At 36.0% G+C, this 144,179-nt stretch overlaps 2 protein-coding genes across 2 annotated transcripts; both read left to right on the forward strand.

Moving 5' to 3' along the window:
* The first annotated feature begins 35,872 nt into the window (after positions 1-35,872).
* LOC149568921 (protein YLS7-like) lies at positions 35,873-102,837 on the forward strand. The gene is made up of 3 exons (XM_089821762.1): positions 35,873-37,137; positions 47,699-47,976; positions 101,534-102,837. Exons 1-3 carry the CDS (start codon positions 36,537-36,539, stop codon positions 102,329-102,331), a joined length of 1,677 nt encoding a protein of 558 aa, XP_089677888.1. The 5' UTR covers positions 35,873-36,536; the 3' UTR covers positions 102,332-102,837.
* A 7,179-nt stretch (positions 102,838-110,016) lies between these two features.
* On the forward strand, positions 110,017-110,610 carry LOC149568922 (uncharacterized). Its single transcript, XM_089816808.1, has one exon. The coding sequence runs from the start codon at positions 110,017-110,019 to the stop codon at positions 110,608-110,610; it is 594 nt and encodes a 197-aa protein (XP_089672934.1).
* Positions 110,611-144,179: the final 33,569 nt, after the last annotated feature.

Here is a 144,179-nt window from a genome sequence, read left to right on the forward strand (position 1 = left end):
AATTAAGTTATACAATTAGATATCAGTTATCTTATCAAACTACCTTTAAAATACTAAAAATAAGGTATCTTGGTATCATGTCTTTATAATTTGTAAACCTCTTCAAGTCTGGAATGATCAATCACTATGGTTCATTATTTCTCCCTTTGTTATGAAATGATATTAACTATAACCACTCACACAAATAGATCATTAAATTACTAAAGGATTCAAATTAGTGATATTTTAATATATTATGCTTAATATGACAAATCATGCAATTTCTTAGCGGTAGTTTTGTTTCAATATACAGGATAGGTCTTCAAGTCAAGGAAGATTGATTGATCTAGTTAAAGAGTACTCTTTCAAGGTTTATGTATTAATTAATCTAGCCAAATTATATATGTAAAGAAAGGTATGCCCTTATATAATGTGATGTAAAAACAATAAAAATTAGGAATACCTCATAAATCTTTATGTATCAATGTGTTGGACGAAAGTCTTGGGCAACACCAGAGGTTTCTCTTACCTTCATTCTTTCCCTCTAGTGTCTGTACTGAATGGATGAAACATTATAAAATTATTTTAATATTAATAAAAGGCTCAACCATTTACTTATATAAAAACATATATTACTTCTTTATATATAACAGCTTTTCCAGTGTAAATTAATGGAAAAGGCATTTAGCATTGAAAGGCCAAAGCCTTTCCCTTCTTGGACTAGTAGCATCTACCTGTATCAGCCTATTGATCCAGAAGCCCAAGAGCTCAAAGGAAGGTGCCAAAGTCTCCCTCCCCCCCCCTACACACAAATTTATTTTTCTTGACCCCCATCTATGCTATAGCTTCTCATTCCTACAAGTATTCCAACAAACACTCTCAACCAATTTTTGCTTTTGATTTAGGGTCCTCTCTTGAGTCCTTTGCAATCCAAATTGTAAAAGGTTTTAGTTTTAACTCTCTTGGCTCCAGTGCTTTCCAAAAACCCTCATCATCTCAAATTCCTTTCTTGAGAACCATGAACTCCATTAATGCATTTAATCCTTCCACCCACTCATCAACTATACATTCTTGCACCATGCATTTGCCTTTACCTTGGTATCAAATTCAAAGCCCCAAGAAATAAACATTGTCATAATATTGAGATTTACTTGATAGCTTTGCTCTATTTTCATAGATTTCTCTCCTAAGAATAAATCCATAATTTGCAAAAATAAAGAGTCATGCATTTTGATTCCCTCCCATGAAGGCCAGTTGTTGCTTGACTATTAAAATTGTGAAATTCATCTCCATTTTACCTAGTCACCTTCAAGTCTTGCATTGTCAAATTTTAAAACACACTAGAAAATGAACTCTTCATAGTTTAAAAAGGGAAACTTGGGAATACACATGTTAAAAAAATGCATTTTGTCCCATATGTCACATCAATTTCTGCTTTGCTAAATAATGATGATTAACTTGCATCCATGTTGTACTTCTATAGGATTTCATCCCACTCAAAATCATAATCTCACATCACATGTGATGATTGTCATCATTAAAGAATGTTGCTCATTTAGATGAAATATCCACCACCCCATTACTAGATTTGTATACATGTGTGATTTTTGAAGTTCTATAATGAGCTCAATATTTTACACATCAATGAAATATATTTACCAATGTTTCATGCCAAGACATTATCCTCTTTAAGAACATTTATAATAATCAATGAATCCCCTTCTAGGTGGATCTATTGAAAATAATTGATTAATTGTGTATTATATTTGATGTTATACAAAATGTTATATTTTTACTAGTCAGTGTATGCCAAGATCACTCAAGCATTGAAGGCAATTTCCTATGTTTGTCAAGCATTCCAAAGTTTGCCAAGTTCAGAAGGCAATGAATACCGAGTTCACTTGGGTGTCAAAGAGAAGTTTGCAGAAGTTGAGTGTTAACTGAACTCACTTAGGTAGCAAAGGAAATGTTGGATGGACCCAGTGTTAACCAAGCTCACTTGGTTACCAAAGGAACTTTTTGAAGATGTAGTGTTAATTGAGTTTACTTGGTTAACACAGGAAAATCATTTCTAAGTTAGTGTCTACCAAGTAGGGTTGGCTAATAAAGGACTTTCTTGTTTTGGCATATTAAGTTCAATGAATTTGTTTGTTGGTTCTAGCCAACTGAGGAGGTGAAGATTTATTATTCTAAGTTATATTCAAGCCAACTTGATAATGCATAAGGTATAAATATAAGGTCAAGTTGAGGATTGAATGTGTGCAAGTGTATGGAAGAATAGAAGATGCTTCGATGAAGCAAATTAGAAGTATAAGCAAAATATCTTTGAGGAGCTACAAAGATACATTTGATAAGGAAGGATCAAGTATACAAGCCAAAGTTGAGATCTATAATCAGAAATTCAATTGAATCAAAAATTAGGTCACCTCATTGTTACTCTCGAACCATTGTAGCAGTGATCTAAATCTCCTAACAAAGTTGGCTTAACAACTATTTGTAAATCCTCTAACAAGGTGGCATTTTTAAATTGAAGTGTTTAAAGACCTCTAACAAGGCCACTCCTTATGGGGTGATTAAATCCTCTAATAAGGTCACACCTAACAGTGTGTTTTTTAACCTTTAATAGGGTTGGCTCATAATAGGGCTCACTTTAGAAGAGTGAAAATCAGTAACTAGTTGCAATTGGTAGTTTTTCTCAAATTGGATTTCCACATTAAATCTTGGTGTCACTTGTGTTCAGGCTATTTCTTTCATGTGTATGCAACTAAGTTAATTAAGGTTAATCATAGGAAACATCTTAAGATTTGTATGTTAAGAATTTATTGAGTTACAATTATTATTTCTGTGGTTACTGAGTTTTAGCATATTATCAATATTAACTGAGTGCCTGAGTGTTTACCGAGCATCAATATTTTCAGTAGCGTTTATGTTTTGAGCTAACATCTAAGGGATCTAGGATTTATTTTAGTGGTACCTAATTTACTCCTACCCTCTTAGTTACTCCTCTTATATTTCCAACAATTGGTATTAAAGCATTTGGTGCTTACAGAAAAGGTTTCAAGGACCTAAGTTAAATATTAGGATGTCTTACGGAAGGGACATCCCCAAGTTGAATAGAGATAACTTCAAGGCATGGCAAGAACTCATGAGACTGCATTTGGAAACCATTGGACATTTAGGCCTAAAGTACCTAGACACTAAATATATGACACCTATTGGAACTATGATTGTTGAAGAAATTGCAGAGAAGAAGAGTCATGACATTTTGATCATTGATATTGCTTCATCTCTCAACTATGCCAAATTTGATGAAGTCAAAGACTTTGGAACTGATTATGAAATGTGGATCAAGATGAAAGCCATATATGGAGGAGATGATAATGTAAGAAGAGCTAAAGCTAAAAGTCTGAAAGGACAATTTGATAAAGATGAGAGAAGATGAGAATATTGCAAAGTATAGTGACAAAATCAAAGCCAATGTTTGTGCAATCAAATCTTTAGGAGGAAAGATTGAAGATGAGATATTGGTAGGTAAGTCTCTTAGAACACTTCTTCCTATATATGCAATTAGAGCATCAACAATTCAAGAAATAAGATGCAATCCAAAGAATGATATAACATTGGATATAGTAGTTGGAAGATTAACAACATTTGAGCTAGATAACTATGATAATTATGTTCCCAGTTCTAGCATTCTTGAGTCTACATTTGAAGCCAAGTTGTCACTCAACAAGAAAGCTAAAAGATCAAAAGGCAAGCAATCTGAAAGTGAAGAGGAAGATAGTTCAGGGAGTGATCTTGAAGCCATTGAAGCAATACTTGCAAGAAGGTATCCCAAAGGCAAAGGAAAGTATAAAGGTAAAATTCCTTTAATCTTCTTTTCTTGTGAAGAGGTTGGGCCCATTGTTGCAAGATGTCCAAATAGAGAAAACAAAGATGAAAAGAAGCACAAAAAGTTTAAAGGAAAGAAGGATTTCAAGAACTTCAAGGACTACAAGGACAAAGGTAAGAAATCTTGTTTTATGGCTAAAGATTCTGATAGTAGTAATGGGTATGTGCAGGATCATGGTCAACCAAACTATGGCCTTAAGTGGCGGTGAAAAACTAGCAAATCAGGGTTATGTCAACTTGACACATAATTTTAAAGTGGTTATGGACTTTATATCAAAAAGTTGTAATAAAATAATTTAATTTAAACTAAAACTTCAACCAATTCAAAAAAATAGAAATTGAAAAAATGGCAGGCAGAGCGAAAAATCCAAAACATGCAAATTTTGTGAATTCCCATAATGCAGGTAGGCGATTACCCAAAAGGTCTTTGCAAAATAGAAAATTAGGGCTTTCCAGAATGAATCAACCACCATGGTACAATGTGAGTAGCCCTTTTATACAAAAATGAAGATTTGAAACAAGAAATGGAGGGCAACTTAGGGATGAATCGTCAAATTCTTTCACTCCTCTGGCAAGCTTAAACATTGGGGCTACCAAGAGGTTTGCAAATCAATGCCCTAAGCAACTTCCTTCAAGCCAGCCAGTGGTTTCTCAAAATAAGCTTGAATTAGGTATCCATACCTTAGAAAGCTTAGATAGGCAAATCTTTGTTTTCAATGCTACCAAATATGCAAACCAAAATTTGAACCCCTTTTTTCTAAGGCAAAAGGGTTTCAATTTTCATCCACCCATTGTAACCCCTTTGCATCAGCTAGCTTCAGCCAAGTTGCAGTCGCCTCCTATTTATATTATGTCGCACCATAGAGAGCACCCCACAAACCAAGTAAACCAAACCCCCTCTAAGAATCATCAACTCCACTCTGAAGATTGTGAAGAAAATATTTTGATTATCAGTAATCAAGAGAGTGAGGAGTGTTGGCAAGATTGCCAACACTTTGGTCTTTTCACCTACTGGAATGGCCCCAAAGCAGAACTTCAACATTTGATTGAATGGCTAGAGGACCTTTGTGGCCACCAAGTAAGTATCTCACTATACTATGATAGATTAATTTTTATGCTCTACAAGAATGGAGAAATTAAAAAAGAATTTTTTTAAGATTTCTAACTATTTGTTTAAGGGACGTGAGATTAGTTTCTTTGATTGGATACCTAACTGTAGAGAGGATAACTTAGATCTAATAACTCCTACGTGGTTTGAACTTAAGTCTTTTCTACTAGAACTTAAACTCATAGGAATCATTAGAAGAATTGGTAGAGCAATAGGTGAATTAATTGGATTGGATGCTACTTTTGAGAGCTATAACAATTTAAAACTTCTTATTAAACAAAAGGTTAATAATTCAAACCCCAAACATGTAAAGTTAATTACAAACAGATCTACATATAATCTAAATTTTCAAAGGTATGAGGGCAAAATTTCAAAAATCATTAGGTTGGATGATGATAGAAGTTCTTCATTTAGATTTCTCTCAAGAACCTCCAACTTAGAATACTAACTAGCTAAGGTTGGAGTAAGGCAACAGTGCTTGGAATAGGACATGCAAAAGTTAGGAAAACCTAGGTCATCCAACACAATAGACAACTCTGCCAATCTTAGGATAATTGACAGAAAGGATACGAATGGAAAATAGAACCATAAGGTAGGAATACACGATAAGGAAGATCAATAGGACATGGGTTCCACTCTAGCTATAAACAAACAAGGGACTCCAAAGAAGGATATAGATAACTTAGTAGATGGAAATGAGCCCAAGGATCTCCCCTTGGATTAGACATATCAAAAGGACTTCTCAAATTCTATAAAAGAGTTTCCTGTAGGATCAAATAGATAGAGACTACAGAGCATTATAGTGGATGAAAGGAAGCTAAAGAAAAAAGAAGGAAGTTGAAGAAGAAAAGGGCAATCGAAGGCACTGTTAACAAAGAAGAAATCCAAGCAGAAGGTAACATAAAGGATTATAAGTAGCTAGCAGTCTCTCCAAGGAGTTTAGAGGATAAGGAACAAGATCTATTATTTGATGTTAGAGCAAAGCATGGCAAAGAACTAAGAGAACAAACCCTGGTAAGTCAAAGGATAGAGCCTTCTCAGGTAAAGGACTATTCTGGAATGGTACCTGTCAAAAGGTTGACCAAATTTTGGTAAACCCCGTCTCCAAAGAAGAATCATTTAGACAGACTCAAAGCTTTATTAGAGAACTTTCGAAGACATTCCTATTCAAGATTTTCAAAAGTTTCTAAATTACAAAGAGGACAAGAGTAAAGAAATAGAAATAGATCGGCTAAAAAAGGAATATGATTATTTAGAACAATTGTCAGAAGAACTAAGTAGAGTGTTTGATTCTGATAATGAAGATAAGGACAACATGGCACAAAAAGAAGAGCTTTTGAAGAAAGTTCTACAGCTGGGAGGAGAAAATTATACGTTTATAGATCTTAAAAGGGATTTGTAGGTATTTAATCAGGAGGATAAAATGGTTAGTCACTCAGAGATGGAACACATATCTCAAGAGCTTGAAGATATAGATACAGTATTTCAAAAAGATCTATCATAACAATTACTTCTAGAACTTGATTCGGAGAAAATCATAGAAAAGAAAGAAAGTTCAGAAAAGGCAATAGTCAAGTGTGCACAAGAAAATATGGAGTAGTTGGGTATCTCAAAGTACCTGGAAGGAAATAAATTCCCTAACTGTGGGAAGACAACAACAAAGAGAGGTAGAAAATCACTCAAGGAGCTCAAAGAAGCAGATGGTAAAGCCCAGGAATAGTAGAAAATTAGTCATCTATTTAATAAAGGGGAGGGGAAGAGCCTTCCCATAGAGCCATGAAGATCACAACATGGAATGTTAGGGGATTAGATGCCCCTAACAAAAAAAGAATTTAGAAAAAAAACCTTAAAAAATTGAATCTGACATTATCCTAGTACAAGAAACTGAACTAAATAAAATAGAAGGTATAAATTTAGGTAAAAAAATAGGTTTTTATAGTAGTAGCGTGCATGATTCTATGGGAGCATCAGGGGGATTAGGGTTTATATGAAACCATAGGAAAATTTCTTTAGAGATCTTAATGTCTAAAAATAAATAGATTTGTAGAATGGTAAGTATTGTTAAATTTAATATTAAGTTTATTCTGTTTAATATTTATGGTCCAGTTAGTACAATAGATAAAAAATAGTTTGGACAGAGATTAGTTCCTATGTGGAAAATTTTCAAAATATCCCAATTATCCTAAGAGGAGATTTTAATACTATTTTAAATCTGAAGGAAAAAACTGGGAGAATTGCATGAATCTCTCAACCCATGAAGCATTTCCGAGAATGGTGCTTAGATCATAATCTAACTGATATCCCTTGTTGTAATGGGATTTTCACATGGAACAATAGGAGGAAGGATTTTGCATATATCGTAGAGAAACTAGATAGGTTCTTCATCAAAGGAGATCTAGATATCAACAATCTGAACATCCAGACTAAGATATTGCCTTTTGCAAGTTTCAATCATTTTCCTGTCAGACTGGAATTGACCAAACCTCAAAAACCCTTCAGAAGTGTGTTTAAATGTGAAAAAATGTGGTTTCTAGATGCTAATTTTTTAGAAAACATCAAATTATGGTGGTCTCAAGGTGACTTTGAGGGTTCAAAAATGTTTATTTTTGTATCCAAAATGAAGATGCTTAAAGAACACATACTTAGATGGAACAAAGATCATTTTAAGAACATTTTTAAAGAAAATTTAGAAATTGAAGATAAATTAAAGGAATTAAATACAGAAGTAATTAAATATGGTGTGAATAATGAGAGTTATGAATTAGAAAAAGAATTGTTAGCAAAACAAGAAGACATTCTGACTAAGGAAGAAGTCTTCTAGAAACAAAAGTCCAGAGAAAGGTGGCTAGAAGAAGGAGATTGAAATACAAATTATTTTCATAACTCAAATATATATAACAAAACAAAGAATACAATAACTAGGATCAAAGGTAAGGGAGGTCAATTAACTGATAACCCATCCAAAATTGTTGAAACTCTCGTTAATCATTTTCAGCAACTCTTAAACAACACGAAGGGATCAAATAGAGTAGAACAAGATAAAATGTTGAAAGTAATCCCCAAATTGATATCCTCGAAAGATAATTCAGCTTTAAACCAACTTATAATGCAAGAAGAAGTAAGAAGTGTGGTATTTAGCTTGAATCCAGAGAAGTCTCTAGGACCATATAGATTTTAGGTCTTCTTTTACCAAAAATGTTGGGAAATTCTTGGAAGAGATCTTTGGGAAGCATTAGAAGCCTCAAGGAAGGGTGGATCCCTTCTATCAGAAATTAATGACTCATTTATCACCCTAATACCCAAAAGAATAGAGCCTAAAAATCTGAGTGACTTTAGGCCGATTGCGCTTTGCAACACTATCTATAAAATCTACTCCAAAATCTTAGCGAATAGACTAAAACTTATCTTGCCTAAAATTATATCAGAAGAGAAAACAAGATTTATTCTAGGCAAATCCATTTTGGATGGCATTATAATTATACAAGAAGTAATACATTTAGCTATTAAGAATAAGGAAGCTTGTATGTTTATGAAGTTGGACATACATAAAGCTTATGATATGGTTGATTGGTGGTTTCTTTGCAAAACTTTAGAAGCCTTTGGATTCTCCTATCAATGGATCAATCTCATCTTTAAGTGTATCTCCACCACAAGGATCTCAGTCCTTGTAAATTTGTCACCTAAAGGCTATTTCAAAGTCTCAAGGGGAATAAGACAAGGGGATCCTTTATCCCCTTTCCTTTTTATTATTATGGCTGAAGCTTTTGGTAGAGCTATTAAAAAAGCTTATATGAATAAAGACATCAAAGGGGTAATGGTAACTAGGAACATGACTAATATCACCCATCAACAATATGTGGATGACACAATCCTTCCAGGAGAAAGTTCACAGAAGGAGGCAAATAATTACAAATTGATCATAGATAGTTAAATGAAAGTGTAAGGACAAAAAGTTAATGAAGCTAAATTAGAAATTTTTTCCCTTAATACGGAGGAAAAAATGGAAAATCAAATTTTTCAAATAATGGGATACAAAAAAGGCCTCTTTCCATGTAAGTATCTCGGCATAGATTTGGAAAGAAGCTCAAAATCAAGGAAGGTATGGCACAATACCTTGGAAAAAATGGAAGCAAGGATTGACAATTGGAAAGACAAATGGCTTACAAAAGTAGGCAAGAGTCTTAAGATAAGATTGGTCTTATCAGCTCTTCTGACATATCCCCTCTCTTGTCTTCCTCTTCCAAAACATCTGTTCCATAAGTTTGAAGCTAAACTAAGAGATTTTTTATGGAAAGATGGTGAAGACTCCAAAAAATTGGCACTTATTAAATAGGATAAAGTATGTAAACCGAAAGAGCTTGGAGGTTTAGGTATCAAGAACCTTTTATGGAAAAATAAAGCTCTAGGAGGTAAATTGGTCTGGCATCTTTATTCTAATAAAGATTAGAAATGGGCTAAGATTTTGTACAATAAGTATCTTAATGCAGATGATCCAAATTTGATTTTCAGAATGAAGTCTCTCTCAAAGGGTTCAAAAAGTTGGAATTTCATGAGCAAGTGTCGACACTTAATTAGCAAATTTATAACCTGGGATGTCAGAAATGGTGAAGAAGCTCTTTTCTGGGAAGACCCATGGGATGGATATCCTCCGATAGACAAGGGTCTTAGCTCAATCAGTCTTAAACAAAAATTAATTGATCTTTGGGGAAGATGAGTTAAAGATTACAAATCTAGGTCCATCATTGATAACAACTCCATCGGGATTTGGAAATCAGTGGATGGATTAGATATGAATACCGAGGAGGTTCGGGCATATCAAGAGATCATCTCAACTAGGGCAATCAAACGAGTTGAAAGGAAGGACATTTTAATTTGGGCAACATCTAATGATGACAATTATAATGTTAAGAAATGGGTATAAGGCCCTTATTAATTCCAAAACATGGGAGGAAGTGGAGATTCCTACTCAGTTGTGTTGGGACTCAGCTTGCTTACCTAAAGCAAGCTTTTTCCTATGGCTTGCATTCCAAAATAGGATTTTGACGGCAGATAGACTTAAGAGAATTGGCTTGGTAGGCTCGTCTAGATGTTATCTCTGCAAAAGCAACTGTGAAGATGTCAATCATCTACTCTACAATTGCTCCTTTTCTCATAGATGTTGGGAATGGCTCTTTCACAATTTAGGTTGGTTTGTTGCACTCCCCAAAAATTTTAAAGGTTTTCTCAAGGGTTGGCTAACTAATATTTGTAAGGGTGTATATAATAAGCTCTAGAACATCAGTCCGTCCATCCTCATGTGGGAAATTTGGAAACAAAGAAACAAGAGGATCTTCCTCAATGAAGAAATGAAGGAAAAAGAATTGACTCTTAAGATAGAAGCTAGTATAGTCGAGAATATGAATTCCTACCTTAGGAAATTCAAAATGTTAGAAGGCTCCTTTTCTATTTGGGATGGTACTATTAAGAAGCAGTTACCCAATTTGATTAATCCTCTGTTGGTATATTCTAAGGTATATAAGGAGGCTAGGAAAAATTGTAAGTGGTCACCCCTGCGAAGGGTTGGACCAAGCTCAATTTCGATGGTGCTACTAGAGGCAATCTAGTGGTGGTTGCTATAGGATGCACTATCAATAATGATTTAGGAAATTGGATAGCTAAAATAGCTAAACCCATCAATCCAACCTCAAATAACTTAGCAGAATTCTCAGCCTTGGAAGAAGGTTTGAATACTTGCCTTCAGCTAGGCGTTGCTAAGCTAATTATTGAGGATGATTCTCATATCATTTTGAATGCTATAAGGAAGATATCAACTCCAAATTAGATTCTTAACTCAAGACTACAAGAAGTCATCCTCTTGCTTGATAGATTCAAAGAGATTAGAATTTTCCATATCTATAGAGAAGGTAATGTGAAGGCAGATTTATTAGCTAATATAGGGGTTGACAGTAAGTAGTTAGTCATGTCTAGATCAGAGGCACTTTCTAATTAGGTAATCTTTCATCTCTTGATTTTCATTACCAAAGGAGAGCACTAAATTAATTCCTTGTCTTACTAGTAATTTTTACTTCTATTAGAACTAAGGTGGCGAAGGTCCATTTTAATTATATTTTTAAGCATAGCATAAGGAATTTCATGCCTTAAGTTTCTTTCACAAGTTGTCTACTAAACCTGTGAACAAGGATAGAACACTCATTAGCTAGAGTGGTGTATTGGCTTAGTATATGATAGCCCATTTTCATTATTAGGTGGTGATTTCCTTTATTATAGCTTTGACTAAATTCGAGAGACTTCGCTTTAGGATCTAGGTTTCTATTTCTTCGAATTGTCCACAATGGGAAGGGTCTACAACAAGAACATAGGCGCTAACATTTGTGTATTTCATACATCCAAAGTGAGAACAATGGCTTTTATGGGGAATGTGAAGCCAAACTGTTGGAACAACATACTTAGACCAGTTGATGGCATGACAAGAATTGTTGTCAGCCAAGCGATAGGAGGAGTGTTCAAGTATGACCATTCGTGGAGGATGAATAGCGATGTCATTGGTACTTTTATAGGTTGCATAGCGAGGATTGGATTTAGAAAGTGGGCTATGATACATCTATGTCTGAATATATTTCAATCCACTTGGTGTAAAGTCTTGGAGGAGGCGATAATGAGTCTTGATGAAAACTTGTGTCTTTCTCTCCTTGAAATGTATATGGAGCACTCTTCGGGGAGCCTGATCATTGCCAATATCCTAAGGCATCATGTTTTAGTAATCAGAGACAAAGTAGCTTTTGAATTGGCATGGCCCAAAATGGAATCCTGTTTCCATTTTTTAATGGGGTGGAGGAAGATAGCTCTGGTGATAAGGCACGGGTGGCTGGTAAATTACCTAAAAAATCACAAGGCATACATCCACCCAAGGGTTTCATTTGAAGACCTCGATAGAGTAAACTTCTGCACTCCAAACATTGAGAAGACCAGTAGGGAGAAGTACTCATTCGAGTTCCCTCCATTTTTTAAGGTAAAAAATCCAAACAATGTGGTCGAAGTAATCATGATATATTGGAAAAAGTAACAGAGGCTCTTGCAAGGTTGGCCTTTTTGTTGCCTTCGTCTTGGTTGTTAAATGCAGCTTACATAGTTTGAGGGGCCTTTTGTTCTGTGTATATCTTTATAGGGATAGCCCCTGTAGTTTAATTTTAGGCTTATATTTGTAGCACTTTAGTGCTTATGATATATATTAGTATTAGTCTCGGTTGTAATTATAGCCCTCCTAGTAGTATCTTTTTGTAAATAGATAGGATGGATAGGGCGCAGAAATTTTGATTATATACTCTATATAACTCTCGGTATACTATAGGGTCAATTCTCTGTGAAACAAGTATGTGGATTTAAAGCTAATATAAAACTGGTTAAATTATGATGTTTTTTATAGGCTTACTCCAATTCACTTTTTAATGGACTGACAATGAAATGCAAATGACTGGTTTGTTTCTCTTTTAGTAAGCGGTTAAGTAGGCTTTGAATCTTTCTAGTTTATGGATAATGTGGATGGAATTTGTGTTTGGTTCCTGATAGTCCATGGAGATTTAAAACTTTTAATGTTCATTTATCAGTAGATTAGCCCTTCATTCATAGTTAAAATCTCCACTTATTATGGTAATGAAGATTAATTTGGCTTCTCTATTTAGATGGTGTTTAAAGAATGATTTTTAAAAGGGTGGTTTCAATGCGATGGACAGAATGTGTTTTACTGTTTATAGCTTTGGTCTATATCTATTTGTAACTATGGATTTTAATTGTGATTATTTTATCCCTTTGGTTTCTAGGTGGCATGTGTCCTCATTACCATGGAGTAGTGGTTATGTTTTAATTTGCATAGAGGATATCATAGGGTTTTAGTCTAGAAATTCCTTTTTTGCTAGCTTTATTATTGGTGTTAATTTGGGATTATTATCTCTGTAATATTAGATGTTTGTTCCTTTTATGCATAAATTATTAACTTAGGACCTTTTGGGGTGATGATCCCTATGCTAACGATTAGTTATCTCCTTATAACTTTGAGATCTCTAACGTTGTTGATTGATAAGTATAGTAGACGAACTATGAATTTAGCACGAAAGGCTTGGATAGCTCAAAGGTGGACTTGAGCAGACATAAAAAATATCTTTTTTTCAATATCAATGTAATATAGAGGGGTATGCCCCTATAATCTTTGTAATTTAATATTTGTATAGATTCCACTAGGGTATGCCCCTTTTAAAATGTAATAATATAGGACTGGTGTCCTGGGCTAGACTGGAGGTTTTCTTCTCTGTTCTTTCCTACCAGTGCCCATTTGAATGGAGGATAACTATTGTAATTTTATTTTAATTTAATAAAATTTATCAAGGCCTTGGCCGTTTATCGATCAAAAAAAAAGTTGTAAGAAAATAATCTGTAAGAAATTGAATGTAGTTTCTAAACTACTAGGCCTTATCTGGAGAAAAAAATATTTGATTGGTCAAAAGTTTGGATTTTAATGCAGTACTACGAAAATTTTAGGGCAAAAATAAAAAGTAGGTGTATGTTTGACCACCTTAATCAAAATCAAATGATAATATTTTTAAATATAATTATAGATATAAAAAGTAGACTCATGCCCGAATGTGTTGCGTATTTATGGGTATTTTTATTCCAAATAAATAATTAAATATGAATTTTCAACTAAAAATTTTTCAGAAAAAAAATTCATGTCTGACCACCTTAACTAATTGAAATCTTTACTAAATTAATTTTTTTTCCTTATACTAGGCGAAGCATAGAATGTGATGCAACTTTTGGATTTAAAAAATGTTATACCGTTTGAAAGTTATAGCTGTTTTTCAATCAATATATCAATAAGCACTTTACAATCATCTTCATTGAAAATTAACTAATAAATACTTATCAAACTCAGAATTTGACAAGAATTATATTGATAGAATCTCGAGAGTGTTATAAAACAACCCTTTCTGTTCCATTCAATTTCAATAAAAATATCATTGTTAGATGGCTACCCGAAGTTTTAGTGTCAGTAAAACCCTTCTCAAACATGTTTTTTGGGTTGACCAAATAGGCTTGGTAAATACCAAGCCTAATTGGATACCTAAAATCAAATCAGGTATCCAATTTGAAATCAGATACCTGATATGAAATCGGGTATCTGATTTGAAATCGGATACTTGATATGAAATTGGGTATCCAATTATTTTGAATTTTCAATTGAGAATTTTGGAGGGAAATTTGAGAGGAAAGTTTTAGAGGGTTTTAGAGGTAAATTTATTTTCAGGAAATGTGGGCATTAATATTATTATTACATATGATTATGATTATTATTATTAACTATTATTATTATATATGATTATAAATATTATTATATATAGTAATATGTATGATTATTATTATTAAATATAATATAGTTATAAATATTATTATTATTATTATTATAACTAAATATAATATAATAATATATATGATAAATATTATTATTATTAAATATATATAGTAATATTATATGTTTATTATTATATATAATAATATATGGTTATTATTATTATTATTAAATATATAATCTAGTAATATATGATTATTATTGTTATATCTAATAATAATATATTATTATATTAAAATATATAGTATTATATTATTATTAAATATAATATTGTCATGAAATGCATCGAAAGGACTCATAGGTTAACCTATGACCCCTCTCGACAGGTTTCATGACAACATATGTCCCTAGGGCCCCTAGTGACCCCTTTCGACACATTCCCAATGGGTCCCTAGGGTTCCTAAGGCCCCTAGGGACATATGTTGTCATGAAATACATTGATAGGGGGCCCTTGGGGACATGTTGTCAAGAAATGTGTTGATAGGGGTCATAGGTTAACCTATGACCCCTCTCAACGCATTGTAACCAACCAAATGGGTCCCTAGGGGTCCTAGGGCCCCTAGGGACATATGTTGTCAAGAAATGAGTCGAGAGGGGTCATAGGTTCGATGCATTGGAACTAACCAAATGTGTCTCTAGGGTCCCTAAGACCTCTAGGGGCATACATTGTCATGAAATGCATTAATAGGGGTCATAGGTTAACCTATGACCCCTCTTGACACATTAGAACCAACCATCCCTAGGGGTCCTAAGGCCCCTAGGGACACGTTGTCATAAAATGTGTCGACAAGGGTCATAGGTTAAGCTATATACCCTCTCGACACATTGGAACCAACTAAATATGTCCCTAGGGGCGTTAGGGCCCCTAGGGACATATGTTGTCATAAAATGCATCGAGAGGGGTCATAAGTTAATCTATGATGCCTCTCGATGCATTGGAACCAACCAAATGCGTCCCTAGGGACATACGTTGTCATGAAATACATCGATAGGGGTCATAGGTTCTCGACACATTAGAACCAACCAAATGCATCCCTAGGGGGCCTAGGAACCCTAGGGACATATGTTGTCATGAAATGAGTCGAGAGGGGTCATAAGTTAATTAATGACCCCTCTTAATGCATTGGAACCAACCAAATGCATCCCTAGGGGTCCTAGGGCCCCTAGGGACATGTTGTCATGAAATGTGTTGATAGGGGTCATAGGTTAACCTATGACCCCTCTTGACACATTAGAACCAACCAAATGCGTCCCTAGGGGTCCTAGGGCCCCTAGGGATATACGTTGTCATGAAATGTGTCGAGAGGGGTCATAAGTTAACCTATGACCCCTCTCAACGCATTAAAACCAACCAAATGTGTCCCTAAGAATCCTAGGGCCTCTAATGACATACGTTGTCATGAAATGCATCAATAGGGGTCATAGGTTAACCTATGACCACTCTCAACATATTGGAACCAGCCAAATGCATCCCTAAGGGTCCTAGGGCCCCTAGGGACATATGTTGTCATGAAATGCATTGAGAGGGGTTATAGGTTAACCTATGACCCCTCTCAATGCATTGGAACTAACCAAATGCATCCCTAGGGGTCCTAGGACCGCTAGGGACATAAATTGTCATGAAATGCATCAAGAGGGGTCATAGGTTAACCTATGAACCTTCTAGATGCATTGGAACCAACCAAATGTGTCCTTAGGGGTCCTAGGGCCCCTAGGGATATATGTTGTCATGAAATGTGTCGATAGGGGTCATAGGTTAACCTATGACCCCTCTCAACATATTGGAACCAACCAAATACGTCCCTAGAGGTCATAGGGCCCCTAGGGACATATATTATCATGAAATTCGTCGATAGAGGTCATAGGTTAACCTATGACCCCTCTTGACGCATTCAAACCAACCAAATGTGTCCTTGGGTCCCTAGGACCCCTAGGGCATACATTGTCATGAAATGCATCGAAAGAGATTAGAACCAACCAAATGCATCCCTAGGGGTCCTAGGGCCTCTAGGGACATACGTTATCCTAAAATGTGTCGATAGAGGTCATAGGTTAACCTATGTCTCCTCTCGACGCATTGGAACCAACCAAATGCATCCCCAGGGGTCCTAGGAATCCTAGGGACATATGTTGTCATGAAATGTGTAGAGAGTGTTCATAAGTTAACCTATGACCCCTCTTGACACATTTGAACCAACCAAATGCATCCCTAGGGGCCCTAGAGGCCCTAGGGACATCTGTTGTCATGAAATGCATTGAGAGGGGTGTCCCTAAGGGCCCCTAGGGATGCATTTGGTTTGTTCCAATGCATCGAGAGGGGTCATAGGTTAACTTATGACCCCTCTTGATGCATAAGGGCCCTAGGGCCCCTAGGGACGTATTTGGTTGGTTCCATGAGTAGTCAAGAGGGGTCATAGGTTAACCTATGACCCCTCTTGATGCATTTCATGACAACATATGGCCGGTTCCATGAGTAGTCAAGAGGGGTCATAGGTTAACCTATGACCCCTCTTGATGCATTTCATGACAACATATGTCCCTAGGGGCCCTAAGACCCCTAGGGATGCATTTGCATTTCATGACAACATATGTCCCTAGGGGCCCTAAGACCCCTAGGGATGCATTTGGTTCGTTCTAATGCATCAAGAGGGGTCATAGGTTAACCTATGACCCTTATCAATCCATTTCATGACAACATATGTTCCCAGGGGCCGTAGGACTCCTAAAGATGCATTTAGTTGGTTCTAATGCGTTGAGAAGGGTCATAGGTTAACCTATGACCCCTCTCGATGCATAGGGGCCCTAGGGCCCCTAAATACATACATTGTCATGAAATGCATCAATAGGGGTTATAAGTTAACCTGTGACCCCTCTCGACACATTAGAACCAACCAAATGCATCTTTAGGGGTCTTAGGGCCCCTAGGAACATACGTTGTCATGAAATGCATCAATAGGGATCATAGGTTAACCTATGACTCCTCTCGATGCATTGGAACCAACCAAATGCATCCCTAGGGGTCTTAAGGTCCCTAGAGACATATATTGTCATGAAATGTGTCAATAGGGGTCATAGGTTATGACCCCTATCGATGCATTAGAACCAACCAAATGCATCCCTAAGGGCCCTAGGGCCCCTAGGGACATATGTTGTCATGAAATGCATCGAACCTATGACCCCACTTGATGCATTAGAACCAACCAAATGCATCCCTAGGGGTCCTAGGGCCCCTAGGGACATACGTTGTCATGAAATGTGTCAATAGAGGTCATAAGTTAACCTATGACCCCTCTCGACACATTGGAACCAACCAAATGCATCCCTAGGGGGCCTAAAACCCCTAGGGACATACATTGTCATCAAATGCATTAAGCCCTCTCAATGCATTAAAACCAACCAAATGTGTCCCTAAGGGTCCTAGGGCTAAGACCCCTAGGAACATATGTTGTCATGAAATACATCGTTAGGGGTCATAGGTTAACCTATGACCCCTCTTGACACATTGGAACCTACCAAATGCATCGCCTAGGAACATACATTGTCATAAAATGTGTCGATAGGGGTCATAGGTTAACCTATGACCCCTCTCGATGCATTAGAACCAACCAAATGTGTCCCAAGGGGCCCTAGGGCCCCTAGGAACATACGTTGTCATGAAATGCATCGTTAACCTATGACCCCTCTCGATGCATTGGAACCAACCAAATGCGTTCCTAGGGGCCCTAGGGACATATGTTGTTATGAAATGAATCAATAGGGGTCATAGGTTAACCTATGACCCCTCTCAATGCATTGGAACCAACTAAATGTGCCCTTAGTGGTCCTAGGGCCCCTAGGGACATGCGTTGTCATGAAATGCATCGATAGGGGTCATAGGTTAACCTATGACCCCTCTCGATGCATTGGAACCAACCAAATACTTATGCATTGATAGGGGTCATAGATTAACCTATGAACCCTCTCGACACATTGGAACCAACCAAATGCGTCCCTAGGGGGCCTAGGACCCCTAGGGACATACGTTGTCATGAAATGCATCGAGAGGGGTCATAGGTTCATCTATGACCCCTCTCGATGCATTGGAACCAACCAAATGCATCCCTAGGGGTCCTAGGGCCCCTAAGGACATACATTGTCATGAAATGCATCGATAGGAGTCATAGGTTAATCTATAACCCCTCTCGACACATTGGAACCAACCAAATGCGTCCCTAGGGGTCATAGGTTAACCTATAACCCCTCTTGACACATTGGAACCAACCAAATGCATCCCTAGGGGTCCTAGGGCCCCTAAGGACATACGTTATTATGAAATGCGTCGATAGGGGTCATAGGTTAATCTATGAGCCCTCTCAATACATTAGAACCAACCAAAGTGTCCCTAGGATTCCTAGGGCCCCTAGGGACATATGTTGTCATGAAATGCATTGATAGGGGTCATAGGTTAACCTATGACCCTTCTCGATGCATTGGAACTAGCCAAATGCGTCCCTAGGGGTCCTAGGACCCCTAGGGACATACGTTGTCATGAAATGCATCAAGAGGGGTCATAGGTTGACACATTGGAACCAACCAAATGCATCTCTAGGGGTCTTAGGGCCCCTAGGGACATATGTTGTCATGAAATGTGTCAATAGGACCTATGACCCCTCTTGACGCATTTGAACCAACCAAATGCGTCCCTAGGGGCTCTAGGACCCCTAGGGACATACTTTGTCATGAAATGCGTCGCGACGCATTGGAACCAACCAAATGGATCATAGATCATAATAATAATAATAACAATAATAATATATGTTGTCTATAATATATATAATAATTATAGTAAAAATCAAAATAATATAATATTATAATCATATATATTAATATATCATATCTATAGGTCATAATAATAATAATAACATATATTACATTATTATATTTAATATTAATAGTAAAAATAATAATATAATATAATAATCATATATATTAATATGTATATATATATATATATAATATTTATAGATTATAATAAAAATAATAACATATATAATTTTATATATATATATATATATATCATGCATATTAATAATCTTATATATATTAATCATCATACATTGCCCATAATTCCCACCAAAATTTGGGCATCTGAGATCGAATATCCGATCTTATTCGATCTGGCATGATTTTTCCAACATATTCATCGTCACTGCAGACCCGACAACATCACTCTTTGTGTGCCATTTTTATGAGTTTTGAGAAAATTGACTTTTTGGGGCCCAAACACTTGAAAAAGGTTGATTAATATATCATTAGGTGCCCGATATTGTCATCTAAATGGGGAGCAGTAGTCATCAAAAGGCTAAACGCAAAAGGAAGGTATCCGATCAATATGTTGCGGCATATAGGGAAAGGAACAAGGTAAATCACAGAAGAAAAAGACAACATATGTTAAATATGAGTCAAGTTGACGATGTATTGGTTGAAGGTGAAATCATAGAGTCAGATAACGAATATGTGTAGTTGGGAAACGAAAATGTACCAATTGATAACATAATGTCGAGATTGAAAATTTAGAGAATGAAAATTTGGAGGATGACATGCTACTAGGTCATAATGTAAATTGCATGATTGACCATGCCGAACATGACAATGCACAAGAACCTTACATATCTCTTAATTATAATCGACATGAAGGTTCTAGAACACCAAAATGGATAATTGAAATTGATGAAACGATTATTGCCAATGTGGAAGGGAAAAAATTAGAAAGAACCATTCGGTTATGGGCTTCAAGACTATATAAGATGTTTTTCAACAACAAGACAGTGGTGGAGCAATTTCAGTGTTTTATGCAATTATTAAAGATGCAAAAGATGAGACCTATGCTTTCTAAATTGAAGATTCATGTCAATAAAAACTTGGAAAGAAATGCCATTATTGTGCAGAATCTTTTTTAGTGCTCTCAATAACATTGAAAAAAATAGAGAGAAAGATAAGAGAGTTGCTTGAAGGGTTATTACAACCTCTTTGGTAAGTCATCATTTGAGAAAGGGTAGATGTATGAGACAAACATGTATTGACTTGAACCTAAATCATACTACTTTGAGAAGAGCACTTAGTAGACGAGAGAAAATTGATGATCCTCTTCAAAATGAAACATGGGATTTTGGTGGGAGACTTTCACATTTTGATAAGAAGCTATCTGATGATGTGAAGGAAGAAATTACACAATTTTGACACTCTAGCTCAAAAATATCACCCAATGCTAAAGATGTGTCAAAGTTGAGAATTGACATTAGAGACTACACACCACATCCTAAGCATTATTTGGAGGTAAGTCAAACTATGTTGTTCAAACAATTTAGAGAGAGTCATCCAAGTCTTCATATATCACAAAGGGCTTTTGAATCTTAGAAGCCATTTTATTGTGTGCTACTTAAAATTTGAAATACATGTTGCAAATATCATGTCGAGTTTTCTATGCACCATGAACTATTAAACTCCATCCATTCTACTTTGCATAGTAAAGAAATTTTGGAGAATTGTGGTGCTAGTGGGCTTCCAAAATCATCAAGAGACTTGCTAGATCAATTTTTATGTCATAGAGTTGATGGTTTCTTCTTTTATAGAAATGCTTGCTTAAATGAGAAGTGTTCAGAATGTGGTGGCTTATCCAAGTTTGGCACATGTTTCCATGAAGGGTGTGAACAAGATCTTGGAAAGACAATAGTAAAAAAAAAAGGTATGTGAAACAGTGAAATACACATTGAAGAGTGGGGATGAGGGCTCTAGATATGAATTGATTGTAAAAGAAATTAGTGTGGCTAGTTTTATTTCAGATTTCAAGACAAATCTTTTCTACAAGTATGCAAGACATAGTCACAGGTCTCAGTGGTTGGATCAACAATTTAGAATGTGTAAGGAGACTTTTCCCATTGGCACTTTTATATTAGTTGTTCACTTTACTGAGAACTATACATTGCAACCTCAAAATGAGACACAATCTCAGTATTACAACTCCATTCAGATTGCTATTTTCGTCCACATAACATATAGGGATGCCCCTAATAGTGTGGAAGATAATCAGAAGATTATTAGAGAGTATCATTTTTATATGAGTGATGATAGATCTCACTCTCACGAGTTTGTGCACCATTGTTTCGAGAATTATTTTGATTTCTTATAGGAGCATGCAATTTCTATAGATAGACATATCATTTGGTTAGATAATTGTATAGATCAATTCAAGAATACTCACATGTTTTATTGGTTGTGTAGGATGCATGTAGAGAGTTGGGTGCCTCATATTTGGAGTTTTTTTGAGTCCAGCCATGGGAAAGGGGAACATGATGGAGCATGAGCATGTGTGAAGAGAGCTCTAGTCAAGGAGCAATTGAAGATTTTAAAAGAAAAGCTTCTTGATGCTCGTAGCATTGTTGATTGGTGTAGTTCAACATTATCACAGGGGGGGGCTCTCGATTTAGTAGTACACAGGTTCTTTTGGTTGGTTGAGGAAGGGTCCATAGGTGATAGATTAGATTGTGCTATAGTGGGAGACTCATCAAAAATGCATTCATTTCAGAGCTTCGATTCTAGTACATGGACCATTTGGACATGACAGCTAGCTTGCTTTTGTCCTAGTTGTTTTCAATGTGATTGTGATCATTGTGAGTCGAGTGTGCGGGTGGACACATGGGATCCACATTATCTTACTCCATTGTCTATCATACCCTCTATCAGAAATGATGACATGGAAAGTTCACTTGAGCATAACCATCTATTAGATCTTCTTTAGCCAGGACATGTCTTTGCATTGGTTGCACCACAGAGGAATGATAAGAAATCAGATTATTGGTTAGCACATTGTGTAAGAGGTAAACAAAAGCTTGCACAATTGATCAAAGATGATGATGGATTCACATATCTTACTAGTTCAGTGGTTGTCGTTGGAACATGGCTGTAGACATACATGCTTAGATGGGATAAAATTCCTGCATTCAAAGACTATCAGAAGCACAAAATAATTCTCATATATTCGCATCTTATTATAGCAACAAATGTAAAGTTGTTGAAGCATCAAGGAAGACCAAAAGTAAAATAACTTTTTACTATTACTAATTCTGATCATGAAGCCCTGTTGGAGACCCTAAAACAGAGAGAGGACCCTATTGGAACACTCGACTAGGTATATTTACTTCTTATGTTATTTTCTGCGTAATGATTTAGTGAACTGATGATTATCTTGTTTAATTCAATAAGTTACTAATATTTTTTATGATATTGGAATGTAGGTACATCATGACGAGCAGTCATGCATGAAGATAAAAAGCTAAATAAGGAGCAGAATGAATAAAAATCTATTCTATTTTTGACAATTCTTTTATTGACATTACAATTTTTGACACTACTATTTTTGACACTATGATTTTTAGTAGTTGTGTATTGATGTAATAATGATGAAACACTTGATATATTGTAAATATAAACTTGTTGATTTAATGTAAGAAACAAAGATGATTTTACTTAATACAATTTATGTGGTGGGACCTAAAAAATGATGATTTTAATACATACTAACACCAAACTTGCATTGTGCCAAATGCAAAAAACTTGAGAGAGGCAAAAAATAATGTTTTTTCTTTTAATACTAACTCTAGTGACACCCTTGTTCTAGCCGTAGAGAGCCTCTATTGTCCGTGGTCACCCCATACTGAGGAGTCTCCAAGGTGCTCTAAGTACATTTCAAGGTCGATCTTTCGAGGGTCATAACTCAGAGCTCATGAGGGCTATCAATGAAATGTTGAATTCTATAGGATAGTCATGTTGAGGCCTAAAATAACCTCTCTCATTTTTGAGAGATCACATTTCGTTTGGATTCGACACATCAATCTCACTTGATGCCAAAACTCATAATGTGCCTCAGTTAATAGGTGCACCACAGTGTAACTTTGAAACCACTAATCTTGGCATCAAATCATCAGTGCCATTAGCTCTAGATGGGTGGGTGAATCCTAGTGATGCCCTTGTTCTAGCCGCGAAGAGCCTCCATCGTCTACGGCCACCCCGTACCAAGGAGTCTCCAAGGTGCTCTAAGTGTGTTTCGAGGTTGATCTTCTGAGGGTTGTAACTTTGAGCTTGTGAGGGCTATTGATGAAATTTCAAATGCTATAGGATAGTCATACTGAGACCTAAAATAACCTATCTCATTTTTGAGAGATCACATTTTGTTTGAATTCGGTACAACGATCTCGCTCGATGCCAAAACTCATAGTGTGCCTCAATTTATAGGTGCACCATAGTGTAACTTTGAAATCGCTAATCTTGGCATTGAATTGTCAGTTCCATTAGCTCTAGATGGGTAGGTGAACCATAGTGACACCCTTGTTCTAGTCACAAAGAGCATCCATCATCCACAACCACCCTGTACCGAGGAGTCTCCAAGGTGCTCTAAGTGTGTTTCAAGGTCAATCTTCTAAGGTTCGTAACTCAAAGCTCATGAGGGCTATTGATGAAACGTCAAATTCTATAGGATGGTCATACTGAGGCCTAAAATAATCTATCTCATTTTCAAGAGATCGCATTCCATTTGGATTTAGCACAGTGATTTCACTCAATGCTAAAACTCACAGCGTGCCTCAGTTCATAGGTGCACCACAACGTAACTTTGAAACCACTGATCTTGGCATCGAATCGTTAGTTCTATTAGCTCCCATTGGGTGGGTGAACCCTAGTGACACCCTTGTTCCAACTTCAGATAGCCTCCATTGTCCGTAGCCACCTCGTATTGAGGAGTCTCCAAGGTGCTCTAAGTGTGTTTCAAGGTCGATCTTTCGAGGGTCATAACTTGGAGCTCACGAGGGCTACCAATGATATATTGAATACTACAAGATGATCGTGTCGAGGCTTAAAATAATCTATTTCATTTTTGAGAGATCACATTCCATTTGGATTCGACACAATGATCTCGCTCGATGCCAAAACTCGTAGTGTGCCTCAGTTCATAGGTGCACCATAGCGTAACTTTGAAACCACTGATCTTGGCATCGAATCATCAACACCATTAGCTCTGGATGGGTGGATAAACCCTAATGACACCCTTGTTTAGACTATGGACAACCTCCATCGTCCATGGCCACCCTGTACCAAGGATTCTCTAAGGTGCTCTAAGTGCATTTCGAGGTCAAGCTTCTGAGGGTCATAACTCAGAGCTCATGAGGGCTATTGATGAAATGTCAAATACTATAGGATGACCATGTTGAGGCCTAAAATAACCTATCTCATTTTCAAGAGATCACATTCCATTTGGATTCGACATAGCGATCTCGCTCGATGCCAAAACTCATAGTGTGCCTCAGTTCATAGGTGCACCACAATGTAACTTTAAAACCACCGATCTTGGAATCAAATCATCAGCACCATTATCTCTAGATGGGTGGGTGAACCCTAATGATACCCTTGTTTCAGCTATAGAGAGCCTCCATCGTCCGCGACCACCCCATACTGAGGAGTCTCTAAGGTGCTCTAAGTGCATTTCGAGGTTGATTTTCCAAGGGTCGTAGCTTGGAGCTTGTGAGGGATATTGATGAAACATAAAATGCTATAGGATGGTCATGCTAAGGCCTAAAATAACCTATCTCATTTTTGAGAGATCACATTCCATTTGGATTCGGCACAATGATCTTGCTCGATGCCAAAACTTGTAGTGTGCCTCAGTTCATAGGTGCACCACAACGTAACTTTGAAATCGTTGATCTTGGCATTAAATTTTCAGTGCCATTAGTTTTGGATGGGTGGGTGAACCCTAGTGACACCTTGTTCCAGCTATGGAGAGCCTCCATCGTCTACGACCACCCTATCTTGAGGAGTCTCCAAGGTGCTCTAAGTGTGTTTCGAGGTTGATCTTTTGAGGGTCATAACTTGAAGCTCATGAGGGATATTGATGAAATGTCAAATTCTACAGGATGGTCATGCTGAGGCCTAAAATAACCTATCTCATTTTTGAGAGATCACATTCTATTTGAATTTGGCATAATGATCTCGCTTGATGCCAAAACTCACAGTGTGCCTCAGTTCATAGGTGCACCACAGTGTAACTTTGAAACCGCTAATCTTGGCATCGAATCATTAGCGCCATTAGCTCCAGATGTGTAGGTGAACCCTAGTGACACCCTTGTTCTAGCTGCAGAGAGCCTCCATCATCCGCAACCACCCCATACCGAGGAGCCTCCAAGGTGCTCTAAGTGCATTTTGAGGTTGATCTTCCGATCGTCGTAACTTGAAGCTCATGCAAGCTATTGATAACCCCTTACCAAGTTTGGTGAACTCGTCTAATTAAGAATTTCAAAATTGTAAAAGTTACAAAACTGCAAAAGTTACAAAATTACAATTTTGCAACTTTTGCAACTTTTTCTTGCAAAGCAAAAATGAGTGCAAAGAGTTAGTTAAGGATTTGAGCATGACCATACAAGGTTGGAAACACCTATATAAGGTGTGAAATGATAGAATGCATCAATGAATCTAGTTTACATAATGATAGAATGTATTACTCGATGGTTGGATTGAGGAAATGAAGTATGGTTCAAAAGTTGTGAATGATTGTGTTTGGGTCTATACAAAGGATAACAAGAAGGTATATTTTGGATGATTTGGTTCCTAAGTTGTGTTAAGTGGATCAATATGGGTAATCTGATAATGTGAGAAATGTATAGATGTTATTCATATGGATATGGTATTGGGGAACCAAGTTAAAAAGGTTTGATCCAATCAAGTCTCTTAAGTTGGGATATTTTGAGGTTATGTTGAAATTGAAAAGTTGTAGTATGAGGATAGTAACAAAGTGAAGGGCTAGTTATCAAAGATTATGAGTCTAGGAATGAGTTCATGCTTGGGAATAGAATCCATGGTTGAGAAATGGAATCCTTAAGCGTGTTGAGATTAGATTTGACGCCAAGGGTTAGTTTCAAGGTTGAAGGTGGAGTTTAAAATCAGATTTGGGATTATGTGAACCTTGTGTAGGAGGTTAACAAGTGTGTTTATGTCATGATAGCACTTCAAATTAAAAATTGCATCCAAATTTGATAATAAAGATTGTTAAAATGTTATTCACAAATTATCACATTTAATTGAATATAACAAACATGATCAAAATTAATGATATTCCATAAACACGAACAATACACATGATCCACGATAAATTGAACAATACTAGATACTAAATTAATATGTATATCATTGTGCACATAAATGACAAAAATATATATCAAAATACATAGATCCATATACAAAATGTGGTTGATTATGCCATCGAAATGTGTATAATATCAATGTATTTGTGAATAATGTGGCATATGCCATCTCAAAATGTCTCATGACGCATCCTATGAAAACTATACTATCCTAGGTTGCTGGTGGATGATCAAAATGCAACCTCTTTATTGGACTAGGTGGGTCGGATGCCTCCTACATAAACAAAAAAGGAAAACCCAAAGTTAGACTACAAAATTTATATGATTCTTTGTACCTAAGATTGAATTACTCAAATGCATAATGATCTTTTTTTTAATGAAGATTTATACTATTGAACTTTCATCATAAATACCTCTCTTGTCGACCTCCTGCACTGATCACGAGTCCTCTTATATGCCCTCGACAATGCTTGTACCTCGCTGATTGTGGGCTGTATGTTCAAATATGTTTGTCAGATGAATCTACGACTTAAACTATAACATTATAATTCATAACATGCTAAATTTATAACATATAATAAAGAATTTAAACTACAACTTACTAGTATAGGCTCCTCCTTAAGATATAGTGGCTACATCATCAAAGATACAAAACTCTCCTGTCCAACCTCGTGTGCACTAGGAGTTTCCTATGAGATACAAAATACTAGTTGTTACTATCACAGAAATCAATTTTGAATTTATTTATGAAAATAAGGAAAATAAAAAATAAATGATACTTATACATACAATAGGGCTCTCAGTGAAAATGGAAATACCTAAGCATCTACGACGTAGAATCTGCATGGGCTCATCGCCAGTAGCCATGCCCTATACAATAAAGAATGTAATTAAATTTTATTACCACAAACATTTTATAAGAATGCATCGATGTTTAATCAAATAGAAAGCACCTAATTACCTTTCCTTTGTTAATGGGTCCTAGCTCATCCCCCACACTTTCTCCCCCAAGGACAGGTGGTACCTGCAAGATAAAAGAAAGATTAGAAACCATATATGCTACAATATCAAATAGAAAAAACAATGAGAACACAACATAATGTACCATAGATGTCTCAAGGCCAAATGAAATAGCCAAGAGTGTGGCATCATCAACCTGTCTTAGCTCCTCCTTAGTCATCAACTAAACATGAATGAAGATCACATACATGCATAAGTCGATATGGCTTAAGAATTAAAATTACTCTATTATAAAGATTAACTTTAAATTGCATATGACGTAAAAAAAAAGTATACACATACCAACACAAAAGGAGTCCATGTCTCTACATGCCCCTCCTCTCTTGTGTCAGGGTCTGGAGCCTCTGCACTTGCATCTAGTACATCCTTGTCAAATACAAACTGATACTCAGAATGATCACCTATGGGATCCAGACAAATATTCTTGCATGTTATGCAAGTATGGGGCACACAAACATGTGATGAGCTCGCCGATGATGAACTCATGCCAGCATCATCAACACGGGGAGGCAACACTGACCTAGCCTAAGATATCGATAGGCTACTCAACCTATGGATGGCTCTAGTAGTCTAAGAGCTAGCCTCTACAATGATATTAGGATGCTACACTCAAGGAGGGGGGGAGACATCAGTACAGGGGACAAAAGTGTCAGCTTTCTTCTACTGGGAAGAGGGTCTATCCTGAGGAGCTCATAATCGTATGCCCATGTCGGGCTTCATGCTCCAATAGTTCACCTTGAGGCCCAACACAAATTCTACATACAATTTTCTAAGGAAATAAAATGACACCTCTAAATTTCTGTGTGGAGGGATGTCAAAAACCATCCACCAACAATCCCAAAAGTTTGCACGTATGGCATCATTTATGCACCATTTAATTGATAGTTTGGGCTTTTTGCGATCAATTGGTAAACCAATTTTTGGGTTTGTGAAAAGGGCAACCAAATCAGCCTTACTTATATTGAGGGCCACAACATCATCATAGTCCTTGACCCATCATCAAACATCTTTGTCATGCCAATGAAGAGTAGCATTTTGTTCCTCGGTAAGTGTTTCAATGTTATCCACTATGGTGTTTAACGTGGATAACATAGGAGCCAATGCAGTTACAGTATTACATGTTGTTCGCAAAGCCCTCAATTTGGTCAAATTTTCAAATATCAAATCCTTGATTTGAGAAGGGTTTTGAGGGGGTAAAGTATCATTTGGTGCACGATTTTGAGAGGACACTGGAATGTTTGGTGGGGGGTTATGAGGAACAATATTCCTTGCCTCAGTATCATCATTTTGGTCAACCATACCTATTAATTCACAAAACATAATTTATATTAAAAAAACCTAAATTTTAACAATTTCTATCAAAAGAAACCTAAAATTTAACAAATTCAATTAAAACTAACAAATTTATAATAAAATTGATTAAAAACATAAAAAAAAACCTAAAGTCACTTACCTTATTGCATATTCGTTTGACAATCAGATTTCTGAGCTAAAAACATGAATAACACTGTCAAAACAACAACCCTCAAGATTTTTTTAAAATAACAACACAATTATCGAGTATTCGATTTGATATCGGATATCTGATAATATCGGGCAAATCAGATACCCAATAAGGCTTGGGGCCTACTTTTTAGCTTTGGTATCAAGATAGGTGGAAAAAAGTTAGAGTGGATTTTGAAATGCTTTTAGACATTTTCAAACTCTATTTTTTTCACATAGCCACTTTTTGGCACACCATGATCCTACACATACCCTAACAATGATGAGATGGTCTATATTGCTGTAAAAGATAAATGTGATAATGAAGGAGATAAATGGCACTTATCTCCCATGTTAGAAAAAGTGATACATGGATTATTGATAGTGGTTGCCCACGTCATATGATTGGTGACAAAACAAAATTTGAACATATGGAACACTATGATGGTGGAAGTGTGAGATTTGGAAACAATGAACCATGTTGCATAAAGGGAAAAGGTTATATCTCACTAAACAATGAACTTAGATGTGATAATGCTTATTGTGTTGAAGGACTAAAGCATAATCTACTAAGTGTGGCATATTTGAATAACATTAGATTCAAGGTAGAATTCATGAATGGGAAGGCCAAGCTGCTAGATGGGAAAGAAAATCTGGTTGGATCTGGTAACCAAACAAAAGGTAACTTATTCTACTTAGATCTTAATGAAAGTTCATGTTTCATTGCTCAAGTAGAAGAGAGTTGGTTATGGCACAAAAGGTTATGTCATGAAAACTTTGATAACATAATCAAGATAAGAAAAAGAAGAAGAGAGAGAGGTATTCCTAGTTTGAGGAAACCTGATATGGGCCTATGCAAAAATTGTCAAATTGGTAAGATGGGCAAGACAAGTTTTAAAAGACAAAACTATCATTTTGAAGAACTCTTGGAGTTGGTTCATATGGACTTATGTGGACCTATTGGAATTGAGAGCTACAATGGAGATAAGTATTATTATTTTTTTTTGCTGCTGATTATTCTAGAATGATGATTGTAATGTATCTAAAAGATAAGTTTGAATCATTTCAAATTTAAGTGGTATCTAGCAAGAGTGGAGAATGAAACTGGAAAGAAGTTGAAGTGTTTGAGATCAAACAGAGGTGATGAATTCATTTCTAATGAATTCAATGAATTCTGCATTGAAAGAGGAATTAAAAGACAAGTATCAACCCCTGGTACACTACAGCAAAAGGTATAGCTGAAAGAAGGAACAAATCCATCATGGATTGTGCAAGAACTTTGATGATAGAAAATAATGTTGTAATCAAATACTGGAAGGAAGCAATCAGTACTGCAGTACATACCTTGAACAAAGTACAACTGAAGAAAAATTCAAATCAAACTCCTTATGAACTATGGTATGGCTACAAACCTAATGCAAGTTACTTGAAAGTATTTGGTAGCAAATATTATATCTTGAAGGAATCTAGGAAAGGTAAATTTAATGTCAAAGGTGATAAAGGCATATTCCTAGGATATTCTTGCACAAGTAAAGCATATAAATGTTTGAATTTATCCACTCATAAAATCATAGAAAGTGCACATGTGAGAATTGATAAGTTTGTAGAAAAGAGTGAAGAAGGGAGCAATAAAGAACCCGAGGATTACAAAAACTTTATCTACTACGAACATGATACATTGCCAAATCCAATTGGAATTCAGTAGACTTCACCTCCCGAGTCCCCAAAATCTCCAAAGGTTATTGAGCTACAACCAATGCAACCTGAGTCACAATCTAAAGGACCTGAGTCGTAGTCAAAAGCTACCGAGCTTTGCTAGAGCAAATCAAGTTTGAAGGACCCAAGTCACAGGCAGTGGGACCTGAGATTGATACATAAGATTATGGTGAGGCTAGTGGAAAAAATTATAAATTCAAAGTACTTGTATTAGCAACATATGTCATAAAACACCATGCACCAGATCAAATCATTGGAGACAAGTTAGATGAAACAATGACAAGAAACAAATTGAAAGGTACATTTTTGCTTACTGAATTTGAGACTAGATTAGTTAAAGATGCTTTAGTTAATGGAAGTTGGATTGAAACAATGAATGAAGAGATATAACAGATAGAAACAAATAAGATCTAAACTCTTGTTCCTAAACCCAAGGATAAGAATGTAATTAGCACGAAGTGGGTTTTTAGAAATAAGTTGAATGATGATGGAGAAGTTTCTAGAAACAAAGCAAGGTTAGTATGCCAAAGCTATTCTCAAGAAGGTATTGATTATGGTGAAACTTTTGCTCCTATTGCAAGATTAGAAGGTGTTAGAACTTTACTTTCTTATGCTGCACATAAAGGATTTAAGGTTTATAAAATGGATGTGAAATCTACATTCTTGAAGAGGAAGTTTACATAGAACAACCAAAAGGTTTTATAGATCCTAGCAAAAAGAATATGGTTTGTAAAGTGCAAAAGGCATTGTATGGACTCAAGCAAGCTCTTAGAGCTTGGTATGAATGACTTCATAGCTACTTAATAAAGATTGGTTTTCAAAGAATAAATGATAACAACAACCTATATATCAAAGGAGCATACAAGAAGATTGTATTAGCATAAATCTTTGTAGATGACACATTGTTTACTAGAAATGATGACTTGTGCAAAGTTTTTCCAGAAGAGATGAGTAAAGAATTTAAGATGTCCATGTTTGAAGAGATAATTTTTTTTGTTGGCTTACAAATCCAATAGAAGAAAGATGATATCCACATTACTCAATCCAATTATATCAAGGAGATACTAAAGAAATTTGGAATGGAGGATTCAAGACTAGTTGGAACACCTATGTCTACTGGACATAAGCTTTCCAAGAATGATGATTCCAAGGAGGTAGATCAAACCACATACAGATCAATGATTGGAAAATTGCAATATGTGGCACACATACAAGGCATAATATTGCATTAGTAGTTGGTATGGTGGCAAGATTCTCAACAAATCCTAAAGAAAATCACATGATTGAAATAAATAGAATCATGAGGTATCTGAAAGGTATTGAAGACTATGGATTATGGTACAAGAAAGGAGGCAATTTGGATTTAAAGGTCTTCACAAATGTTGACTGGGCAGGAAGTGTTGATGACAGGAAGAGCACCAGTGGTGGAGCATTCCTTCTTGGTAAAAGACTAGTGTCTTGGATAAACAAGAAGCAAAATCATATTTCTTAGTCTACAACAAAGGTAGGGTATTGATAAGTAGGAGATAATTTCCACAGCAAGTCAAATTATGATATTGCTATTAGGATTTAACTGTGTGATTTATAATTTCCACAGCAAGTCAAATTATGATATTGCTATTAGGATTTAACTGTGTGATTTTTGAGTCAAACACATTGACTCATATTTCATGAGTAGTGATTCAACATGAATCCATATCTCATGAGAATAAATGGAACACTTAGCACTCATTGGATCTAGGTGATGCTCACAGGGGTGAAGCACTAGGACTTCCTGGAAGGTCACCCATCCCAGTACTACTCCAGCCTGAGCGCGCTTAACTATAGAGTTTCCTCCATAGTTAAAGCCAAAGCTTGCAACCCCATTTGCAAAACCTTCACCAAGTGATGTGCCTTATGAACCATTCATTAGAAAGCCCCTTAAGCTCATTAATTGATAAGTAGGAGATAATTTCCATAGCAAGTCAATTTATGATATTGCTATCAGGATTTAACTGTGTGATTTTTGACTCAAAAATCATACAGTTAAATCTTGATAGCAATATCATAAGAGGTAGGGTATGTTGCAACAACAATTAATTGTTCTAATATTGTTTGGTTCAAGCAACTGTTGGCAGGTATGAAGATAGAAATCAAGGATCCAGTAGTTGTCATTTGTAATAACACTAGTGCAATTAATATATCAAAGAATCTTGTGATGCATACCAAGACCAAGCACATTGCTATAAAATATCATTTTCTAAGAGAATTGGTGCAAGATAAAGAGTAAGATTGGAATATGTGAATACTAAAGAACAAATTACAGACATATTCACTAAGCCATTACCTAAGGATGTATTTTTGTATCGAAGAGGTAAGTTAGGGGTTATTCCCCTATCTGAAACTCACTAAATGAAGTTTAGTGATGTATAAACCAAAGCATATTGAAGATCAACCAATTGATGCAGTATTAAAAGGGTAGATTGCATATGAATTAGTACATAAGGTACATTGCTATTAACTAAGCATTGTCTTTGGCATAAGATGTCAAAGAGGGAGAGTTTGCTGTCATATTCACATAAATTTTGTAAAGAAAGAGAGTTCTATGATGAGGGAGAGTTTGCAGTGAGTTCAGTCATATAGTAGTTAAAGATGTCAAAGACGAAGACTTGATATCAAAGAGGGAGTGTTTGCTATTAGAAGAAGATGTTGAAGACAGACTTTACTGATAGAGGGAGAAACTGAAGGCAGAGGGAGTTCACACTGATAGAGGGAGTTCTCAAGGATGAGAATCATAATGAAAATAAAGATATGTTCCTTACTTTATTTTCTTCTAAAAATTTCATTATATTATGACATGTTGTGTTGCTATCAATGCCAAAGAGGGAGATTATTGAAAGTAATTGATTAATTGTATTTTGCCTTTAATGTTACACAAAATGTCATATCTTTACTAGTCAGTGTATGACGAGCTCACTTAGGCATTGAAGATAGTTTCCTATGTCTACCGAGCATTTCAGAGTTTGCCAAGTTCAGAAGGCAGTGACTACCGAGTTCACTCGAGCATCGAAGAGAAGTTCACATAAGTTGAGTGTTAACCAAGCTCACTTGGGTAGCAAATGAAATGTTGGATGGAACTGGTGTTAACTGAGCTCACTTGGTTACCAAATGAACTTTGTGAAGATGCAGTGTTAATTGAGTTTACTGGTTAACACAAGAAAATCATTTCTAAGTTAGTGTCTATCGAGCAGGGTTGGCTAACAAAAGATTTTCTTGTTTTGGCATATTAAGTTCAATGGATTTGTTTGTTGGTTCTAGCCGACTGAGGAGATGAATATTAATCATTCTAAGTTATATTCAGGCCGACTTGACAATGCATAAGGTATAAATATAAGGTCACGTTGAGGATTGATTGTGTGCAAGTGTATGGAAGAATAGAAGATGCTTAGAAGAAGTGAATTAGAAGGATAAGTAGAATATCCTTGAGGAGCTGCAAAGATACATTTGACCAAGAAGGATCAAGCATACAAGCCAGAATTGAGATATGTAATCAACAATTCAGTTGCATCAGAAATCAAGTCATCTCATTATTGCTCTCTAACCATTGTAGCAGTGATCTAAATCTCTTAATAGAGTTGGCTTAATAGCTATTTGTAAATCTTCTAACAAGGTGGCATTTTTAGATTGAAGTGTCTAAAGACCTCTAACAAGGCCACTTCTAATAGGGTGATTAAATCCTCTAATAGGGTCACACCTAACAGTGTGTTTTGTAACATTTAATAGGGTTGGCTCCTAACAAGGCTTACCTCAGAAGAGTGAAAACCAATAACTCGTTGCAAATGGTGGTTTTTTCCAAATTGGGTTTCTACGTTAAACCTTCGTGTCACTTGTGTTCATACTATTTCTTTCATGTGTATGCAACTAAGTTAATTAAGGTTAATCACAAAAAAAATCTTAACATTTGCATGTTAAGCATTTACCGAGCTACAATTGTTATTTCAGTGGTTGCCAAGTTTCAACATATTATCAGTATTAACCGAGTGCCTGTGTGTTTACCGAGCATCATTAGTGTAGTGTTTATGTTTTGAGCTAACATCTATGGGATCTGAAATTTATTTTAGTCGTAATTGATTCACCCCTCCCCTCTTAGTTACTCCTCTTATATTTCCAATAGGAACTTCTTGACACCAATCATTTTCACTATCAAGACACCTTCAAATGCTACTTGCACTTCCCCTGTATTGTTGTTCCTTCTAGCAAATTTTTGGCCTTAATTACAATGATATTACTATTGGAATCCTCTGTTATATAGCCTACACTAGAATAACCCAAATTTCCTTTTGACAATCTATGAAAAATTAGCCTTAATTCATCCTTTGTTCAAAAGATTCCCAACTCACTTCCTTAATGACTACCTAAAATAATTAATCTTGTACAACCTATTAATAAACATAATAATATTATTGTTTAAATTTTAAAATAATAATGAATAAACTTATATAATTATTAACTTTAATCATAATTATAATATCTATTAAAATTAAATATATATGATAATAATCATTTAATTAAAATTTTAACTAATTATGATAGTTTTTAAATTTAAATTAGAATTAGAATATTATTTGATTAGTTTCAATATTAACTTTCATCATAATTCTATATTTATTAAAAATATTTCTAATTATTTTATAATAATCACAATTATGCAACAATAATTTTTTATACTAAATTAAAATACATTTATCTATGTATTTATATTTTTTAATAATAAATTAAAATATCGATGTTACATAATTGTAAAACCAACATGATCAATTTAATTCTGACTTAGATAATTTTATAATATTTGTAACTCTAAATTATATAATTATTGAAATAACTTAATCTATTTAATTTTAACTTTAATTCTAACTTTGGTAATTTATATTCTAACTTAATTTTACCTAAGTGTAAAAATATCTTAATTAGAAGACATCGAATTATTTGATGGTAATGTTCATAGATGACAATGAAAACAAATTCTACATTATCGGCATGGACAATCTCATTATCCCGATCAATTAATCTTGTTTAGTTACACCCGGCAAGATATCAGCTTAAAATCTAACTAAACTCTGTCTTAAACTGACGACCTCTGCAAAGTTCTGTACAGCTAGAATTTCTGCTTTTACTATAAATAATTACTGCCACAAAAAATGGTGCATTCTTTCCCACAGAAAATTGATTTTTGCAAAACATTCCTTTACGAGTAAAATAATGCTAATTGCTGTTGTTTATCAGCTTATTTAACTCGTTCATCAAAGAATCAGGGAAGACTTCTGACGCTCTTTCGCGATATCGCCAAAAAATCTAATGTCATGCTTCTCATTGAGCTTTGATCTGACATTTTTAAATGCATATACTTTTTCTTGCAAGAAAATCAAATTTGCTTCGTCAAGCTTCAAAGCTTCTGTGGGGAAAAGGCTTTAAGCATTAATCGGGCATCTTTGTCTTATTCGGATTGCATTTTGTTAACTAGGTTTTGAGCGATGCAACGGCGTATGAATTAGGGAAAAAATTGATCTTGTTTAGTTTATCGCTCGACTCCTTTGGGAATCACTCAATTCCCTTAGTTAGAACTGGTCTTTCATTTTTGCAAGATTGCAGCTATCGGGATAAGTTCAAGGCCCTTTTATTTTCATTCTTCCGTTTTGATCTAATAATTTACCGATCTGTACGCATCTTGACGATAGTACGGCTCTTGCATTTAAAATGGAAATGAGAAGAACACTAATTATATATTAAGGGAATCATGGGACTATTTTCTGTAAAGGGCGGTGTAAACATAGGGCCCTTTGCCTGTTCTCTTCCTATCCTTGTTCTCTTTGCAGCAACAATAGGTGTATTTCTTGGAATTGTAGTTACACCCTGGTTAGGGTTGCCCCTGGGATCCACTATACAGAGCTACATTTGGAACGCTGGTTTTGAAGATCTTCGGAAAAATGCAAGGATTACTTCTAATGTTGGCAGTTTGACTAATACTAACATAGATGTTGCTAATTCAACTGGGAAGATTGATAACAAAGAGGAACACTATGAAGGAGTTTCTATTCTATCTGCAGCTGCGCCAAATCAAAAAGAGCAGAGCATGAAACAAGATGGTCCTGTAAGGCTGTTTCCTCATGGGGACACTGTATCTACATCAAAAAATTTTAGTTCAAAACCGATTGGTGAGCACTTTGTGTCAGATGTTACTCAGTTTACCGAGGGTTCTCCCGTGGATCGGCAAAATAAGTCTGCAAAAACAGATGAAATTTCTGCCAATGGTCATCAGACAGGACAAATGGCGTTTCTACCGTCTATAATCACTGAGAACGGCACTGCAAGAATTGATGCACCTGCTACAACTCTGGGTCAGTTTCTTTAGTTTTCTTGTTCCTTGAAGATTGAATTTGGTTGATGATCTATTCTGTTTTTTAACTCCAGTTTTGTCCTATCATTCATTCAATATAACTGTCCTAAATGCCTACAAAGTTCAAGATGTTGAGTAGGCAGTCTCCCTTTTTTGGCATAGATGGAGCAAATCTGAATCTGTACAAGATTTGCTTTTTAATTTTTCTACATAGGTTTCTAATATTACAGAATTTGGAATTAGTTTTTCAAGTGAATCAATTGTAGACAATGAATTGGACAAGTTACGGTGATACTTAAGATATGAAGTTAGCTGCTGGGAATGATAAACAACCAACATACAAACATCGATGGCTTGTTTAATAAGGTACACTGTTACGTTGATCAACAAGCGACACCCAAACTTATCTAATTTCCAATACTTTTATAGTATGGTATAAATATATTTCGTGATACTAAGACACACAAATTTTACATAGATTTGTATCCTTTTTAAGTATGCCATAAACAATTTCAGTGTTATTGTGATTGTGGTAACGAAGCCACCTTAAGGCTTCTTGTGAATGTTGATCAAGGTTTTGTAAGGATTCAACTTGTTTTTAGCTAACTTCTGTGTTTAAGTTCAACTATAATCAAATTTACCTTTCTTAAAATATATTGTCAAGACTCGAGATTGTGAATTTTGTTCTATGACATATGTACTCATTTTCCAGGTGCAAAAATATTAATACTTTTCTGAACCACAATCATTCAACAGCAAGAATGCAGGCACCCGCAGAGCCAAGTAAATGGTCTGCACCTGCAAATTGCAATTAGGGAAACGTTATAGATAAAATATCTGTCTTAATAGTAGATTATTGCATGAGATGGAAGAGGAAATGGACATGACATTACAAATTTGAACTTTTTAATGAAGTGGTTCATTACATTACATGATATATTATGTTTTGCCAAGGTATATTGTAAAAGATACCGAATTTAGTGATGTAAATTATCTATTTTGTTTTCAGTCCATTACAAGTTTGAGGTAAATTTTGCTTAGCAAACAGATACTTCCTTGAAATCTATACAATGATACGATTGAGAAGATTGGTTACCTAAAACTGATCTAAATTGCTCCTTTGCTTTAGATCTGATTTATACTCACTTGGAAGGGTATTTGCCCTGCACCAACAGGTGCAGCTGATCTAAGTCTTGATGTCCAGGTGTTAGGTTTCTGACTTTTCTGAGTAATGGCGGAGATTTTATTGATGACTTGTGCTGGCTGGTAGGCTGGTTAAAGTGAATCAGATGTATAGTTCCCAGACTTGGACTTGGTGGGAACTTGGCAAGGCTGATCTGATGCAGCTTACCTTGTGTTCCCGCAGTTAAAACAAAAACATCCACTCTATGTTTGACACAAGAATTAATCAAATAGGAACATAATCAGAACATTGGGAGACTGCATTAAACAGCATCCTCTGATGCTTTAGTTCTTGGATAATTCTGTGTGTAATTTTTTTGTGCTTCCCATGAGCCTCATGAGTGGTCTGTATTTTCCTATGAATAGTTCGCGTCCCTCCTGTGAACATGATTTGGCATTTAATTTTTATTTAATATTGCAAGCTTTGGAACTTCTCTTGCTGTTTAATTTTTTTTATATTAAAATTTTTAATCTTGAAGTCTGAAACTACTTAGAAATAAGAATTGAGCATTGCTCTTGCTGTTTAAATTTTTCAAAGCAAGAATTTTAGCCTTTAAGCTTAAAGTTTAAAACTACCTAGAAATAAGAATAGGGCATTTGTCTTGATATTTAGTTTAACCACCAGGAACAAAACAGAGTATCCAAAGAATAGAGTGAAACAAACTAACCAACCCCCATAAACATAAACACTTACAAAATTGGGGGAGGTGGCCTGTAAAATATAAGAGCTTAGAGTCTAGCTATTGTCTTCTTAACCTAGCATGAGTGTTTTATACATTGAACTTTTACAATACAAAAAACCATATATCCTTCGTAGCAGACTGAAAGTATTAAGGTTCTTTGTTCCAGCATCCTTGTTGATAATTGGGTCCTAAGAAACTTGCAGTTGCTGCATTATGTATTGCACCACTTGGGCTGTTCATTCCACTAGATTTATCCTTGTCTTGATGGCTGGGTTCTTCTCTGTTATCATCTGAATCCAAGTGGCAATTCTCCATTAGGCCGTTGAGATCATTAATCCCTGATTGTGTGAGAAAACTTTGATAATTATTAATATATCTGGAAGCTTTTACTTCATCTTTGTGGATCAGCAGGGTTCCATCATATATCAGCTTCATAAACCTGCTCTTGGGAATATCCAAGTAGATAGATACCTGTGACATTATGTAAAAATGGATGAGTTTAAGATTAAACTCAGGAGGACATCTTCTAATCTTTTGAAATATCTTTTTGTTCCTGTCTTTCCAAAGAAGCCATAGAATTTCACCAGTTAGCACAAACCAAAATCTATTCTGATAAAAATCAAAGGACTCAACATAACTAGTAAGAATCTCACTCCAAGACAATCTAGGCTTCTTATTCCACTCAATAGGGAGACCGAGGAAGATTGACCAAACTTTCTTAGCATAAATGCAATCAAAAAATAAATGTTCAAAGTTCTCAGGCGTTTTACACATATCACAAATAACAGGTTCAACATTGATGGAGGACAACACAAAACCCACAGCAAGTTTTTTAATTAAAAGAAGCGGTCTAAAATGAACTTTTTTTGGCTCACAAGGACCTTTTCAAAAATAATAAAAAAAGAATTGCTAGTTTGAGAAAGGACATTCAAACCCCCAACATCGGGACACCCCTGTGAGGATAGAGTGATCATTCTTAAGCAAGCCATAGATCTGTTTTGTAGAAACATCTTTAAGAAGAGTACCATCAGCCCATTTTACAAACCTGCCATATTCATCACTTGTCATGATTTTACCAACTCTCTCTTTATTAATCACTTCGGATAATAAAGTATATGTTTTCTTTTGGAAAGTAGGAATACTAAATTTGGTGGAGATCTCATCCCACAACCCTAACTTATTGGTGACAAGCAGATCATTAATAACATAAATGCCTTTTTTGTTCCATTTTTTAGCAGAGAAGTTTTGTTTTAAAGCCAAAGGCTTATTGTTAAGATATAATCCCCACCAGATTGATCTATCAACAACACCATAATTTGGAGGACCATTAACAAGCCCCTAGAATAGATAAAATCTCCCTCACTTGAGACCATGCATTTCAAAAGGAATTGAGCACCTTGGATCCAAAGATCTTCGATTTGAAATCTCCCACAATGATATCCCATAGTGGTATGCTTGACTAATGTTTTCCCTTTTTGACTATTGATCTTTCAATGTTATTCCTCACAAGAAACTTCCACGTCTCATTCCCCCTTAGGGCTTTGTTGATCCATTTGGATGCAAGAGGTAACCCATGGGATTTGATGCTATGTTACCCAGGGACACGTTTTTGGCAAAAATTGACCCCGTCCCCATATCCCCCCGTCCCGGAAACTTGGAAACTTCCGGAAACCTTTCCCCTTGGCTATCCCATAAAATTAATGTTTCAGTTTTGATAATTTGTTTGATTTCCACTCTCATGTGAACTCTAAAGTTAAATTATTTAACACAAACATTATATGTTAAGGTTATATAATTTATATAAGCATGCGTTATCCATTTTTTATGTGAATATTTAAAATTTCCCTGTATATTTAAAATTTTCCCTACTTTTTATATAGCTGTTCCCATTGCCGTCCCCTGCTCCAAGAAAAAAAAAAAGGTCCCGGAAACCCATTTCCCTGTCTCCACGTCCCCTTGTCTCGGAAACCTGGGGTAACATAGATTTAATGTCTTTCAAACCAAGACCCCCAAGCTTTCTAGGTATACAACACCATTCCCATTTTACCCAATGTCTTTTCTTAGAGCCCATGCCATTTGACTATAGGAAATCCCTTAAAATCTTCCCAAGCATATTATTTTGATTCTTGGCAAACAACCAAGTGGGAGCAAAGTAAAGATGATGGGAGGAAAGCACTTTCTGTACAACCTGAACTCTCCTAGCAAGAGAGAGGGAGTGAGTTTGGCACTTAATATGTTTCTTATTAATCTTTCTGTAAATCCAATCCCACATGTCAGAGATAGATGGATCTATGGCAAAAGGAATACCAAGATACCTTACAATAGTTCTAGGACTAGCCCAATTTTAACCCATATCTGTTAACCAATTAGGAGGGGTATTTGACCAACCAAGAACAAAAGACTTCACTGGAGCTACTTTAGCTCAAGAAGCCAAACAAAAGAAGTTAAGTCTGTCAAGGGCCCTGGAAAGAATTTCTTCAGAAAGTTTTAAAAACGAAGTCGTGTCATCGGCAAATCGGGCATTAATCAATTCTTCGGAGTTAGGGAGAGTAATGCCTTTGATAGGGATACCAAACATCTTATCTCTGAGAATATAAAATAAGGCATCAGCAGCAATCACAAAAATAGAGGGGGCAATGGGACACCCTTGCCTTATAGATCTTTGCAGAAAAATAGGATTGGACAGTTTCCCATTCATCTCAATCACTGTAGAAGAATCTTTGAAGAGGATTTCAATCCATTTTAGAGAAGTAAGAAGGAAACCCAAAAGCTTTGAGCATGCCAACAATGAATGGCCATTCAACCCTATCATATGCCTTTTCAAAGTCAAGCAGAACCATGGCTACATTTTGTCCATCTGTCTTTGCCCGATGCATGCCTTCCCATCTGGTGATTAGATTTTCTAATATATATCTGCCCTTAATGAAACTAGTTTGTGTAACTGAGACAAAGTTTTTAAGGATGTCTGCAATTCTTTTAGCTAATACTTGAGCAATGATTTTGTAGGACAAGTTAAGAAGGGTAATGGGTCTCCAGTTATTAATGAGGGATTTGTCCCCATTTTTTGAAAGCAACTTGATGACACCTCTGTTCACATTACTGCCCAAAGATCTACATTGAAATGCATCATTATAGAAACACAAAAGCTCCTCTCCTATCCACTCAATATTATCTTTATAAAACTCTACTGTGAGCCCATCCAATCCTGGTGATTTCTTATCAGCCATAGACTTAATGGCACCATTGATTTCATCTAGTGAGATACATCTGCTAAGATTATCACTATCTAGGGCAGAAAGCTTTTTTGGGATACTGTTCAAATAACATTACAGAGCCTCTTCTTGTTCTTGTCTAAATTCAGATGAAAAGAGTTTAGAATAGAATTTAAAAAAAGCCCCTCTAATCCAATTAGGGTCATTAGTTTCCCCTCCTCAATCTGCACATCCTCAATCACATCTTTTTTCTGCTTAGTATGAATGATATTAAAGAAATATCTTGACCCTATATCCCCTTCTTTCAACCAATTCATCTTGGCTCAAATTTTTTGGCCTTGAATCTTATATCTTTGTAGAAATCTAAGCTGATTCGTAGTAGAGATTAGCGTTTGTTCTAGCAGGGCATCTTCTCCTCTACATTGAAGTTTTAATTCAGTCTCATTAAGCTTGACTTTTAATTCATTTTCCATCTTATTTCTTTCATTAGCAAGTTTTTTACCAGTAATTTGATAAACTTTCCTCCAAGCCTCAACTAAAAGGTCCCATTGTTCAATCGGTCTCAAGGACTAAGCATATTTTTTGGACAGATAAGTCACCATTTTAATGGCATCCTTGGTATCATAATCTTTTAGAATAGAAGAATTCAACTTGAAGGTATTGGATCTAGATATGCAGTTACTGCCATCACTGTCATGATTAAAAAGAATCAAAGTGTAGATGGGATAATGATCAAAAAGGGGGCAGGGGACACAACAACTGGAGAGTGTCCTCCTTTGGTCTGAAAGGAGAAGAAAGAAGAATCACCATACACCCTATCAAGTCTGCAAAAACTCTATTTCTACCCCCTTGATTGTTGCACTAAGTGAACCAGATATCCTTAAACTCATTTCTCCTATGCTCAAGAGGATTCAGGAGATTAAAGCATCTTTTGAATTTAAGCCAAAAATACTGTTCATTACCCTTCCAAGAATGCTTGAGCCCTCCCTCTTTGTCAAAACCATATTCCATTATGTTAAAATCTCAACAAATATCCAATAAGCTTTGGGGAGACTTGAGGAGCACCAATCCCAAAGTTTAGCTCTTTCCCTATAATCATTTGGAGCATAGATAATACAAATTCCAACCAAACCATTATCACTTTTGAGAGTCACCCACTGAGCTCTCTGACATGGATAGCAATGATAGCACTTAGGGCTAACAATGATAGCAATACCCTCTTTCCCTCGCTCGTGATTGGAGTGGAACCCTATAGCCTTATCCCAGAGTAATCTCAACATACAAGAGGCCTGAAAGCCTACCACTTTAATTTCTTGTAGACAAATAATATCTTTATCTTTCAGTTTGTTACACCAACTCCTGACAGAATATTTCTTGTCAGCCATTTCAAGCCCCCTCACATTCCAACAGGGCACATGTAGCATGGAAAACATTTTATTCGGATGGAGGTTTCTGATTTTTGTATAACCTATCAAAGCAATTAGGGATATCATTCTTATTTATATCATTGCTGGAGAGAGAATTTCTCTCATATGCTTTCCTTTTCTTTCTTACCACTTCTGTAAATTGATCTCCAGAATCAAGACTCAGTTCCTTTGGGGTCTCAAGTGAGGAGATATTAGTCTCCTTAGGGTTCACCATAACACTTTTGATTTTGCTGGCTTTCTCATTAATATAATTAATAGCCAATTGTTGAGCATTCAATCTAGCGGGGATGTTATTTTTACTTACCTCAACAATCTCTGCTTGTCTTACAACAGCAAGTGTCGTGGGATGAGTCCCAACAGAATTAGGTTTATTATGATCAGCCCGGATCACAACAAAGTCTCTATCATACAAAGGATTAGAGAGAGTGATAAATTCACCTTTATCAATAGTTTCCATTTCAACTAAAATTTTCCTTAATCTGGACTGAGCCAAACTAGGGTTCCTTTTCTTTTTCCTCCGAATTGACATGTTATTCAATTTATCGGGGGCACCCATTTTAGGGTTTGGCATATGTGTGCCGCCTTAGGCTGTTCAACAGTAACTTTAGCTTTGTCAAATTGATATTTAATCACCGGGTAGTCTTTTTTAAGATGCCCATTAAACTTGCAATGAAAGCAAGCATGAAGATTACTTAACAAGGCAATCTCCCAGGAGAAATTTTCTCCTTCCAAGTCCAATGAAATGATTTCTGGAAAATTGATTTCCAGAGATAGAGCTATAAAGACTTGCATTTAAATAAGGTAATTTAACCCTAGATTCTTCAATTTGCAGTATGGACCCAAGCAGGCTTAAGAGTTAAGAAATGAAGGGCCCGAATTTTGCTTGAAGGTTCTTAAGTTCTACCCAATTGGGAGTAGATCTTTCCACAACTGTTTCAAAATTCCCTTTTGGAGACCATGCGAATGCACAGAATAGAGAATGATCCACATTCCAAAAACCTTTTTTTAAAACTCTTTCCTGCATATTATGACTCTTAAAAAACAACAACAAACAAACCCTTTTGAATCATTCTACAAAAGCTAACATGTATTCCAAATCTTTTACCTCAAACTGAATTTAACCTTTCATCAAACTATTTTCGAGAAGGAAAAGCTTTATGATCTAAGCAAACAAAAAAAATAGCTATGTTTTTCAAATAAATTTGCTTTGCCCTAACTGCCTTAATCTTGTCCTCATTGGGAGTCAGGGTAAGAGTTTTCAAACTAGAAGACAATGCCCTACCATTTCCTCCACCTTTGGTCTCATTTCTGTTTCCCCACCTATTTCCATCGGCTACGGATCCTCCCACTCCTCTTGGGTAGCCTGCAATAAACTTTCTTTCAAATACACCATTGAAACTAGCAGATACTGGATAAACTGACATAGAATCTTCTGCCAAAATTTCCTTATACAATGACTTCTCACTGGTTTTATTATTATTCTCATGGATGGAGTTCCCATCATTATCAGACACACACAAAACCCTCTCATCCTTATCATTATTTGGCACATTCTGTTCGCATTGCATAACATCATTGTTCAACGCTTCAATCTCTCCCTGCGGAGCACCAAATTCACTGTAATCATTTTCCATTAACCCTGGCTCACATGAGCGAGCCAGAGCGGAGGTTGAAGGAGCCCAACCCACACTGGCACACAAGACTGAAAACAATAAAAGATGGACACAGAACAAAAGAAAACAAATAAAATGCAAAAAATACTCATGCAAAACAATAAGCTCCGAAGAGGACACGTAGGGTCGCCACAAGAGGCCAGCAAACCGGCATACTCTCGAAGGTCGCAGAGCCGTACAGAGTTGCAGAGCAACTCTTTTTTTATAATATTAATGTACATAAAATTTGTAAGGCTCTTTGTCTTGATATTTAAAAACATTCAAATTTTCTTATTTATAAACATAAAGTTAATAAATTTAACATTAATATCTCTGACTTATCAATAAATTTAATATTTTTAGAACTTTAATTTTAGTAAATTACATATATATAAATATGTACAAAGATATATAAATATAAAATAATCACTTATGTATATAGAAAGAGTAATAGAGTGACAATTTCTTAAGGTATAAGATAGGCCATGAAACTGAAGGAGGATATGCCACCAAAGTCAGTGCTGTAATTGATAATTCTCTCTTGCCATGATTAAAAAATAAAAAAAATTGCATCTCTCTCTCTCTCTCTCTAATACGCAATTTAAAAATGTATTTTGCATGATATTAAAAAATCAGATTTTTCCTGAATAAATCCTGATTTTTTGCAAAAAACTTGATTCACAGTAGCTTTTTGCTGCAATCTTTGAAACAATTGCTACTAACCTCTCTGGTTCACAGTAGGGGTTCTTAGGGCTGGTGGATCTTGCTTCTTCTCTGTATTGGGGGTTGGTGGAAGTTCTAGAGGGCACACCTTGGATTTATAGATTGTCCACAAGGGCCCCATTACACTGGGCACTCAGTGCAAAAAATTATCAGATTTTGCTTTAGAGATTTTGGAGTGATCAATAATGATGCCTTTGGTTCTTCTGATCCAAGCCTTTTTGCAGAACTATGATTTTTAATTCCAGGTCACATCTCTTGATCTTCCTCAGCTTTGTGCTTCATTGACTGATCCATTCTTCACTTTGGTGTCAGTATGCATATCTTATGACTCCAGCAGTCTAACCACTTTCAGGATGTTCTTTCTCGCTTTGGTTTCTTCACTTTCAACTTTTCTGCTATTGTTTTCATTTACTTCCATTGCCTAGGATCCTCTTGCCCCCATTTCTTTTCTATGGTAAGTTATTTCAAGTTTGTTCACTTATTTTCATCACATTAATATAATTACTTTCAAACTCTTCCTTACTGCTGCAACTCTTTTCACAACTCACAAGTTGCAGTTAAGTGCATTTTTTTTGAAGTTGTTTTCTTTAAATAATGACCCATTCAAATTCATCCGTCTTTTAGAAACCAATATTCAAAACTTCTCCAATGTTTATTGACCACATTTACAAAGAACTAGTTTGCAGCCTTTTATGTTGGTGGTGGTTTCTCAAAGCAGCAAGAAGACTACTATATATTTGTGCTGCCCATTGTATATGTGATTTTGTTGAGAAGAATGTTGTAGATTGTAGTGAATAAAGTGAAAGTATCTAATCGTATCATAGGATTCCGAAGGTGAATTTGCTTATTTGATGAAAGAGTAATATTTGATTTTTAATCTCATGCCATATGTATCATTTTAACCGCTAAGTACATACCAAAATGATGGATTGCTTTGTGTTCCTTGTAATATTGTAATATATTTGGGGATGCATCCTAGTCCTCCTTGCTCTTGTTCTCCTTCCCCCATTTCTCTCAACTTGTCCCTATTCATTTGCTGTTTTCCTATTCAGGTAATAGTTTGTATGATTTTGGGGGTACATCTAGGCACTCCCTTTTTGCATTCCTTTGTTTCTCTGTTGTACCTCAAGCTCCTCCAAAAAGGGACATGGTGCAACTTATAATTTATTGAAACCCAACTATTAATATAGAAAAAGTTGTAAAGATTGTGATACTGTAGGTCATGGTTCATAAGTGTTTTGCAATATAGAGCATTAAACTTAGTTCAATTCAGTAGATTGTGAATTTTTAGCTTGAAAATCAACTGTTCTTCAATCTTTACTGGAATAAACACGTAAGAGATTCCAAATTATGACATACTATTTACATACAATGGCAATTAAGAGCAAAGAGTCTGTAGATAGATAGTACTTATTGGATTTAATGTGATTCATCGTATTTTGACCAACATTGTAAAATGCTTGCTTATTTTCTGATTCCATGACTGGAAATGTTCCCATCGTTATGGATCATATATAGATAAAAGATCACTAAGTGTGACATGCAACATCAATCTAATCTGTCTACCACATTTTCCTCCAAAATTTGTTTTATTCCCATATAAATGGTGATGGCAGCATTATCAGATTATGAATTGTAGCCTTTTTTAATAGTTGATTTACTTGACATTTATGACATGTGCAGAAAAGTGCAACCTCTCTCAAGGAAAATGGGTGCATGATTCCCTTGGTCCCCTATACAAGAATGATTCCTGTCCAATATTATCGCAACCACAAAATTGCCAAGGTAATGGGAGGCCAGATAAAGATTATGAAAATTGGAGGTGGCAACCTATTAGCTGTGATCTTCCAAGACTGGATGCACACAAATTTCTTGAATTAATGCATGGGAAAACCCTTGCTTTTGTTGGCGATTCGGTTTCAAGAAATCAAATGGAGTCAATGATGTGCATATTATGGCAGGTGACTGATTTTGTTGTTTTTTAAGTTTGTGTGAAACTATAATTATGTGTACTTCACTAAAATATATAATTTGTAGAGAATCTACGCGATTAAAGTTTGTGGATTTGGATCAACTTTGTTTTCCTTCCTGCCCTCAGAACATAGCAGCACATCAATGCATCTTTGGTATTGACATGTAAAAAGATGCACTAGAAACACTTTGAGTTTCTCAATTGTCTGTAATTACTAAAATGGCCTTTTTGTTATATGGCCTTGTAGTGCACAAGTTTGTATTATGTTTTGACCAAAACTATATGTGCCAACTAATTTTGCAATATGTTTGATGTAGTTGTGAAAGTCTTATGCTCCCAATAAACCCCTCCTTACGTGAACGAACTCTTCGAAGATTAATCACTGAAATTTGAACGTGGATATTTTTCTAGATAATCGATAATGACTTGGGAAAGATATTCTTCCCTACTATCTATACTTAGCTTGCCTCACTTAATCATCATCACATATGTCTAATAGAAAGGACTAAGAATTTTGTGCGGAAGAGGATTGTATAATAGGACATTTGGTCCAAAATACTGTTATTGGTGCAAGGAATTCAGGACCTCTACCTCCATCAAGGATTATTTTGACAGTTCAGGGAGGATTAGACACCACAGGATATAATATAGTTCATCTCATTGCATAATGCGTAAAGTTGGTTATCAGAGCTGTGCTCACAGAATAAAGAAATTGGTGTTTCGTATGAACATTTGTTTGAGACACAATTTTGAATTGTTCTCTTGTGTAGTCGATGGTGGTGGTTTTAGAAACTGAAAAACAACTTGTTATTATATAACATCTTTAGTAACAATTCGTCTTTGATTGAGTCACAATGGATATCAATACTATTGATAATGCTAAAATAGGATGGAAAATGAGCAGGAGATTGCAGTGCTTTTTTATTGTTCTCTAAGTTGATGATGCCTTCTGCATACTGTTGGTTAACAGTTTGTCCTCCTATTAGATTTTATAACTTGACTCTTTGATTCCCAATATTTTGGATAGACAAAAGGATGTTTACCAACAAATGGGTCAATGTAAGTATTCTATCACTGCCCTCTGAATTACTTAGGTACAGCTCTCTATGATTTGCAATGATATGCAATGAATATGTTTTTATAAGATCAGAAGTTTTGACATTATAAGCTCTTAACCTAAGAGCAATAAAGGATAACCAAATTGTTTGAAGTCACAAACAATTCAGGCAAGATGGATTTGAATAACCTATCACACCCAATGGAATGACTATAGTAGATTATCTTGAGATTTCTAACCCTTACTTCTATTCTAAATGCAAAAGAGTAATGGAGAGATATTGTAATGTCCCCTTTCTAGCATTCATAGCATGATGTTGTCGTTAGCCTATTTCCCCACAGTCTCGTAGGCTAACTAGGATATTAAAGGGGCTTAGAGGCCATTTGGCCTAGACAGTTTCAGTTACAGGTCTTTCTGAGGGGTTCTGAGGCAACTTTGGGCATACTTACTATTATAGTAAGTCATCTTGGACATGGCCGGACATTTAGTCACACTGGTATGTCGATGGTAATTGTTTAAAATCGACAGGAAAACTTATTTATCATTGATAAGATTTGTTATGCATTGATAAAGCCATTTTATAAAGTTAAATTTAAATATTTAACTTTATTAATGCATAGATTATAGTTTGTGGGAAATATTTAAATTAAAAGAGTTCCCTTTATTTTTATAACACATTGGAGACATAAGGTACATAAAGGGTGTTATGTTTTATCCCACATTGAGAAAACGAAGGATTGAGCTCTTGTGAGAACACTATAAAAGAAATGGAAGAGCTTTTTTTTGTATGCTTGGATGAAGATTAATGTTATGTTGCTGGATATCTGATTATCGGGCTTGGAGGACGGAATCCCTCTTTGCTAGCATTCTCTTCGCTGTTGGAAGACACAGTCAGGAGGATCAATGGTGTTTTCACTTCAGGAAACACACTAGGTTTCATTTGGGGCGTTCACATAAAGAAATTTACGAGGGTTTGAGGTGCAGATCTAAAGTTAGTTATTGCTATAGTGCCGCATGAACAGTATTTTGCTACAGTCGGCATGAACAGTATTTTGCTACAGTACGGCATGAACAGTGTTGGTATCAAGTTTACTTGTTTTTCCGGTTGATTAGAAGTTTGGAAGGCTGCCGACTACATCTGCAAAATACTACGGCAACTAATTCCAGGTTTCTTCTGTCAAATTTTGATACTTTGCATAATAATTGTTGAATACAAGTCTGAATAGTTGTTGCAGCCTTTAAGGCAGCTGTAAGTGCACATCTACATTTAAAAATCACCCTTTATCAGCAGATTGAAAGAGTTTCCAGATTTTTCATATATTGTTGAATGTGTGCCAAGTGTTTGTGAAAATGTTATGATGTGTATTATGCATTTTAATGTCACTTCATAGTTGTTCGTAAATCTACTCATTGGAAAGCAATTTATTGAGGAAATTAGCTTTATGAGTTTGCATACAAAGTGTTTGACAATATTCCTTAAGTTAAATTTCTACAAGTCAAAGTTCAAATCAGGGGAGGATATTACAGTGGTATCAGAGCTATAAGTCCTGCCATCCTGTGGAGGTCTTATAGGAAATTTGGAACTGGCGGATAGAGGGGAAAGTGTTTGATGAAATGTCAAAACACTAAAATCAGAGTATTTATGTTTGAGCATGCGACAGGGGCCTTATAATTTCCGCAATACCAAAGCAAGACAAAATAGGAGTTCAGACCTACAAAGCAAATAGTCTAGTTCATCCGTACAGGGGGGTATAGAATCCAGTCATATAGACACAGCGGAGGTATTCTTTGATCAAGACAGCAATATGGGTGACCGAGATGACAGGAATACAAGATTAGGTGGAGGCGGGAATGCCGGTCCAGAGCCTGGAGAGGAAAGATTCTTACAGTTATTAGAGACCTTGGTACAGGGTTAGCGAGTAGCAGAACAAAGGGCACAGGAACAGAATCAGAGATTGGATCTTATGATGCAGATGATGGCTCGTCAAATGGGGTTGAATGCTAACATGGGTGGAGGAAATAATCAAAATGGTAACAATCAGAATGGAAATGATCAGGATGGGACACATAATGGAGATGAACAAGTAGGGAACAATTTCGGTCATGCACCCCAACGAGCTAGGATAGTGAGTTCAAGGCCCATGATTCCTACATTTCCTCCTAGAGCTCCAGAGCAGCTCATACCAGAGCCCCAGATTACTGATATACAGGACCAGTTGAGGAGAGATTGGGAAGCCGGAGGGCCAGATTTTACTGCTGCAATTACCTTTAGGGAGTATATGGATGTGCGGATGAAACATATGCCACGTGGACATGATAGGAACCAGAGCTATGAGCTACGGAAGAAAGTAGGGAGACTTGAGTTACCATATTATGATGGCTCAGGAAAGTCTACAGCAAGAGCTTGGGTTCAAAAGCTTGACACATACTTTCAATTGAACCCTATGCCCGAGGAAGAAGCTATTAAGTACGCAGCAATTCATTTGGATGGGTTAGCACACGAGTGGTGGCATCATGGTATGGTCACTATGGGACATGCACACATTACCTCATATGTGGAGTTTACAGAGAGGTTGATTGAACGTTTTGATAGGAAGGATCCAGAACTCCATTTCAAGGAGTTAGCTCAGCTTAAACAGTGGGGATCATTGGAAACATACATTTCAGAGTTTCAGAAACTTGCAGTGTTAGTAACAGATGTATCTGAACGGAGGATACTAGTTCTATTTATGGATGGGTTAGCTGATCCGTTGAGAGGGTGCATTAAAGCTCTCAACCCTCCCACTTTGCAGGAAGCCATTAAGAAAGCTCGTGACATGGATTCCTCTTCATCTTCAAAAAATAAATTCCAGGCAAAGAGTTTCCCTTCAAGGAAAGATAAGGACATGAAACCTTTTCATAAAGAGGTTCAGCCAGCTAAGGAGGAAAGTAAGAGGTTGGACAATGAGACACTTAATGATCTCAGGAAGAAGAAGCTTTGTTTTCATTGCAGGGAGCCTTGGGATTTGTCACATAAGTGTCCATTGAAAGCAAAAGCTAAGCAGATGGAGTACTTTTCAACCGAAGAGTCAGTAGATGGAGATTCAGAGCAGTCATCCAAATCAGATGGAGATGATGATAGTTCTTCATAGGAGGAAGCACGCGGTGATAGCACGATAGCTCAGTTGTCAAGTATACAGGAGGCCGTCACTTTCAGAGTTAGGGGAACCTTGGATGGACAGAGAGTTGTGGCACTCATTGATACAGGGGCGACACATAACTTCATTGATGAGAAGTTTGTGACACGCAGAGGGCTACATACAAAGGAGCATAGGGGATTTAAGGTGATGGTTGCCGATGGCTTCAAAATTGAATGTACCAAGAAAATCTCCAACTTGCAGCTTTGTTTGGGAGATTATGACATGACAGGAGATTATGACATGACAGGAGATTTCTTTGTGGTCAACATTGGTGATCAGGATATGGTGCTTGGGATGAACTGGATGAAGTCTCTGGTAGAGTTTACATTTAACCTTGAGAAAATGGAAATGAGGTTTGAGGCAAATGGTAAGAAGATAGTGCTCAGAGGTTTGTCAGATGGGAGACTTTGAGTGGTGTCACTCAAGCGGATGCAGAGTTTCTTTAGACATGATCAGGTGCAGTGGGCCGCAGAGTTTAGAGTAATGCCTGAGATGACAGAGCAGCATAAACAAGAGTATCCACTTGATGTACAAAAAATAATAACCAAACATACTAAGGTGTTTGGTGAGATACCTCCAGGGAGACCCCCGGATAGGGGAATCGAGCATGTTATTGAATTAGAGGAAGGGGCTAAGCCAGTTATCATCACACCTTACCGCCATCCGAAGAGATGTAAGGATGAAATAGAAAAGGCAATTAAGGAGTTGATTGACATGGGGCACATACGGCCAAGCAAAAGTCCTTTCGCTTCTTCAGTAGTATTGGTGAAGAAGAAGGATGGTACAATGAGGATGTGCATTGATTATAGGGAGCTAAACAAGAAGACAATTAAGAACCGATACCCTATCCCGCGCATCGATGAGCTTATTGATGAATTGCATGGTGCATGCTACTTCTCCAAGATTGATTTGAGATCCGGCTACCATCAGATACGGGTTAGAGAGGTGGATGTGGAGAAGACAACTTTTAGATGCCACTATGGACATTTTGAGTTCTTAGTCATGACCTTTGGGTTGACAAATGCCCCTGCCACTTTCCAGTCCTGTATGAATAGAGTGTTCAGAGATCAGTTGAGGAAGTTTGTGTTGATATTTTTTGATGATATACTGATATACAGCCATACTTGGGAGGAACATTTGAAGCATATTGATACAGTGCTTAGTATTCTAGAGAGGGAGTCATTATATGCCAAGATGAGTAAATGTGAGTTTGGGATGACAGAGTTGCTCTATCTAGGGCATATTATTACTGCAGGAAGTGTTTGGGTTGACCCAGACAAGATCAGGGCCATTCTGGATTAGCCACCACCGAGGAACACTTCACAACTCAAGGGATTTCTCGGGCTTTGTGGGTTCTACTGCAGATTTGTGAAGGGATTTTCACAGATAGCAGCACCACTTACAGATTTGACACGGAAAGATAATTTCAAGTGGTCAGAGAGGGCTCAGGATTGTTTTGACAGGTTTAAGGAGCTGATGAGTACATGTCATGTTTTAGCCATTCCAGATTTCACCAGGCCCTTTGAGCTGCAGTGTGATGCCTCGGGAGAGGGCATAGGAGCTGTTCTCATGCAAGAAAAACATCCCATCGCATATGAGAGTAGAAAATTACGAGGTGTGAAGAGAACCTACAACATCTACGACAAAGAGATGCTAGCAATCATGCACGCGCTAGCTAAGTTCAGGCAGTACTTAGTGGGAAGCCGGTTCACAGTAAAAACAGATCATAATAGCTTGAAACATTTCCTTGGACAGAAGGACCTTAATGACAGGCAACAGAAATGGGTGAGTAAATTACAGGCCTATGATTTCGACATAGCCTATGTCAAAGGGAAGGAAAATATTGTTGCAGATGCTTTATCTAGAAGGCCTCATTTGCTTGCTGTTGGGATAGTCATGGATGATTGGAGAGAGATGATCTTGGCAGAATATGCTAAGGATAGTTGGGCATCTAACATTATTGAGGGAGCTATTCAAGATAGTCGATACACTGTTGTAAATGATCTGATCATCTACAAGGAAAGGATTTATTTAGTACTTGAGTATGCTATGAAGCAGAAGATTTTGAGGGCATTTCATGATTCACCAATGGCAGGACATCCCGGATTCTTTAAGACATATCGGCAGGTGAGAGAGCGCTTCACTTGGAAAGGACTCAAATCAGAGGTGCTTCAGTTTGTTAGAGAATGCCCTGTGTGTCAGCAGAACAAACAGGAACATTCTTTTCCGGGTGGTTTACTACAGCCCCTATCCATACCAAAGAAGAAGTGGGATAGCATTTCCATGGATTTTATCACAGGCCTCCCCAAGGCACAGGGTCGGGATTGTATCTTTGTTGTGGTAGACAGATTGACGAAATTTGCACATTTCTTTGCAATTTCGTCTACATATTCAGCAGCACAAACAACAGAACTATTTTTTCGAGAGGTATTCAGACTATATGGGATACCACAGAGCATAGTCAGTGACAGAGACAACAGATTTATGAGCCACTTTTGGTAGGAGTTGTTCAGGTTATGTGGAACAGAGCTCACTCCGAGTACTAGCTACCACCCCCAAATTGATGGGTAGACAGAGATAGTGAACAAATGGGTTGAGGGGTACCTTCGAAACTACATTACAGGAGAGCAGAAGGCTTGGGTGAAGTGGCTACATCTAGGGGAGTACTGCTATAATACCTCTTTCCATATGTCTATTCAAATGTCCCCTTTTATGGCACTGTACGGGTATGATGCTCCTAATTTTTTGGATTTGTTATTTGGGGACAGCAGGGTGCCTAAGGCCAAGGATACTTTGCAGGAGTGTCAGGACATTATGCGATCCTTGAAGGAAAATTTGCAAAAAACACAAAATCAGCAGAATCAATATGCTGATCAGCACAGGGTTGAGAGGTCTTTTGAGGTGGGAGATATGGTGTACCTCATGTTACAGCCGTATAGACAGTCCTCTCTCAAGAAGAGTGGAGCAAAGAAATTGAAACCACGCTACTATGGACTGTTCAAAGTAATCAGGAGAGTGGGCGAAGTAGCTTATGAGTTGGAGTTGCCTGCAGACAGTAAAGTGCATAATGTGTTCCATGTGTCACGCCTTAAGAAGGCATTGGGTCACAATGTGGTGCCTTCAGTAGTATTGCCACCTCTTGATGATGAGGGAAAGCTTATCTTGGTTCCCGAGGCCATACTTGACTCCAGGGAGAGGGTGCTTCATAGGAGGACTATTAGGGAGTATCTAGTGAAGTGGAGGAACCTACTTGTCGAGGATGCTACTTGGGAAAATGAGCAGATATTGCAGCATCCAGAGCTGAAATTGCTTGAGGACAAGCAATTTTGGGAAGGGCGGACTGTAATGTCCCCTTTCTAGCATTCATCGCATGATGTTGTCGTTAGCCTATTTCCCCACAGTCTCGTAGGCTAACTAGGACATTAAAGGGGCTTAGAGGCCATTTGGCCTAGACAGTTTCAGTTGCAGGTCTTTCTGAGGGGTTCTGAGGCAACTTTGGGCATACTTACTATTTATAGTAAGTCATCTTGGACATGGCCGGACATTCAGTCATAGTGGTATGTCGATGGTAATTGTTTAAAATCGACAGGAAAACTTATTTATCATTGATAAGATTTGTTATGCATTGATAAAGCCATTTTATAAAGTTAAATTTAAATATTTAACTTTATTAATGCATAGACTATAGTTTGTGGGAAATATTTAAATTAAAAGAGTTCCCTTTATTTTTATAACACATTGGAGACATAAGGTACATAAAGGGAGTTATGTTTTATCCCACATTGAGAAAACGAAGGATTGAGCTCTTGTGAGAACACTATAAAAGAAATGGAAGAGCTTTTTTTTGTATGCTTGGATGAAGATTAATGTTATGTTGCTGGATATCTGATTATCGGGCTTGGAGGACGGAATCCCTCTTTGCTAGCATTCTCTTCGCTGTTGGAAGACACAGTCAGGAGGATCAATGGTGTTTTCACTTCAGGAAACACACTGGGTTTCATTTGGGGTGTTCACATAAAGAAATTTACAAGGGTTTGAGGTGCAGATCTGAAGTTAGTTATTGCTATAGTGCCGCATGAACAGTATTTTGCTACAGTCGGCATGAACAGTATTTTGCTACAGTACGACATGAACAGTATTTTGCTACAGTACGGCATGAACAGTGTTGGTATCAAGTTTACTTGTTTTTCCAGCTGATTAGAAGTTTGGAAGGCTGCTGACTACATCTGCAAAATACTACGGCAACTAATTCCAGGTTTCTTCTGTCAAATTTTGATACTTTGCATAATAATTGTTGAATACAAGTCTGAATAGTTGTTGCAGCCTTTAAGGCAGCTGTAAGTGCACATCTACATTTAAAAATCACCCTTTATCAGCAGATTGAAAGAGTTTCCAGATTTTTCATATATTGTTGAATGTGTGCCAAGTGTTTGTGAAAATGTTATGATGTGTATTATGCATTTTAATGTCACTTCATAGTTGTTCGTAAATCTACTCATTGGAAAGCAATTTATTGAGGAAATCAGCTTTATGAGTTTGCATACAAAGTGTTTGACAATATTCCTTAAGTTAAATTTCTACAAGTCAAAGTTCAAATCAGGGGAGGATATTACAGATATGCACATGAGAGCAAATGGAATTGCTTTCACTATCAGCCTTGAATGAAATGGAATCTAACCAATAACTAATAGATTCATACACATTTATCTTTAATTTCCCAATGAAATTATCTAACATGATATGAAATTAACAAGAGAAGAAACAAAACCATATATGAAGAAAGTAAATGGAATCACCTTCACTGTAATTACCAAAATGAAATGGAATCCATATGATTATCACAAACTCACATATGATTGTCTTTCAACTCTTAATGTAGAACTAATCTATGCATGGGCAACAGAACCTGACAAGCAAATAGGGTAAATAGAATTACAAACCAATTCACCATCAAGTTTGCTGACCTTTGTATTGTCAAATGAGGTTACATTTATAGTTTTCTATCTTCTCTCAGTTCAACAGAGCAACAGTCACAAAATAGAAAAGAGAATAAAATATGAAATTATCTAATGATATGAACATGTGGCATCCTTTCCATTGATGATTATGAATTCATAGTACTTCTAGAAACACCTGATGACTGTTCAACTTCATGCAATCTTAGGAATCCTGGAGAAAATTGTTGTTTTCTTCATATTCTGCTGTTTCGCGCCAAGTTTGTATTATTCATATTCCAACGGTCACTGTAGTTTTGAATTCGGGTGTCGATCTTAAACCAATGATCGCGATTAAAACATTATAACCCTTCCTTTATTACTTCCTCCGCGAGTCCCTCCGTGTACACGTGTTGAATTGTCGTTATGTTGCTATGAATAATAATCGAGCAACTTTACATAGTGACGTAGCGACAAACATAGATCTTTTTCCGATCTGATGGTAGTGATAAAAGACATTTAATCCTTTGTTTACTTTGGTTCATGGGTCCACTTTCCAGCTATGTAAATCGTGGCAAATAGGTGGAACGATTTCATTGCTTGGAGAATCCGACATTAACCTTTTCACTGGGTCAAAACATAGCATGCCTTTATTTCATTAACCGCGGCAACTTGGTGACAGCTATTCATTAACCATGATCTCGATTTCACAACATTAAACTTAATTGCCTTTTCTTAACCCGCGACCATGCAATTTCTGTATTTTCTCTCTATCACAACTTTGACCATGAGTTACCTTAACTTGACCGCAATGGTGCGATTGTTTTCCTTTCGCTCAGTCGCGACCTTAACCTTGGGTTTGCATTAATCATTATGGACCATGCGATAACCATAGACTTCTAGGATCAGACGGTTAAGATTCAAAAATGCTTTACCTATCCTTTTTGTTCTACAATGTGGGTCCATCTGCTTCACGTGTCCAATCGTCGTTATGTTGCTTTAGTTATTCTCCGTGTAACTCTCCATAGTGACATAACGATGAGCGTAGATCTATTTTCGATCTGACAGTCAACAGGATGCATCATCGAATACTTATTTTTCCATCATCAAAACATCATACGTTGATCTGGTCTTTATCAACGATCTGGATTTGGTCTTCTAAACCATTTGACTTGTCAATTGGCCAATGGCGTGCATTCTTTCATTCATTTGACTTTTCTCCACCACGTAGCTTATTATGATCGCATCTGAACCATTCATGTACTGAATCAACGAGGCATATTTGCTTATATTCATATTTCGACTCTAGGAAGGTTTTGAATGTTTTCTTCAGCACAAATTGCTTCTTTTGCTCACTGACCTTGCTCATCTGCAATGTCTTCCATGGAAACCACAATGTAACGTTGAATCTTTTTCTTTATCATAGTTAGGAACAAATCAATAGAAGATCCAGACCTTCTTCTCATCGGGATGACACATAAAAACCTCCCAAACCCTAATCACCTAGCTTTTGACTAATGCATTGCTCATATGATTCCCCGCATTAGGTTAGCTCAAAGGAAAGATGAGAAGAAAGGCCATCCAATGGGCAATCCAGACTTATACTTAAGACATTGACACTTGACCTGACTCAAAACCCTAAAGCAAAAAGATATGAACTGAAACTTGGGCAACACATACATTGGGTGTTCAAATCCAAATTGAAATGTACTTTGCTAATGAATAGTTTAGCAACCATTGTGATGTTCAATTGAAAAGTTATTTTTTGATCATTATTTCCATCCATGATAAGGAGGAATTATGCCAGCTATTGTCCTGAGTCTGAATTTTTCTTCACATGATCAAGAGAGAATTACTGTAATTATCATACACATTCTGAGTTTAGCTTAGGTATCTCTAACAGCTAGCTGACTGTATAGCCTGCAAAATACAGTTAATTAATTGGAATATTATCTGTCAGGTATGTTCATGATATAGGTCAGTTTCAGAATCTGAACTAAAACTTGAACCATATTTGATAGCAGACATCTTTAAGTCATTCTTGAAAAGTTTACTTAAGATATCCAGATTTACATTTCTTCATGCTTGTTCCTTCACATAAAAGAAAAGGTTTTGCATAGGGCACTTGCTAGTCCAAACACTAAATGCATCAATATGGAACCCAAGTGTTTCTTGGTTTACTTGTGGGTTTAAATGCATTAAGACAGGCCATTGGGGATGCTAAATGAATGTGCCAGCATATGTCATTTCTGAGTCTTAATGTATTCTTGTTTTAAGATCAGTTGTGATTTTATACACATTGGCATGGGACATCGAGATCGTAAGTACATAAATGTTGTGTAAGTCTTAAGTATATATATATCTGTTGCACTTATTAGGATTCATAGGTATTGAGAGAGAGGTGCAGGGTGTGGGGGGGATGAATCAGTCCATGCAAACTTTTACTACTGATCAAACATATAACTGGTAGAAGCAAAAAAAAACATAAAGCAAATTCGCCACACATGAAAGTCGAGACACATAACGCAATGATTTTGGTCTTGTAGAGACCCTTGGTTAGAAGGTAAAACCGTGGTGGGGATGGTACTTGTTGATGTGTGTTTTATGACTCACCAAACAGTAGAACAAAATACCGAAATATCTTATCCTCTCTTGAATAAAGTCTTGTGTATGCTAAGATTGCTAGAAGATCATACAATGACTTCAAGGTTCCTTTAATGCCATGTCTTGACTGTGGATAAGATCAGTGGTTGATGTGATTTGCTGATGATCACAAGGGGCCTTACGTGTTTATTCAGATTCATTTCAAGCCATACTGGATGTGGGAGCTATCTTAAGGTTTTGCAATGAAGTGCTTTTTGGAATTTTCACAGAATATGCAGAAATTAAATAAGATGGGGTTCAGGAATTCTATTCTAATCCTAAGGGTAGTGATAACAACAAATAGTACTCTAGTGGACAAATTCCTCAATTTACTAAATTCCGCTTCGCCAAGTTATACTACAACTAAGCATGAACCAGTGCAATCTTCAAGGGTTATGCCAAAGATTTTCATATCACCGCATACACCATCATAAAGAACAATGTATACAAATGATAGAAGTTGAGCATATGCATGAAAGGGGTTCAGGCTGACTTTACACAACGAATTAGAATCACTAAAATGTCAAAAGTATGAACCAAAGGAATTCATCAATACACCATCATATTCTCCATTGTAATCACCACACATTGACTATGCTAAACTTAATCTACTTGAAGAAATTTAGGAGAACAAGCAAGCACTAAGACACGTCAAGTATTCACCAAACTCCAATGAAAACTTTATTATCTCAGTAGCTCATAGCAACAATCTCATAAAAATCTCCCCTTACAATTGAGAAATGAGGCCTTTATTTAGGTCCTTGATTACAACGGGTGGCCCGGATGATCACAATAACCAATGGACGAGATCATGCCACATCAACCCTAATTAGGGTTAGGGCAATGGAAAGGAATCTACATTAATCCCATAAGGAATCCACTACTATAGTGGGTAATAAATGCCCACTATGCATGCTAATTTAAGGTGTGGGGTGTAATAAATGATCCCTATGCACACCCACTCTGCATTTAATGCATCTATCCTTGATTTCTTCGCTTGAAAGATCGAAATCGATCTAACACTATTTCCAACTCCTCTGTACTGATCCTTGGTGCAGATTCTTCTTGCTTGAATTCTAGAACTGCAATTGCTCTTTCTGCTTTTCCCAAGCTTTCATCCCAATCTGGTAGTAAGTCCTTAGTAGTGTGCATTGTATTTGAGAAGATGGAGAAGTTCTCAAAATCATCTCTTCCATATACGTTTAGCTGAAAGAATTCCTCTAACTTGACTTTCAAATTATCAGTTGTCATTTTCTCTTCCCCCAATCTTTGTGATAACAAGGATGCAACTGCGTATATGTTTAGCTGAAAGAATACCTCTAACTTGACTTTCAGATTATTAGTTGTCATTTCCTCTTCCCCCAATCTTTGTGATAACAAGGATGCAACTGCATTTGATATTCCTTGCTTGATGTTATCAACAATCTTTTTCCATCGACTGGATTCCCTGGTAAAGTTCTCAAACATTTCCTTAGCCATGATCACTGCACTGTACCATCGAATAAAATCATAGACATCCCCCTCGCTGATAACTCGACCATCAATCAATTCTTGCTTTGGGGTATCCATCATACTCTGAATGTCGGCAATCACCTCTTCTTGGTAAATATGCTCATCCACCCATGATTCCTCCATGCATTGGATCCTAGAGACTGCAGCCAATGCCCTATTGTGCACTTGCACTAATTCTTCTGCATGTTTGAAGGCTACCTCCTGAATTCCTTCGATCCAAATCTTTGCACCTTGAGCAATCCGCTTGATTCTGTCAATATCACCTACCACTTCACTGGAAACACCTGTTGGAGGGACAAATGATGGACCTTCCTCTCTTACTGGATGAGGCAAGTTATTGATGTATTGACATAAGGCCCGAATTTCTCTTTTCTGCTTTTCATACCCTTCTTCTACTTTCTTTAGCCTATCCTTCAAAGCCTGTGTGGAGTTATCAAATTCTTCCAATATTTGCTCTCGGGAGGCCCGACCAAGATTTACTTCTGTAACATGATATTCATCTGGAGCAATCTGATTTTTTCCTTTGTCAACTGTAGGAGTCGCAATCTGCAAGATTCTGGATCCTAATTCTCCTCTGATGAATTTAGTATATCTTTTTGCTTTCCCTTGTTCTTCTGATCGGTTTGATCGGTCCAAAATTTCCTGTAATTCAATTGCTGGATCAACCTCCTTTTGTTGACGCAATTGAATTCGTTGCCTCAACCATTCCGGAATGGGTATACTTTGGTCCCCCGGAATTACCAATTGTTCTTTCCTTTGGACCGCTTGAATGTCAATCTCCTCTTCACCTCCTAGACTATCCATTGTAACCTCAGGAACTACAGCTTCGGCACTTGGAAGATGTATTGCTACCCCTGGAGTTTCTTCCTCTAGTGGACCATCTCCATCATTAATCATATCTCACTCTAAGATTGTAGCAAGACTTTCTTCTGTAGCAATATCTTGATCTCTCCCTCTTTCTTGCATGGATTTTTCATAAGCATTTATACTCAACCTATCATGAATTGGCCTATCCAAATTCTCTTCTTGCTCAAATCTCCTTACTTGTCCCTACATCCTGCCTTTCAAAAGTTTCTATCTCTTGGACACTTGGAGTTCGACTTGGAGAAGAGGGAGCATCTCCATGTTTCTGCTTCTTATTTTGAGGTTCCTGGATGACTTCCTCAATCCTAGGAAGCTTTTCTCGAGGTACCTCCTTCTCTTTCTTGGTTCCTACATCTTTGGATGGAGTTCCCCTTTCTTCAACAGTCCCTTCAGATATTTGTCTTGATCTTTCATCCCTGAGTGGTTTGTGGCCAAGCAACCTATATGTGAATCCATTAGCTGGTGCAACTAATTTTTCAAGCTTACGCTCGATACACCACTTTGTAAAATCTAAGACTGGTTTTGAAAGAGCTTCGAGATTTGTAATTTCTTTCTTCTTCCAATCAAATGGTTGAGCTGTCATTTCTGGATTGAATCCTTTTCGCATCATATTTGGGTCTTCCTCCATTTGATCAGGAACCTTGAATATGTTGCATGTTCTAATAATGTTCAATGGTAGTCTTGAATGCAACCTTTTTCTAATCTCATTCTCGTCTGCTGCATTTGTCCAAAAGTCTTCAAGGTGAACCTTGTGTTGGTACTTTGATCCTCCTGCTGATGAAATCTTGTTGTAAGGATCAAAATCATTCCTCTTTGGATAAAGTGGAAGGCGTAAGAAGTGGAGCTCATCTAATGATTTCTCTGCGGCTTTTAGACATGGGCACACCTCAGTTTTCCCTTCTCCTATGGAAATTGGAAACTGCAATCCCAACTTCTTCTTCCCTTTCTGAATCTTGTCATAGGCAGTAAGTTGTCGAGTAAGCTCTAACAAGACCATCTTATCCGTTGGATGCCTGGGGAGTTTGTATGGCTCCGTGGAGAATCCTTGAACTTAGATGTATGAAAAGGTAGGAAATTGAATGAACCAGGCACCATATTCTTCAACCAACTTCATTGCACCCATTGACATTCTTATATGTGGCCTCTTTTGTAATGTTCTTACTATGCGCATGGCAAATATATCATTAACTCTCATGTAATCATCCTAAGAATACAAATGCAATTGTGGGTAACATTCATGGACTTTGAAGTGTTGGCTTCCGCTTCCAATTGGTCCTTTGCATCGTAGTCCATCATAATTTGTCCTCCATGCTAGCATGTAGATGACATAGGAGCTCATGTAAAATCTCCTTGTATGCTCTAGATTCATCAACTGCTCATTTAGGTTATCACTTATGAGCCCAGCCCAATCTATTCTGTCACCTTCCTCCATTACCTACTCAACAAAATACCACATCCAAGATTCAAACCTATAAGAATAAGGCATGCCAAATATGCAACTCAACATCATGACCATATCACTATATTCCCTCTGCAAGTCAAGCCATACTATTTCTTTAGGAATCTTGGAATGATGCAGTCTATTCTTTTTCAACCATCTTTTGTTGATTATTTCTTCACAAAAATTGATTCCAGATGTATAGATTCTCAGTGCTTGCTCTTGTGTTTTTGTGACCATCCTTGGATTTGAAGGAATTCCAAATGCTTCAGAAATGGATGCTGGAGAAAAATCTGCCAAAATATTTCGTTTAGAATCTCGGATGGTTCTGTCTCTAGGACTGTAATGCTTGGTACATTCCACGATTAACTCTGGATGCTGAAAAGGAGGGAAACTAGCTGCAGCAAAAATTCCACTTCTCACAATTTTTGTAGCTAGGTGTGTTGGGTGATAGTCGTTATATCTGAGCATTCTCCGGTTAAAATCTTTCAAATCAAGGCTGCCAAGACTTGTATCTCCAATTTCTGTCCACTTTGACATGATTTTGGATTCAGGATAGAATCCTCTCCTTTCATTCTTTATCAATTGTCCTCGTGTTTCTCTTGTTCCCCTGGGCTCTGCGATTTTCCTTTCCTGCAAAATAGAAAACGTACATACATAAGACTATGCAAGGAAAGCATTAAAAACAACAGATATGACTTGTCCATAAGACAAAGATTTTGGATTTTCGCCAAAGTTTCCATACTCCTTTCAAGATTCACTTTTCAACACTTCCGTGAAAAATATGAAATTCCACAACTCATTGCAAAGAAAATTCCTTTTTGATAGGATTCAAAATCTTCTGTCATGAATTCCCAGAAAACTCCTCAACAATTTTAGAAAATTTCTCAAAAAATCTGCTTCCTTGAACTCCTCAAATCTTACTCCTATTCTCGATTTGCTCTTCAAATTTCTGTGTGAACCTGAATGAATGAGAGGGTTTCTTATAGAAATCATCCTCCAAAAAAAGATGCCTTTAAAGCTGCAGACTAAAATTAGGCAGCTGCTTTACTTAACCATTAAGGTTTCCATTTTTTGTGCCACTTGTCGCCTTTTTGCTGCTTGATTCAAAAAGTTGCTATCTTTAATGCTCTTAACTTCATGATGAAGCTAAGTATTTCTATTTTGATTTTTTTTTTAGTTTTATTAATTAAATATCAATTAAAAAATCAATATTTAATAAATTTCTATATTTAAATGAAAAAAATCAAATTCATTTGCAAATTTTTCTCCATTTTTATTTTTTGGATTATTATTCAAAAAAATCAAATTAAATATTAGTAAACTAATATTTAATTTTTTAATGTAAATCCAAAAAATCTTTTGAAGGAAAATCATTTTTTCGCTTTTCCTCTCTGAATCCAACTTTCACTTCATAAGAAAATTCATTCTTCCTCTAAATTTTCTGATTTTTTCCCAAATTTTTCAATATTCCTGCTTTTCACCATTTTTTAACAAATTCTTGTGCTCCAATCAATTTACGGGAGCGGGTTTTCTATGAAATCAAGGATTTTATCTTTTTCAAAATATTCCTTACTCCCTTAAAACTTGCGCTGCACACTTTTATGAAAGCGGAATTTTGATGGAGTGAAGGAATTTATTATTCCTTCATTTCCTTGAAACTGCGCTCCATGATTTCTGGAGCGGGCTTTTTATGAAATGGCAGATTTCTCTTTTGCACAATATTTCCCTACTCCTTTAGATTTGCACTCCATGATTTCCGGAGCGGGCTTTTTATGAAATGGCGGATTTCTCGTTTGCACAATATTTCCCCACTCCTTCAGATTTGCGCTCCATGATTTTAGGGAAAGCGGGATTCTTATGGAGTGGAGGATTTTGGTTTTATTCCTTCATTTCCTCATAACTACGCTCCAGAATCTGTTGACATCGCAGTTTTCAAGGAGTTGAGGATTTTGCCATTCCCTTAGTTCCTCAAAACTGCGCTCCACATTTTCAGGAACAGCTGGCATATTTCCTAAATGGGATTAAATCCTTGTCTCCTTCAGTCTTGCGCTCCGCAAAAGCTGGCAAAAGTTTTTTTAAAAACAGAAAGGGGGCCCCCGGCTGGGGCGATGGTGACTGGCGGTCACAACAGTACCCACAAATCTTCACTATACTGCAGTAAATGAGTTTGCCAGATAAGAGCATACAATTACCCTTTTTGGGGGTTTACTCTATTAGGAGCGATTTTGTACCATGTTAGAAGTACAATCAGATCTTCTAAGATCTATCTTGTAAAAGGATTTATAAAACTCTGTTAAAAGTTTATCCTGTTAGGGGGTTTACAGCTTTGAACCTATTAAGGTCCACCCGATCTAGGGATTTACTGGTTGTAATTGTAAGGAAACAACTAAATCTTTGATATGTAAATGACACTGTTTGCTTGTCAGATCCCTTAGGCCCGTTTGGTTGTTGGAATTAGATTTGGGAATTGGAATTTGATATTTTGGAATTTGAAATCTAGATTAAGCTTTTCAGAATATGGTTTGGGATTGTTTGGTTCACCACGAATCCATAATGAGGATAACATTTCCTGTGTTTGTTTGCACATTTCTGGAATCAGAATACCTTCAAAATAAGCATATTGACCTAAGCAATTGTTTCTATAGCGAAACCCTTGATTTTCCTTAACGAAAAACATTTCTGGTTTGGAATAAAACTTGCACAAATTGATGCAGTGCATAAGAAATTACCAAAGAAGTTCGTTCAAAAATTGAAATTCCACTTAACAGTTAAAATAGCGCATCTAAGGACCATGAAATTGAGATTTAGGGAGAATTGTATCGGGGTTGAAGCATAGGAGAAAACACATTCTTTTTATAAATTGAGTCCATGGAAACGAAACGAAAAGTGTAACAATATTTGCACAAAAATTGCCACTGCAAATTTATTAAGGATAATGATAATCAGAATAGAAAGGATCTAGAACTGTTTGAAGGTACACATCAGTTTTTTGAAATTCATACACATGCCCAATACATTGTCATCTTGATTTTTAAACACATTGTCACTGACTCACAAGGTCTGCCCTAACAAGCAAAACTCAAGGATGCTTAGATTAATGAAATTACTAATAGAAAGCACAGACTACAAACCGTATCACGATCTAAAACTCCCAACCACAGAAAAGGATGCTTAAGCACAAATGATAAAGAAATTGATTAATAGTCTAGAATACTAAATATAATATTAGCATCAAAAACATCATATAGGTGAATCAATCTAGAGCATGTATCAAATTTGGAGATCTACGTTTTGGTTGAGGGGTGCTAGTATTGGTGAAATCCAACGCGACAAGAAGTTGGCATTTGAACATTTTCACAGAGATGGCATCGAGTCGCATCAGAAATGCCCTTGAATAGGTCAAGTGGACCTTAAATTTTTTTTTATTTCAGTTAATTATCTAATGCTCATTTTTCTCAAATTGGAATTAGAATGGGAATTTGATCAATTCCACCTATCTAGATGCAAGATGGAATGCCGGTTTTGGGTGTAAATAGGGCTACCAAATTTTAATTTATCCGAATTTCAATTCTGATTTTGCGCACCCAAACATTGGATTAGAATTTTTTCAAAATTACAAATGCCAATTCTTGTCCAATTCCGGCAACCAAACTAGCCCTTATGTTCTTTGATCTCTTTTTGCCAGACTGTGCACTTATCTACTCTGTACCTCGATCTCAGTCACTGCATCTCTCTTTTGGTAGCTTGAACCAATTGTCTTCCTTCACCGGTTTTTGCTTCTCCTTTCCGTATCATTAACTTTTTTCACAATTTGTCTGTTATAGATCCTTCATGTTTGCTTGTGATCTTTTGCCTCTTAATCCCAACGCTCCTATTGACTTTTAGTTTCCCTCTTTGTTTACTCAAATAGCTTACGAATCTCAATGATTAGATTCGACTGGGTTGACTTTCTTTCCTATTTATCTGTCCAGTGCTCGGAGTGCTCAAAATGTATTACACGTGGAGTACAAACCTATTTCATAAGTATGCCAACCTTGTTACATATCCCAAGGTAATACATATCTCTTTCCTTAATCTCCACTATTGAATTCACATTATTGATGTAGTTCTTCCTTGACCTCTTTATTGACCGTTCACACTTTACCATGTAATCACCGCTTGTTACTTAGTTATCACTGATACCACCAATTACGCCAGGTGTTTACATGGGGCTTAGTAACCTATTCTAAACATAGTTCTCACAGATCAAACGTATACTATGACTGCCATCAATAACAACCATTTGATAGACATATAGCTTCTAATCATCTTAACAACCTCCTCAGTTGCTCAATGCCAACAATCTCCCCCCTCAGCATTGATGGCAATACCAAATGCTTCTTGACTCCAAATACTTGAGATTAATGATCTATTCCCCCTTAGATCATATCTACTTGTCTTCTTATCTTCTCCCAATCTCTTCTTCTATCTATTCCTTTAGTCTTCTCCTTTCTTCTTCTCCCTTTGCCTTCATCTTCCCCCCCATTTGACAACAATGCTGAAGGTGTACTGTTAATTTACAATCAATCAAAGCTAACCTTGTAATTTGCTTGGGCTGACTCTAAGGATGTCTCCCATGTTTTCTTCAGATGACCCAATGCAATAACTGGCTCGTGTATCTTGGTTCCAATATCTTCCAACTTCTGAATTGACTCTGCACTTGGAAGTGTCAAAGCTTCCTCTAGTGTCCCTATGCTTTGCTACATTGCGTCCATGAGAAGAGATAGAAGTGCCTATACTTCTAGTATGCTCAGCATTCTGTTATTCTGTTCATCCTGTAATTTTCTAATCTCGTTCAATTTCTTCACCTCTTCATCGAGTAGAGTAATTCAACTTGACAATGGATCAAGTTGGCTACATAAACTCTCCAATCCCTTTTGTACTTCTTCCTTTTGCTGCTCCAAATCTTTCACAGTTCCTAAATAATTTGGTATTTTGGTAAAGATATTTCCTCTTGCAGTCAATGTTTCTTACTTATTTTATTAAGTCAGTTAGCTGACCTCTGACTTGAATAACTTTCTCCTCTAATTTGTCTGCCATCTTTCTCTCCAGATTCTCCTCAATCAAATTCATGACTGCAGATTGCAAGTCAGTCGCTTGATCATAGATAGCCTTAATTAATATGTCTAGCTGATCAATAATTGGTTCATCTCTGTTGTAATCTACTTCTGGTACTAACTCTACTAAAATATTTCTGGCCTGTCTCAACAATTGTCTCTTCGTCTTGTTGTCTCTGAATTCTTTCCTCTTTACCCTTTCAGAGTATTCCATCAATCCTTTAGGTTTTAGCTTGTTTACATCCATAGGTGTAGAAATAATTTTCTCTTCACCTAAATCTTTTCTTCTTCTTCAATTAGGAGTTTAACTGGCTTCCTTTTCCTTGTGCTGCTTGGCTCAAGATTGAGCTTTCTACTTTCTTGATACTCTTCCTTGCTATTTTCCTCTTGGTCCTGCATTTCTTCAAAAATTTCAACTTTCTCCTCTAATGTGACTTTCTCTACTCAATCTGTAGTTAACTCTGGCTGACTGGTTGTGTCCAATTATCAATACTTTTGGCTTCACCTGTTGGTGTCTCTACCTGTTGTGCTTGTAGTTCTTTCACATGTTGTAGAATGTCCTGCACTATACTCCCAATTATCTCTTCAATAGTATATGTATCATCAACTTGTGTTGGTGATGAATATCCTCGTGACTCCTCATTGAACTTTAGAATCTTTCTCCTTGTTGCCACAATCTCATCATGTAATGATTGAATGTCTTCTACTAGAATTCTGGTAGCCCTTTCTTTGATTCCAAATTTCTTCTTATGATCTTCATAGAGTTTCTTTGCTTCTTCTGAATTTAGCTCCGCTTGAGCTTTTAATAATTCTTTCTCAATTATATCCTTGTCCATTTGTAATGTTGACATTCACTTTGTATCTATGAGTTGTTGCAATTCATTTGGCAGTTGTGAATGTACTTTTGCGGGCTTTCTCTTGAACTTGTCTGAATGTACAACAATTGCCTCTTCAATCTTTTTGTCTTCTTCACTTGCCAGATTGTATCTTCTTGTTACACCTACTAAACCTCCTGATTCTGCTATTCCTTTGACAAAATCATCAATTGTGGGTGCTTTGCTCTGCACTCCTCTCTTCTTCAGTTCAGTAACTTGTTGATCTTACTCTGTACTTTCTATTTCTTCTTCTTGTTCCTTATTAGTTTTCTTCTTCCTGGCTAGTTGCCTTTTCTTCCTTTCTGATTCTGCCTATCCTTCTTTATAGTTGACCTAATAGCCTTTCTCATCACTCTTAGGTAGGTAAAGGGGATGTTTGTAAATAGATCCTCTGTTACCATTTTCACTGTACCAGATGTTCTTGCACCTCCACTGGGTGTCTGCTGGGCTTGATCAGTAGATCTTCTTCATGTCTTGACTGGTGTCTTTATCTCCTTTGTAGTACTTGGAACAATTTCTTTAAAAGTACCTTATCTTTTCTCATTTTTGTCCACTGGTTTGGGCAATAGCAAGTCAGCATAAAGACTGACCTCTTCTTGATTGACCTCATAGCCCATAAGTGGTAACAGGTGGGTTTTGGGGACAACAACTTGTAGAATACAAGAATCTGTATCTACTAGAAAATAGCTACCATTTTTTATATTTCTCTACAATACTAGCAAGAACCTTTCATGAATATGCATGTTAGCTTTAAAATTTCTAAAGAATTCACTCATTACATTACTAAAATTTTCTCCTTGCTCTCTAATGAGCTCACCTATCTGTGTAATTACAAGTGTGTTCTTTGACCATTCAACTTTTCTTTTGCTCGAGAGATAGTTTGACTATAAAAGAAAATACATATCAGAAAAGCTCCATACCTTATTTCACATAGGTCATAGACATTGTTGTTCTTCACATTCTCTTAAGCGTGTGTGTATTGCATGTGTTGCTACACAATTGGTTCTGCTTTGTATCCAATCACCTTTGAAGCAAAATGTACTTCAAGATCTTCAATATGATCTACAATCATGGCTCGCCCATCATACTTTGATCTGGTCAGATCGTAACCAAATTAGTTGGTATTTTTCTGACTGTACATTCCTTTCCTTGAGATCGGAATCCTGTTACTCTATGAATGATTGTCTTTGATAACCTTTGTGGTTTGTCCAACCACATAAATGATCATGTACTCTGCTCAGTATAATCCTCACCCAATTCAGATGAAATTCAGTGGGGATGTCTATAGCATAGGTTAAACCTTTTGCCTATAGATGTTTGTGCTCGTCCTTCGATACTCCATCTGTGCATAGGTTCTTCTAATCACTTATGATAGTCTTAACTCGCAATTCCTCAATCTTGCATTCGATATAGGCTTGAATATCTTCCAGTTGCAAAACTCCCGATAATAGAACGAAAACACTTTGTCCACGTCCACTTTGAATTTTCTGTTTACCTAAGGTATGTACAATGGTCTCGATTCTTCCTTGTTGCTGATCAAAGCTTTCATCTCAACATTCTTGGTCATTGTAACAGATATAAGCAATATTCGAACAATAATGAAATCTCACATCTTCGTGAATGATGAGTTAGGGCTCACGATTAACTTAACCTTAATTCCTTGCTCGAATGCAACTCCCGATAATAGAACGAAAACACTTTGTCCACGTCCACTTTGAATTTTCTGTTCACCTAAGGTGTGTACAATGGTCTCGATTCTTCCTTGTTGCTGATCAAAGCTTTCATCTCAACATTCTTGGTCATTGTAACAGATATAAGCAATATTCGAACAATAATGAAATCTCACATCTTCGTGAATGACGAGTTAGGGCTTACGATTAACTTAACCTTAATTCCTTGCTCGAATCTTAAAACCTTTCTTGCACAATCGCTAGATAATGCTCAACTTTTCTCTTGAGTAGACAAATGAAAGTAATGGTGTGAAATGAATCACTTAACCACTATTTATCATTGAAAGATAGATGTCATCTCTAATGGTTAACTCAGTATCTTTACTATCAGTAAGAATAATGTCTTGTCACTGGTTGACGAATACTTTATCAGTTTATTTAGTCTTCAACGGATATGACTGGTTACAACTTAATATGACTTAAGAACTTTCTGATTGCTCAACACATAATTATGTCTAGTGGATAGGGTCCTTATTGCATTTTAAATTTGATAAACATAAATATTCTGAAATATTTAATTGTTTCCATATTTATGTCTAGTTTGTCTTCGTAGGAGTTAAAATACATTCTAAACTAGTTTAAAATTGCAATCATATAATTGATTCGTCGCATCTGAATTATTAAAATTATTTATAGTTTGAATATATTAGACTTTATAAAGTTGTATGTTTCAACTTATAATATCGACTCTGATTGCCCATTTAATTAAACACTGGTCTTTTACTCTTGATTCATAATCCATATGCTGGCAACCGTTTCATTTCTTTCCTTTGAAGAAATAATATATTCATTTGTTGCAATTATTTATAATAATCACATTAATTTAAAAACTCTCATATATTCTTTTATTATTCTTAATTCGTAATTCACAAATTTGAAATTTTCTATAAGTCTTGCCATTAGGAAAACTTTCATTGTATTCGTGTTCTAATTGATTTGTTTTAAGAAACTTGGATTTAAGATTGTTGTCCAGGATTAGGTACACCCACCTTAGTGTTGCAGAACTGGAAGGCAAGGGATTTGGATTGCATTGATCAATCCCATCAAGTTGGCCTTAACCGGTTGCATATACCAGCATCGAGCAGGCAAGGCTCGTAGGATTCCAATCTGGGTTTTCGAAACCAACCAATTGGCGACTCTACTAGGGAGAGTTGCAACACAAACCCTAAGAGTTTTTGATTTCGAGATTAGTAAGAGTTAGACTCTATTTAATTTCTTAAAGCATTTTGATAAGTTTTTTACAGTGCATTTAATTTCCTTGAAGATTTCAAACTCTCGTAATTTTTAATATAAATCTTAAATTGCTTTATAAAGATTTGATCTTGTAGAAGCATTGTATGTTTTTTTCTTTAAGCTTTTTCTACAGATTTGCTGGAAGGAAGAACTCAGATTTTTGAGGATTATTCATTTACTCCATTTGGAGGTGGCGACTCTATTGTATTTTGATTTTTACTTTAACAAAAGGAGTGCCCGAATCATCAATGACTCTGCTAAGGGACTAGACTCAAAAGGCAATGGTAGATGGTTTTTCAAATGTATCGATCATTTGAAAGAAAGCCTTTTGTTCCAAATGGCATCAGGCCGTTGGATTTTAGCAATTTTGATTATGAACTTAGCAAGTTATCTCCAAAGCTTTCACAACTGGTACCAAAGTTCCATGGAGAATGGGATGAATCGGCAATTCGACATTTGGATGCATTCTATACATTTATAGAAGACTGTGAAATTTGTGCAGAAGATTAGGTAATGAAATTGTTTGCCAGGACTTTGAAGGATAATGCAAGACAGGCATATGAATCATTACCCACACAATGCATCTCATCCTGGAAACAATTCAAACAATGGTTCTTATATGAATTTCCTTATACAAGCAAGGAAGATGACGTGTGTTATGAACAAAATTAAAATCAAAGCTGCAACATGAAAGAGGATCCTGACATGTCTCTACTTGACGCCTTTTACAATTTGGAAAGATATGAAGGCGAGACTTCAACACATTTGTTTTTGAGAGTGATGAACACATATCATGAGATTCCATCAAACCTCAAACCTCCTTACAAGGAATTTCTAAACAGAATTGTTAAATTGAGATCTCACCAAGGGACCCTGATGCAAAGCTTCTTCTTCGGATATGGGATCAAGCTATTAAAGATGAAGCAAAAGATACCAAAGTAATACAAGAACAAAATGATGTTTTAGATTCAAGTGTAGAGGAAATTGAAGAAGAATTCGATTATGATGAGACCGGTAAGGAATAAAGCTGTGAAGAAAATGGAAATGATGAGGAGGATTCTCTTAGTGTGGATGAGATTTCGACCTTGTTGGACATAGAATATCAAAAGTATGTCGAAAAGGGTGGTCAATTTTTTCTTCCCATACACAAGAAGAAACAAATAGATGTGTCGTGCAAAACCTTTAATGAACAAGAAAATTCATTCATCTCCACAAATCCATATTACTTTCATGAAAGGAAACCAATGAACTCAAAAGATCATACATTTCTCAAAAGGATGTCATGTTGGTTGAAGATGTGCATTATGCTTTAAGTACAAAAAGAGATCTATTTGAATTTTCAGATCCCATATATGATGAATTAGCAGAAGGGAATGAAGAATTAAGCTCTTATACAATTCTAAATCTTGAGGAAAATGCGAACATTCAAGGAGAGGAAGAAAGTACATACAAGATAACATATGAATGTAAAAGGTTTCAAATGAAAGTTCTCATAAAGATATTCCCGGGGTTGCTTTCTTGAATTCATCGTTTGAAGATCTTTTATATCAGCATTATCACATACCTAATGATTTTGAAGTTGACAAAATTCATGGTATGTATTTAGAAGACGAGACATCTCCCAGTTCATCATATGAACAAGAAATGCAATCATATGAGCATGGTTCCGAATATCTTCCAAATTTTATTTGACCAAATTCCTTGTAAAAGAAAAGTTGAATCCCTTGAAGAAGACCCATTTTCAAATCCATTTTATGATCAATATTTGCATTTAAAATGTGAAGATGAGATGGAACCGAATGTATATAATGAGGAGGAAGTGTTGGAAGTTAGTCCTGAAAATTTTTCAGATATCTCAATTGATTGGATTCTTGACAAAATGGAATTAATAAGGTTTGAATGTGGGTTATATTCAAAATTTTCTTATGACGAGAATCATTCAAAATGTAGAGTAGATTGTGCGCGAAAGGAAAATCAGACAAAAGTGACTTATTCTAATGAAAGTATGACTAATTACATACATACAAACCTTCCAGTCAGCAAAGATCACAATACACTAAAAGACTTCTCAAAGGCTAAACAAGAGTTAGATTCAAAGGATTGCATTAATGGAGCAGAGACAATAGGTATTACTCATAAGAATGATGCATTTGATATAGGTATGAAATATATGCAGCGTACTGAGGTAAGTATCCCTGAAGACTCTATGATAACATTTGTTAATAAAATGCTTAAAGAATTGCTTTCAAGTTTTCATCATCCTTCTTTTGACGATTTTTCTTTTATGTATGCTAATTAAATCAATGATATAAGAAGTCGCATGCTTGAATTAAATAATCAGATTTATTTCTTTTTAAAAGATCCTATTGATAAGGCATATGTAAATTCTAATCTTGAACAAGAGATGCACATGTCATGTGATGACTGTTTTATTAACGGATCAGATTTTACTAATGGGCGATATGATATCATATTCAGGAGATCCAAAGTGTCGAATTATCTGAACTATGTGTTTGATAGAGGGAAGAATCAACGTTCACTTTTTGGGGCGCCTGGGGCCACCCAATTTTCATCGTGCACCATGTTAAGCATGATGCTCGATCTGCTCCTCCAAAGATAGCTGGAATTCTCACTATGCCCGCAAGGGGCATATGTCCCCAATAAGAGCCACTGATGGAGCCCAAAATTTGACCTTCGTTAGGGCCTCCATGAGGAAGATGTAAGGAGACCTTAAAGAGACCCAAATCTTAATTGGAAGTTTTTATATTTGAATTATTGGAATGCGGGATTTTATGAGTTTTGAGCATGAAATAGCAAGTTAGAATAAATTGAAGACTATATGCTCTTAAGACCAATTCGAGGGATTTGTTCAGGAGGTATCCGTCATATTCGGTCTTTGGATGTTTAATTACAAGCATTTTTCACGAGGTTTTAGTGAATTCCCAAGTTTTAAACACGGATATTAGAGAAATAGGAAAGTTGCACATGAATTGAATTGAAGGTTAAGTCTATTATTTGTTCATGACTTGGTGATTTGTGGAGACCTAAAGCTTATTTCAGAATTCCTTCTACGGTTGACATTGTTTGGAGATAAATTCAAAATTTTTGCAATTGCTATTGTTCATGATTTGGGGTTTCAAGGACGTCCAAGTCTTATTTCAAAGTTATCTGTATGTAGACAATTTAAGTGGGGTGGTTATACTTCAGAATTGAATGATTGAGACGCAGCGTTTCTAGGGGTTGGGCATGTCAGACAATTAGAGCAATTGAACAGTATCTGACATCTTGTTATTTTTTAAATTATGAGCAAAGTTTTAGTGTGAGGGTACCAAATCTCGTTTCAGACTTTCGGGCATTTAAGGGCTTTGAATTATTATTTTGAGTTTTTGGGTTTAAGGACGCAAAAGTACTGTCCCAGACTTTTGGTGATTGAAAGGTTGAAATACAGACGACTTTGGAAAGGAGCTCCGAATTGGGGTAGTGGAAGATTACATTCTGGTCACGAGCGGCCGTATTGACTTGGATATTTTAGAACCCCTTGTTTCTTGAGTTATTTGCTTTAAATTATTTGTGAGGGGTTGTGTGGTGTGGATGAGGACAAGAAAATCAGAGTATCAGAGCTGATTGTATCCAAATAAGCACAAGCATATGAATATAGATGACCTGGAATTATAAGGATACTCAAAGACTTGTTCAACTGTTTTTTTTTAAGCAACCAAGAGGTATATGTCTGGGTTAGAGGAAGACTGAGAAGCCTTTGCAATTTGAAGCCAGGTGGAAGGTAGTGATGTCTAATTTGAACAGAATTGATCTTGCACAGAGGTTGGGAATGGCTTAGAGAACTGCTTGGATCAACAAATAACTCAGAGCTTTAACAGAAGCGATCCTGCACAGGGTCTATGGTAATTTAAAGGACTGACAGCTATATCTAGGTACTAAGGTAACCAGAGCAGGCCTTATATATCAGGAGTACATAATATAATACATTTCCACTTTGGTTCTTGTGCTGTATCTAAAATGCTTTGTGTATGGGATTTGGACATGGACTGGAAAATCAGGATGGGTGAAGATTACAGATAAAAAACCAATAAATTGACTTTGTTAATTCCTTGCAGTTTTGAGTTCAAAAATAAGTCGGTGAGATGTGATATGGAGACAAATGTGCCTGCACTGGTTCCAGAGTGGCTTAAAGGACTCAGTGCAAGATCAAATGGCAAAGATTTCAGTCAGGTTCAAATCCTATCCAGAAACAGACCTGTAGTCCAAGCACAAAATTCTGGACCCAGTCTTATTGAGCAAAAGACTCCTAGAAATCCAGCCTTAATCAATGGAGCATTTCCAAGCTATTCTGAAACAGCCAGGGGTTCAAGCAGAACTAAAATTGATTGCAACAATAGTAATAAGAATCCCCTTATAGATCAAAGAATTTTCGGAGGCATCAACCAAAATTCTTCTTTTGATGCATATGATGGACTCGAGCCTTCTTGTGGTGTAAAACTTAATGGCTCTGAATGGCTGGAACAATAGAGTATATGTAGAATAAATGAACTAAACAGGGATGGTACGGACAAAAAATCAAATAAAGATGAAAGTGATAGATGCCAGAGGCGATATAACACATCATACCAAGGCTCACATTCAGAATCAACGAGCAGACTCGGGACAAATCTTTATGGACACCCATTATCGGAGCCTTTTTCTCCATTTCCAAGATATAAAGCTTGCATACGATCTCCATCTTTGCACAGAAATAAACAAACCTAAAGCTGGGGCATTGGAAGATGTATGCATATATGAAGCCGCACAAGACAAAGATGCTTGCCCAATCAATGTTGAGTTATGATGAAGTTTGAGGTTAATTCAAAAAACGGTGGTTGCAAACAAAGAGAGCAATTATAAATTCTTCAGCGTGAGGGGACTCAATTGCAAGATGTTTTGAAAAGGACTCCATTAAAAACTGTAGACAGCATTGAATATGTCTTACTGGAACCTGCACAGATACAAGGACAACAATAACATTGACTTCATCATCGGCAAAAGGATGTGAATAAAGAAATTGCAGAGTTCAGATCATATGAAATATTACCAAAATTCTTCCTTATACTTGAGGGTCTACAAAAATTATGGCAAATGTAAAGTTCCACCATCGATTTCAGTGTCTGATATGTTTTCCTTAGTTTTGTTTGCAGGATCAAATATCCTCAAGAAGAAGAGATCCAGCGGAAGGAAGAGCAAATACGCCAAGTGCATAAGATCTTTTCAAACGCCTTTATCTGAGTCGGGAATTGGAATATCTCGCAAAGATGTCTTATGTTACCTTTCGAACTTAAGGCTATATGCAAAACCATGGTTTTTGACAAATGCGTAAGGATTTGAAGGCGTTTGTAAATGTGGAGCGAAAGAGTTAAAGCTTCAAGCCCAGTATTGTCGATATCTTAAAATATAACACACAAAACTATATAAATCTTGAACATATTTAATCAAGATTATATCAGAATTAAATGTTCGGTTAGTTGTTATGAAAAGGTGCGATCTTTAAAAGAGCAACCGACACTTTTTACCTTCTTATACATATAAGATGTAAAATCAAACAAAAAACAATTCATTTTTTATTTTAAAAAGATTTCATATACATGCTCTATGATGTATTATATTTTCCAATTGGCGGAGAAATGAAGTTTTGAACTAAGCTTGTGGATCCTGATTAGTGAGCAAATTTATATGCGATTCTTGGAATTGAAGCGCAGTAGATAGATCATCTGTAAGGAGTGTCTTTATTGCGATTTTATTTCCAGCATAGTTATTTATTTTAAATTTTGGAGTTCTTATTTATTATTAAGTTGTCCTTTATAAATGTTTTTAATTTATTTTCTATAAATATTTTAATATTCGGATAAGTGGATTGGGTCCTTATTGCATTTTAAATTTGATAAACATAAATATTCTGAAATATAAACAATAAGGACCTTATGTTTATCAAATTTAAAATGCAATAAGGACCCAATCCACTTATCCAAATATTAAAATATTTATAGAAAATAAATAAAAATCATTTATAAAGGACACAACTTAATAATAAATAAGAACTCCAAAATTTAAAATAAATAACTATGCTGGAAATAAAATCGCAATAAAGACACTCCTTACAGATGATCTATCTACTGCGCTTCAATTCCAGGAATCGCATATAAATTTGCTCACTAATCAGGATCCACAAACTTAGTTCAAAACTTCATTTCTCTGCCAATTGGAAAATATAATACATCATAGAGCATGTATATGAAATCTTTTTAAAATAAAAAATGAATTGTTTTTTGTTTGATTTTACATCTTATATTTATAAGAAGGTAAAAAGTGTCGGTTGCTCTTTTAAAGATCGCACCTTTTCATAACAACTAACCGAACATTTAATTCTGATATAATCTTGATTAAATATGTTCAAGATTTATATAGTTTTGTGTGTTATATTTTAAGATATCGACAATACTGGGCTTGAAGCTTTAACTCTTTCGCTCCACATTTACAAACGCCTTCAAATCCTCACACATTTGTCAAAAACCATGGTTTTGCATATAGCCTTAAGTTCGAAAGGTAACATAAGACATCTTTGCGAGATATTCCAATTCCCGACTCAGATAAAGGCGTTTGAAAAGATCTTATGCACTTGGCGTATTTGCTCTTCCTTCCGCTGGATCTCTTCTTCTTGAGGATATTTGATCCTGCAAACAAAATTAAGGAAAACATATCAGACACTGAAATCGATGGTGGAACTTTACATTTGCCATAATTTTTGTAGACCCTCAAGTATAAGGAAGGATTTTGGTAATATTTCATATGATCTGAACTCTGCAATTTCTTTATTCACATCCTTTTGCCGATGATGAAGTCAATGTTATTATTGTTGTCCTTGTATCTGTGCAGGTTCTAGTAAGACATATTCAATGCTGTCTACAGTTTTTAATGGAGTCCTCTTCAAAACATCTTGCAATTGAGTCCCCTCACGCTGAAGAATTTATAATTGCTCTCTTTGTTTGCAGCCACCGTTTTTTGAATTAACCTCAAACTTCATCATAACTCAACATTGATTGGGCAAGCATCTTTGTCTTGTGCAGCTTCATATATGCATACATCTTCCAATGCCCCAGCTTCAGGTTTGTTTATTTCTATGCAAAGATGGATATGGTATGCAAGCTTTATATCTTGGAAATGGAGAAAAAGGCTCCGATAATGGGTGTCCATAAAGATTTTTCCCGAGTTTGCTCATTGATTCTGAATATGAGCCTTGGTATGATGTGTTATATCGCCTTTGGCATCTGTCACTTTCATCTTTATTTGATTTTTTGTCCGTACCATCCCTGTTCAGTTCATTTATTCTACATATACTCTATTGTTCCAGCCATTCAGAGCCATTAAGTTTCAGACCACAAGAAGGTTCGAGTCCATCATATGCATCAAAAGAAGACTTTTGGTTGATGCCTCCGAAAATTCTTTGATCTATAAGGGGATTCTTATTACTATTGCAGCAATCAATTTTAGTTCTGCTTGAACCCCTGGCTGTTTCAGAATAGCTTGGAAATGCTCCATTTCTTAAGGCTGGATTTCTAGGAGTCTTTTGCTCAATAAGACTGGGTCCAGAATTTTGTGCTTGGACTACAGGTCTGTTTTTGGATAGGATTTGAACCTGACTGAAATCTTTGCCATTTGATCTTGCACTGAGTCCTTTAAGCCACTTTGGAATCAGTGCAGGCACATTTGTCTCCATATCACATCTCACCGACTTATTTTTGAACTCAAAACTGCAAGGAATTAACAAAGTCAATTTATTGGTTTTTTATCTGTAATCTTCACCCATCCTGATTCTCCAGTCCATGTCCAAATCCCATACACAAAGCATTTTAGATACAACACAAGAACCAAAGTGGAAATGTATTATATTATGTACTCCTGATATATAAGGCTTGCTCTGGTTACCTTAGTACCTAGATATAGCTGTCAGTCCTTTAAATTACCATAGACCCTGTGCAGGATCGCTTCTGTTAAAGCTCTGAGTTATTTGTTGATCCAAGCAGTTCTCTAAGCCATTCCCAACCTCTGTGCAAGATCAATTCTGTTCAAATTAGACATCACTACCTTCCACCTGGCTTCAAATTGCAAAGGCTTCTCAGTCTTCCTCTAACCCAGACATATACCTCTTGGTTGCTTAAAAAAAAACAGTTGAACAAGTCTTTGAGTATCCTTATAATTCCAGGTCATCTATATTCATATGCTTGTGCTTATTTGGATACAATCAGCTCTGATACTCTGATTTTCTTGTCCTCATCCACACCACACAACCCCTCACAAATAATTTAAAGCAAATAACTCAAGAAACAAGGGGTTCTAAAATATCCAAGTCAATACGGCCGCTCGTGACCAGAATGTAATCTTCCACTACCCCAATTCGGAGCTCCTTTCCAAAGTCGTCTGTATTTCAACCTTTCAATCACCAAAAGTCTGGGACAGTACTTTTGCGTCCTTAAACCCAAAAACTCAAAATAATAATTCAAAGCCCTTAAATGCCCGAAAGTCTGAAACGAGATTTGGTACCCTCACACTAAAACTTTGCTCATAATTTAAAAAATAACAAGATGTCAGATACTGTTCAATTGCTCTAATTGTCTGACATGCCCAACCCCTAGAAACGCTGCGTCTCAATCATTCAATTCTGAAGTATAACCACCCCACTTAAATTGTCCACATACAGATAACTTTGAAATAAGACTTGGACGTCCTTGAAACCCCAAATCATGAACAATAGCAATTGCAAAAATTTTGAATTTATCTCCAAACAATGTCAACCGTAGAAGGAATTCTGAAATAAGCTTTAGGTCTCCACAAATCACCAAGTCATGAACAAATAATAGACTTAACCTTCAATTCAATTCATGTGCAACTTTCCTATTTCTCTAATATCCGTGTTTAAAACTTGGGAATTCACTAAAACCTCGTGAAAAAAGCTTGTAATTAAACATCCAAAGACCAAATATGACGGATACCTCCTGAACAAATCCCTCGAATTGGTCTTGAGAGCATATAGTCTTCAATTTATTCTAACTTGCTATTTCATGCTCAAAACTCATAAAATCCCGCATTCCAATAATTCAAATATAAAAACTTCCAATTAAGATTTGGGTCTCTTTAAGGTCTCCTTACATCTTCCTCATGGAGGCCCTAACGAAGGTCAAATTTTGGGCTCCATCAGTGGCTCTTATTGGGGACATATGCCCCTTGTGGGCATAGTGAGAATTCCAGCTATCTTTGGAGGAGCAGATCGAGCATCATGCTTAACATGGTGCACGATGAAAATTGGGTGGCCCTAGGCGCCCCAAAAAGTGAACGTTGATTCTTCCCTCTATCAAACACATAGTTCAGATCATTCGACACTTTGGATCTCCTGAATATGATATCATATCGCCCATTAGTAAAATCTGATCCGTTAATAAAACAGTCATCACATGACATGTGCATCTCTTGTTCAAGATTAGAATTTACATATGCCTTATCAATAGGATCTTTTAAAAAGAAATAAATCTGATTATTTAATTCAAGCATGCGACTTCTTATATCATTGATTTAATTAGCATACATAAAAGAAAAATCGTCAAAAGAAGGATGATGAAAACTTGAAAGCAATTCTTTAAGCATATTTTTAACAAATGTTATCATAGAGTCTTCAGGGATACTTACCTCAGTACGCTGCATATATTTCATACCTATATCAAATGCATCATTCTTATGAGTAATACCTATTGTCTCTGCTCAATTAATGCAATCCTTTGAATCTAACTCTTGTTTAGCCTTTGAGAAGTCTTTTAGTGTATTGTGATCTTTGCTGACTGGAAGGTTTGTATATATGTAATTAGTCATACTTTCATTAGAATAAGTCACTTTTGTCTGATTTTCCTTTCGCGCACAATCTACTCTACATTTTGAATGATTCTCGTCATAAGAAAATTTTGAATATAACCCACATTCAAACCTTATTAATTCCATTTTGTCAAGAATCCAATCAATTGAGATATCTGAAAAATTTTCAGGACTAACTTCCAACACTTCCTCCTCATTATATACATTCGGTTCCATCTCATCTTCACATTTTAAATGCAAATATTGATCATAAAATGGATTTGAAAATGGGTCTTCTTCAAGGGATTCAACTTTTCTTTTACAAGGAATTTGGTCAAATAAAATTTGGAAGATATTCGGAACCATGCTCATATGATTGCATTTCTTGTTCATATGATGAACTGGGAGATGTCTCGTCTTCTAAATACATACCATGAATTTTGTCAACTTCAAAATCATTAGGTATGTGATAATGCTGATATAAAAGATCTTCAAACGATGAATTCAAGAAAGCAACCCCGGGAATATCTTTATGAGAACTTTCATTTGAAACCTTTTACATTCATATGTTATCTTGTATGTACTTTCTTCCTCTCCTTGAATGTTCGCATTTTCCTCAAGATTTAGAATTGTATAAGAGCTTAATTCTTCATTCCCTTCTGCTAATTCATCATATATGGGATCTGAAAATTCAAATAGATCTCTTTTTGTACTTAAAGCATAATGCACATCTTCCACCAACATGACATCCTTCTGAGAAATGTATGATCTTTTGAGTTCATTGGTTTCCTTTCATGAAAGTAATATGGATTTGTGGAGATGAATGAATTTTCTTGTTCATTAAAGGTTTTGCACGACACATCTATTTGTTTCTTCTTGTGTATGGGAAGAAAAACTTGACCACCCTTTTCGACATACTTTTGATATTCTATGTCCAACAAGGTCGAAATCTCATCCACACTAAGAGAATCCTCCTCATCATTTCCATTTTCTTCACAACTTAATTCCTTACCGGTTTCATCATAATCGGATTCTTCTTCAATTTCCTCTACACTTGAATCTAAAACATCATTTTGTTCTTGTATTACTTTGGTATCTTTTGGTTCATCTTTAATAGCTTGATCCCATATCCGAAGAAGAAGCTTTGCATCAGGGTCCCTTGGTGAGATCTCAATTTAACAATTCTGTTTAAAAATCCCTTGTAAGGAGGTTTGAGGTTTGATGGAATGTCATGATATGTGTTCATCACTCTCAAAAACAAATGTGCTGAAGTCTCGCCTTCATATCTTTCCAAATTGTAAAAGGCGTCAAGTAGAGACATGTTAGAATCCTCTTTCGTGTTGCAGCTTTGATTTTGATTTTGTTCATAACACACGTCATCTTCCTTGCTTGTATAAGGAAATTCATATAAGAACCATTGTTTGAATTGTTTCCAGGATGAGATGCATTGTGTGGGTAATGATTCATATGCCTGTCTTGCATTATCCTTCAAAGTCCTGGCAAACAATTTCATTACCTAATCTTCTGCACAAATTTCACAGTCTTCTATAAATGTATAGAATGCATCCAAATGTCGAATTGCCGATTCATCCCATTCTCCATGGAACTTTGGTACCAGTTGTGAAAGCTTTGGAGATAACTTGCTAGGTTCATAATCAAAATTGCTGAAATCCAATGGCTTGATGCCATTTGGAACAAATGGCTTTCTTTCAAATGATCGATACATTTGAAAAACCATCTACCATTGCCTTCTGAGTCTAGTCCCTCAACAGAGTCATTGATGATTCGGGCACTCCTTTTGTTAAAGTAAAAATCAAAATACAATAGAGTCGCCACCTCCAAACGGAGGAAATGAATAATCTTCAAAAATCTGAGTTCTTCCTTCTAGCAAATCTGTAGAAAAAGCTTAAAGAAAAAACATACAATGCTTCTATAAGATCAAATCTTTATAAAGCAATTTAAGATTTATATTAAAAATTACGAGAGTTTGAAATCTTCAAGGAAATTAAATGCACTGTAAAAAACTTATCAAAATGCTTTAAGAAATTAAATAGATTCTAACTCTTACTAATCTTGAAATCAAAAACTCTTAGGGTTTGTGTTGCAACTCTCCCTAGTAGAGTCGCCAATTTGTTGGTTCCGAAAACCCAGATTGGAATCCTACGAGCCTTGCCTGCCTGCTCGATGCTGGGATATCCAACCGGTTAAGGCCAACTTGATGGGATTGATCAATGCAATCCAAATCCCTTGCCTTTCAGTTCTGCAAAATTGAGGTGGGTGTACTTGATCCTGGACAACAATCTTAAATCCAAGTTGCTTAAAACAAATCAATTAGAACACGAATACAATGAAAGTTTTCCTAATGGCAAGACTTATAGAAAACTTCAAATTTGTGAATTACGAATTAAGAATAATAAAAGAATATATGAGAGTTTTTAAATTAATGTGATTATTATAAATAATTGCAACAAATGAATATTATTTCTTCAAAGGAAAGAAATGAAACGGTTGCTAGCATATGGATTATGAATCAAGAGTAAAAGACTAGTGTTTAATTAAATGGGCAATCAGAGTCGATATTATAAGTTGAAACATACAACTTTATAAAGTCTAATATATTCAAACTATAAATAATTTTAATAATTTAGATGCGACGAATCAATTATATGATTGCAATTTTAAACTAGCTTAGAATGCATTTTAACTCCTACGGAGACAAACTAGATATAAATATGGAAACAATTAAATATTTCAGAATATTTATGTTTATCAAATTTAAAATACGATAAGGACCCTATCCACTTATCCGAATATTAAAATATTTATAGAAAATAAATAAAAATTATATATAAAAGACAACTTAATAATAAATTAGAACTCCAAAATTTAAAATAAATAACTATGCCGGAAATAAAATCGCAATAAAGACACTCCTTACAGATGATCTATCTACTGTGCTTCAATTTCGGGAATCGCATATAAATTTGCTCACTAATTAGAATCCACAAGCTTAGTTCAAAACTTCATTTCTTCGCCAATTGGAAATTATAATACATCATAGAGCATGTATATGAAATCTTTTTAAAACAAGAGCTCGTTTGAGCATGAGTCCCTGCCTTTTGAAAGAGTGTAAAGCATATTTTGAAAGAAAAATAAATTATGGATACATAGATTCACGTAACAAAAGTTTATCAATTTAAATATGAATGAGCAAGTTTGATTTGATTAAAGATCAAGCTATGAATGAGACATGCAAATAGATAGATAAGATTTAAAAATAAAATAAAATAAATTTTTTATATATCTAATCAAAACAAGTGTGTATATACCATAAATAGAGTTGAAATGTATATAGTATGAATTTTCTATTAAAATAATAATCTAAAATATAATTTTTTCTTTAAAAATGTTTAAGCACATGTACTTTAATTTATTTAATAATTTTAAATGTAAACTTAAAGTAAAAATAGTTTTAATTTATATATTCAATTAATCAAATTGTATTTGTAAATCATTTAAAATATTAAAATACTTACATACAAATTGCTAAATGCACGAATAACATTAAATGTTAAAGGTCCATTTTAAACCTCACTTTTAGAATTATACACAATTTTTTTGTAAAACTTTTGTATGCATTAATTTTGAAAAAAAATTATAGCTATAATATTAAAGTATATATATTTTATTCAATATTTTCTTTTACTATTACTAAATTAGTCTCCCGCTGACAAATAGCACTAGTCTCTATAAAAAAATCTCATGTTTCCAACTATTAAATCAAGCACCTAATGTTTGTATATTGATGTTCCAGAAACATCTATAGAAAACCAGACATTCTGATTTTTTCATGTGACAACACGACTAATAGGTACGTGGTTATTGATATTCCACATGGCCAATGTGTCGGCGTTCTCCATCGCATGTTTCTGATCCACAAATTCTTTGCTGAGACTCTGGTTCAAAATCCGCTAATTCTGTTGCACAAATTCTTCCCTGAGAGGCGAATAGGTGGCACCAAGAAGCATATTGGGTGCTCAAATGGATGATCGCTTGGCTGTTGCTAGCATGATCCAACAACACCAATTTCAAAATGCCAACCCGGATTTGTCTAACCTTGATTCATTGAAATGGTGTATAGGGAACTGTAGTGAAGATGCCATGAGTTTGAAAATGGCGAATTGCCCAATAAGAGAACGGCCAAGGAATTTGGATCTTGTGCATTTCAGCTGTGAAATCTCTGAAATGAGGGAGAGATCACATTGGCTGAGGCCCATTAATTCAGGGGAATGAGCAAGAGGGCCTATATGAAATTGGGGATTTTGAGAGTGGAGAGAATAATGGTATCTTTTCTGAGATTGCACTGGACAGAGGTCTGGTTTGCCTATGAGTAAATGAATTGGTAGAAGCCATTTGTATTGCAGTTGGGCAAGAGAAGGGGATTGGAGTGTAGGTGGAGGAGAAAAGTAGGTTCAAATTGAAGGATTGTGTGCATTGCAGCCATGAGAACTGGCTTCCTGTATCAAGAACCATCTTTTGGGTCTATGGCGGGCTATCCGTCTGGATTTTGGAATATTTTGCTTTAGACTGTGGCATTTTTTCTGATCATGCCTCGATGTTGCTGCAGTAAAGCATGTTGATTTAAATAATTGCATTTTTTTTATTCCTTCAACAAGAATGCAATATTGAAAAGAGCCTTCATATATATTTTCTGGGCAAAGCACAGATTCAGTGGACGGATGAATTAATTTTGTGATATTAAATGAAAATTTTGAACCAACATTGCTGCAACAACTGGTCAAACAACCTCTCCTTCCTGTTGATCTCTATGGGGAAGGCATGACTGAAGACCAGGAGTAAATAACTAGATTCAGCAATGAAGGGAAAACTTTGAGGAAAAGTTTGACTTTGGTCAGGCACTCTGCGTTTGAGGCAGTGACAATAAGGCGATCATTCTGAGGAAGTTTCTAGAATACAATTTCTCATAATTTTTAGAATCAGTAAATTAATTTTACCCCTGGAAAAATATGATTCAACCAATCACAAATTAAGAATTAATGTTTATAAATTAATTTAAAAATAAATCATTTTAGAACTTTAGAAATAAAGTGACAATGGTCATAAAAATTAATTACGGACCTCATCTGGGAACATTAGTTCCCGGACCTCATCTGGGAACATTAGTTCCCTGCCTTATAGATAAGGCAGGGACTGATAAAAAATGAATTGTTTTTTGTTTGATTTTACATCTTATATTTATAAGAAAGTAAAAGGTGTCGGTTGCTCTTTTAAAGATCGCACCTTTTCATGACAACTTACCGGACATTTAATTCTGATATAATCTTGATTAAATATTTCAAGATTTATATAGTTTTGTGTGTTATATTTTAAGATATCCACAATACTGGGCTTGAAGCTTTAACTCTTCCACTCTACATGCACAAACACCTTCAAATCCTTACGCATTTATCAAAAACCATGGTTTTGCGTATAGCCTTCAGTTCGAAAGGTAACAGAAGACATCTTTGCAAGATATTCCAATTCTCAACTCAGATAAAGGCATTTGAAAAGATCTTATGCACTTGGCGTATTTGCTCTTCCTTCTGCTAGATCTCTTCTTCTCGAGGATATTTGATCCTGCAAACAAAATTAAGGAAAATGTATCAGACACTGAAATCGATTGTGGAACTTTACATTTGCCATAATTTTTGTAGAGACCCTCAAGTATAAGGAAGGATTTTGGTAATATTTCATATGATCTGAACTCTGCAATTTCTTTATTCACATCCTTTTGCCGCTGATGAAGTCAATGTTATTATTGTTGTTCTTGTATCTGTGCAAGTTCCAGTAAGACATATTCAATGCTGTCTACTATTTTTAATGGAGTCCTCTTCAAAACATCTTGCAATTGAGTCCCCCTCACGCTGAAGAATTTATAATTGCTCTCTTTGTTTGTAGCCACCGTTTTTTGAATTAACCTCAAACTTCGTCGTAGCTCAACACTAATTGGGCAAGCATCTATCTCTTGTGCGGCTTCATATATACATCTTCCAATGCCCCAGCTTCAGGTTTGTTTATTTCTGTGCAAAGATGGAGATGGTATGCAAGCTTTATATCTTGGAAATGGAGAAAAAGGCTCCAATAATGGGTGTCCATAAAGATTTGTCCCGAGTCTGCTCGTTGATTCTGAACATGAGCCTTGGTATGATGTGTTATATCGCCTCTGGCATCTGTCTTTTTCATCTTTATTTGATTTTTTGTCCATACCATCCCTGTTTAGTTCATTTATTCTACATATACTCTGTTGTTCCAGCCATTCAGAGCCATTAAGTTTCAGACCACAAGAAGGCTCGAGTCCATCATATGCATTAAAAGAAGACTTTTGGTTGATGCCACCAAAAATTCTTTGATCTATAAGGGGATTCTTATTACTATTTCTGCAATCAATTTTAGTTCTGCTTGAACCCCTGGCTGTTTTAGAATATCTTGGAAATGCTCCATTGCTTAAGGCTGGATTTCTAGGAGTCTTTTGCTCAATAAGACTGGGTCTAGAATTTTGTGCTCGGACTACAGGTCTGTTTCTGGATAGGATTTGAACCTGACTGGGATCTTTGCCATTTGATCTTGCACTGAGTCCTTTAAGCTACTCTGGAACCAGTGCAGGCACATTTATCTCCATATCACATCTCATCGACTTATTTTTGAACTCAAAACTGCAAGGAATTAACGAAGTCAATTTATTGGTTTTTTATTTGTAATCTTCTCTCGTCCTGATTCTCCAGTCCATGTTCAAATCCCATACACACATCATTTTAGATGCAACACAAGAAGCAAAGTGGAAATGTATTATATTATGTACTTGTGATATATAAGGCCTGCTTTGGTTACCTTACTACCTAGATATAGCTGCTAGTCCTTTAAATTACCATAGACCCAGTGCAGGATCACTTCTGTTCAAGCTCTGAGTTATTTGTTGATCCAGGCAGTTCTCTAAGCCATTCCCAACCTCTGTGCAAGATCAGTTCTGTTCAAATTAGACATCACTACCTTCCACCTGGCTTCAAATTGCAAATGCTTCTCAGTCTTCCTCTAACCTAGACATATACCTCTTGGTTGCTTTAAAGAAAACAGTTGAACAAGTCTTTGAGTATCCTTATAATTCCAGCTCATCTACATTCATATGCTTGTGCTTATTCGGATACAATCAGCTCTGATACTCTGATTTTCTTGTCTTCATCCACACCACACAACCCCCTCACAAATAATTTAAAGCAAATAACTCAAGAAACAAGGGCTTCTAAAATATCCAAGTCAATATGGCAGCTCGTGACCAGAATAAAACTTCCACTACCCCAATTCAGAGCTCCTTTCCAAAGTTGTCCGTATTTCAACCTTTCAATCACCAAAAGTCTGGGACAGTACTTTTGCATCCTTAAACCCAAAAACTCAAAATAATAATTTAGAGCTTGTAAACGCCGAAAGTCTGAAACGAGACTTGGTACCCTCACACTAAAACTTTGCTCATAATGTAAAAAATAACAAGATGTCAGATACTGTTCAACTTCTCTAATTGTTTGACATGCCCAACCCCTAGAAACTCTGCGTCTCAATCATTCAATTCTGAAGTATAACCACCCCACTTAAATTGTCCACATACTGATAACTTTGAAATAAGACTTGGACGTCCGTGAAACCCCAAATCACGAACAATAGCAATTACAAATTTTTTGAATTTATCTCCCAACAATGTCAACCGTAGAAGGAATTCTGAAATAAGCTTTAGGTCTCCACAAATCACCAAGTCATGAACAAATAACAGACTTAACCTTCTTCAGTGCAATTCATGTGCAACTTTCCTATTTCTCTAATCTCTGTATTTAAAACTTGGGTATTCATTAAAACCTCGTGAACAAAGCTTATAATTAAACATCTAAAGACCGAATATGAAGGATACCTCCTGAACAAATCCCTCGAATTGGTCTTGAGAGCGTATAGTCTTCAATTTATTCTAACTTGCTATTTCATGCTCAAAACTCATAAATCCCGCATTCCAATAATTCAAACAGGAAAACTTCGAATTAAGATCTGGGTCTCTTTAAGGTCTCCTTATATCTTCCTCATGGAGGCCCTAACAAAGGTAAAATTTTGGGCTCCATCACACCCAATGAATCATCCAGGAAGACTAGCATGGTTGAGATGAAGGGTGTGAACAAAGGATACTCTTGCATGATAAAAAGAAGGAATTAGTAGTTACTCAAATAAGAAATAAGTTATCAAAAGAAATTGTGTCAGCTCATGATAGCCCTTAATGTAGTCTAGTTTTCAAGTCGAGCAGTGGGTGATTGGGTATATAGTGCCCTCACAAATTGTTGGCCAATGTAGGTTAGTGGCATGCTTGTTGCTATGATCACTAGAGGTTGAGTGCTAGTAGTTAAAACTTAAAAGATAGGTTGATGGAAGATGTCCACAGCTCTGTTAGTTGACTAGCCAACACTCTTAACACTAGGATGCTCAGTTGCTAGACAATGGTGCCCCAATCTTGATTCCCAGGGTAGGGAGTGCCTTCCTTGGTAGAGATCGTGTCAGGATACTTAAGAGTACACAGTTGGGAAGTTAAGCCAATGACAATGCTTGACCTCTCTTCTGATAGCCAAGGCTTGTATAAGTCAAGGTCAAAGTCTTTTGCAATCCTCTGTAAATCGGGTACTTTATTTTATTTTAATATCTTGCAATTTCCAGTTAAGAATTATGGTTAGATGTAATGGTCATTTCCATGTATATAGACTAAAGTAGTTAGACTAGTTAATCATTTTAAAGTTATAAGTAGTTATAATTGCCTTTCATGTTACATTCATGTTACACTACAAATGGCTTTCCTATAGAGTCTGCAATCAAGGGGAACTGCTAGGGCACTCTATTGTAGTACTACTCAAGGGAAATACAACTTAATGACACCCTAATGCAAGAAGTTTTCCTATGGAGTCTGCAAAAGGGAAATCTCTAGGACACTCTATTGTAGTACTAGTTAAGGGAAAGACACTAAGGGCACCGTGTTTTGTAAGAACCCCTCTAACAGAGGATATGAGGCATAAATAGATTAGCAAAAACAAGCATCCCACTAACTAGACCACCTCGTGTGGATGCCTAACACTTGCCATTGAGGCCAAAGTTCTGCTCTTGGGCTTAGTATGGAATTGGCTTGGACTAGCTGATCATGACTCAAGTTTTCTACGAAGATTATATATACATGTGTATGCACTAATGTTGACTTTGTGGTTGTAGGGTTCACATTCAAATCATTAAGAAGTAAATCTTGTAAATCATTTTCCCAATGCTAGCCCATTCCAAATTGTAAATTACAGGGTTTAATCAAGAATGTGTGTACTATGTGTATACATCGCGTATGCTTTGCGTCTGCATGCATTCATGTCTACTTTGTGTTTGCTCCATGCCTCTGAAAATTCATGTGTCTACTCCATGTCTTCTTCTTGCCTTCATGCATCAATATCAATATTGATACCTCATGAATGCCTTAAATTTTCTCACATCTTATTTTCATTATAGATACATCGACTCCACAAGGAAACATTTGTATAAATTGTCATTGCTTGAGGACAAGCTTTTTTGGGAAGGGTGGACTGTCATGGTCCCTCTTAGAATGGTACCAACTATTATGAATGATAAAAAAACATTGAATATTAAGTAAATATATAATAATAATATGATGTGATATATTATTAATACACTTTTCATAATCTTATGCACTTCTTTGTGTCACCTTGGCCTATTAACCAAGGGGTCTCCTTTATAATATCATTCCAATTGACTTGACTCGATCAAGTGAATTTAGTTAATTCATGTGATTGTATTGCATTCTTGGTGAGAATACAGTTTATTCTTGTCATATTTTTTTCTCTCCATTTATTGTGTTTTTCAGTAGGCCTCTAGATCTTTGGTGGCTACCTTCATAGACAAATCTTACACCCTAAATGAACCATAGAACTTGGACTTAAACTTCTCCACTCCATTCTTCTTGACATTATATCGTTTGTGTGGCTGAAGCCTCAACTAGACCATGTTCACAACCTCAGAACTGTGTTCTACTTGGTTCTGATCAATGCATAGCTATAGATCCAACTGCATGACATATTTTAGCATTGGCTGTTATGAATTGGACAACATTTGTAGGCCCCACCATCTCAATGGATTCTATGAGAATATTGGCAATGAAACTTGCATCTTTGACTCACCTTGCATAATCCACTGTCTTCAAGAACATCATTGCTTAAGGCAACATTGCTATAACATTGATCAATGGCCTATTTTTGCAATCTTTCTATTCATTAGACATGGACACGTTTGTTTTTGGCCATCTATCTTTGATCACTTTCAATTATGTCTCAACGTAAGCTCTCTCTTTTGCCAATAGAGTAGTTTACACCTTTCCGTACCTGTGACTAACATAATCAGGTGGTGTATTGCAAAGGGTGTTCGTCATATCCTGCCAATAAGGTGATCTAACAATGTTGAAAGGAAGACTATTGCCATAAATGCAATGAGCAATGCTCTTATCTGCAACCTCGCTGATTTCATTTGTGAAGGCCCTATCCAATGAGCCTCTTTTTTGTGTAACATTATTTGGTTTAGAAGGTGGTGACATTACATGAAAGGAAGTGGGTCAGCCAATTTCACAAAGCCACCAAGGGGCCTCCTCAAGCTTGTCTTGGCAAGGTGATGGCCAGTCTTTGATTTGCTGCCTCTCATGTCAACTTCCTCTTTTAACTTAGTATATTGCAGAATTAGACCTTTTGGAGAACTCTGCGAAGGAGAACTCTGCCACTGGACATTTGCTTAATCATTGTTGTATAATGCCAAAGTGATGAACCTGAATCAATTTTAAAAGGGCTCTTTTCATTTTGACCCTTGGCAATTGAACTAGAGCTTCCATTTCCAGCCATCCTGTATATGAAGAATGAACCTAAAATGGAAAACTCAAAATATTTGTTTTTAAAAATTCAGCATTACCCCATAATATGCATATGAAGTTAAAAAACAATATTAAAAAAATCATTAAAAAGTAAAAATAAAAATGTGATTTTTTAAAAATAACTTGACAAATCTTGAAAAACCTGAAAGAATTAAGATTAGCTCACCTTTGATGGCTAAGTCTTCCTTCTCCAACAAATTCCTAAGGCATTAGTGTGTGTTTTGTCTCCTTCATAGCCTCCATCTTCGGAGAAAAATGCAACCTTCAAAACAAGCTTGATAAAATTTTTGTGAAAAATGTGAAGTGTTGTGATGAAAGATAAATGAAATAAGCAAAAATAAGCCAATAAATGTTGAGTTTATAGGATTGTTTTTCGACAAATGAAATAACACTACCATTTATTTCATTGTGTTCCAAATGCAGATTTGAATGTCATATAAAAATGAGAAGAGGAGTCATGTCTCATGAAGAGACATGTCTCTATATGGTAAATTATAAGTTAATTGTCATTAGACAATATATTAACAATAATATATATGTAAACATAATTATATATATAACTAGATATAGGAGAGTTTGTCTAATTGATGATTAACCTATGACCATAGAAGAATTATCTCCATCCTTTCCATACCCCACCGTCCTTCACTCTCCCTCCATTGCAAGTGTCGTAACACATGCCCTATGAACAAATGGTTTGATGTTGACTTCAAAGCTTTTCATCGTTTAGTTTGTGCTGCTTTCGAGGCTCTCTCCTGATTTTTCTCACCTTCGGTTATCTTACCTTAGTCTTCTTCGCAGCAAGAAACATTCATTATTGCTTCTTAGTGTAAATTCCTTTGCTCCATGTCGATCTGCAATCCCCAGCTTTTCTTGCGCACCCTTTTCCCTCGCTGTACTCCCCCGTCTTCCCTCCTTGACTTTCGTGCCCTCACCTCTCACACCATGGCTCTTTATGCCATTTCTAGGCAACCTTCTATCCATCCCATCCCACCTCCTTTATCTCACTTGTTCACCCCCTCTCACATTTTTGAGGCCATAAGATCTATGAGATGCAGTAGAGCGGTAGATAAGGAGTGTTTCCAGGTTGAACACTTCAAGTTTGGTGCCTCCATTCTGGGCCCTTGTCTCTCTATTCTATTTAATAAGGTGATTTGTATTGGGTTTCTGGCTTCTTGCTCCAAGCATCTGATTTACCCAATTCATAAGACTGGTTTTGTTTTTGACCCTGGAAACTATAGGACTATCATGGTTGGGCACACATTTGCCAAACTGTATGCTACAACCCTCAATGCTATGCTATCTAGAGAGCTTGACAGGAAAAGTTGTAGAGCTAGAGGTTAGGTTGGCTTCCGAGCTGACTACCAGACCATGTACCATATTTTCAAATTTATGGGCTATTATTGAGGAGGCTAGGCACAGATCAAAGAAAGTTTACTGCTGCTTTGTTGATTTTTGCAAGGCTTTTGAGTTTTTTCCTAGGATGGCTTTATTTTAGAGGCTTTGGGAGATTGGGATTTTTGAGATGTTGCTATTTGCTATCATGAGATTATATGAAACAGTGGTGGGTAGATTCAAAAATCTTGATGGTTTCTCAGTCTGATCCATAGCACCATTGGGGTCAAACAAGGTTGTCCTCTCACCCCCACTTTGTTTGGTTTGTATATGGATGAGCTTGAGGATTTCCTTTTGAAATCTTCACTCCTTGGTGACGATTGCTACTTACACTAGGTCTTGGTATCCATTCTTCTTTTTGCAGATGATGTTGTTCTTCTTGCTTCTTCTCTTGAGAATTTACAGAGGCTTTTTGGATGGTTTGGCTTCTTTTTGTGTCTAGAGACAACTTGCAGTTAACCTGGGTAAGACTAGAGTTATGGTCTTTAATTGCTTAAAGACTTCTCATCTTCACTTCTTTTTTCAGGGACATGAGATTGAGATAAATTTTTCGTATATGAATCTGGTAGCGTAGTTTTTTGGGCCCTGCTTCAGTTTGAGACCGGCGATACAACCTATAGTTAGTAAGGGCATGGGTTCTCTTTCTATGCTGGAGAAACAATGTTTTAGACACCATTTCTAGGATACCTTTGCCAAGCTATCCCTCTTGGAGGTCGACTGTTCTTTTTGGATTTGTAGTTTAGGGGCCTTCTCTCCTTGGTTCCAATTGGGCCTCGATCAAGCGGGTTCAGACTTTGCTTCTACAATGCATCATTAGATGTCATAGATTCACTCATAGTATTATTTTGCTGAGTCTGGTGCTCATCCCTTCAGTGTTGCAGTCATTTTTGATTTGATTTGGTTCCTTCATCGCCTACGTGGTTTTGGGAATTTGGTTGGTGAACGTGATAGATACTCCTATCTGAAATATTGCTCTTCTGTTGCTATTGCGAGTTTTGATACTAGTTCTTGGGCTTGTTGTTGGTATGCTCAGGCATCTTCTCTGTTGAGTTCGATTGGGATTGATATTGATTGTCTTCCTCCTTACCAGTTTTCTCTGAATGCCCCTGCTCATCTCCCTTCTCGTCAGGAGTTGAATGAGCATGTCAGACTTGATATTTACAGACATTATATTACCACTACTTGGACTAGCCCCCATGGTGGTTTACGTTCGAGGATGGCCTTCGATGCGGAGCACTTTCTGGAGATTGCTGATGGGATTATTGTTCGTCCTAGTTATCTTGCTCGATAGTGTTGTCATGCCCTACGCATCTCTCTGGGGTCTTTTAGAGTAGGTTCTCACCTTCTTTGAGTTCAGACCGATCATCATAGTCACAGAAGTGAATGTATCTGTAAGTTGTGTACTCTTGATGAGATCGGGATGGAGACTCACTTTATCTTCTGTTGCCCTGTCTTTTATGAGATCAGAGGGAGATTTTATTGTCTGTTCTAGGATTGTTTCCCTTTCAGTCTTCTTTCGTTATGGTGATCAGCGGTGTCTTGTGCTTTATCTTCAGGAGGCCACTCTGCTTTGTGCTAGTACTTTATAGTCACTACTTCCTCACCAACATACCTATGATCAGTCTATTACTGCCTTTTTCACACCCTTACCTCCTTTATGGGTTGTGAAAAGGCCGTCTAGTTTTACTAGTTCTACTGGCCATTCCAAATCTGTCAAGCCCTGCAGCGGTTTGTTATTTTAACGACACTCTTTCATGAGTTCACAGCGACAGTTCAGGGCTCCTACCTTCACATAGTCTTATCCTTCTGTGACTGATTTCTTTTTACCAATGAAGGACTCCTAGTCTTTGCATTGGCTTCTCTCCTCTTCTTGTTTCTTGTTTGTTTTTCTTAGACACCATTTGGTGCTCCTGCTGTTGTCAGCTTTCTGGTTATAAACTTTCAGTCCCATAGACCTTTTATGGTCTTTTGTCGGACATTAATAATCTTATCTTATCTTATCTAGGTCCATTCAATCCGATTGAAGCTACAACATTAACACTCCCTCTTAGCTAGGGAGGATTGTTATAAAACGGATTATGCTCTCAAGCATAGAGAGATATCATCTCAATATGATATTCTTGGAATGACATTTTTTGGAGTTCTTATTTATTATTAAGTTGTGTCCTTTATAAATGTTTTTTATTTATTTTCTATAAATATTTTAATATTCAGATAAGTGGATTGGGTCCTTATTGCATTTTAAATTTGATAAACATAAATATTCTGAAATATAAACAATAAGGACCCTTCTCTAGTCTTGGGAGAGCACTCTTCTCTAGCCATATACAATATAAATTCATCAACATGTGTAATTCTAGTGGCCACCCATGTTGATAGTTTACATCACCGACCAATATAATAAATCTGTAGTTCCATTCATATGTTCCAAGGAAACCCCACAATTCAGCAGAATGACATTCCACAATTCAACTCAAATAGTGATCATGAATCAATGCATGATCGAAGGGAACATATCTAATAATATACATGTCTATGACATCTCATTCATCAATATACTACGATATTGACAACTTGAACACATCCAGCCTCTCGGATATTATAACAATGATGTCCTTTGAACAAATTTCGAGTCACCACCTTATACGCTTCTTATATTTGCCACCAGATATTAACAGTATGGATTAATAGCTTTGGAATATAATGTCTTTGCGGTCAAATATGAGAATTGTATGTTTTGACTGTACTTGTATATTCTTTGAATTTCGTTCTTTTTATCAGTGTCATCATTTTTCAACAATTTATGTCTTCCGACTTGAATGCTATCATAGATCCAGTAACACATGTTGACTTGGATTATCACTTGTCAATTTTGAGTTTGCTCCTTCTTATGTCTTTAGTGGCTCGGACCACTGTTTTTTATCTGCAATCTGTGTTTCTCTTCAACGCTATCCAATTATTGCAATTATATACCACGGGTGTATTATTATTCTCTTCAACTTTACCATCTTGATATTGTTCCTTTCCACCAATCATGAGAAATTTCACGGAATAAAACCTACTTCCATCTTTAATTGTATACGGAGTCTATATCAGCATTTGCTCCTTTAGAAAATATTTGATGTCAATATCTTTGTATATTGATGAACAATCACAGCCTTTATAAAATGAGGGTGTCTCATGCAGAATTCTGTATATATCGCACCAATAATAAGTTTCTTTCTCCAGTGCCAAGCACCATATCATACTTGTCTTGCGTTTATTATTCTCTTCAACTTTACCATCTTGATATTGTTCCTTTCCACCAATCATGAGAAATTTCACGGAATAAAACGTACTTCCATCTTTAATTGTATACGGAGTCTATATCAGCATTTGCTCCTTTAGAAAATATTTGATGTCAATATCTTTGTATATTGATGAACAATCACAGCCTTTATAAAATGAGGATGTCTCATGCAGAATTCTGTATATATCGCATCAATAATAAGTTTCTTTCTCCAGTGCCAAGCACCATATTATACTTGTCTTGCATGAGTAGTGAATTTGGTCATACAAACATAATGATAAGCCAAATCGATGTAACTTATCGCCTCTACAGTGGATTACCTGACGTATAATATCTCGTTGAGTTTGTTATGTTGAGATAATTTTTAACCACTGTAATGTCCCTTAGCCGAACATATGAGATTTTGTGCTTGATATATTCAATTTTTTTGTAACAGACTTCTATTAAATCTCCGTACTTAAAAGTTTGGATGATAATAATATGTAATTTGTACATATCAACTTCCTTACTTATATAGTTATAATAAGAAAATATTTAAAAAAAAAGCCCTTTCAAATTTTGTAAATATTCTCGCAGTTGCATGCGCTTCCCTTCTCAAATTGGTCTATATACTTCTTTCAGCATATATTGTAAATTCTTCTTCTATATATATTTGGACCATTTCTTCCACATTACTTCAACAGTTGTAGAATCTTTATATATTCACAATATTTTTCTTCTCTTTAACATAGAACTTCTTATACCATCCTCTTTCCTCTTTATATTTGTATGTCACTTATATGCTCTGTCACACTCCAAAGTTATCCCACATAAGCGTCTGATAACTTCCGTCTTTGTACAAACTGGGCACACTCAACTACGTTGAAGTGGACTTCATGTATTTCTGAATCAAATCATTTTATTTGTCACCGTTCAGTATCGTTATACAGCCAATTCTCCAATTGGTTTGTTAGATGCTGTGTTTGATAAGTATCCTTGTTGCTTTGCTATAACTTTTATATTCAGTTCCCTTAATTGATTATCTGAATCCACTTTAATGTTGTCATATCTATATTTGGGTCTTTGTTCGCTGCCTCTAATCTCTTCCTTCTGATCCACCTAAGATAATATTTTCTGCAATGATCTGTTCATGTCCTTTATGAACTTATACAAATGTTGGGTGTGCTTAGATTAGAAATCTGGTTCTGCGTTGAAGTTCTAGAATGCCCATGATGAATATATTCTCAACAGTCTTATAATAAATATTGTTTTACTTGTCTTGTATGGTTGCTGGGTTGGCTGAGTCTATGTAGATTTGGCTGATTGGGATTTACTGTTCTGAACAGGTCCCAAATGCATATCGAAACGCTGATTGGTACATCCTTGTTCAGAGTTCTGCCTCAGATCTTGCCATCACTCTTCAGATAGAACTACCTTATTTATTTTTGATATCAAGTGTTCGATAAATGAATCAATCGCTATTGTATATTTACAATGTGCAAAATCTAAGCTGCTATTGTTTCTTCTATCCTTTATTCCTTATCTTACACCTGCAGTCTGGCTCTGATACCATGTTGTGTTTTATAAGATTGTTTTTCTGCAAATGTAATAATACTACCATTTATTTCTGTGTTCCAAATTCAGATTTGAATGTTATATAATTATGAGAAGAGGAGAAATATCTAATGAAGAGACATGTCTCTATATGGTAAATTATAAGTTAATCATCATTAGACAATATATTAACAATAAAATATATATATATATATATATATATATATATATATATATATAAACATAATTTTATGTAACATATAGTAGATATAGGAGAGCTTGTCTAATTGATGATTAACCAATGACCATAGAAGGATTATTTCTTGGTCCATTCAATCCGACTGACGCTACAACATTAACAATAGATGCATTTAGCATCAAAATTAGGGTTATAAGGGCTTTTTATTGTTTTATAAATCTGTTTTTAGGTTAGTAGGACCCAAATTTGGGCTCCCCCTATTGCGGTTATGCTTGGATTTGTCGTGGGTGCTGCTTAGGTTCCCTATGGGTATGGCTGGGGAAAACCCACAGGGAAGCAGGGTACCTAGGCCACAGTCCAGAAAAACTTGGGCAAAAATCTAGACTGTACTGGGACCCAGACCACACCAGGAACTGATTTCAGGGCTCCACTGAAGAACCCGCATCATAGTTAATGATATGAGAAACTAGAAAAGTTCTTGACAAAAGTAATTCATCCCTATTCATTGCCAAATTTCAGCAACTATTTTCTGGAGTTGACAAAAGATGGCAATTAGACACGAGAATTGCAATTAAAAAGAAGAAAGCAAACCTTTTATTAAAATTAGTAATGCTTGCAATGGTGGTTAGTTTTTTAGAGGCCTTGCCTGGTTAGTCACAACCAAAGCATATGACGTAAATCTTAAGAGGGATGTCCTAGTGTATAAATATTCTTTTCTTGGAACTTTGATTCACTTTTCAACAGTGTAAACATGTAGCAGTCTCACCTTTCTACCAAGAAGTGGACCTTGTGGAATATTTCTCTAAATCTCTTGTTTATTTCTCCCTATGCAGAAAATAAAAATCCATCATATTGTTAAAGAAGAATATGGTGATTATTGTTTGTTTGAAGGGAATATGTATTGCCAGGTATGATGCAAAACTGAATCATGCTCTTTGTGCTGGTCATTGCCGAGCGACAAAATTGCAAACAGTTTTGCATTGAAGTTGTATGAATAAAGAGTAGAATATGATCCCAAGCAACCTTTTAGTTGAAGTAGAAAAGAATTATGCCTCTTGATATTACCATTTGGACATAAGAAATTCTATTTGCATCTTCACGCATTATAGTTTTTGACTTTGTCATTTTCCAGACTTTCTCATGGAGAAATTGTCCAGATTAAAATTGTAATAAGATTTAAGTTTTAACCAGTCATTGCCATGTCAGGAAAGATCTAACGGAGAGCAATGTGTTGAAGAAACAATCCCTATAAGAGATGACATTAATGTGTCTGTCTCTTTCTCTATTTTTAATTGGGGTGAACTCCTTAAACAAAGCCTGGGAATTAGTTCAATTTTGTCTCATGAATTTGGGGATGAATTCCTGTTATGGATGAGTTCCAGGAACTCACGGGCAAATGTTTGGTCAATGTTTCATGTTCACGCAGAATATCTGTATTGTTTGGGTTTTTTCAATGATTGATCCAGATTGCTTTCTTTTGATATAAAGATGACACAATGATCTAGTGTTAAGTGCAATTCATTTGCCTAAACAATTACTTTTTCTAGCTTTTGTTTTATCCATAAAATCATAAACAACATCAATATATTTTCCTCTTAGTATCTGTTTAGAAGAATTTAGGATATGTTTACATAGCTTGTGTTTCTCCTCTGGCAAATTGACTTTTGATATTTGCATCTAACTTTTCTCTACAGGCTGAAACTCCCCAAAACAAGGGAAACAAAAGAATGCAGCGCTGGTACTTTCCTTCCCATTCAGTCACAATCATCCGCATATGGTCGTCTTGGTTGGTACACATTTCACATGAAGCTTTCCAATTTGCTCCAGAAGGTCTTACCAAATTGCATCTTGACAAAATAGATGAAACATTTATGGATTATCTTCCTCAATTTGATGTTGTGGTTCTATCATCTGGTCATTGGTTTGCGAAAAAGGCAGCATTTCTTCTCAAAGATAGTGTTGTAGGTGGACAGTTGTGGTGGGAGAAAGGTCACACACGCAAAATTGATAATGTAGAAGCATTTTCTATTGCCACAGAGACTGCATTGAAAGGAATTGTTAACCATCCAAATTACAAAGGAATAACAATCTTACGGAGTTATTCTCCTGACCATTATGAAGGAGGTGCCTGGAATACTGGAGGTTCTTGCACAGGGAAAGTGAGACCTTTCACAGATAAAGAAGTTGTTTCCAATGGTTTTACAGACATGATGTGGTTGCGTCAAAAGCATGCATATGATGAGGCTAAGAAGAGTGTGAAGAATGGCTCCAAATTGATATTTATGGACATAACTTCAGTTTTTCAGTATAGAGCAGATGGTCATCCTGGACCATATCGAAGTCCTGACCCCAACAAAAAAACTCAGCGAGGTCCAAATGGACAGCCCCCACCTCAGGATTGCTTACATTGGTGTATGCCTGGTCCAGTTGACACATGGAATGAGCTTGTCTTTGAGATTGTGAGAAGGAATCTAAATGGCATTGATGTGTGAATCACTGAAATGCTCCCTCTTCTTGCGAGAATCTTCTTTACCAATTTGCATAATCAAATAAAAGGAGCGCAGCCTTCATTTTCCAGTTGTGGCAAATAGGGCTTACATGTTCATTTTCCTTAATTCTCTACTGCTCACAAGTGTACAATCATCTTCCGTACCAGATTCATTAAATTCCTGAGAAATGGCTCAGTTTTTGCAAAAGCCAACTGAGGAAATTTAGATGGAAGTAGATCTGAGGAGCATCATTTTTGGTAGAGTCACTCCAACTTCTCCAATTTGTTGACATTTCGCACTCCTGTTTTCAGAGGGCTTGTAAAGTGCAACGAATATTCTGCAGAATAATAGGCATGTCATAAGATAGCAAAGCAGGAAAAGAAGGGAGTTAATTATAAATTATTTTGAAAACATTTTGTAGTGAAGAAAGACATTGCAATTGATGTAACCATGAAGCTTGATACCTGCAAATTTTTCATGATATCGAAGAAATTCATTATTTTGTGGCCTGGAAGTCTTGCATTATATCCATTTTCTGCAATTTTCTGTATCACAAATGGCAGTCTCAACATGCTTATAGGTTGCATTTTTAATGTGGAAATAAATGATAAATTTAATAAAGTATGGTGGCTGCAACATGTTTATCAAGATTGGGCGTCAGAGTGAAACTTTACTAATTACATATGATAGGCAATGGCATGTTTTGAAACAAAAAGACGTAATGCAAAAACCTTGTCCTTCACGAAGAGAAAAGTAAATAAACCAATGCATAGCATATAGTGATAGTAAGTAGAATAAACTAGGCACACACAAATCATAATGTCTAAGCTATTTTTGAACTTGGCTGAAATTCCTGTTTCTGGAGTTCTAAATCACTGCGCCAATTTATTAGGCTAATTTGCATTCACCTCTATCTACAGTTTAATTAGTTAGTTTTGTGATGATCCTTAAGGAAATGTCCTGCAAATAATGCTGTTAATAGATGATTCTTATTGCACGCTTGCATATCACACCTTGCTCTGGATTCTTAGGAGACATGTGAAGGACATCACTCCACACAATGACAATCTCTACAGTAATACACGTGGAAGCAATGTTAACAATAAACATAGATTGATGAACGTTAACCAAAGAAAAATGCACCAGAAATATAATATGTTTGGAACAAGAAAAATTGATTTTAGTGCATTTTGTACCATATGGTACCTTCGGGGAGATGTTTTCCAATTTATCTTTTAACTATCTATGTCCAAGCTATGAATTTTGAAACAATTGATATTCCATGTGATTCTCCCTTGCTCGACGGTTGGGCTAAATCGCATCAATTGTAATGGCCAAATATATATTGAGCAGGACGTAATTTTGGATCCGATGGAAGGCACTGCTTCTTGAAATTGTAAAGGTAACCTCCCTAGTTAGTATGGCTCTACCGCTTAAAAGAGGAAAGCCACAACATTATCTGCAGTGAGAGGTACTAGGGCTTTTGATTTGACCTTAGTGGTTTTGTTTCGAACTGTATATAATCGTGGGAAAGTGGATGATGAATATCATAGGAGGTTTGGAGCAACTTTTATTTTATTTGCATAGATTATCTGACACCACCGGAAATGTGTTAGCTTTAGGTGAAGATGGATTTGTGACAATGGAGAACTGACAAACCTTGGGATGGTAATTAGAAGTACATATCAAATGGAGAACTTACAAACCTTGGTAATCTCCTTCTTATCAAATGGAGAACTTACAAACCTTGGGATGGTAATCAGAAGTACAGGCTTGGCAATATTATTAGTACAGCCTACTTATAGGCGGAGACTAATGGCTTGGCAAATATTATTAGTCCAGCCTACTTATAGGCCGAGACTAATGTTCTAGCATTAGCTCTTTCAGCATTAGTTGACATGGAAAACTGAAAATAAATATTAGACACATTACTAATGTTTAATAAGGTCTGCAGTCATTTGATTTTTTTTTTTTTTAAAGGGTTAAAACTTTATTGAAGATCAGAAAACACTATTACAAAGAAAGCAAGAACCTAAGGTCCTGAGAAAACCAAAGCACCGCCTCACACAGAAATAAAACAACCCTCGCCATCATCTGTCACCATTCTCAAACCAGCAGTCATTTGATTTTTATTTTGTATTTTTTAAAATAATATATTCTCTTTTCCTATTTATATTTTTGCCAATTTTATTTTTAGTTTTTCCTATTTAAAGTTTAATAAAATTTTACATAGCCAATCAAAATAAAGCAAGGAAAATATTTAAATATTTATAACTTCGTAATGTTTTTTAAACAATCATCATTAATGATTGTACACAAGCCTAATTATCTCGTTGCTTGACATGCTAATTGTGAGTATTACACATTGAAATTAAAATTTTAGTGAGTTTCTTATTTAAATTTTATTTTACTATCAAATGCAGTCCAATAATTTCTTTTCAAGCGTATGTTTTGTTAAGATTTGAATTTAATAAGAGGAAAAATATGTTTAATTATGTCAATTTAATAATGCTATTTTATTATTATTAATTTTTATTTTAATGAATTAATCTTGTAAATAAATGATATTTCCATCTACAAGGGGCATATTCAAAATGCCTTGGCCTTTCTCTTCTATTTCCTTCATGTTTTGAAGATGGGCATGCCTTGCCAAGTATCATTCGAGCATATGTTCAATGACCTTTTCATCCCCTTTATCTTGTAGTGCCTGACCCTAGTCTACATTTTCGAGTTACATTTATGATATCATTGCCAAACTCTTTTAGGCCAATTTATGTTTGACGATTAGTATTATTATTTTAGAGATTATCAAATGATGTTTACACTCAGTTTATTATATGATGAGATTACTTGGTACTCTATATTTCATGCATGTATAATGATTATTCAATGGTTTCAGTTATCGATGATGATTAGTTAGATGGTTTATTATTTCATGTGCTTCTTATGGATACTTACCCCATACTGCATGTGTATGGTGTGCATGTTGTTTTATTTATGTATGGTGTTTCTGATATGGTTAAGGAAGGGAGTCGTAGTCACCTGCTAGTCGGGATCTACACGATGCACCACTTCCTGCCATTGTCTGTTTAGCTTAGAATATTGTGTTTGTACATGCGTGGATTTTATGCAGGTTGCAGGTACCGGGTATCGACTTCCCTGAATTGTCAGGATGAGCGTACCCTATCGCACTGTCTCAATGGTAAGAGAGGGGAGATAAACTCTTAAGTCCAAATCCTAAACCCTTTAGCCAATTGTCCTAATTGATAATTAGGACAAGTATCTGAGTTAAGTACCCTCCGAATGCATCAAATGATGTAATTTCGTGATTATAACCCTTCTTGTTTGATATGGTATGTATTTTTCTATGATGGGTTTTCGTATGTTGCTTTATGAGTCCTTGGTGTATTTTCTATTAATTAAGTCTAATTAAAAAAAAAAAAAAATTAATGATTTAATTTAATAGAGAATTATTATGATATCTTTATATTTAATTAATTAATTAATTAATTAAAAGAATTAAAGTTGGAGATTAAAGTTCAAAGATAAATTTAGAACAGGATAATATTTATTTAATTTAATAATAATATATTTGGAGTCATTTTTAAATAAATGCTAAATATTATTGTTATTTAAATTAATTAAATATGTTATCAATTAAGTTCTAAAATAAATTAAAATTTGAAAGATATTAATTTATTAAGAATTCTAGATCGCATGATCTAAACATGAGTTTAAATATAAGAATTAAATTAAAAGATTAAATTATAAAAATTAATAATGTTATTTTAATTTCTTAAAAGTGCACATAAGATTAAAGTAATAAATTAATTAAGAATAGTAGTCAAGTGGAATTTTAAATAAAGTTATTTAATAATTCAACTTAATGTGCATGAAAGTTGAATGCAAAAGAATAAAAAAAGATGATAAAAGTTAATTTGGAGTTAACTGAGTTGTGCAAAGAGTCTTCTCGGGTAAATGCACAATTAGTGCCCCGATTTGAGGAGAAATTGCTTATCACAACTTTGGGGGTTCATTTTTGAGATAGAGGAATTTGGATGGGAATTTTTGGGGGACAATTTTTGGAAGCGAATTTCAGAAAGCTGATACCAAGAAAGTTTTCTAGAGGAAGGTTATTGAGAGGAGCGAATTCTTTTACAGTTTCTGGAGATTGCATAATAGCATCAGGATCAGGTAGGGTCTTGTGTTTTCGATTATCGATTTATTACGCAATTATCCTTTCCTGTCTTCTTCGTGTCTGAGGTTTGTAAATCTGAAATTCTCTGTGATGAATGTTAAAACATTACGATATTGGAATTTATCAGATGCTTGTCAATAAACTTCTGTATACATAAGATTTAAATGGGAAGGGTTGAATCTAATACCAAAATTCTAAATTAGAAGATCGATTGGTTGACTATATATTTTCTATATCAATTTAAAAAAAGGAAACCAATTTTTCAATGCTTATATATATATATATATATATATATATATATATATATTAATATATATATATATATTAATATATATATATATTCTTAATTAATTTGTTTATTACTAAAAGTCTTATTAATAAGGAAATGGTATTCTTTTGTTTTAAAAATATAAGATATTATATATATAAAAGAAAAAATAAAAAAATAAAAAAAAATAAAAATATATATAAAATAATATATAGTGGGGGGGGAGGGAATCACCCCGTACCCGCCCCCCACTGTCGGAGGCCGACAGTACCTGTGTCGCAGGTACTGCGACGGTAGGTACAGAGTACCTGCCGCCACAGGCCTTGCGACCGCAGGCCTGCGGCCAAGCCGACGGGCTATAAACGTTATTTGAATGAAAAAAAAAAATATGAAACTTTGATTTTCGTTTTTGTTTTTTTTTTTATATATAATTTTTAATTTATTAAAAACAAATTTTATTATTTAAAATTTTTAATTAATAAAATTATAATATATTTAAATTAATAATAGTTTTAACTTTATTAATATTTAATAAATAAATATTAAATGCATAGACATAGTTGTAAATATTAATTTATTAATTTTGGTTTAAAATTAATAAATTAACAATTAATGATTAGATTAAGTTAAGTAAGTAGAACAGGCAATTATTGATTAATTTAATTTAAAATTAGTTTAATTAAGTTAATTAATAATGAATATTATTTGACTAAATAATAGATTTGGATTATTGATTTAATGAAAGATATTATAGAAAAGGGTTAATCGTAAAGGGTAGTTGTGAAAACCTAGTTACTTGAATTCGACATTAAACTGAAACATAAACCTTACCTTAACTCAAATAATATACTTTCAGATCCAATCTCTGAGACTTTGATGTTGTCTTTGTACTTTGAATGTTTTGGGGTTGGTTTAGCGTTGACCAGTTTAGGTTGTTACCAGAGGCTCGGGGTTGTGAATGTGATGTCATGATGATTTGGTCTCGATCTTTCTTAACCTGACCATGGTAATGTGATGAAGTGCTCTATGACATGATTGTGTTTACTGTTTGTTATTGCTTTCCAGTTTCCTTGTGTGAAGCTGAGGTGTATGTATTTGAGAATACCTAACTTAACCATTTTTGAGTCTCGATCAGTTATATTTGATAACCATTTCTGAGTCTCGATCAGTTATACTTATATTACTTTCTGGTTGCTCCTTGGAGAACCATTAGATTTTGTGACTTATCATTGATGCCTTCAGTTGCTGATAGAGAACTGTCGTGATCATGTGATTACTATTTGATGTTATCTGTTGCTCATGAAGAACTGATGTAATTTTGTGGATTATCTTTTTATGATGTTTTTTCAGTTGCTTGTATAGGACTGAGGTGGTTTTATTATGATTCTTTGATTTACGAGTTCATGAGCTAGGGTAGGTTATCTATGTGTAGAGTCGGGAAGTGGCTTGCAATGGGGGTCGGAGCCCTAAGAGGCTGCCTTGAGAAACCCATTGTAAGTCATTTTTAATAAGTGAAAACATTTACATTAAATGAGAGAAAATGAACCTAACAAGATAATTGTATGTTCTCTCCCATACCATGAGTGCTAGTACAAACTAGGATGGGGTAGAGAGGACGCTTGGTTACGACCTTGCATTCCATAGTAGGCCTCGTCAGTATGAGAGGATACGAGTGGCCGCAGGATCAGTAGGGACCCGGGATTCCTAAGGGATTGCTTGGGTAACTTCTACGTGACTTTTGCGATGACACTTTCCCGCTTGCATATTAGGTTTCCTACGTGTCTTGTGGTACCTCTGGGATTTAGATGTCGATCTTTTTAGGAACCCTTGAGTTAGCATACTTATAGGATTTCCTGAACTTAGAGAGTATTTATTATTATAGGTTTTGTTATCCTATTTGGGACTTGAGACTATCTCCTCAGCGCGGTGGGAGTGGACCATTTAGGTTCCGCGCGGTCGGGTGGTAGTGCTTTTACTCTTACCATTGAGATCCGTTCCGTGGTCACCGTGGCTGGAGTTTTCGTGATTGGCATTTACCTTCACTATGTTCTTGGATTATTATGATGGATGGTTAGATTTTATGATAGATGTTTTATCATTATGGATGTATGGATGTATCATGTATGGGGAATCGTATCATGTATGGGGAATCGTTTCATATGTTTTTACTATACTTTGTATCATGGATTTGAGGATGTTGTATCTTTATCTTTACATATGTATATTCTTTTAAGCCTTTCATACCCTGTGACTTGTACAGTGGATGATTGAGCATTCCGAATTAATTTGCCGAGAGGCATTCGGAATAAATGTATATTATGGACATGGGACTTTTTGATTATTCTTTCATTTGTATGTGATAGTTGTTAGACTTAGATTTAATTAAATTTAAACGTGACTCAACGTCTTGGGATCTTTAAGAAATGTAATTTGCAATGTATGTTTGTCGATGATTACATGTTATTGCTTCCGCTACTATGTGTTTGATGTGTATGTTATACTTTCTTACTTTAAAAAAAAAAAAAATGTTTAGCAAACTTAGTGAAACTTTAGGTTAATTCTTTTGGATCCCTTGGCGGGCGTTACATATCTCTAGTCGTCTTGTCGTGCCCACCCACAATTTTCTTTTTTGTTTTGATTGTGAAACTCTTTTAGGCTTATATCATGCATGTGTTGGTTTCAGAGATATTTGATTTACAGTTACATGGGATTAGTACAGAGCATAGTTATATTACAAATCAATTAATCTCTCTTAACTTTGGAGGTAAAAGGCTTCACTTTTCCTCATTAACAAGTGTAGCATGTATAAAATATATACTATTATGTTACTAAAATGTAATTACAAATTAATCATTTTGACATAAATATTTTCATTCTTATATTTCAGGTGTATCTATAATTTTGGTGGGAGATTTGGGTCAACTTGCTCCAATTGGTGACAGACCAGCATATGACAGTAATAGAAGGGCAAAGTTGCTATGACAAGAATTCAAGATTGTTGTTACTTTGGACAAGATATTCAGACAAGATGGGGAGAATGAGGATCAACAAAGATTTCGCCAACTTTTGATGAATGTAAGAGATGCAAATCCACATATTGATGATTGGAGGTTGCTAATGACAAGAACCCATATCAACATAGATCTTCCAACAAATTTATAGTTTGAAAATTCTATCCATCTAATCTCAACAAATGAAAATGTTCATAGTCACAATAAAAAAATGTTGCATTCATTAAAGTATCTTGTTGCACGTTGTGTTGCGACAAAAGCAAGACATGGTAATGCATTGGAAGATTATTCAAATGATAAGCTTGATCTGGAATTGCTACTTTGTAAGGATGCAAGGGTCATGCTAACTTCTAATCTATGGGTACAAGTAGGTCTTGTAAATGGATCTTTGGGGTATGTTCGAAATATAGTCTACAAACAAGGCAGCACTCCACCTAAACCTCCAACATATGTGATGGTTGAGTTTGACAACTATTCTGGACTACCATTTGAAGACCATCATCCAAAAACAATTCCAATAACACCAATACAGAAGGGTACAACACTTCAATTGCCTTTAAGGTTGGCATGGGCATTAACTATACATAAATCTCAGGGTTTAACTCTTCCGAAAGCGACAATTGACATAGGAACAAGAGAAAGAATAGGATTGACATTTGTGGCAATTTCTCGTGTTAAATCTTTACAGTGTTTAAGAATAATGCCTCCATTCACGTATGATCGCTATGAGAAAATGAAAAAGGGTAGACTAGTTGCCAAGCGCAAGGATGAAGAAAATAGACTTAAGTTGTTGGAAGACAATTGATGTAATATTTTTATTTTTAATACTTCATTCAATGCAATTACAATTTTGATTTGCCACTTTAATATTTTGTAATTTTTATTATATTTACTATACTATTGTATGATTGCAGTATTTAAATAAAGTTTTCATTTACTTGTATACTACTACAAATCACATTTCAAATGTTTCAAATACATGTTTTCACATTCATAAATATATAAATAGACTTTTAATATACCCTTGTAATTTGTTTTTAGTATCCTTACATTAAAGAAAATGATCACTTATTTTGTTATGCCTTTATAAGTTTGTATCACACTATGTCAAATAATTTTTTTCAAGACAAAAAATACTAACATTTAAAAAATGTGTGTCAAAATATGAATTTGATCAAATATATTTTATGTTTATTTCATGTAAAATACCTTAGTTTAAATATTATGGTTACTATTCTTGATTCAACATTTCTTTCCTTTTTGAAAAAAAAAAACATATTCTTTATCATGTTTTAATGATATAATTTTTTTTCATAATTTCCATGCAGCTTACAAAGATGTCAGACAAATTATGTTTGGAATGGGCTTACTGGTGGTTACAAGACTTTCATCATAGACTTCCACAAAATGTCATCCTTCGTATAGAGGAGTTGAGTGTTCGATATCGGATAAGGGATAGAATGACCAGTCGAATTATAAACAATGGACCAAGGAACAATCAATTAAAATTTTATAACTATGCTTTGTACTTTTGCTCTCATTTAGTGTAGTGTTTCACTTTTTAAACAACTTACAAGGGGTTACCCTGGTAGCCACTTTGGGCCCCGACCTCCATTGCAAGCCACTTCTCGACATTACATATAGATAATCTACCCTAAGCTCATAAAAGCATAAATCAAAGAATCACAAATTTTACCTTAGTCCTATACAAGTGACTGGAAAGAATCAAAAGATAATTCACAATAACACCTTAGTTCTTCAGAAGCAACTAGAAAGCATCCCAAAAATAACCGATCAAAGACTCAAAAAGGTTAAGTCAAGTATGTCATAACATCCATCTCGTTATCCCACAAGCACACTGAAAGCAATAACAACAATATAACCAAACTCATCATAGAGCATACCAAACAGATTACCATGGTTGAGTTTAAAAGATCATCATAAAACCACAAACATAGAACTCCCAAGCCTCTGGTAGACATCCTAAAATTGGTCAACACACTAGTCAACCCAAACCCAAAACATAGTCAACATATATATAATAGAGTAGTTTCATAGTTTGGTTTGATTATGAAAACACATAGTTGAGTTAATAGTAAGGTTTGAATTTTCGTTTCAATGTATGTTTCAAGTAGATAAAATTCACAGTTTACCCTTACATATTAACCCATTTCTTATATTTGAATAAAATGTACAATTACCCTTACTTGATTTTAAGTTAAATATTCCAAAGTAATTTAAAGGTAAATACTTAGTAGATTATTAAGATAATAATTATTGATTTTCAAATAATATAATTATAATTTTTTAAAATCAAAATCATTAATAATAATAAAATAAGTTAAAAAACTTTATTAAATAATATTCATTATTAATTAAACTTAATTTAAACTAACTTAATTAAAATAATTAATAATTATAACAAAAAACAACTATATTAATATTTATTAATTTTTTATTGAATTATTAATATTACTAAAAACTATTAAATAAAATTATTTATAAAATTAAATTTTAATAAAATTTTAATTTTAATTTTTAGAAAAATAATCTTTTAAACAAAATAGCACTTGTGACTTTAAAAAGGCCTCAAGCCTGCATGCTACCATGACAGCTCTGCTGTTGTGACAACACAGTACTGCCGTAGTAGTACGTCTGCTATCATGACAGTAGGTCTTCCATGCGGCCCATTAAGGGCCGTTGATAGCTCTAACACTGCGGCAACATGAAAAAGGGAGGTGGGAGGTGGGGGTGTGGTGGCCCCGCCTCCCCACTAATTATAATAATAATAATTTTTAAAAATAAACTTATTCAATAATAGTCCTCCCCTCAATATAGATTTTTAATTTTTTTTTTTAAATTTATAAATATTGCAAATATAATCTGATAGGAAAAAAATGATCAACCATTCAAATTTCCAATTAAAATTTTTCATTTCGTTCGAAACTTTTCCTAGTTTAATTTTCAATTTTAAATCAAATGAAAGAGGGTTCTAATGCTATTTTAATCTTCATGTATACAGAAGAAACCCACATGCATACTAGTAATTCAAAAATAAAATATTGAAAGATTTGTCATAATAAAATTTAGATAAACAATTCACAGTCATGAAGAAGATAGGAATATTTAAATAACGTAATTAAATGGGTGATCAAAACACAAGGACCTACCTAGTTCTGATGCTAAATTTGCAAACACCTATAGATTGTGAGAGAGATCTCTTCTCTCAAAACCTTCTCTCTAAAAATTCCTTCTCCAAAATTTTCGGTCCTCCCAAAACTTCATTTTTTTGGGGAAAATAAACTCTAAATTATTGATAAGGAGTTCTCTCCTAAATTTGGGGCACTGATTGTACGATCACTGGAGGGAACTCCTTGATCACCACCCTTTAACTCTTTATTATCTTTTCTTTTATGTTTTCATGTATGTTTTATGCAATATAAATTATTTTGATTAAATTTATTTGCTTACTCTTTTTAATTAATTTATTATATTTTAATCTCATGCATAAACTTTATGCAATTTAATTAAAATAAACTTTATTAAATAATAGCTTCCTCTCTTATTAATTTTTGAAGTGTTATTTTAATATTTATTATCTTAAGTAATAATATTATTTAGCATTTATTTAAAAATGATCTACTAAATATATTATTATTAAATTAATTAAATATTATTACGCTCTCAAATTAGAACTATAATTTTCTCTTTAAAATTTAATTCTTTTTATTTAATTAATTTATCAATTAATTAAATATAATTAAATATTGAAATTATCTTAATAATTTTCCATTAAATTAAATCATTAATTAATCTTTTAATTTGACTTAATTAATAGAAAAATCGCCAATGACCTATCAGATGAAATACGAAAAACCCATCATAAAATACTACATACAAGATCAAACTCAAGGGTTATAATCACAAATTTATATCATACGATGAATTCGGAAGGGTAATCATCACATATACTTGTCCTAATTTTCTAAGACAAATGGGTTTAAAGGTTAGGATTTGGACTCAGAAATTTATCTTCCCTTTCTTACCATTGAGATATTGCGATAGGGTATGCTCATCTTGGCAATTCAGGGAAGTCGATATCCGATACCTATAATCTGCATAAAATCCACACATGTACAAACATATATATTCTAAACTAAATAGGCAATGACAGGAAGTGGTCCATTGTGTAGATCCCGATTAGTAGGTGACTACAACTCCCTTCCTTAACCACATCAGAAACATCATACATAAACAAAACATACACACAGACCATACACATGTAGTATGGGGACCAAAGTCAACCCCAACATGACTGTAACCTTTATATGAAAGGCTTGCGTGGTGGCTACGCTGTCTCCTCCTTTCCAAAGGAGTGAGAAGGGCTATATATGGTAAGTGTCTTTTCTTTTGTTTTACATTTTTTGTTGTGTTTTATATATATATATATATATAGATCGGTAATTATCTATTTTTATATATATTATATATTGTCAAAGTATCAACCTTTTCACTGAGATCCATCCTAGAAACTCGGCCAAAAAATTGTTGACATGACTACCAGCAAGACACAAAATACTAAACTACAACATGTCATACATGCTCATCTAAACCCTAGAATTGAAAAACCCACATGGACTTACAAGTGGTAGAAGAGATTGAAACTTGCCAACACAAAACTAGAGCACAAGAAGTATCTACCAGGATCAAGCATTAGTCGAGAGAGCTAGGGAAGTTATCTGAGGAGATGTCCCTATAATCCTCAAAGAGAAGCAACCCTTTATTGTTTGCCCCAAGTTTGGAAAGGTTATCAACCACTCTATTTTATTCTCTTAGTACATGAGTAATCTTTAAATCCTTGAATTCGCTCAACAATATCCAAATTTGGCTGATGTATTTATTTAGGTACCAAGCATCTAACCCCATTGATGATGCCCTAGATCATGATATGAGAATCTTTCTAAATACGAACCTTTCAAGCCCCAAATTTGTGTGCTAGTAAGACTGCCTCCACCACTGCCATACATTCTATTTGATTATTTGTGCCATCTAGAATATTCTTTTTTGACATTGCTAGTATGTTGCCCGTGCCATCTCACACTACTGCACCTACTCCAGATGGACCAAGATGGTCCTTTTCCACCTCATCAAAATTAACTTTAATCCATCCAAGCTCAACCCCCCCTACTTTAGTGCCTTGTTAAATTCTTTATGGGGTTTATCCCTCCCAATCCCGTCAATGGGCCTATACTTAATTAATGGCCATTTGGATGTCTTGAACTTGTTGAAAGGAGATCTGACTGGTTTGATCTTTGCTGTTGCATTTGTGATGATTTTCGAGATCCTTTCAAGTCTGCATAAAAATTGTTGAGAAGTCTTAGCTCTTTTCTGGAACAACCATCTATTGCATTCCTTCCACAACTCCCAAATTGTGATTGATGGGATTATTGACCATATAGATATGTATGATAATCTAGAGACCTTGCAAGGCCATGCATTCATCGAATACTTCAAATTTTTTGGCATCATTCCTTGCCAATTTAGCTTGTAAAAAATAAATTTCCATGCAGCTTTGGTGTACTCACAGTTTATAAAAATATGGCCTGAAGTTCATCATTGTTGAAAAGTAGGCATTGGAATGGGCACGTATACCCAAATTTATTTAGCCTATCACCTGTTTGCGCATATTCATTTCCAACACTCTAGAGGAAAGCTCCAACTTTTGGAAGATAGTGGTCATTCTAGCATAAACACTTTTCCCATTCCACCTAGGAGTGTTTTTTGTCCACGAGAGTGTACCCAATTTTAATCGAATACTTTTCACTACTTGATCCGCACCAAATTATTTTGTTCTCATCCCTAGATAGAGGGAAATAACAACTCTCCAAGATCTACTTCAAACTTTCTTGGTCTTCGTCTGATATTCCCAATGTGGCCATATTTTTCCAACAAATAGTCCTACCAACTCGAGCCTCTAAAAACTCTATGAAATATTTTACCTTAGATCCCCACCTTTGAGATGTTGCATTAATGATATTATTAGATACTTTTGTGTGACTTAGAACCTCCTTTCCATCCCATAAATCATTCGATAAATTTGCCTGGTTTCCATTTCCTAGCCCCAAGTGATGTGGTTTGTTACCAGTTTTCGAGAACTTATGATACGATTCCATAATTATGAATCCCTCTTTGGATTTGCAGTTGTGACAATTCCTTTTTTTTTAATAATCTTGATTGTCCAACCATTTTTCCTTTAAGACTCGCATCCATCTTTTCTTTGGTTTGGAATATATTTGCCAGACCAGTTTTTGTGAGAAATTATAAAATTAAACTAAAACTCACAATTCTAACCCTAAAGATCCGCTCGGCAAATACAGTTATCGAGTGCCAAAATTTTCTCAGCAACTTAAGAAACTGAGTGGCAGGAGAGTGCCGAGTAAACTCAGCAAATGAAGAACAACTCGGTAGATGAAGAATCAACTTGGCAACAACGGATGCCGAGTGAGCTCGATAGCCACTGCAGGGTAGAGCTCGGTAGTGTGATTACCGAGTGAACTCGGTAGCCATGGGAAGGAGGAACTCGGTGGAAGAAGGCATCGAGTGAACTCAGTAGTAGAATGTACCGAGTGAACTCGATAACCACTGCAGAGATAAAACCTTTAACAAGACTTGACCGAGTGAAGATATATTACGTGAACAAATTTCACCATTAAAACCAGAGAGCCATAACTTGAAGTTTCCAAAAAAAACTTGTCAAATGCAATGAATCAAGGAAAGAGCAATAGATTCAAGTATGCCTATTTGCTTTCTATTTAACTTTGATTAAATCATTACAAAATTTGGAGCATTCAGCGTCAACCAAAAAACCCTAAAATTTCAAACTGGAAAACTTCAAACTTACAGCTCTAATGGCTGCATACTACAATGCCTAGAGCAATCACTGCTTCAACAGGTTGAATCAAACAACAAAATATGAACTTACAAAATGAAACAAAGAAAGCACGTGCAACTACAGTCACAGAATAAGCTTCCTCTATCTTTGCAACAACCAGATTTTCTAATCACTTCCTTTCTACTTTGTTCTGGTCTGCAACTTCTCTGCTCTGCTGAACTCTCTCTATTTTTCTAGATCTCTGAATCTAAAAAAATGAATGAAAAAAAATTCCTTTTTGTCTTTGGAAAAATATTTTCCCCCTCATTTTTGATTTCAAAATCTCACCTACCAAAATAAATGTTTATGATTGTTGGCAGGTCGTCAAGGATGGTAGGTGAGCGTTTGGCTCCAGGGACAAATGACCAACTACATTAAATATTTCAACAATTTTTCACCCATTGCCAAATTGAGTAATTTCCAGTTATGTAACTCAACATCTCCAAATCCCTTTGGCTGGCACAATGAATCCCATGCCATCAAAGGCAACTTTGATGTTCCTGGTTGCCACTCCACAAAAATTTCCTCATCTGAATTTGAATGGTTGATGTTACTTTCTTTGGGATAGGTACACAAGAAATTGTATATATTTGCATGGATAAAATCATTATTATGATCATTAACATTCTACCTTCTAGGGACAACCAATGATTCTTCCATCCTTCTAGCTTTGAGTTACAACCATTGATTAGATCATCCCATAGTGTGGCCTTACATGCACCTTTGAAAAGAGGAACTCAAAAGAATTTGTTAGGGAGTGATCCAAAATTTTCCCCCAACAATCTTGCAATGCTTAGTTGGGAGTTAAATTCTATTTTGAAAAAATATAGCTTTGACTTTTCCCAATTAACACATTGGCCTGAGGCCTGGCCGTAGTCATCCAATTATTTTTCATTATGCGAGATTCCTCCATTGAAGATACTCCAAAAAAATATGTGTCGTCTACAATCTGGGAATGAGTTATGCTCTCCATTCTCATTGTAATGTTAATTCCCTTCCATTGAGAATTTTCTCTACAAGCTACGATTGATCTTTCCAAAAATTTAGCAGCCATCAAAATGAAGAGGAAGGGAGAAATTGGGCCCCCTTTCCACAGTCCTCACATTGTTTCAAAGAATCCCTATGCACTTCCATTGACCAAAATTGAGGCCCTATAGCCATTAATCAAGTCGCTGATCTAGCTAATCCAATCTTTGCAGAACCCAATTTTTTCTAGCACTTTCATGAGAAATGTTCTATCTATGCGATCATATGCTTTCCTAATATCTAACTTCAACATCATGTTTCTTCATTTATGTAATCATGCTGAATGGACTACTTTATGTGCCACTATGTTTCTATTCGAAGTAAAGCCACTTTGCTCCTGCAATATCAACTTCCCTAGAATTGGTTTCAATCTATTAGCCACCACTTTAGATATGATTTTATACACTGTATTAGATAAAGAGATGGGTGAGAATTCATTGAATCTATTAGGTTTATCCTTTTTGGGTATTAGGGAAACCAATGCATTATTTAAAACTTTTAAAATAAATCTACCCTTTCTAGATTCTTCCACTACTTCCAAAAATTCTTCAGACAACACATCCCAAAACTTTTGATAAGAGTAGGTCTAGAAACCATTCGGCCCAAGGGCCTATTGACATTTAGTCAAGTTTGTTAGTAGTGACAACACTTATTCAGGTTCTATATGGTTATCAAGTTCATTGAACAATCTATAGTGTGTGCCATGTAATTCAGTAGCCACCAAACTTTACAGTTCCTACCAAGCATTCCAGTGGTTACCAAGTGAATTCAATTAGTGTGAAGTGCAACAGTTCAAACCGAGTAGAATCAGGTAGTGTGAAGTCCAACAATTCAACCCAAGCAGTTCAGTGATTACCAAGCTTTGTAATTTCTAGTGAGCTAGCAATTCTCGTGAAGTGAAGCTAGTGTTAAGCAAGCTATGTGATAATTAGTGTTTATTGAGTGTAGTCATGGTAAACAAGTAATTCAATTTCTACCAAGTTACACAGTATCTACCGAGTCACTAGTGCAGACCGAGTTTGAGACTACTCTAAGATGATTAGTATGGACTGAGCTTCTACTTCTACTAAATGCATGACGATACCGAGTAGTGACAGTGGATGCCATGTATCAGAACTTCACCAAGTCAGTCCTCAGAACCTGAGTGTCTTCATTTGGGTCGACTTTATAATATTGGTGTTAACTTGTATATTGGCCAACTTTTTAATTTTGTAAATTGGATTGATATATATGTAACGTATTGTATCATATCCAAGTGTGAAAAAGAAAGTAAGCATGAAATAATAAAAGAGTAAGAAGGATGAATGTATGAGATAAAAGCATGCGAATGTGAATTAGTAGCAAAGTGTATTGTAAGGCAATATCAACAAAGGAGTAGCAGAGTCATATCTATCACATAAAGGTGATCAGTACTTCAAAGAATCTTTATCAACAAATCATTTGTAAGACAGAGATCTACTATTTCATCCTAACAAGTGAACTAGTCCAAATCCTTTAACAAGGTAGACTTAATAGTCTTTTGTCAAATCTCTTTATGGGTGCATACTTCATTGTATGTTTGTAAAACCTCTAACAAGGTGGACCTAGTAGTCCTAATTTCTCATAATAGGGCATATCATTAGAAGTGATCATTGTAAGCCTTAACAGGCCAACTTTATGCTACAGTATTGAAGTTTTGTGGGTATTATCCCCACCCCAATTTTACTTTATCTTCGAAAGGTTTCTGGGTCACCAAATTATTACGTTCAAGTGTTATGGATGTTTATGTTTTTAGTTTCTCATGTATGCAGTTAGATCTGATTTAATGCATTAAATGGTATTTGGATTATTGTAATTAAGATCTAAGTTTGGTAAAGTTTTTGAGGTTACTAATTCACCCCTCCCCTCTCAGTAACCTAGCATAGTCTTGAATATTTCCAACAGGGCCTTGTCTCCACCAAGACCAAAGATTGCTTCATGTAGCTCCTTTATTGAAATTGGATAGTTTAGATTATTGTTGACCTCATTCGTTACCAGCTTTCAAAAGACTTTTAATACTACCTCACTCCCCCAACTCCCATCAGCTACTTCTTATTTCCATAAACTGTGAAAAAATCTTACCACTTCATTATTTATTTCTTCTAGTTCTTCTATAATGATACTATCCTCTCGTATTATTGAAAGAATTTTATTAACGGATCTTCAAGTCTTTACTAAGCAATGGAAGTACTTAGTATTTTGGTCTCCCTCCTTTATCCATGTCTCTCTTGATTTCTACTTGAGATGAATTTCTTCCCGTACTAAAAATTTCCCCATATTTTATCAGTAAATATTTTTCTATGGCATAGTCCACTTCATCCATACCTTCTACTACAATTTAACAATTTAAGGCTTGCAAATTGCCTTCTAGAATATGCTTTTCTTTAAAGATGTCTCCAAAATGATCTTTGTTCCAAGTTTTGAGTTTCATCTTAACTAATCTTAGCTTTTCAAAGAACATCAATGCTTTGTTACCTGAAGGGGTGGATTCTTTGGTACACCAATCCGTTACCATGCCATAAAAGCCATCTAATTGAAACCACATTTTTTAGAATTTAAATGGGAATCTCGGTGGGAATCCATTCTTTTTAACTAATAATGAAACAAGATAATGGTTTAACCTAGAAATTTCTAACACCTTGGCTTCAAACAATAGAGGAAGAGCACTCCAATCTCCTGATAGAAAGAAGCAGTCCAACTTCTTAGCAATGTTAGAGTTTCCTAATCATCTATTAGTCCATGTGTACTCACCTCCCCTAGCCTCAATTTCTTAGAGATAGTTGACTGGAACAAAATTTTGGAAATTAGATTGAACTTATGAAGTAGCATGGGAACCACCTCTTTTGTCAGATGATGAGAGTGTGGCATTGAAATCCCTGCATACCACAATTGGAAAAATACTGCAGTTGCTAGTCTAGGATGATGTTTCATCCCATACTAGTTTTTTATCATTTGGATTTGTAGGCCCATACATGTTGATTAGAATTCTAGAGAAATTGATTGTGAGAGACTTGAATTTTATTAGCTACAAGAACCTAGATTTTATCACTGGTGCCACCACTATAGTCTGAGGGTTCCATAAAATAGTTAGACCCCTAGATGCACCCATGGAATTAGAATAATACCTAACCTATTGCTATTTGCGTTCAAATATCTTGCTTGCTAGATCCTCTGATAATTTTGTTTCTTGAAGGCAAGTTATATTGACTTTCATCTAATCAAGATCTTTCTTGATAAAACACATCTTGTTAGTGGCATTGCAGCCCCCGACATTACACGTTATACACCTCATGGCTTTTTGGGGGGTCTTTGTCCCTCCTTGATCTTAACTTGGTTTTTCCCTTCTAGTTTCTAACATCCTCTAATAGTTGGACCATTGTTTGTCTTCCTCTTTTTTTGTGGCTAGTCATGCCTTGAGAGGCCATGGAGTCAGTCTTTGAAATAGTTTGTTTAAATATGAAAACAATGATTTAACTAATGTATACATTTCTCACAAGGACATTATAACATGAGTGTGATTAGAGACAACTAATTAATGAAATCAAAATTGCAAACTTAGAGCAATTAACAAAATACTTGAAACCATAGAACTTCAAGTGTAATCCTTTTTGTAATAAACCTAAACTCGCATTCTCTAATCAATCCTATTGCTCTAATGTCTTGAATAATGAAACGAGTTGATTCATTTAGCAATGTAGTTTTTGACTCTTTAAATTATGTTATCAAATAACTAGATATTTTTATTATGTTTATTTGTGTGTCTTGTCCATAAGATTTGGGCATGACAAAACATTGCAAGAATTGTTCACAAATATTTTTTGATAGGAAGATTACATCTGCATTATGAGTTAAGTTAATCTTGATATAAAAATATTAAACATGGCACAAAAAACATAGAAGATTTAAATAATATCAAAGGGATGGTGAAAAATATCAAAGGGATGAGATTATAATTTTGATTACAGGGTAATATAATTTAACTATTTTGTGTAGGAACTATTATGAAAAGATACATCAAGAAAATGGAAGAAGCATTGTTTGATTATCAAATATTTAGTTTGAATGGCATGACCTTCTAGAAAGATACAATAATGACATCAAGCTTCCATATCAATTATTTTGATTCATTTGAAATGTAAATATTTATGTTTAGTTGCATTTAGTTATAGCTTAGGAATAAACATGATGATCTAAAGCTTGTACACATCCTTTGATTTTCTCTAAAGGATACCATGATCATTCGCATTAGGGGATATATAGATAGAATGAGATCATAATAAAACATTTCATAGATCATGAGATATTGGTTGGATGATTTTGCATTTGAATAGGTAATGGAACTGAACATGACTCAATTGTACTTCCTTTTTTGAATCAATAAAAGATACTATTTTTGTTTCAAATTGGATAAATTGATTTTTCAATACTTGCATACTATATTATCCTCTTGGATCCCAAACTATTGTCAAATAGATTGAACTTCATGTACACTTTTGACTATCAAATATTGCATGCTATGTGATGCTTGTCTAATTGGTCTCCATCATTGATGTTGAATTCATTTAGACTAGGGTCCATGTTTTAAGTTCTTTGCCTAGTAATTGATGGCATGGCTGACCATCTCCACAAAAGTTTTATGATAAGTTCTTGCAAGTTTGACTCCATTTACCAAATTGAACTAAGGAATGGTCTTCCTTGATTCATTTAACTTGATATATAATTGTAGTCTGTGTGATTCTTTTCCCAATTCATTTTCATGTCATATATCCAGTCTCATTCACATTTTTAATCATCCATTAACTCATTCCAAAAGCATTCAGTCTTGTAGTTGTGATTTGCCCTTAACAATTACTTGACCTCTTAAGAGCATAATCTAGAAATCTTGCATTGAGAAGTATCTAATCATTATAAATAGTTATTGTAGAGTTTTACCCACCTAGGTTTTGAAAGGCTTGAAGAGTAGGGGTATTTGATTCTCAAATAATCAAATCTATGGCTAAATTGTGTCAAATTTTTCAACACTGAGTTAGCAAGACTCATAGGAATCTGACCAACAATTTGAGGAACTAGTATATTTCCAACTCTACCGAGAGGAGTTGTTCATAATTGATATTCTAAAGTTACCCATAAATTTTAGTCTTAAAAACCAGATAAGAAGAAAGTATTTTGTTAAAGGTGCACTCTACTGGAGGGAGAACCCAGATGACCTAGAAAAAAAATAATTTCATCAAAAGAGGTGACAACTCTATTCAAATCACAATCAATGTCTGTGCTAAGGGAGAAGAATTAGAAGGAGAGGGAAAAGATCAATGCACTACATCATGGAAGAGGAACTATAAGTTTCTTCCTTGAATGCATTCTTTAGTTTTGAAAGACATAAATATTATGGATAAAATTTGAGTGTTCCATGTAAGTGTATGTGCACCAAGTTATGGTGCTAGAAACATGACACGTAAAGTTTTTTTTTTAAATTTTCAAAAGTGCACATGGGCTTTGGCTAAGGTTTGTGGAGCCCAAGCCAAAGCACGTGTAAGAAATTTTATAAATGGGCTGCAAACCTGCAGCCCATTTTATTCTTTTTGCATTTCTCCTCACAATGCACACACAAATTAAAGAAATTGAAGAATTCTGTCACCCACCTCCTCAAAATGCCTCTTCATCGCTGAAGTTCATGATTGGGATCATGTTGTATGTTTTCTACTTTAGTTTTTGCATTGTTTTATATGTTTTTGCATTGTTTTGTAAGTTTTTACACTATTTTGTAGGTTTTTTTCAATTTTGCTTTAAATTTGTTTATTTATTTAGATTGCAATTGGTTTCTTATCAAGAAATGTGAATAATGAACCACCAAATCTTGGGCTAGATCAACAAAATCAAAATGAAAACCCTTCACAAGATCCAAATCCTAACCCTCCACAAGATGAAAATCAAAATCCTCCACAACAAGAGCAAGAAATTTCGCAACCTACACCAATTGGAAGACCTCCTCTTGGCATCCAAGACAACATAATAAATGAAATAGAAAGAGGGAAAAATTAATTAGAAGCACTCATTGGTAGGTTGAAATACTTTGGACAAACCAATCCAATGAGAGCACATATTGGCATCCTCCCTTGAGTCCATTATGTAAGAGGGATGAACAAAGAAGATATTATGAAAAAAAATTATCATATCAAGATGTGTAAAAAAGAAATACCAAAAGGTAGCATTTGTGCATTGTTTAAAAATCTTGGAGAATAAGATACTGTTAAACATACAACTAAAAGGTTCCCCATCCATTGGTGCATACATGATGGTATTACAAATAAATTTTGGGATAGATGGTGGATGGTCTTTGATGCCCCTCTGTGCAATAATAATGATGTTCCAATGTATTTCTTAAAGAAATTGTATTATGAATTTTTCCTTGGGGAGATCCTCAATTATTTTAATATATTAGAATCTCAGGGTAGAGGTGAGGGGTCATCATTTGAGAGGTTAGGGGTACGTTGTGATCCTAATGTAGTTAGGGCACCTATTGTCAAGCCATAGGGTGAGCATGTGATTATTCCTTTAGTTGTGAAGGAATATGTAGAGGCCAACACTATAGGGACTATTAATGCTTTGACACAAACCCTCATTCATTACATGAGTCTATTAGTTGACGAGGAGCCTTCTATGCGTCGCGGTCACATGTGCACATCATGTGGATCCTTATGTACATTTGGCACTCATGTTGGAGATAGTATGGATGATGGGCTAGTCACTAATGAGTTCTTAAGTGACACATTTGACATTGACACACAGGTAAATTACAATTATAATAAACTAATTTGATCACATTTCATATGTATAGTCAATGACTAATTAATTAGCATGCATTGACATTGTTCAAAATTTAGGGTAAGAGTGTTGGCAACCCTAGTATAGATTCCTCGGCCCCATTTTTTGTCTCGTCAATGAGTCAAGAGATATGTATCAATTTAATCATTTAGATTAATACATATATTTATTAAGTAATCATATGAAGGATTAACAATTTTTTTTTTAATACATGTGCATCAGTTCTCTATTGGACCATCGACATTCGTAAGGGACTCCAAACCTAGGCATGATACAAGCTTCTTAGAGGTACATTTATTTCATGTTAATTTAATTCATTTGATTATATTTGTTTCATGTTTTATGTTACATGTAAATTGTATTATATGACATGCAGTTGTTGATGTCCAAGACTCCTCATCTTTGCTAGTCCATCAATCACGGAGTTGCTACAGCGATGGCTAGTTCAGAGCTATTGACTGAGGTATGAAAGAATTTTCTTGGTTTTAGTTGTTGTTTATAATAGTTAGTATAAAAATTTATAATGTTATTTAAAGTGATTATATTGATTGAATTGTTGTAGGGCCTTATTACACTTGATCGTCAACGAGCCTTTGAGGTGGATGTATAGAGTGACTATTTGATAGTGGTAAGAAAATAATTAATTTTATGTGTACATATATTTTATTTCAATGTGTAATAATTATTGATTCATATCTACTTTGTTTGTAGCAACTTGAGTTAGAGAAGAGCCTAAACAAGAGGACGAGCGAGTGTGTGAGAAAGACTCCATCATCCCCATCATCTCCCTCCACATGATGACCAAAGACCTCCAGGGATTTGTTTCCTTCCCCTCATGGGAAGGAGAAGATATAGTTGATAGACACACATGTATAGGCATTAGTGAACATAGATGTTGGATTTTATGTTAGTGGACATATTCAATATACATTTGATGTATATATGACATTTTATATTTGATGTATGACATATATTTGATGCATGCCATTATTAGACTTATGACATTATTGGTTAATATATGATATGTTTGTTCATGTATGACATTATTGGTTATTGCAATATATTATATGTTTGTTAATGTATACCATTATTGGTTATCATAATATATTATATGTTTGTTCATGTATGATATTATTGGTTATCATAATATATTATATGTTCATTCATGTACGACATTATTGGTTATCATAATATATTATATGTTTTTTCATGTATGACATTATTGGTTATCATAATATATATCTTGTTTTTCTTGTTTACGTTTTAAGTACATTTCATGTATTCATTTTAATGTAAATTGCATCCAAAATGATGCAGAGTGCTCACAGCAAAAGCTAGTGGATTCCTAGCAAGAACACTTTTAAGGAAAGCTACCTTTCCCACCTTCATAAGTGTCTTCAAAGACTCTTTCCAACTTGGTTACAACATTGAACAAACTCCTACCCAACTTCACAAAACTACTTGATCACTTTCCCTATTCAAGACTTGGGAAGCAATAAAGGAAAAATGAGCAAATTTGAGAAATGGATCATAATCAACTTCTTGCTTGAAAATAACATCTTAGAGACTTTAAGGAACACCTAATAACTATCTCACAAACTTCAGTCTTTCATCTATTCCATCTTTCCAAGAGATTCTTCAACATCCTATGAGTGAAAACAATCTTCCAACATCCTATGACTGAATTTTTTTTGCAACAACATGTAATTTGTTGATTTTTGGACAACTCTTCACAAAAGGAAGTGATTATGTTTCAAAACCCATGAAATGGCTATTAAGACAACCAAGAAGATCCTTAACATATTCTGCTAACTCTATTCAGTGATAACATGTAGCTAAAGTGGTGTTTCATTCTGACAAAGTACAAGTTTGCTATTCCAAATAGGAAGTAATGATATTTGACAATAACCCAATGATCCTATATATAAGTTTAACATCAGTAGTGATTCCTCACCATATAAAAAACTTAATAATCACCAACACCTTATGCCTCCTCTAAATTCATAGAGGGTATTTTCATCATTTGACATCCATTCCAACTAATTACCAGTTAGTTTGATTGGTTACAAGCTTAATTTCAAGGTTTTCCAAATAATTGCTAAAATTGCCAAAAAGTTTTAGCAACTTTTATTGCAAAATACAATTTTTGCACTAACTCTTCCTAGAACTTAACCAAGTGGTTTTTGGTAACACAGGACCTATATAAGGTGTAATGACTCTCAAAACACTTATTTAGTCAAGTTATTAACAAAAAACAATAAAAAAAGAAAAATTGTTAGGACTAAGGCAACTTGGGTTTATAGGTGACCTCAAGTTCCTTGACCTTACAAACAAGGATTACCTTATTACCATAAAAAAAAAAAATGTTCAAAATGAGGTGTATGATCACCCTTTTACCTTCTATCATGATTCTCCATCATTGGATGAGATGACATATCTAGTTGCCACAATCAAAGATCGTTGCCCTATGACATTTAGTGACTCTTAGGGATGATTTGGTTTGGTGTGCCTGAGAATGTTTGAGCACTCAACGAGATGGGAGGAGCATGGGACTAGTGTTTACCCAGCCACCTGAAGCTAATAGAACAAATAGTTCAATCCCACAAGGAAAGGTGAGAGAGATTTGGTAGTTGGCAACTTTGTACTAACCAACACTACAAGTTTTAGCATCACCTAAGATGGCATCACAATATCAAAATGGATTAAGATATCCAAAAAGAGAGAGAGGTTATTGTAAGTCTCTACAACACAATCTTATAACACCTAGAATTACATCCATACCTTTCACGAGCTCTGAGATATGCCCCATCAAATATCGCTGTCCTATGACATTTAGTGACTCTTAAGGATGTTTTAGTTTGGCATGCCCAAGAATGTTCAAGCACTCAATGGGATGGGATGAGCTTGGGGAAAGGGTTTAGCTAGCCACTCAAAGTTAACAAAATAGATAATTTGATTCCACGATGAACAGTGGGGGGAGATTTGATAGTTAGCAACTTTGTACTGGCCAACACTACAACTTTTAGCATCACCCAAGATGGCACCGCAAAATCAAAATGGAATAAGATCTCCAAAAAGTGAGAGAGGTTATTGTAGGTTTCTGCAACATGGTTCTATAACACCTCAAATTGTATCCATACCTTGCATGAGCTCTAAGATATACCTAGTCAAAGGTTGCTACCCTATGGCATTTAATGAATCTTAAGGACATTTTGGTTCATCATACCCAAGAACATTTGAGCACTCAATGGGATAGGATGAGCTTGGGGCTAGGGTTACCCAACTACTTGGAACTAAGAAATAAATAATTTGATCCCACAATGAATGGTGAGGGAGATTTGGTAGTTGACAACTTTGTACTGACCAACACTACAAGTTTTAGCATCACTCAAGATGGCATCACAAAATCAAAATAGAGTAAGATCTCCAAAAAGAGAAAGAAGTTATTGTAGGTCTCTACAACACTATCCTATAGCACTTAGAGTCACATCCATACCTAGTATGAGCTCTGAGATATGCCCCATCAAAGATCGCTACCCTATGGCATTTAGTGACTCAGGATGTTTCAGTTTGGCATGCCCGAGAATGTTTGAGTGCTCAACAAGATGGAACGAGCTTGGGGCTAGTGTTTACCTAGCCACCTAGAGCTAGCAAAATAGATAGTTTGATCCCACGATGAATGGTGAGCGATATTTGGTAGTTGGCAACTTTGTATTGGCCAACACTACAAGTTTCAGCATCACATGAGATGGTGTCACAGAATCAAAATGGAGTAATATATCCAAAAAGTGAGAGTGGTTATTGTAGATCTCCACAACATGGTTCTATAGCACCTACAATTGCATCCATACCTTGCACAAGATATGAGATATGCCCTGTCAAAGATCCTTGCCCTATGACATTTACTGACTCTTAGGGACATTTTGGTTTGGCATGCCCGAGAACATTCAAGCACTCAAAGGGATGGAAATAGCGTGGGGCTAGAGTTTACCCAGCCACCCAGAGCTAAGAGAATAGACACTTCAATCTCACGATGAAGGACTAGGGAGATTTGGCAGTTTGCAACTTTGTATTGACCAACACTACAAGTTTAAGCATCACCTGAGATGGTGTTGCAAAATCAAAATGGAGTAAGATCTCCAAAAAGAGAGAGGTTATTGTAGGTCTCCACAACATGGTCCTATAGCACCCAAAATTGCATCCATATCTCGCATGAGCTTCGAGATATGCCCTATCAAAGATTGCTTCCCTATGACATTTAGTAGGGACATTTTGGTTCAGTGTGCCCAAGAATGTTGGAGCACTCAATGGGATGGGACAATCTTGGGGCTAGGGTTTACTCAGCCACTCAGAGCTAACAAAATAGACAGTTTGATCTCACAATGAATGGTGAGGGAGATTTTGTAGCTGGCAACTTTGTATTGGCCAACACTACAAGTTTCAATATCACTCGAGATGGCATCGCAAAATCAAAATGGAGTAAGATCTCCAAAAAGCGAGGGAGGTTATTGTAGGTCTCTACAACATGGTCCTATAACACCTAGAATTGCATCTATACCTCACACAAGCTCTTAGATATGCTCCATCAAATATTGCTGCCCTATGACATTTAGTGACTCTTAGGGATGTTTTAGTTTGGCATGCCCGAAAACATTTGAATGCTCAATGGGATGGGATGAGCTTGGGGCTAGTATTTACCTAGCCACCTAGAGCTAACAAAATAGATAATTTGATCCCATGACAAACGGTGAGGGAGATTTGCAAGTTGACAACTTTGTACTGGCCAACATTACAAGTTTTATCGTCACCCGAGATGGTGTCACAAAATTAAAATGGAGTAAGATCTCCAAAAAGTGATATAGATTATTGTAGGTCTCCACAACAGAGTTCTATAGCACTCAAAATCACATCCATACCTTGCACAAGCTCCAAAATATGCCCTGTCAAAGATCATTGCCCTATGACATTTAGTGACTCTTAGGGACATTTCAGTTTGGCATGCCTGAGGATGTTCAAGCACTCAAAAGGATAGGATGAGTTTGGGACAAGAGTTTACCCAGCCACCTAGAGCTAATAAAATAGAAAGTTTGATCCCATGATGAATAGTGAGAGAGATTTGGCAGTTGGCAACTTCGTACTAGCCAACACTACAAGTTTCAACATCACCCGAGATGGCGTTGCAAAATAAAAATGGAGTAAGATCTCCAAAAAGTGAGAGAGGTTATTGTAGGTCTCCAAAACATGGTCCTATAGCACTAAAAATTGCATCCATACCTCACATGAACTTTGAGATATGCCCTATCAAAGATCATTGCCCTATGACATTTAGTGACTCTTAGGGACATTTCGGTTTGGCATGCCTGAGAATGTTTGAAACTCAACAGAATAGGGTGACCTCGGGGCCAAGGTTTACCGAGCCACTTAGAGTTAATGAAATAGACAGTTTGATCCCATGATGAATGATGACGGAGATTTGGCAGTTGGCAACTTTGTATTGGCCAACAATACAAGTTTAGCATCACCCAAGATGCCATTGCAAAATCAAAATAGAGTAAGATCTCAAAAAAGTGAGAGAGGTTATCGTAGGTCTCTACAACATGGTCCTATAACACCTAGAATTGTATCCATACCTTGCATGAGCTCTAAGATATGCCTCATCAAGATTGTTTCCTTATGGCATTTAGTGACTCTTAGGGACGTTTTGATTCGACATGCTCGAGAATGTTTGATTGATCAAAGGGATGGTATTGGCTTGGGTATAGGGTTTACTCGGCCACTTGGAGCTAATAGAATAGATAGTTCAATCCCATGACAAATGGTGAGGGAGATTTGGCAGTTGACAACTTTGTACTAGCCAACACTACAAGTTTTAGCATCACTTGAGATGGCATTGCAAAATCAAAATGGAGTAAGATCTGCAAAAAGTGACATATTGTAGGTTTTTGCAACATGGTCCTATAGCACCTTGAATTGCGTCCATACCTCACATGAGCTCCAAGATATGCCCTGTCAAAGATTGCTTCCCTATAGCATTTAGTGACTCTTAGGGACATTTTAGTTTGGCATGCCCAAGAATGTTTGAGAACTTAATGAGATAGGATGAGCTTGGGGCTAGGGTTTACCTAGCCACCTAGAGCTAGTGAAATAGATAGTTTGATCCCACGATGAATGGTGAAGGAGATTTGATAGTTGCTAACTTTGTACTGGCTAACACTACAAGTTTTAACATTACCTGAGACAGCGTCACAAAATCAGAATGGAATAAGATCTCCAAAAAGTGAGAGAATTTATTATAGTTCTTCACAACATAGTCCTATAACATCCAAAATTTTATCTATACCTTGTATGAGCTCCGAGATATGCCCTGTCAAAGATTGCTGCCCTATGACATTTATCTTAGGGACATTTTGCTTTGGCATGCCCATGAATGTTTGAGCACTCAAAGGGATGGGATGAGCTTGGGGATAGGGTTGACCTAGCCACCTAGAGCTAACAAAATAGATAGTTCTATCCCATGATGAACGGTGAGGGAGATTTGGTAGTTGGCAACTTTGTATTGGCTAACACTACAAGTTTTAGCATCACCCAAGATGGCGTCACAAAATCAAAATGGAGTAAGATCTCCAAAACATAAGAGAGGTTATTGTTGGTCTCTACAACATGGTCCTATAGCACCCAAAATCACATCCATACCTTGTATGAACTCCAAGATATTCCCCATCAAAGATCATTGCCTTGTGACATTTAGTGACTATTAGGGACATTTTGGTTCGACGTGCCCGAGAATGTTTGAGTGCTCAATGAGATGGGAAAAGCTTGGGGCTAGGGTTTACCTCACCACCCAAAGCTAATAGAATAAACAGTTCAATCCCACGATGAACAGTGAGAGAGATATGAGCAAGATATGTATGCCTAGGCCACTTTGTGCAAGATATGAGCAAAAGTTGCTAATTAGGCAAAACTATGTCTTTTTGAGTTTTTGGTCAAGATAGCCTAGGATTAGGTGTTTTTAGTTATTTTTTAATAGTTTTAAACCTTTTCCAAGTCCTAGAAGTCAAATCTAGTGAACTTTGCAAAAGTTGCACTTTTTGTGCAAAATTGCAAAAGTTGTAAAAGTTGCTTGAAAATGCAAATCAAACTGGAAACCTTCTAACCTTTGAAAAAAGTTTCCCATGCTCATATACTTGAGCATGTATCATTACAACTTCCCAAAATTCCATTTGCAACTTTTTTGCAAAAATTGCAAAAGTTGCTCAAGCAACTTTTTGAGCAACATTGCAACTTTTGAGCAATTTTTGCTCTTTACATGTTTAGGTCAAATGGGTCCATCTAGGACTATTCTAGGAACCTAGTTAAGATTCCTATGGAGGAAAGCTTAATATATAGAGGAATATATATAGAGGAATTGTAGCTACATCTATTAAATATACAAAGGAAGATATAGAAAACCTACTTAATAAAGAGATTAATCTAAGAGAAAAGGACATTTCAGAAGAAAATGGTTATCTCAGTGCCATCTAGGGTATGAAAATTACTTAGGATGAAGAGAAAAAGCCTAAATCTACTGGGAAAGAGTGCACATGAACAAAAACACAAATTTTTAAGATAGAGAAGTAACTATTGCTATAGAATTGTCCATGGAGCAATGTGAAGTGAAGCCTCAAATTGGCTCATTAGTAGGCAAGGAATCTGGTCATGCACTTATTCTAGCACCATAGATGTTTCAATTAGAAATTCCTATTCATCAATGGCCTTGCATTTACAAGACTTGGGAAGCTAGGGTACTCAAGCAAGGCATGATCCCTCAAAGTTCTCATTGAAATATATTAATGATCTTAATAGAACAACAAAAAGCTCATTGCCACCTTTAAATAAAGACTTGAGTTTAAATAGAGATTTTCAATTCAGAAACATTTCCCAATCAAGTAGATAACTGGTGTAGGAGCAACCATTCTAGACTTATCAAAGAAGGCATCTAAGGATCCTAGATAGTTCACTTAGGATAGGTCATGATGCAGCAATGCACAGTGGAAGCTTCTAAAAGTCAAGCCACTAGGCAATTAGACAAGGTTGGAATCCTTCAAATTTTCCCAAAAGAGGGTTTAGTGTTGGGACACTTATCACAAGCATCAATAATGAACTTATCAAAGGTTATCACAACCCAAACAAGGCAGGGAACCTAATCACTAGGTTTTCCTAAGTTCAAAAGCACTAAAACATAAGGATTCTCCAAAAGCCTAATAAGGGAACATACCCCCAAACATGAATGAAAAGAGAAAAATGACCATGGAATGGAATAAAAACACACCTTAGACCTATTGAGATCTATATACAATAGATAAAGTGATTCTGTTGTGTCCAATAATGATATATAGCTATAACAGTTTGCCATTGAAAAGGCTCGTAGCCCTTAAAATTGTAAATTGAATATAATATGGAAAAGCCCCACATGAAGAAATAGTTTAAAGTGAGATTCAAAAACCCTTTTAGGACATATAAAACATATGTAAACCTCACAAACTAGAAGAGACTAGAAGCCACTACTATAATAACATTTGGAAAGTGTTGATAAGCTTAATTAGGCTGTAGTTACACTACAGGTACTCTTTCACACATGCCAATCTAAAAAAAAATCATTTGAAAATCTAGGGGCATGTGAAACAAGTCCAAACCCAAAGTTATAGAACTTGGATCACTCTGGAGCAAAAGTTATAGTGACTGTGGTGAAATGTTGAATGGTGCATGTATGAAGCCATACACTTAGGGTATGGTGGAAAAATTCATTCATTGCTTGGCCATTTGTAAAACCTAAAAAATCATGAAGTACAATGATAGGGCTTTCATTCCACTAAGGGGCATCAAATTCCCATGGTGGAAAGTGTCAAAACAACAAGGCCCTAGGTGAAAACTTTTGTTTAATGCTGATTTCTAGTCACCTTTAGCAAAACTTGAATAACTTGCAAACTATAAAGGATCAAAACATGAAACCAAGTGTAAATGAAAGGAAACTCACCCCTCTAACTTCTAGGGTCAGTGGCACATGTTCCTATGTACATACCAATCTATACAATTCTCTGAAACACATAATTTTGCAAGAAAAATAGGTTATTTTATTGAATTCTTGCCAAAATAAGTACATAATACCTATTGCCTACCTATAATGGCTAATATAGGTTATCCCCAATAGTTATAAGGTTGGTTTGAACCAACTAGCCCTTTGTGGAAGAGTTTTTGAAAGTTTAACAACTTTTTAAGAAGTTGCTCAAAAGTTGTCAAGCAACTATGAAAAGAAAGACAATCAAACCAAACTTCCTAAAACAAAATTGTTCTAAACAACCAAATCTACCATGGAAAATAGTACAGTCTACAAAAACAATGTAAAAAATTCCTTAAAACTCAAAAACTCAGTAATTTTGCCTTCAAATATCATGCTATAGCATATTGACCATACACAATGATATTAACTTCTCTCATTTTGGGGTTTGGAAAGTATTTATATCTCCTCCTAGGTATTTCCCCTTCATCCTTATGGTTTTCATCGGCCTCCTTCAAGTTTTAAAAGGAAAATCCACAATTTCTTGCAAAATCAACATTTTACAAAAATTGCAAAATTGCAATATAGCAACTTTTGGATTTTTCTTGCTTGCTCTTCTTAACACTTCTTACTTGTTATTTAGACTATCCCTTAGCAATTCCATGCTAGGGACCCTTTCCTAAGCTAATGACTCATCCCTTAGGTTACTCATTTCCCTATGACAATGCATGCCTTGATTTTTAGATCAAAATAGTGACTTTTCTAAGGACATTAAATGACATCCAATACCCTAACTACCACACCTAGGTCAAATGACCCTTATTCTACTTACAAGGCTCACTTGTAGTATAACACAATAAAAATGAAAAGGTGAGGGCTCTATGATTCAAGGTTCCCTTGCATCTCTCTCTCTCTCTCTCCCTATTCAATCTAACGAACCAACTAGATCTGCTCTACATTTTAATGTCTCAAGTATTGCCTCGTGGTCTGACTTGTAAACTTTCCAAAGAGTCTTATTATGTGGTTTTCCACCATATTTTATCAAGTGGACATTTGATGTAGAAAAAAGGTTTGAATAATGAAGAATCTTCCTCTCTATTTGCCAATCCTTGAATAACCACAAGTTAGGGTTCTTCATAGAATATTGTCTAAGCCATGTACTAGTTACAACCAGCACACTGATATGGTACTCTAAACCTTTACCATCTATAATTGAGTGATCCAATTTTTTTTTGGCTTGGACACAATGACACAAATAATAATCCATCCCTTCTTCATTTTTTTCAAGTGCAATAACAACAAAAACATGGCCTACAATGATAAATGTACAAAATGCGGTCATTAATTTAGAAAATACTTAGGTAAAAGTTATAAAGTTACATATCAAAATTAAAAATATATATAAATATATATATTACTAGGTTGAACTAGGTCAGGTAAGTGGTCAAAGTTAATGGACAAATCCATCTCTACCATTTCCATTTCTTGTGGGGGATGATAGGTGTCAATTGGGTCCAAAACCTATATATCCCATTTGTCTATCCATTTAGTCGATTCCTAGTTATCCCAATTTTCCTCTACACATGATGGATAATAGGATGCCATTTTTCATGTGTGGATACTTCATGAACCTATATTAGAGCTTTTAAAAGAGTGAAAATCACTTGATCCTATTAGTGTGCAATAGTCCTCATATGGTGCAATGTTAGTATTATCTATCAACCAAAAAAATCTACGAACTGTAGAGTCACCTTCTTTACTTGGATCCATTGTAGCGTTACACCACTGGACGATGGATTTTTCATCTGTCAATATTGCTCCATCTTTTTACTTTAGTTCTTCATGAGCTAAGGCTCTTTTGATGCATTCTCCTACACCATCATGCTCTCCCTTTCTATGACCAACCTCTGTGAAATTCCACATAAGTTAAATTCTATACAACCTATGAATCCTGCTCAACTAATAGAACATCCATGCATTCTTGAATTGAGATGACAATTGTATAACCAAATAACGTGCTGATGATATGGTATGACCCTATTAGCAAGATCTCCATAAAATAGTTGAAAAAAAAAATGTACAAACTTCATAGAATGCGATCAATCAATTATGATGTAAAATGGTACTCCCTCAAAATCTTCCTAATCATCCTCTATACTTGTAGGTGAATGCATGAATGTTATGTGAACAAATATGGAAACCTATCATTTTTGGTTGTAGTGTGTAGTTCTCTACAAAATCTACAACTACAACAATGGTATCCAGTAGAAATGTATCTTTGCACAACTTGAATTGCAAATCCATCCATTGAGCTCTATGTGTATGCCTTGCATACTCGTAAATAATCTTTTCACAAAAAATCTTCATGAACTCATACACTAGAATCTTTTCAATGACTAAATCACATTTTTTACCATGTTTCCCATCTTTTAAAGCATATGTCACTATCTTATATTTCCCATCATCTACTATTTCATTTCCAATTGCATGTGTACTATCCATATGTTCACAAGTTGATAAAAGTTGTAAAGAACCACAAAATAAGCATGTACCATCCAAGTATGATGTCTTGTCAAATTGTTGGCCATTCCCTATTTCACATAAAATGTTGGATATGAATTCTCTTGAAGATCTAGGTGGCTCATTCATGTCACAATCCTACAAAACAAACTTAGAATGTAAAAAAACACATATATGCCTAAAAACATCAAAATGGTTAGAAAATTCAATATGTATCCTACAACAACAAGTTGTGCATGTGTGATTTGTCTTCACATAAAAAGGTTTACCTATCTCAAAAAATCTTTGACTTATTCAAATTTGAGGATACATACCAATAAATTTTGCAAAAAATTGTGTCTAAGTTGAGTCTAAAAAATGTTTCACATGTGGGTTGTGATTTTGGCTACCAATCCTCCTTACAAAATATATTTGATTAGGGGAAATATGTGTGTTATTTTTCCAAAAATATTTGATCAATGATTTCAAAGTTTCACTAATTTCTTTATCCTTTCATGGTAGTCTACTGGTAATGTCCATAACTCATTTTTTGTTAGATCTTCCAATCTCTCATGCCTTAGCATAGCTCTCCTTAGAGTACCTCTATCAATTTTTAATGTTTTGCTTTTCTTTCTCATGAGTTGAGCTTTCTTCATTTGGGTACTTACTATTGTTGACATAAGTACTTGCCTTGTGACATTACTATCTTTGGTGCATGATTCAAAAACCACTTTGTCATAAGCACTCATTAGATTCCTTGCAATACTTTTTTTATTTGAATCGTCTATTGTTCTTAGCCTAAGAATCTTCATGATAGGCCTAAATTTCAAATTCCTCATCATTTCAACAAATAATTGGCATTGACCTGTAATATTTAATTCTTTAAAGAATAATTTCCACATATGATTAACTTTTCTTTGACAAGTACACTTGCTAATCTTGTTAGGCATTGATTTCAAAATGTTAGTATCAATATCAATAAAATATTTTGATCTTCTAAAACAAATTATAGAAGGTGTTATAATCTCTTCCATTCCTTCAACATTTTGAAAATCAACATAAGGTTGAGTGCTTTGCGTACCTTGAACCAAAGATGATGTGACTTGGCAATAAGATGCAAAAGATGGAATATCACCTACTTGATATATTGATGTTGTCTTCAACATGACATGATGGAGTGTTTACATTGTTGAATCTACAAATTAGCATCTCTTCAACATGATATGATGATATGACTCCAACATTGGAAGATGGTGTAGCTTTACAATTCATTGTCTTCTTGAGCATAACAATCTCATTCGTTCTCTTTGTTCTTCCAATTCTTCCTCTTTGTTTCTTTGTATCAGTGGTTCTTGTTCCTCTTCGAAAGTCAATTCTTTATTATTGCTTTGCAATTTTCTTTTTTCACATAGTAGTTTTATTTTATCTCTTTTAATTGCCAGATCTCTCTCCCTCTCTTCGGTTGTTTGAGTTTTTGGTTTCTTCCTTGGCATGATGATGATTTCTATATGTCAAATTATTCAAGCATCTGAATTACTTATAATTTGTAAATTACAAATCATTCATATGCATATACAAATTACAATTACTTTAATGAATACACAATATATATTAAACAACTTGTCAAAATTCTAACCATTTCCAAATAATAATTCATTCAAACATACAAATTTTAATTAATTCATTATATACTAAACAACATGTCAACTTATAATCAAATTTGTCTCTATATAACAATAAATAATATTTAAAAAGGATCGTACTAACCTTTTCTATAGAAAGAATATTCAAAAAGCCTTCAAATAGCATATCCAATGATTGAATTTTGTGTTTGTTAGCTTCAAATAGACTAAAAGAATGTTCAAAAATCCTTCAAATAGTGTTTGCTAACTTCCAATAGCTTGAAACCTATGTTTTTTGTTTGAACAACATAATACACGATAGACAAAAAGTAGAATATGGATCAGTATGGATGCAAAATGGCGTTATGACCATTTTTTGGTGTTTTCATATAGTGCGTATGCACTACAAAGTGTGTACGCACTATGTGAAAAATAATCTCTCCCTATCCCACCATCCCCCATCCCATACTCTCTCTCTCTCTCCTCTCCCATCCCCTACTCTCTCGCTCTCTCTCATCTCCCATCCCCTACTCTCTCTCTCTCTCCCTCTCCTACTCCTCCCACCACCTACTCTCTCTCCCATCCCATACTCTCTCTCTCACTCTCTCTCCTCTTCCATCCCCTACTATCTCTCTCAATCTCTCTCTCCTCTCCTATCCCCTACTCTCTCTCACTCTCTCCTCTCCCATCCCCTACTCTCTCTCTCCCTCTCCCTCTCCTACTCCCTCTCCTACTGCCTACTCTCTCTCACACTCTCTCTCCCCCATCCCCTACTCTCTCTCTCACTCTCTCTCCTCTCCTCTCCCATCCCCTACTCTCTCTCTCTCTCTCTCTCTCTCTCTCTCCTCTCCCATCCCCTACTCTCTTTGGCTACTCTCTTTATCTATCTCCCTCTCCCACTCCATCTCCCACCCCCTACTCTCTTTGGCTACTCTCTCTCCCCCCATCCCCTACTCTCTCTCTCTTGCTCTCGCTCTCTCTCTCATCCCCTACTCTCTCTCTCTCTCTTACACACACTCCCATCCCCCCCTCTCTCTCTTGCTCTCCCTCTCACACTCCCTCTCCTACCACTACTCTCTCTCTATCTACCTCCCTCTCCCACTCCCTCTCCCATCACCTACTCTCTCTCCCATCCCCTACTCTCTCTCTCTCTCTCTCTCTCTCGCTCTTGCTCTCCCACTCCCTCTCTCACTACCTCCTCCTCCTCTCTCTCTCACTCTCTCTCCCATCCCCTACTCTCTCTCTCTCTCCTCTTCCATCCCCTACTCTCTCTCACAGACACACACTCCCATCCCCCCTTTCTCTCACTCTCCCTCTCCCACTCTCTCTCTCCCACTGCCTACTCTCTCTCCCTCTCTCTCTCTCTCTCTCCCATTCCCTACTCTCTCTCTCACCCTCCCTCTCCCACTCCCTCTCCCACCACCTAATATCTCTCACTCTCTCTCTCTCCCATCCCCTACCCTCTCTCTTGCTCTCCCTCTCCCACCACCTACTCTCTCTCTCCCATCCCCTACTCTCTCTCTCTCTCTCTCTCTCCCCCTCTCCCACAACCTACTCTTTCTCTCTCTCACTCTCTCTTCCATCCCCTACTCTCTCTCTCTCATTCTCCCACCCCCTACTCTCTCTCATAGACACACACTCCCCTCCCCCCTCTCTCTCCCTCTCCCTCTCCCACTTCCTCTCCCATTCTCTACACACACTCTCTCTCCCATCCCCTACTCTCTTTCACTCTCCCTCCCCCACTCCCTCTCTCACTACCTACACCCTCTCTCACTCCCTCTCCCTCTCCCACTCCCTCTCTCACTACCTACACCCTCTCTCACTCCCTCTCCCTCTCCCACTTCCTACTCTCTCTCTCCCATCTCCTACTCTCACTCTCTCTCTCCCATCTCATACTCTCTCTCTGCCACCCCCTTCTCTCTGACACACTCTCACACTCTCTCCCATCCCTTACTCTCTCTCTCCCTCTCACACTCCCTCTCCCACTACCTACTCTCTCTCTCTCTCTCTCTCTCTCCCCCATCCCCTACTCTCTCTCTCTTGGGCTACTCTCTCTCTCCCCTCTCCCATACCCTACTCTCTCTATTTCACACACACACACACACAAACACACACACACACACACACACACACACACACACACACACACACACACACACACACACACTCCCATCCCCCCTCTCTTATCTCCCATCCCCTACTCTCTCTCTCTCTCTCACTCACATACTCTCATCCTCCTCTCTTTCTCTCGCTCTCCCTCTCCCACTCCCTCTAGCACCACCTACTCTCTCTCTCTCTCTCCCCCATTCCCTACTCTCTCTACCACCCCCTACTCTATCTCTCACTCTTACACTCTCTCCCATCCCCTACTCTCTCTCTTACACACACTCCCATCCCCCCCTCTCTCTCTCCCTCTCCCACTCCCTCTCCCACTACCTACTCCCTCTCCCATCCCCTATCTCTCTCTCTTAGGATACTCTCTCTCTCATTCTCCCCTCTTCCATCCCCTACTCTCTCTTTCACACACACTCACACTCCTATCCCCCCTCTCTCTCCTCTCTGATCCTCTACTCTCTAGATCTCTCACACACACTCCCATCCCCCCCTCTCTCTCCCTCTCCCATTCCCTCTCCAACTACTTACTATCTCTCTCACCCTCTCACTCTCTACTCTCTCCCTCTCTCTCATCCCTTACTCTCACTCTCTCCCATCCCTTACTCTCTCTTTGCCACCCCTACTTTCTCTCACACTCTCTCCCATCCCCTACTCTCTCTCTCTTACACACAAACACTCCCATCCCCCCTCTCCCTCTCTCTCACTCTCCCACTCCCTCTCCCACCACCTACTCTCTCTCTCTCTCTCTCTCTCTTTCTCTCTCTCCCATCCCCTACTCTCTCTTAGGCTACTCTCTCTCTCCCCTCTCCCATCCCCTACTTTGTCTCTTTCACACACACACAAACACTCACATCCCCCCCTCTCTCCTCTCCCATCCCTTACTCTCTCTCAATCACTCTCACTCTCCCAATCCCTCTCCCACTGCCTACTCTCTCTCACTCTCTCTCTCTCTCCCATCCCCTACTCTCTCTCTCTCTCATTCTCACTCTCTCCCTCTCTACTCTCTCTCTCTCCCATCTCCTACTCTCTCTCTCTCCCATCCCATACTCTCTCTGCTACCCCCTACTCTCTCTCACACTCTCTCTCATCCCTTGCTCTCTCTCTTACACACACTCCCATCCCCCCTCTCTCTCCCCTTCTCCCACTCCCTCTCCCACCACCTACTCTCTCTCTCTCTTGGGTTATTCTCTCTCTCTCTCTCTCTCTCTCTCTCTCTCTCTCTCTCCTATTCCCCCTCTCTCTCAGTCTCTCCTCTCCCATCCCCTACCCTCTCTCTCTCTCTCACACACACACACACACACAATCATCCTCCTCTCTCTTTCTCTCACTCCCTCTCCCATCGCCTACTCTCTCTCTCTCTCCCATCCCATACTCTCCCTGCCACCCCCTAATCTCTCTCTCACACTCTCTCCTATCCACTACTCTCATACACTCTCTCTCTTTCTCTCTCTCTCCCATCCCATACTCTCTCTACCACCCCTACTCTCTCTCTCCCAACCCCTACTCTCTCTTACACACACTCCTATCCCCCCCTCTCTCTCTCCCTCTCCCACTCCCTCTCCCACAACCTACTCTCTCTCTCTCACTCTCTCTCCCATCACCTACTCTCTCTTTCTTGGGCTACTCTCTCTCTCTCTCTCTCTCCTCTCCCATCCCCTACTCTCTCTCTTTCACACACACACACACACACACACACACACACACATTTCGATCCCCCCTCTTTCTCCCCTCTCCCATCCCCTACTCTCTAGATTTATCTCACACACTCCCATCCCCCCTCTCTCTCTCCCTCTCCCACTCCCTCTACCACTACCTTCTCTCTCTCTCTCTCTCTCTCTCACTCACTCACTCACTCACTCTTTCTCACACTCTCACACTCTCTCCCATGCCCTACTCTCTCTCTTATGTACACTCCCATCCCCCCTCTCGCTCCTTCTCCCACTCCCTCTCCCACTGCCTACTCTCTCTCTCTTAGTCTACTCTCTCTCTCCCCTCTCCCATCCCCTACTCTCTCTATTTCACACACACACACACACACACACACACACACACACACACACACACACACACACACACACTCACTCCCATTCCCCCTCTCTTTCTGTCTCCTTCTCTCTGCTCTCCCATCCCCTACTCTCTCTCTCCCTCTCCCATCACCTACTCTCTCTCTCCCCATCCCCTACTCTTAATCTCTCTCTCTCTCCCATCCTATACTCTCTCTCTTCCACCCCCTACTCTTTCTCACACTCTCACACTCTCTCCCATCTCCTACTCTCTCTCTTACACACACTCCCATTGGCCCCCTCTCTCTCCCCCCCTCCCACTCCCTCTCTCACTGCCTAGTCTCTCTCTCACACACTCTCTCTGTCATCCCCTACTCTCTCTCTCTCTCTCTCTCACACACACACACACACACACTCCCATCCTCCCTCTCTCTCTCTCCCTCTTGCACTCCCTCTCCCACTGCCTACTCTCTCTCTAATCTCTCCTATTCCCTACTCTCACTCTCTCTCTCCAATCCCCTGCACTCTCTCTCTCTCTCTCTCTCTCTCTCTCTCTCTCTCTCTCTCCCCCATTCCCTACTCTCTCTACCAACCCCTACTCTCTCTCGCACTCTTCCTCTCTCTCCCATCCCCTACTCTCTCTCTCTCCCCTCTCCCATCCCCTACTCTCTCTCTCTCTCTCTCACACACACACACACACACACACACTCCCATCCTCCCCTCTCACTCTCTCACTCACTCTCGCTCTGCCTCTCTCCTTCTCTCTCTACAAACTATTTAAGTCTTAATCACACTAAAGTGTGCACATGCTATTAAGACTCAAATTTTAAAAAGCTTTAAATAGTGCATGCACACTATTTAAAGCTTTGCATTCTACCAAGCCTAAGGCTTAGTTTTGCCTTGGGGATCCAACCCAAAGGTTTGGAGTCTCTAAACTAGTCTAAGACATGTTTTTCTACAAACATACAAAAAATGATTGATTTTTCTTGTGTGCTCTCCTTCAAGTTTCCTCGTGGTTGAGCATCGATAAAATCAAGTTACATGACATTTTAGGTCTCTGTGTTAGCTATATAACCATATAATTTATTTTTTATTTGAACTATTTCAAGCCTTTCAACTATAATTTCTTTTGAATGTATGTCCATTTTTTTGTCAAAAACCAACATGTATTAATTGGGTTGTAAATTTTAGCTCGTTCATCGAATTTCACAACTTAGTTTATTAGAAACTAGACTCCATTCTGTACACTTTGAAGAAAATAAGTTTTGATTTTTGATTAGTTTTCAATCATTTCTAGGGGGAGCACATAGATATTTCACATTTTTGAGGTATGTCTAATTAAAAAATTCATTAAAAAATAACACATTATAAAGTTACCCAAAAAATCTAGGATAAACTACATAGTGTTAGGTAACTTTTGACTAGAGCAATTAAAGAATTTTAAAATAAAAGTTAAAATTTTAGGGGGCCACATTGTGTACTATGTTATGTTTTTTTTGAATAAATAGTACTACTTTCTGTGGCCCCCTTTTTTGAGGACCTAAAACTAAACCAATTTGAAAAAAAATTAGTATTTTAGAAACTAGATTCAAAGGACTACTACTTTTGTTTTTGTCATATCTTAAAATTTTGAGCGTAACTATCTCCAAATTTTTGTTAAAATTCAAAAATTTCTGATTTCAGAAAAAAGGTGTCCACTTATACTCCCCTTTTGGCACCACAACTTGGTGCACTTAGCCGTAAAGCTTTTGTGAGATCCACACTCTTTGTGTTTGCGACCAATTATATCCCTTGCATAGTTTGGGTTTTATGGCTTTTTTCTTTTTTCTTTTTTTTTGAAAATATAATTATGACTTGTTGTATACGAGAAGGTTTCATTTCTTGCTATATTTATAGAGTGGTTTCTCATGTAGACATCATCTCATAAGTGGATTTACCTAGTAACATGCTTTATTGCTTGATAGGTCTAACATAATAAACTAAAATGGGGTTAAAATGTAATAATAAGAGTTGTTGACTACTTGGCCACCCAAGAGTATTGATTAAAGGTAAGTCAATGTTGGTCATTAAAGGGTGTTGGTTAACTACAATGTATTTGGTGAACTAAGTGTTTTGATCAAACATGAATTTCAATCTTGGACATAGATGGATATTTATCAAAGATAAGTGATTGTTCTTCGAGTATTGAGAGATTAATTATAACAAAAAAGATAATCTCCTTGGATATTAGCTTATGCTACATTGAGAAGTTAACTTGAAACCTTTATATTTTCCTCATACTTATATTTTTGTATTATCCTTTAG

This window comes from Cupressus sempervirens, chromosome 3, assembly GCF_028749045.1.
Source record: "Cupressus sempervirens isolate cs-2001-9-10 chromosome 3, ASM2874904v1, whole genome shotgun sequence".
In the NCBI taxonomy this organism is placed as follows: Eukaryota; Viridiplantae; Streptophyta; class Pinopsida; order Cupressales; family Cupressaceae; genus Cupressus; species Cupressus sempervirens.

Excerpts from the sequence above, each read along its gene's own strand:
- LOC149568921 (XM_089821762.1), top strand. The coding sequence starts at position 36,537 with ATGGGACTATTTTCTGTAAAGGGCGGTGTAAACATAGGGCCCTTTGCC. Across the intron at positions 37,138-47,698 it reads TGCACCTGCTACAACTCTGG|AAAAGTGCAACCTCTCTCAA; the intron begins GTCAGTTTCTTT and ends TGACATGTGCAG. Across the intron at positions 47,977-101,533 it reads TGATGTGCATATTATGGCAG|GCTGAAACTCCCCAAAACAA; the intron begins GTGACTGATTTT and ends TTTTCTCTACAG.
- LOC149568922 (XM_089816808.1), top strand. The coding sequence starts at position 110,017 with ATGTTGCATTCATTAAAGTATCTTGTTGCACGTTGTGTTGCGACAAAA.